At 39.0% G+C, this 144,179-nt stretch overlaps 1 long non-coding RNA gene across 1 annotated transcript; it reads right to left on the minus strand.

Moving 5' to 3' along the window:
- Positions 1 to 19,441: 19,441 nt before the first annotated feature.
- LOC122824182 lies at positions 19,442 to 58,604 on the minus strand. The gene is made up of 4 exons (XR_006369458.1): positions 58,447 to 58,604; positions 44,157 to 44,388; positions 20,806 to 20,912; positions 19,442 to 19,927 (listed from the first exon to the last, which is right to left on the minus strand). It is a non-coding gene; the product is annotated as an uncharacterized LOC122824182 (long non-coding RNA).
- Positions 58,605 to 144,179: the final 85,575 nt, after the last annotated feature.

The following is a 144,179-nucleotide window of genomic DNA, read 5'->3' on the forward strand; positions in this document are numbered from 1 at the left end:
CAATGCTGCTTGCTTACATGTTTAGCTTAGCTCAACAACCTTATTCCACTCTTAGGCGGCAAACATGCGCCGTTTGTACACATTGTACTCAACGGAAGGGAAGAAGAAAAAGAATAATAGTTATATCGACAGGATATCAGTGGAGTATTTGTATCATCGCTTCTAAGAGGAAAAGTATGCACACTGGGAAGACAAGCACCATTGTTGTTCTTCTTCTTTTGCTCATGATCTGACTCATTGTTTTCTTTATCTGTTGTGATCGGTGCTACCCTCTGACCAGGAGCATCATCGGAGCTGTACAGCCAAAGTACACAGGGACCCTAAATCATCAAGGTCTCTCAGCTAAGCAGACAGAAAAATAAATCTAGGTGGTATGAGCTAAGCCTTATAAAAAGCATTAAAGCTGTATAAAGGCTAAATGTTAAAAACAAAAGGATAGGCATACATACAGGAAGGACACCAAAAAATGCTAAATAGTAAATAATACTTTTTAACCATTAGAAAAAAGGTTAAATTTCTCTAATTTAACCATTTCTAATGGATAAATTAGAAAGATTTACCCCCATAAGAACCCCCTCCTTATGGAGGTTCAAGTACAACCCCCATATAGAGGCCTTAGTCCTTGATGCATCCGTCGCAGGTTGGATTCCCAGCTTAGTGACCTTTGCCACATGTCTTCCCTTTCTCTTCACCTACTTTCCTGTCTTAGCACTTTCAAATAAAGGCCATGAGAGCCAAATAAATAAATAAAAAAATTACCAGAAATAAAATAAAATATTAATTTGTTTATCATGATGATGAATGGACAGGTTTTCTGTTGATCCATCCATCCATCCATCCATCCATCCATCTTCTTATCTGGGGTCATGTAGAGGGGGCAGCAGCCTAAGAAGGGAGGCACAGACTTCTCTCTCCCCAGCCCTTTGGGCCAGCTTCTCCGGCGGAACCCCAAGGCGTTCCCAGACCATCCGAGAAACATAGTCGCTCCAGCATGTCTTGCGTCTTCCCTGATAAATCGAGAGCTTCGCTTTTTCACTCAACTCTCTCTTCACCACGACAGACCGGTACACCGCCAGCTTCACTGCCAATCCATCTGTCGATTTTCCGCTCCATTTTTCCCTCATTCGTGAACAAGATCCCAAGATACTTAAACTCCTCATCCCGGCCGCTTCACACTTGGCTATCAACTGCTCCAGCGAAAGCTGCAGATCACGACCCGATGAAGCCAACAGGACCAGATCATCTGCAAAAAGCAGAGGTGCGATCCTAAGGGCACCAAAACGGATCCCCTCAACACCTTGGCTGCGCCTCGAGATTCTGTCCAGGAAAGTAATGAACAGAATCTGTGACAAAGGGCAGCCCTGGTGGAGTCCAACTCTCACCGGAAATGAGCCCAACTTACTGCTGGCAGTGCGGACCAGAATCCGACACCGGGACCTAACAGCCCATATCAAAGGGCCCAATACCCCATACCGTTGTTGACCTCTTTAAATCAATTTAAGAACGAAAAGTTTTTTTGCACGACCAGATAATCACATCTCTGCTATGGAACTATAAAAATGCCCAAATGGGGTGTAGTGGAAATGACCTGCAGCTGAACGGGGTGTGAAACGTCTCAGACACACTTCAAAACAACACGGGTAAACGAGAACCTGTGGAGCTACAGTAAGAAGGTATTCAGACCAAAACATTGCAGTTCCACTTTATAAAGACTGCAACTGAATGATTTGAACATGAAATGGAAGGATTTAAGGATGAACTTTAAATTTTATTTCTGTGTACTCCAGAAAAATATATCTGTTTCTTTACAAAGAGAGATATTGTGTAATCTGCAGTGCACTAGTGGTAAATAGGGTGATGACTGCCACAGAGATTGTACTTAATTAAAAGTGTCAGATTTATATCTTTAAATTTAAAACGGATTTAATCCCTTTTTTATTGCTTATTTATTAATGAATATGGTCTGATTTTGGGAACATTGAGTCTTTTTAGACATGTTAAGCTTGATGAGAACATTTACCTTAAAAAAATAAATAAATAAATAAATTTGAGATTCCAGTATCTGTTGCTATTCTGAACTGACACATCATGAGATCAAAAGGTAGTCAGGGAATTGAAAACAGGATTGGTTGAGTAACTTTATGAGAAAATTTTAAAGCTCTATTGGGGTCATGCCAGTACTGGTCGGAGTAACCAGCATGAAAACATGAATAATGATAGTTGGATGAGCTCCCAGTTTTATTAAGGATGAGTCATTCCTTTTCAGTTTTGTCCACATGAAGACACATGCATCATACGGCCTTATGCAAGAACCACCACAGAGGTGTTAATTTCGAATTGTTCAACCGCAAACTTGTTTCGTCAAGAAATTAAACACACCTCGCTTTTTTGTCTGTTTGACTAGATTCGAAGTTTAAAATTTGATCAAGCCAAGAACAAAGGAGATCACAGGCATGGGGTGAAGTAAAGAGAGACTTGGGTAAAGGTCATATACACACAAAGAAAAAAAAAAAAAGAGTTGGGGGAGGATTCCTCCACCATGTTTTAGCAGTATCAATTTTCTATTATTATTCACAATGCCAGAGGTCTCGGCTGGTGTGCCAGTCAGCGTTGAGCTGATGTGACAGGCTCCCAGAAAGATGCTAAAACCAAGGACATTAAATTCCCCCTGACAGCAACCTTGGAGACCGTCCCAGGCACGCGTCGCTCTAACTGCGGTAAATCAGAGAAATAAACTCAAAAGAACATAATGGAGTCGGCTCTCATCATTATTATGACAAGCAGGTTTATTTAGTGTACATTTGGCTCTCCCTCAGCTTCTGTTGTGTGTGTTTGTGCTTGCCTTGTTGAGCTCTAACGAGCCAACCAGGAGTGACTGTCAACTGTCAAAAATTCCTGGGAGCCAAAGCTGCCGTTGGACTTTGTATGAGCTAAAGCTGCAAGATTAGAAAGAAGTGCAGTGTGATTGTGTGAGAAAATCCCACTCGTGACCAGCAAACGCACACACCTGGGGATGGGAGGGTAAGTACATCGAGCAAGAGCCATAGTTAGAGCGCACAAATTCAAGAAAGCTTTGGACCTGTTCATTTTTACCTGTTTGTTTTATCAAAACCAATTTTGAAACTATGAGATTTTTAAAAAAAAGGGTAGATAGATTTGGAGCAGAAGCAATAGTCTAATGTGCAGATTCAAGATACCACATTTCCTCCAATTCCTTCTGCGACATAAAACATGGAGATTACGTCCTGTGTGAGTTTGAACACGGGGATAACCCTCAGACGCCCCCTGCCAATTATACATGGTGCGTTTGTTCCTCTGATTAAATACAGAAAAATTAAGAAAAAAAAAATCTCATGGCACAGCGAGGAGCTGTAAATTGAGCTATCTATTGGCCTTTCATCATTATCATTCCCCATGCTTATTTATTTATTTTTTTGTCATACATTAATTTCCACACACGAATACACAGCTCCATTTTTACATACAGCTTTTGTGACATGATTCACAGGGTTTGTCTTTTTTTTTTTTTTTTCTCCCCCTCAAAAAATGTCGTACCAGATTCCGGTGACGTTATCTTTCCTTTACAGCATGACGGGTCCTTCTGCATCTTGTCAGGCCTCTCAGACGAAGGCCTTTTTGACATGTAAAGCTACGCTGCAACAGGATGTGATGTGGCAGTTTTGTGTACGTTTCCCATGTGTGACCTCTTGATTCTCATCAAGGGCTGCATGAACATAACCGTGTCCCCTTGTTATTATGTGGAAGATACAGGGGTGTGTGATAACACATGCTGGCATGATCGTGTACAAGCCGGATTTTTTTGTGTGCAAGCATTTAAATCTTGCCTGCGCCTAACCTCTCAGTGTGTTTCCTTATCTGACTTTATGTGCAAAGGCCTTAATATAATGACACGTTCACACCTTCCCAAGACAGCACCAATGTCCACACGGTAAAGACGTTGTCTCCATCCATCCCAACTTCTTGTCTTCAGCTCACCCGGTGAGAGCAGGTGACAAGCTTAATGGAGGTGTGAGAACATGTGTGTTTACCTTTACCTCGAGTCAGAAGCACTCTGTCAGGCGTCAGTCACTGAGATTGGATGTAGTCTGAATGCGGAGAAGATTACTACCAGACTAATCCAGTCTGATTCGTCTGGATATCACATGAAGAGCTGCTGTGCCTTGAAAAATATTACCAAATTAACTTTATGATATCAGTTTGTAATCACAAATCTTTAATATGTGATAGACCAATACAAAGTACAGTAAACCACAGTTTATTCATACATTCACCTCTCTGTGAATATTTTATGTGGAACTTGAATCCAAATTATTTATGAAAAATCTGTTCACAGATTCTTTCATAGTGCATATAAATATTTGAAGGAAGACTTGGGAAGCCTAAATATGTAGGCGCAAGCCAAATTGAATGCTATTTGGTTGGCCTTTGCAAAGCAGCCGATCCAGGAGCACCATTTAATTTCCTTGCCACTTATTGACTGAACACCAAAGAGTGGAAATAAGAAAGGCGGTAGATATTAACTTCTGCCATATTGAAAATACATTTTTTACTGTGCATATTAAGGTGTCTTTGTTGTTTGAACCATTAAAAGAGGCAGCTATCAGAGGGGGCCGCAAATGTCCACGGATTTTAACTATTGCGGGCAGGTGTGACCCCCCCCCACTGCAGCAAATACTGGTGGTCGACTGTAGCAAGTTCGCTTGAAATGAAAGAAAGAAATATATGGTTTTCCAAATATTTTACAATGAAAATCAAAAATTGTTGTGTGCATTTCTTTTCAGTCCCATTTACCCATAATTAAAATCCAGTGAAACCAGTCGCCTTAAGAAGTCCCTTAATTAGTCCGAGTTAAAATGTGATTCATTTAATCTCAGCATAAAAATAGCTGCTTTGGGAAAAACTTAATCTTTCTTTTTTTTTTTTCCCTTAAAAAACCGTCAAAGACACCGTACGAGCCAGAGAAGAAAGGGGCTGACAAAGCTTCAAACCTACCAAGACATGGCGGTCCACCTAAAAAGACAGACTGGGCAATGGCAGCCACATCTCATAGCCAAGCATTAGCGGTAGAGTAAAATTTAACACTTCAACAAATTCCACACGTCCAACAAACAATTGTTTCTCAACTATTGCCTCATTCTGTTATGCAGACTTTTTCCAGATTTCTAGTTCATATAATCTTGCATGATTTTATTTTATTTTTTTGTGGTGGTTTATACACCTCAGAAATATATCATAGCTCCCGTACACAGACAAAAATATGGATTTTATTTCTCTGCTTAATACTTGTGCCCTCTTGATGTATTTAGGAATCACTCGCAATACCCTCACACCTGTCCACCTTTAAAACACAAGAAATTCTTCTTCACCACCACAGCGCCTCTTGCTCCTCCTCCGTTTACATCCCCCTCAAAACTAAACTCAGCGCAAAGTCCTGACACAAAGGGGCACCGTTGAGGAAGTCAGCACAATGAAAAATCGTAAGGGGTCAGCATATGTCTAGTCAGGGTACAACACCTCATAAGACAACTGTCCCAACCGAGCAGATTGGGAGTCTCCCACTGCTCATACACAGGGTGGCATGCTGCTGTACAGTGAGTGTGTGCGTATAGTCACCCGTGTCACGTACAATATCCTACAAGTGAAGATGGGGCAGGATAGCAGGAGAGCTGCATGGGCAGAATTGGGTGTTGCCTCCAGGGTATTTGCTGTAGCCTCTGCCAGTACTGTCAAAAAAAGGCGTAGGGCCTATGTTTTTTTTGGATTTATTACAAAGTTCAGGGCAAAGTAAGGTTATTAGAGACATTGTCATGAATTTAATCTATTTCCATCCATTTAGAGTTTGAGTACTTTCTACAGAATGTCAGAAAGCCCTCAGCCTATTGGGTAGAAATTAAAAAAAGCAATCGTCAGCTTCACTCGTCAAAGTATTCCTTGTCAAATCCTGAAAGTTTCTGTTTTCCTTACTTACATGTTATGTGTTGTCTTATGTAACTCAAATAACTTTTTTTTTTTTTTTGTCACACACTGATGATATTGCATTTTCATAGAAATGTATTGCTAATATAGAGCCATTTAAAAGAGTGGATAACTAGTAATTATTACAAACTCTGTGTTTCCATCAACTTAAATTTGAGTATCTTCACACAACTTAAGAACAAAAATGCTGTGGTTTTCTCCAACCTTTTTTACTGTTACTTTCTTTTACTTTAGTGAGACACTTAGGCAGACATAAGTGAAATGAAAATACTTTATGGCCAGTAGGAATGCCTCCACAATAAAAAAAACTAAACAACTGTGTAACTTCAATGTTCGTTCCAGAAAAAAAGTCTTAAAAGAACAGGCCCTTCTGAGAAACTCAGTAGTTTTCCTGTTAGTAGAGTTCATCTAACAGCTCTAATACTCCTTGATGAATTCTAATAGTTTTATACACTTATTAGGCAACTATGAAAATCAAATGAATAAGGTTTTGACATCAAATAATAAATAATCTCTTTACAAATAATAAACAATGTGCCTCATGTCATCTTTAGTCAGATGCCCAGTAATGACATGGCAGCAGTGACTACGAAACACTAAAGATATGAATGCGGATCCCTATTTGTTGTTTATTTTCACCCGAGTCACTGATCCATCCAGAGTTAATCACTCCAAACAGCATTGCAATTAGTGCAGTTTGGAGTCAAACATCCATCTCCTGCTCTATCTATCAATGCTTTTTTTTTTCTTCTATGTGGTAATATTCCTCAATTAAGGCATTATTGTAGCCTACTTCATCAACGGCTAAAGTAATCAAGATTAATCTCAGTGAGCTGACACGCACTGTTTGCTAAGGAACACACAGAACAATTGCTCTGGGCGAGCATCATTAGGAAATGCAATAAAATTAGGCAAACTGATTATATTTCAAAACTGGGGAGCAAAATAAAAACAGGGTTTGGGGAGGGCTTCAATTATGCCGTGTGCGCTTGCTTGTTTTACCATCAGCCATTAAATGACATTACAGTTTTAATATAGGGGCATAAGTTTTATCTGTGCACGGGAAATGTTTTAAAAAAGATCAATCATAAAATTATGACCACTGACAAGTTATATGTGTGGAACCTCCCGGTCTGTCAGAAGGCAATATTCCAGTGAGCAAACTTGCATTTTGGCTTTACACATATAATACCAATTCAGTCAACTTTGGTGCACACTCATAAAAAAGTAACGATAGAGGCGGCAGGCCCTGCAAAAACTGCTTCAAGGAAGCTCTAAGGAGGGTACAGTCTCCGGATTGGTGAAACAATTTGTATGCTTCAAAGATGGCAATATGAAAAAATCTGAAAAAGCAGCCAGACAAAACAGGATCTAAACCAGTACAACTAATCTAAACATGTTTCTTCTGCGCCTTTAACTTTACCAGCCCAGCGTCTAGTATCGTTGATTATAACCTGCTTTTGCCAGCTGCTGCAAGATATGTTAGATTTTTTTTCAAAGTGACTTCAATGCTGTATAATGGGGGTTAAGTGTTTAGAATTTTGTCATTGGAACAAAAATGCCTCCTGAAGGGAAGTTTTCATTAAATTTTAGCTCAGAGGGGAAATATGAAAGAAGATATGTGTGACTTGTGTGTGTGTGTGCGAATGTGTGTTTTTTGTTTTTTTTTTCAATCTGTTTATATGATTGTCATATTGAATTAGCATGTACACTTCTGTGAAATTCTATAGGTAAAGTACTTGTGTTTATTTATGTATTTGTTCCTGCAGTCACTGGCTCGCTGTCAAAGTATACAATCTATTTATGTCATTCATGGCCACTCAGTGGTGAACAATACTCTGAAACACACACTGTGGTTTGCCGGTTAGCACTGAAACCGTTTTAAATGCTTATTAATCTTGCCTAAGGCAAAAATCTTCCTGCTACTTCCCCAAAATGGGAAAATGAATGAAAATACATGAAAATATGAAATATACCTTATCTTATCACTGTGCGGAGGTAATATTATGTGATCCCTTGCTGAAATAGCTCAGAACATCCCATGAATATATTTTGAATATTCCCGTTGTCAGCATGTGAACTGATGTACAGCAGAGTTTATATGCATTCATGCCGCCTGTCCCCTGTCATGAATCGCCCATATCTGAACACTCTCCCAATCAATGTTGACACAAAGGGCCACTTTAATTTAAATTGGCTGCAGAAACAAAATTATCTTGTTTTTCTTCAGCAGAAACGTACTCATTTCCTCCATCCTCGTGTGTTGCGACAGATAGAAGATGAACTGAATTAACCATGAGCACTTTTTCTTTTTGTGATAGCAGTGCAATCCAGCTAGCCCCTGCTTTCCATCAGGTGTGGTCGCTACTGTGTGTTGTGGAGGCAAGTGTGCAGTTTAGAAGATGGAGCAGTATTTCTTTTCCCTATCCGGGTAATTTTATTGCCTGAGAAGTGAAAAACGTGTTATAGACAGGTTTCAACCTGAATCTAACCTGTTAGTGCTACTCAGGAGAGAACATGTCTGTTTAAAATGAGCTTCCAGTGATTAGAAGTAATGCACATAAATGTATAGTGTGCAAACATGGTCAGCTAGCTAACTTGTCAGCTAGATAGTCAGCTAACTATTCAGCTAACTAGTCAGGTAGCTAGCCAGACAGACAGATAGATAGATACTTAAAAATAGAAAACAGTTATACGTCACGCTGTAAGAAAAATAACATATATCTATACAGTTTTAATAATGTATAATGTCTTCTGTAATCTGACTCAAGCAAAAGTTGTGACAGCTGACTGTTACCAGCCTCTGCCTTGATACTGAAACAAGAGAAATACCTACAATAGACCGACATCAGTAGAAAGAGCTGTGCCACTTGAGTTTGTGGGGATCAACCAGCTGAGACCTTTTTGTGATACAGAGCACTATTTTGCATGTAATGCTTTCAAAATTCTAACTATTAGCAACAGAATCAGGAAATTTGCAGTGTGATGAAAGAGTAAAAGAAGATATGGGAAATATAAATGTTTCAGCAATGTGTAGATTTTGAATAAAAATATTAGATGGTAGATGCTACGTTTGTGTTGTCATGGCACCAGCATCCAGATTTGAACACACAAGTTATAATTTTCCTTACTGGAAAAAAAAAATGCATATGTTTGCATTAAATACAGCATTGGGTCAGGCTTCTGGGTTGTTTTATTCCCATACTCCTGAACTTGTGTGGTATACCTCAGAGCCTTTCTTTCAGATTTATTGTGCTGCTGAAAGCTACGATGTTGATTTTACTTATTGATTTATTCTACAGTAACACCACTGTCCTTCACTGTGTCAGTTGGGCCCTGTGAATGAGTTTCTGGAATTGTGATTATTTATTTGAGGTTAACCATATATTTCCAGGCCACACAAGGGTAGAAGCACATGAAATCAATAGCACAACATTCACATATGCCACTACGCGATATTCATTGTTCTCAAAACATAATCAATATGTTCATAAACAATCAGGGTGACCTTTTGGCACCTCATGACCTTCTTGCTTATAATTAACCTTGCTCAGACTGCGCCACTGACCTCCTCCTATAGACTTTATGAATAATGAATGTACTTCATTATCATACAGTAGTTGATTCATTTGGAGGTATCATAACCTCCGTGTGAATCTTTACATTTTGTGCCTCCTGAGATGACTTTTACCTCATGCTTTGTCCAGGGTTATACGGTCTGTTTTCTCTCTCTACTCTCTTAATCTCTCTCGCTCTCCGTCTCTCCCTTTCTGTGTGTCTTTACTGTTCTTCCTCTCTTCTCTGTGAGGAAGAAAACAGAAGAAGGGGGCGAGAAATAGTTAACAAATTCTGCAAGTGATTGATGGGCTAATTTCAAGCTCTGAATAAAGCAGTTTCCTAAGTCTGTTGATTCTCCATTTATTAGGGAATGGAAACATTTATCAAAAAAGTCACATTTTTTGCTTAAGCAATAATTGCATTTTTAAGCCCTCATTAGGTCCCCCATGCATACATAATCCAATTGAATAAATACAGAGTTGGAGTAAAGAATTAATACCCTTCTTATGGTAAACTGAAAGTTGAGGATTCTGCGGCTTAACTCCAGTTTTGCATGAAGTAGTCTGAAAACCATGGAGGTTAAAGTACAACCTACCGCTAAATACTTAAAGTGGCTCAAATTATTATTCAATATCAGTAAGAGGTGTTTTTTTAGAGGTTAGAAAATGGCTTTTATTTATAGAGTGAAGCCAAAACAATTTGCATTATGACATTAAAACTACATTAGGTTATGTTAATGTTCACAAATCACTCATAACTTATCAAAACCTGTTGGAATAATAAAAAAGCTAAGTACAACACAGAGAGCTCTTTGTTTGGTATTCAAATTACATTTAAAATCAGCAGACAATTTGAAACTAGAAACACACGGCTGTTATCTCATAATTTACAAAATCAAAAATGATCTAAATTATTTACAGCCAAACACCTACTCACCACTGATTATCTAAAACAACAGAAAGAAAGGTAAAGCGAACATTAAAAAGTAACAGACCAAATCAAAGGAACACTAATTCTGTCCAATACAACGCTGCTAATTAAAAAGCAAATTAATAATCTGGAAACAAACATTTAAAGCAACGATTAAAACTAATTAAAAACCAAAAAAGGTTATCAGTTCCTCAAAAGCTGAACGGGCTTTATTGCCTATTCCTGAATTTCAAAACTTTACTCTGATCTAACAGAGATGCGCAAGTCGTGTTTCAGGACCAACCTCATTACCCTTTTACTTCACCAGCACCAGACAACAGCCAGAATTTTAGAAATAATTTTATATTATAAACTGCAATATCAGTGGTTTTACTATGCATTGCAATGGCTGAAACCTGGAACATCGCCTTAGTATGCACATCAAGCGAGGAAGGTTTCCACCTTCGTTGCTACTTGGCCACATATTAAGTTCTTCTACTTCACCTCCTCCAAGCTGACTTTAGCTTGTTGATGTTTGTGTATATAATTACATAAAAACAGCAGTCATGTCCTGTTACCTGGCAACGGTCCCACTAGCCCGCTACGGCTCTTGTTCTAGTAAGGAGAGCCAGTTTTAATCACCCAGCAAATTTCCAGCACTAAAAACAGACAGGGCCTCAGCTTAATCTTGTTAGCACAATGAGGCCATTTTCAGATATCATTGCTAATCAAATCATCCCAAAGGCACCGAGCCTGGGCCCCCTTTTTTTTTTTTCTCCCTTTGGTTTGAGACATAGCAGTGTCGGTGCATGGGGCAGATGTGTGAAAATGTGTGTGCGTGTTCATGTAAGAGTATGGAAAGAGGGCTGGCGGACAAAGCTGTTGCTTGCATGTGTTTGTACGCACACATGGATGTGAGGACTTGTATGCCATAAGGGTATTTTTTGGCTTTAGAAAAATTTGGGTGCAAACTATGAAGAGAGTGTAGAAATTGTGTACCATGATGTGAGAACAAAGTAATTCAAAATGCACAATCTGTGACTCTCATTGCCTCACAATCGTGGCCAATCCTCTTGCCTGTCTTCCTCTTCAAATTCTGCATTTGGTCCTAAGCTCTCACTTCAATTTGAAAAACTCCTCCACGTCTCCCAGTAGATAACCTGCATTTTTTTTTTTATAGCCCAAAGCCACTTGCCAGCACCTAGAGATACTCCCCAACCCAGGGCCCAGGAGAGCCCACACAACAGAGAGAAAAGAAGAACAAAGCCAACCTGCAAAGTCTTAAAAAGTTAAAACACGTACTTTGATAGCCTCGGCCTACCTATTGCTGCAAACTGATCCGACCCCTGGGAGGCTGACAGCACCGCAGAGGAAGAGGGAATACAGAGGAGAAGGAGAAGTGGGCCACAGCAGCCTCAAACTCCTCACTCCTTTCTATTTTCCATATCTACATACACACATGCAGACGTAGCGGTCTGATATATGCCGAACTGATGGCTCCGCTACAGTTTCCCATCACGTCAAGTACGCCGGAATAGCAGCACTCACAGTCCAACTACTTTCTGCATTAGCATATCCATCTTTGAACAGTACGTTGACAAAAAAAAAGAAAAGAGAATGGAATACTTAGAATACTGTACAATGTGGAGAAATATATTTAAATGCAGTGGAAATACCCTGGGATTTACACTTTTTCTAACAACTTGAATTTCCTTTAACAAATTTCCTAGAGCACAGTCTTATAACTGTAGTTACTTTACTGCAATCTGACTTCTTGCGTGGCAGTGATGTTTGTTGGGTGTTTGTTGCTGTGGAACAAGTGCTGAGTGGTCCTAAATATTGCTCAGGTGTATAGAAAAGCCATATTTATTTTCAAAGAGGACTGCAAGTTGTGGCCTTTATCAGCCAAAGCATATGGGTCAGTATTAAAGTTCAGGAGCAGACTAAAGCAGGATGATGCTAAAATACAATATTCCAAACTTTGAACAACCTGCAGTGTTCTGTTCAGTCAATCCTGTGCAAGTGGGAAGAGTATGGCATTACTAGAATCCTAGCAAAACTTTGGCGTCCACTTGAACTGACAAGCAGGATAATGTAGCCATTTTTCAAAAATCAAGCCATGGTAAATTTGGATGAGCTACAGAGAGCCTCGGGTCAAGTGGGAGAGTGTGTTAACAGAACTGTTATACAACAGCTCCAAGGAAAAAGATGGAGAAAGCCCATTTGCAGTTCACCGCCAGCTATTTTGATGACACTGGTGATGGCAGCATCATTCCAAGGGGATACTTCCCTTCGGCAGGGACGGGGAAGGTAAATAATCCTGGAGGAAAACTTGGTAGAGGCTAGAAAACACTCAATACTAGGGCAGAGGTTCAACATCAAGAACATCAACAACCACAAACACAGAATGGTTTAAATTAAAACCTTTAGAAACTTTAAACTTAAAGGGCATGGATGCTTTTGTAAAGCACATTTTATGCATTTCTTCCATTCATTCTTTCAATTTGACTGTCAATTTGTCATCATTCATTAGCGATTGAAGTGATTTTCTTTTTTTTTTTCTAACTACAGAAAATCTCACTTCATTTGTCAGTTGTTTTTCTAGAGATTACATTAAAACAGTATGGTATAGGTGCTTTTTCAGACTTTTTGGACATATTCCCATACAGAGGCACCTGAAAGAAACAATAATGAAGATTTTACAGCATTTTTGCACTTTCACAGAAAAAGCTAAAGTGCAATGAAAGCAGATGACAAATTTTATGAATAGTAAGTTGACCAATAATAACCTGTTTTGCAGAATCGTAACACTGCATTACATTTGATCCCATGTCAATACGCCAACAACAACGCAAAAAAAAAAAATCCATTCATCAAAGTTTATGACTCGTGTTTGAAAGCAGGTCAAATTAATAATTTGATATTTACTGTATTAATAACTTTAAAACTGTAAAATTCTGAATTGCTCTTTTTCTCGTTTTTACCATAAAAGCCTATGAATTGCATTTCTGAATTAAATTCACAGGTTCTAAATAGCAGATAATTGTGCTACAGTAATGAAAGATGTGCATGTTTTTAATGAAGCCTCTCAGTCGTCATCAAACCTCCGCGTGTCACAAATCCCCAATTAAAGAAACACACTAAGGTCTCATAATTGCCAAGAAATGGTTCAACATTAAATGTGACAATTTATTGCCTACAGTGCTTCAATTTATTGCTCCTACTAAACCTGTTGTTGGCTCCTAAATCATTGACCTTAAGTGTCAGAAAGCCTTGTTAGATGAGTGTCCATGGTGATAGGAAGCTTGAAGCACTTCTCTTTCTCTCTCTCTCTCTCTAGCAGGGGGTGGATAGTGCCGCTGTGTACGGATGCACTCCCTCAACACACACATACACCCACGCGCACCCTCCTCCTCCTTCCTGTTATTAAATTTGCCTGTTAATTTTCTCTGAGGGTTTTGTGTAATTAATGGACCAGTTTAGAAGGGCCAGCGAGACCCAAGACGCCGTCACTATCCCTGTCCCTGCGGTCAGCCATGAAGGGCCACTCCAGAGGCCCACTGGGGTCCCTCCAGCACGGGCGCCAGGCCCTGTCAGTCACTTCCCCACCCAGGGACGTAGGCTTGTCTATCAGGACTTGAATGATGGAAAGATTGGACTGTGCGGTTGGTTGTGGCAGATTTTCCCTCAAGTGGCCGAAATAGTGCTCATTACTGCCCACTTACATTTCATCAGTAAGTTAGCCAGCCCTGCACTGTTAGCACCACTGATTCATTATTACAAATAAGGTTTGGGATTTAGGTCTGAGGTGTGCAAAGCCCCTGGGCTCCCAAGTTTTAAAAAAAATAAAAAATAAAAACTGGAGGAGCTTTCCAAATAAAAAAAACATAAAGAGAGACAGAAACAAACATGAAGAAAGAGCATGAGAGACACGGTGCTTTTGTCTGATCAGATAAAACAAAGAGGAAAGAAGGAGGGGCTTGAATCAATATGCAATAATGTCCACTGTTGTCTGTAGCTGGGCCTGCCTTTTCCTGGATGAATAAGCACATTCAAGCTTCTGTCAGGATTGGTTGTTTTTACACACAGTCTGGTAACTCTTTTTGAGATCCATCTTATCTCTACTTTTCTTCATTACTATTTCCAAAAAAAAAAAAAAAATTGAAAATGTAACTATTGTAGTAAAAGTTTAACCATAGACATGAATATTTCTCCTTTCACAAGTAGTATATCAAAGATGAAGTTTTCATATATGGTAGATCAGTAACTCTCCATCAAACTGCAACAACAAAGTAAAGATGAGGCTAAATAAGGTCCCACAGTAGTCAGGACAAGTCAGAATGCAAACACCTAGCATGAACTTAAAGAATGTTTCTGTAGAGCTCTGAGACAGGATATGTCTTGAGGCTCAAATCCAGGGAAGAGTTCAAAAACATTTCTACTCCTTTAAAGTTCCCAATGAACACATTGCCCTAAATGGAAGAAGTATGGAACCACCCCCGATTGTCGACTGATTTGGGGGTGATTAATCAGGGAGGTGACCAAGAACCTGATGGTTACTCTGTCAGAGCTCTAGCTGTCCTCTTTGGAGGAACTGAAAGACTCTCAGACCAGGTGAAATAACATTCTCTGGTCTGATGAGACAAAAACTGAACTCTTTGGTGTGAATGACGGGGATCATGTTTGAAGGAAATCAGGCACAGTTCATTATCAAACTAATACAATGCCTAAACTTAAGCACGGTGGTGGCAGAGTCATGCTATGGGGATTCTTTGCAACACTAGGAACTAGTAGATTAGTCAGGACGGAGAGAAAGATGAAATCAGGAAATGTACAGAGATATCCAGGATGGAAACCTGTTCCAGAAAGTTCTTGATCTGAAATTTGGGCGACCGTTCATTTGTCAGCCTCACAACGACCTTAAGCAGATGGACAATGTCTCAAAGAAGTGGCTTCAGAACCGCTCTGTGTATGTTCTAGAGTGACCAAAGGTCAGGGCTAAGCTTGGTGACCAAGTCCAGAGTTAACTTCTTTACACCATCTTTGGCGAGAACTGAAAACGGTTACATATGGCTCCCTTTCAATTTAACAGAGCTTGAGAAGTACAACAAAACAGAATGGGCAAAACTGCCTAAAGGTAGATGAGATAAGCTTCTGGCATCCTATTCAAAAACACCTGAGGCTGTAATTACTGCCAAAGATAGATCAATAAAGTATTAAGCAACAGCTGTGAAGACTTACGTAAATGTGATTTATTGGTTTTCTGTTCTTATTAAATTGGCAAATCACTCAATAAAGTTTTCCATGTTGTCATAATGTGGAATTTGTGTGCAGAATTTTGAGGAAGTAGATTCATTTGTTACACTTTAGAATAAGGCTGTAACATAGCAAAGTGTGGGAGAAGTGAAGTTTTGTGAATACTTTGTAAAAACACCTTATGAGAATTAAAGTGATCTAAATTAAATGTACAAATAAGAAAATCCAGAAGTTGTTGAAGAGGCATGAGCTGTGTTGTCAGAGAGAAATATCTTAGAGAATTAACAAACTTGTATTCTGCATAGATATTCAGGATTAATAATAGCAATTTTTCAAGAATTGTAATAAAAAAAAAAATGTAAGATACATTTTTTTGGTCCAGTCTTCACCAGCTTTGTTGCTAGAAACTGAACTGGCCTGTGTCGTTTCTCCCAACAACTGTCACCCGTAAGGCGGGTGTGCAAATCTCACTTTTCTTCACATAACCAGTCCATCATGAGGGTTTAATAGTACTGTGACACAGGTGTCAAAACTTTTCCATAGACCTCTTCTGTCAACTCTCTCAAATTATATGAATCCTTCTAAAGTTAGATTCCCCATAAGATGCTTTTGCAGTAAATGCTTGATATTAAAACCCTGGTAGGCAACCAAATCAGTCACAGCTAAGACTAAAACGCTATTACTGGTTTAACACATAACTTAACACAGAGGGGAATGAAAAGAAAAGCAAAAATAAATAAAGTAAAAAAAAAAAAAATGCTTTTTAATACCTGCCAAACATTATCCTTACAGCGAAGAGCACAGCTGCTGCACCCTTTACAGTCTAGCTATGTAGTAAGGTATTCTCAAAAACAAGTTAATACAAATATTAGCTTTATATAGTGTGTTATAAAAACAAACATTGTAAGAACAGCAAATAAGTAAGTAGAAAGTCAAACCCTCTTCTTCTCTTCTGACTCTAAGCCGTTTATTTCCACTGAATGTACTCAGTTCAACATCATCTTTTTACCTTTTTGTGATTATACATCCACCTATTAGTTAGTTTTAGTTTTTCTTACAACTTATATAATTTTGGTTTATACTGTGACACAAAACGACATAAGACAGAGCTGGAACAGTTGTTGAATGTTGCAAACGTATTTCTCTTGTTAATTTAATCTGAACACTCTCCTGTTCAGATAGTTGGCTGACAAGCTAAGTGTGGTCAAGCTCGAAGCAGATGCCACAAGAAGTAAACAGAGAGGGGAAGATGAGGTGAGAGTAGGAAGATAGATAATAGGATATGAGATTAAATACAGTATGTCTGCCCTCTTCTGGTCAACACCACCATCATCCACCCTGACAATCCACACTGGAGGGAGTAAATGGGGGGGCCGATGTGATGGGGTGTACTGTGGTATAAAACTTACTGTACCCATAGACTACAACCTCTTGTATATTACGAATTTTCTAAAACAACCTCCATGCAAAACTCAAATATTTCACATCATCCAATATATTTCTTCAAATTAAAATTATTTGCGTGACATTATTGTATCATATATATCAACAAGGAGATTATATATTCCTATTGTGTACTCTGCATGCTGTTAATATCAATCCAATGTCATATGAAATGAGTTGTCTGGGAGTCTAAAAGCTCCCCGATATTCAAAATGTAATTAAACAGTGCTGTACATATCCTGCTATTTTCATTATTACCTACGCAGCAGCTTGATTATGAGGAAAAGAAAATAAGAAAATGGAAATGGTTTCCCTCTGTCTCTTGACTGACAGCATTGTTTTTATTTTTTTGTTTTTTTTTAATCTCATTAGCAACAGGAAATTGCCTGCAAATGATGAGTGCACATTCCTAATATTACTAATTTACTTCAGCGCACTGGGTGTTTCTTTAGCACCTGGCATTTATTTGTTAGCCATAATTGCCATGGCCCGGGCAAACAGACAGTTGCTGAGTGACGCACAGTCAAAGTGTGCATGTATGTGGAGAGGCTTAAATTTATATGTGTGTGTGCAGTAACAACTCACAAGACTGTGTTTGTGTGAGGTGAGAACACAGACTCCGGTTTCAGCCTGCATGTAGTACATGTGTGTGTTTCGGTGTGTTTTCCGTCTCCGGGGGCCCACGTCTGCCTCCGAGTGCTGTTGGGGCAGGTGTGTAGCCAACAGGCAGTAGTGATGGCTAGTTAGCCAACTCTGAAGTGAGAGGTATACTCTTAGAAGAGATAGTTAGTGGTGGGCAGGATTAGGCTCCTTATGTCAATAACAGATGACTCTTTATTCTGTGCTGCATCATGTTTGTTTGGAGAAATTCAAAAATTGGTCCCAGAGAGGTGCCCACACTTCATGGTTGTATCAAGGCCTGGGGCAGCAAATCAAGGCATGAGGCTGAAGATGGGAAATTTTGTCAGCTATTATAATAATGCAGTTTTTGGTCCAGGTTGAAATAATGTTGTCTGTGTATCTTGTGTTAAGGTGTATCATACAACAATGGTGACTAGAATTGAGTTATGGTAGCTCTAATATTCCGTTAAATCAAACATCACTGAAAGAATTAATTCGATACAAGAAAATAGTTCTATTAGTGAGGAAATTTTCACTTATGTTTAAAAAACAAATACACAATTAAGTGTTATATTCATTGATATTAGTGAAAATATCGAAAGCTTATGTATGCCCTAAAGAATTTTATTTAAATAGACTGGAGATCGCCAGGTTTTGTTTGAGAAGGTTTTAATAAAAAAAAAATAACTCAGTTAAAGTTATTCAGGTTGAACAACTAAATGGAACCTCCATAAATTTGTTAAATTTTAACCAATATCGAAAATGTACAGATTATATACAGTAGAAATAAGAATAGTAAAGACAGACGGACAAACCCTCGGTGCTCAAGATCTAGCTAAAATACAGCCCTAAAGGTTAATTTATTGCTTATTCATTTTTCAGGTTCCAATTGTAGACCTTTACTTGAAGCTCAAAGCTGAGATAACCATGCTTCCTGGCAACGACTTCTTAATCATAATAAACTCGGTTTATTAGCACGTTTGTCGTTACCGTTGTAGCTAATCTTGTTGAATTTGAATACAAACTTAAATTCTCAAAGATGTTCAACACCAAAGTGCTGTTGGCAGTTCATAGGTTTCATAAATTTGATGCATTTATGTATTTTGTAATTTATACTGCATGAACGCATCAGGCTGATTGTTCTCTCAATCAAATAGTCAATGATTGACTGAACCCATCTTTAATATGTTTAATCAAAAATGTTGATTGAAGATTTATCAAAAGGAATTTAAATATAACCATTATTGAATATTATGTTTCAGACCTAGTTACAGTTCAAATGGTTAACATTCAATAACCCCCAAAGTTCTGTTTTATAGAACGTCAATTTTAAACTTTCTTTCACAAGCAAACCCAATTCTCTCTGCAGAAGCTTCAATTGGTCACTTATCCAAAAACAGTTGCCTAGATAACTGAACCAGTCAGTCAATAATCATTTGATCTCAAACAAAATCCTGCATGGCAGGAGAGTTTCTGAAGATTACCAAAATCAAATTAAAACCCGAGGTAACGCGTTTCCTTTCCAGCTTAAATCGTCTTCATTTCATTTGCGTTGTCTTCTCATTGTATTGTCTTGTTGGCCTTTGTGAAAGAGATGTCAATCACTTTATGACATATGGGTAGCTAAAGATTAAATGTGAACAGAAAAGTGAAAATATTGATTCGGTACAGGGTTTATTTCCGACACCACACATATACGTTTGATGTGAATTACGGATTGCTGTGCCAGAGAGTACCAGCAGGTCTGTTTTTGTGTTGGTCCACAGTTTACTATGTTTTTGATGCCATGCCAGTGACTGTGTCTGTTTAAGCGTGCCAGCGGAACAGTGTATCCACCTGCTCTTTTTTTTGTTTTGTTTTGTTATTGTGTGTCTGTTTGCGTATCCGTATGTGTACTGTACATGTCTGAGTGATTGTACATGCGCCTGCCCACCTTTGTGCATGCATCTGTGCTCGTCTGTGTGTCTGCGTGTGTGTGTGTGTGGGCGTGTGTGTGTGTGTGTGTGTTCCCTTGAGCTTTCAGGGAAAGCCTTCATGGCCTTGTGCTCCTCATCAGACTCTGTATCTAGAGGCATAGCTGTAGGGCGGGCCTTTACCGCAGGGATCCTGGGACCAGTGGGGGACAATATCTCCTGCCTTATAGCTGTGAGGATGGAGGGAGGTGGGAAGGAGGAAAACAAAACGACATAAATATTGTTAAATACTGGATTATTTTTTTTTTGCCCCCAATTCTATTCTCTTCACTTTTTCCTAATCATGCCTTACTTCCTCTCTGCGAAGAGTTTCACAAGATATCACCTTTCAGGACCAGGTCTTTGGTATCTGTGTGCTGTATTGTACGCATATTTTAAGGGAATCTTCTGTCAACACTTTGCAATCAGGCTGGTCACATGATCAGGCTCTGTCACAAAATGAGCCAAGCTTTTTTTTTTTTTTTCTTTCAGAGAAAAACTGCTTCGGAAAAAGAGAAAATAACTTGTTTTTTAGAAAGCAAGGAAAAAAAAAATTGGATGATCATCGGAGTATTATTTAAAATAACAATGAGACCCAAGATTAAAATTTCAGCTTCTTAAAGCACAAATTTATGCTTGATTTCTAACTTAAAGAGAGGTAATTTAATGAGTTTTTTTCAACCTTTGAAAAAAAAAGGTTGAAAAAAAAACCATACCTTGTCTGTAGATATTCTAATCGTTTCAAAATACAAATTATAATCACAACTTATCACTCAACATGAGAATTATTTATTAAAAGTGTAACAACATAGATTTTTTAAAAACAAATAAATACTTGTTTAAAACCAAAATATTTTTATGTTTATGCATTTCTCTCCTTTCTTGTGTGGAGCATTTGATGTTGCTTTTTGAGTGTTTCAAGGATTTTTTTTAAAAATTATTATTTATTTTAAAAAGTGGCACAATTACAACACAGATGACAGATTAAACCACACGCTCATCAATTCTCACCGCAGCCGTCACAATGAACAGAAAATCTTAACTGATGACTTCACCGAGATTGGATTACCTGTTCTCCTCTCTTCGTGGGAAGAAAAGTGGATTTCACCTTTCACCTCTGGGCATTCTGAACAGGAGCCTCACACACATCAACAACATTCACTGGAGTTCAGCTTTCTGTGTGGGTGAAACGGAAACAATAATTTTATCTTAAATTATTGGTTTTGTCAGTGAAAGTGCGGCAAGCCTCACTAGTCTAGCCCCCTAAAGCTCTTTCGAACGCGACACGTTTCTTCTAAAATAAAGAGGTCTTGAATTTGACAGTCTTTTTTAGGTCTTTACTGAACTTAAAAGAAAATAAAAATAACAAACAGATTCAAAACAAATAGAAAGTGACGGTCAAAAGACTGTGTTTCTCCCAAGGTGCCAGACTTCTACAAAGAGCAAGTCCTTTTTTCTTCACTAACCAACTATTCGAAAACCAATCAAAAGGCACCACGTCATGAGCCCAACGATTCAACCACATATGCTTATCCCCTTCAAAACGCAGAGTAAAAAAAACCAAACTCCAAAAAATATATGGCTCCTACAGTCAGAATTTCCTACTTTATTCAGAAGATTAAAAAAACATTTACATATGTAAACACGGAACAGTCCCTGACTGACCAAAGATTTCTCCAAAACAACAACAACAACAAAAAAAGAGTGCAGAAAGTTAAAAAAGTATTGTAGGACTACATATGAAGCAGATTTACATAATTTAAACTTAGTGTTTGTGATAATATAATAAGAAAGTGTAAAAACAAAAAGGATATCCATGGCAGAGTTTTAAAGTGAAAACTCCTTCTGACCAACACAAAAGCTCTACAATATAGCTCACATTTTCCAAAAAAAACTTCTTGTTTATCCCCAAGACTAAAATATTCTGTACGTTGAGAAATCTGACCATTAGTTAATGGTATTTTGTTTAATTGTGATTAGGTTATTTAGTAGGACAATTTGATACACAAAGAGCTCAGTGGACAGAGTAAAAGTTAGAGTTGGTTAAATTCTAGGCTCAAATCCAAATTATTAATGGAGATATAACATTAAGTGTGCAATTCATGCCAAGAAAGCCTTAAGTGTTGCTGAATTGAAATAATTACGCTGAGATCAGAGTGACAAAACTCCTCTAAAGTGAAGTAGCTCATTGCCAGTTATGGCAAACAGCTCATGAAAATTGTTACTAAGCATAGAAAATTACTTCAAACCCGCGGTTGCCAAAGTGGGTAGAAACTGATGCGCGGTCAGTGGGAAATGTCTCCTGGCAGGTGGCTCTGTTTTGTATACAAAATGGTTGGGGCTGAAACGACCCAAACTAGAAAAGTATGAAAAAGCAAAGGCATGACATGACTATCACTTTTATATTCTCATAACACTGATTAGACACCAACTATGTTTTGATATCCCCAGTAAACATGTACTTCTTTGCAGATAGTTAGACTAGCAGAATGATCTTAGTTAGAAAGCTACAGTTTTATTCTTTGATAGAAACGCATAACAACAAATAAGTCCCGCCCTACAAAATGTAAAGCTGTTGCTTTAAATCTGCGTTGAATAAATATGTGACAACCTTGAAGCTAATACCATTACCTCTGCAGTTTTTCACCGAGTGACACAGCAGGACTTGCTCCACAATGTGTCTCATCGGCGAGAAAGGGATGAGAAGCTGGTTGCACACACACACACCACCGATGTGAGGAAGAGGGTGGATAGAGGTGGGGGTTAGTGTGGCAGAGAGAGGCGGTCAGTGAGGTGGAAAAACTCAAAAGACAAAAGGGTGTGTGTCATGCCAAAACGACGACCACTCATCTGGTTTCAGACGGCAGAAAAGAGACAGCAGAGACAGAGACAGACAAACTGACAGACGAATAGAGAGATGGGGCGAGTGTGGAGGGGATGATCAAAAGGACTGCAGCCATAATGATGAGGCCTCCGACTGGATGGACGCCGTCTCCATCCAGTTTGCTCTCATCAGTGTCAACTCTCCTCTGACAGACACAACGCTGCATGCAGAACATGGATGCCTTACACTCATACTTTCTTGTCTGCAGCCACACACACACAGACACACACCTACATACTAGTTCTGAGGTATATTCTTGATAAAAAGAGAACAAGTGTTAATTTACTTTTGTATTTGGTGAACCCAGGAGGATCAAACTGGTAGTTTTCACTCTGGTTAGTAACCAGATCTGTGCCTCCTGGGATGACACAAGACGGTATCATGCTTCTGTTGTTTACCTGAACCTTCGGCCCATGTCAACAGGAATAGCTAGTGGAAATCCCCGTCACAGATCCATGACACTGTCATACACACTTGCACCCTCAGAGCATTATGTACGTGCTAGTGTCTCATTCCTGAAGGATCAGGGATGTTCCCATAGGGAAGGTGCAAAATCTAGGTTTTGGCTATAGAACACTGAAAATTACTTTAATTGATGTATGAATTTTCAACTGTATTTTTAGAAGACAAAGTGAAGTAAGTATCTTTATTTTAAGATGGTGTAAAAATGAACTGAATCAAGTCAATTTATGTCATTTATTAAATCGTAGAAAGGTCATTGAATGATTTCTTCTTGGGAAGTGCCACCTTATATTTTATATGTTTGAGGTTTGGTTTTGCTTGTGTAGAAAATATAAAATTCAAAAATGTGAATGATGAAAAAAGAAGACCATAACCTGGCAGTAAGTCGAACAAACAATGTAGCACATGTTCCACCTTACATGAACTGTCACAAGACACCATACAAGTTGACCTAGAAGTTCATCATGAGAACATTGCAACTTGGTCCTTCATACCCATATCAAATAGTTGATATGTGTTGCATATAGACAAACAAAAAAAACAAAAAAAACAAAGAAAAAGAAATCAAAATTGGGTCACATTTGCTTTCTGTGTGAACAAAACTTTACAGCATAGATATCTTCCTGACTGGCAGTGTGTGAGAGACCATTTGTTTTATTGAGCTGACCAACTCTTCCAGTTCCAAATGCAGCTGTACTGGACACCAGTGTGGCAGTTTCACATCTGAAATATTGAGGCTCAAACTTTTTATAATGCGCAACATAAACAATGCCTACATATTCATACACTCCCAGGTGCATTAAGAGATAATTTGCTACTGTATAACATCGCTTATAACCAGAAAATTATAACATTTAGAAACTTTATAATGCAAGTGGGCTTCAATAAAAAAAAAAAAAATAAAAAAAAAAAGAATTAAACCTGGATATCATTATGGGTGGAAAATTAAACAAAACATTGGCAACACAATTATATTACAGAAAAAACAAAATCAAAAAATCTAAAACTGCCAAAAATATGAACATTTCTTCTTCTGACAGACCCCATCAATGAAGTGTGCTCCCATTATATGGTGCTGTTTAGCATTAGCTATTCATAGCTTCAAGTGGAAAGCATAATATCCCACGGGTCACTTTCACTCTTAAACCACAATAATGGCACTTTCATTTAACCTCTTAATATATGTTAATCCAACGATGTCAATGGGTTCTCTTAATACTCATGCACAGGCCGTTGGGGGGTCTGAGAGGCCAGAGAGAAGTAAGCTGAACAGACATACAAAGGCTGGGTGTAGAGACAGCCTTCTTATTTGATTTAATAAGTGGGCCTTCCTTAAAACAAAGACACATTGTTGGCACTAGGCTCTGCATTGCATTGTCTGGTGTGTGTATGCGTTGTATATTTTAAATCGGCTGTGTGAGCCTCTACGTGTGTGCTGGTCAGAATTTTTTTTTCTGCATCTTTTTTTTTTTTTTTTTTCCACCCACTTGCTAGTCGACAAAGGCGCTCTGTTCATTTGGCTTCTCCTGGCTGGAGCACCAGTTTGAGAGGCTCTATGACTCAAACGATCTGCAGAAGGTTTAAAGACAGGGTGGGGAGAGGGAAAATAATGAATATTTAGGGTCTATTGAAATGAAAATACCAGCAGCCTCTGGAGACCTGAGCGTGGAAGTTTTTGCCGAAGGGATCTCCATCTGCTTCTATCTATCTATCTATCTATCTATCTATCTATCTATCTATCTATCTATCTATGCACGTATGTGCATGGGTTTTTATTGTACTGCATGTCTCACGGAGGCATGAACGGTGCCTAGTTTTGACAGAGGGAGCCCACAAATCAAGAGTAAATCAGGACCTTAGGGCATGCCTGCTTCACTGAGGGGGAAGTGAAACATATTCACTGAGACCAAATCAGCCTCAATCTGGCCTCAGAGAGCCCTGTGCAACACTGACCCATAACCAACAAGCACCCTACTCATAAACACAGGTTGTCTGGGCTGGTCGGTAAACTTTTCACCGTCTATCAGTCGGTGTAATTAACCGACAGCAGCTCCAAAAACCCCGGTGCTCTTTTTTGTTTTTTTGGTCTGGCGGCCATGTTGGCAGGTTAACCAAATAAAATTAATGCACATAGATTTGGAATAGCTCACTAGAAATAAAGATGCAGTTCAGTAGAATCATCTGGGAGAAAGTTATGCAGTGTTTTTAAATCACGCGAGTTCGTATGCACATTGCCATGAAAAAATTATTTACACTATTTACATTTTATCCCATTTCATTCTCATTACACCCACAAACTTCAACATATTGTGTTGTAATTGCTTGTGACACACAGACATAAATTTGCATATCAATGTGACGTGGGAGGAAAATTATACATGTTTTGAGTTATTTTTTTTCCTTTACAAAAAAAATCTGAAGTGTGCTGTGCATTTCTACTCAACCCCCTTTTCACTGAGAGCCTAAAATAAAATGTTGTGCGACCAAATCCCGTGAGAGACCTAATTAGTTAATAGAGCACATCTGTGTGAATTTTACTGAGTACAAATACTGCTATTCTTAAAAGGTCAAAGATGTTTGTTAGTTAAAAATACCACGAACAAACATGGATTTTTTTCATCTTGAAGAGCTCAGAACAATTTAGGCAGATCAGGAATAAAACTGTGGAGAAGTTTAATCTGTTTTATTAAACAACATCGTCTCAAGCTCTGAACATTTGAAAAAGAGTATTTTTTCCCCTGTCAGAGTGAACCGTCACTCTGTGGCAAAGTATTGTAAATTGTGATTCATTAAAGAAAAGACCGCACTGCACAGTGCAAAGAAAAAAAGAGTGGAAATGGGAACATAAGGCAATCTCCTTGAGGAAAACTATTGTGCTGTGTTGGGTCACAAATTGTCATCTATCCCCCAAAGAATATATTTTCTTGTGACACAGCATGGGAAACACAACGTTTTATTGTCTTATGCAGCCTCTGCTTGCATCTGCTGTGATGTCATCACAAGTTGCACCCATGGCAGCCCGAAGCGTCATCTGTGTATGAGGCTCGCATACACAGGAGCAGTGACCCATGAATGTGTTTTTCTTTTTGTTTTGTTTTTTTTTATGTAGCAATATTGAGAAAATATGGCCACATTTTCTCAATGTGTGGCATTATCAGGTAACATTACCACTGCTTGATAATGTTGGAGTGACGGAAATTGGCAGATACTGTATCCTCAGCCGCTTTTTTGCCTCCAAATTCTCTAGAGCCTCACTCCTTTTTCTCTTCTTCATCTCTCTGGTTGTTGTCCCTCGGCTTTCCATTGTCAGAAATATAACATTGTCTTTTGCTCTGGCTATAAACGCTACTTACCAATTGGTCATTGCTTGATATGACATTACCCACATTTACATTCGTTAGAGAACGTCAGGATTCACCAGAGAAAAATGCACCAATTCAGGAAACATTTAGATAAAATGTTCAGTGGAAATCTATAGAGATATGCTTGACATATTATGATAACTTGTTCAAGTATTTTCCGTATTAAGACTTACATGACAAACTTTTACTTGAATGTTATGGAGGTTGCAACTGTTCAACAAAGAGCCATAGAATAGCCTTTGATCATCATGACATAAGCAGATAAAAAAGAGAGAATTGTACGTAATCACTTGGATGTAAAAAAAAAAGCATTAGCACTGTGTTCAAAGAAGCAAAATAAATAACCTGCACAAGTGACAATGATTTGAAGATCGAGAATTCCAATTATGTTGTGAGAAATGCACAGAGAAAAACTGTAAAGTTAATTTGAGGTTTATCTGAGCCACTGCTGTTTTTGTGGAAGTGTTCACGGGATCAGCAAACCTTGCTTTGGTGGTTTGATTGGTTTTTCTTTTTTTTTTTTTTTTCTTCTCCCTCTTTGAAAACCATGAACGATTTAGATTTTGACAGGGTTTGATACATACAAGCCAGGAGATTGAGCTGTACAGGACACATTTTGCTTTCAGAAACAAATAGAAGGATAAATGGGTATGGAGGGACATCGGCTCACAGCTTAGCACTCGTTTGACAGCCAACTAAACAGGTTTTTCAGTTCATTTCCACTTGTTTTTGAGATTTCTTGGCACCAAAGGATCAATGTATGACATCAAAACAATGTAATCGCTGGAACTCCTTTGTGCCGCTTTGATGCTAAAATTCACTGTTTGCTTTCTAAGATAGCATCAAAGGATTACATGAAATGATTGAAAAGCCGTTTTTGTTGGGGGTGAGAGTGAGAGGGATGGAGGGGGGAACGTTCCATCTGGAAATAAAATAACGTGATACATAAGTGTTCAAACAATGTATAGATGATAAGAAAAAGAAAAAATGTCAGTGCTTTTGCAGTGATTTGCTGGGGTATATTATTGAATATATATCCTAGCAAATGCATATTGCAACTCACAGACTGATAGCCACAGCATAACTGCTGACATGGCAGGCCCAGATTGTTGTATAATTTTTTTTTTTTCTTCCTTGGTAAGCTAGAGGGCACATGGCAAATCTGAAAGGCCTTGTCTGCTACCTTTCTGCCAGACACAGGCCATCCCAGGTCAGCGCCACTCCACAACAAATCTGTGTCATCACTGCCACATTTTCCCACTTTCCTGACAATGTGTTACACCCCCTCAACCCGTCCCCTCCGTCGCCTTCTCCTGTCGTCTCCGTGCTCTCTCCCGCTTCTGTGGCACCCGTCCACCCCCACCTTCTCCTTTCATCCCTTCTTTCTGTCTTTCATCTACCTCCTCACCCAGCTTTATCTACTTTGACCGAATTCACTGTCATATCCTTCCAAAAGCCCTTCCCCAACATTTTGTTCCTCTTCTCTAGCAATCCTCTTCCCATTTTCACTCCTCTTTCGTATCCCTAATGTTCTCAGTCTCCTTTCTTCACCCACTCGATTCTAAGCCCCCCACCCTTTTCCAACCCTCTCACCCCGTTCTCCAGTGCTCTCCTCACATCTGAAAGTGTTGGATTTTGACATCTGCCTGCAGGAGCAGTGACCCATGAAGTAATTAGAGTAGGAATCTCGCCTTCTTTTCCTCCCCCCTCCTCCTCCCCTCTATTTTCTCCGCTCTCTCTGTCTGCTCTGAGCCGAGGATCATATAAAAAGCTGGTTATGTTTACTCCCTGATCCATCTAATTTCTGTAACGAGGGCCGAGCTGGCCTCATCTCCTTACTATGCCGCGCTTAAGCCAAGGCGTTGGGCTGGAGAGGCGCTCAAAAACCCCCGCGGGGCACCGAGGAGCTTCAACCACGCCGCTCAGCCACGGAGACGAGACTGGGACCTAACCGGATTAACTCCCAACCGGCACAGGTGGAGGAACCCTTCCTCTCGCATACACACGCACACACACGCACACACGTGCAAACAGAGCTGGATGCAACTTTACGCCATTTAATGTATCATCAAGAAAAAGTGCTGGGCTGAGACATACGTGTGATTATGTGTGTGTTTGTGTATGTGTGCCGAGGAGGAAAATAAATAAAAAAGGGGGGGAAACTTCAGCTGCAGCAATATGAGATGAGAGAACACAATTATGAATTGCTTTAGAGCTTACGGCCACTCTGATGATAACTCTCAAGTGCTGTGATATCGAATTGCTGGAGCACAAAAATCAACCATCCCACTCCATACCCCCACCTTAAATTGAAATTATTTGCCCCTGGATTGCAAATGTAATATTTAGGGTAAGGGCTGATGTATAATGCAACAAAGTAAAGTCTGAGGGCCATTCCTAAACATGTCAGGATGAGATGTCAAATGATTTGCTGGGCATCATTAAGAGTGTTTTTCCATGTCCTAATTTAGGGATTATTCATTTAGCCGAATCTTGAGGGATTCTGCTTGTTACTTTGTGTTACTGCTGCTGGGGAAATTGGTTCAACAAGTCATACTTGTCAGGCTGCCATACAGTAGGAGCTGTTTGTTCATTGCAGCCATCATCAAAGCACCTGCATGCAAAAAGATTCTGTTTATCATTATTTTTTTCTATCTATACACGCTCATATTTCTGATGCAGCAACCAAAATTGTAATCAGGTTTATTCATATTTTACCCCAAAAAATAATGTAAATAAGATATTACCCTCCATTATTACAAAGCCTGGTATATAATAAGCTTGGCAGACCAATAATGAGATGAAAACTGGACAAAGATTACCAATTCTATGATGTCATGTAGTACAACCAAAGGTCAATAGGAAAGAAACACTTTTATCTCCGCCTCTGAAAATAGAACAAGTTCCCCCTGTTGACATTTTTGAACCTTGCTTGGTTTTTAACTTGGTTTCATCAGTCTGACGCTGAATATACTGTTTATTCAGATTGTACTCAGCTCTGTCAAAGTTTTTAGGATTTTAATTGCTTTTATTGCTGCCTGTGTTTTACCAGTTATGCAGCATTTTGGTCAATCCTGTGTTGTTGTTGTTTTCCAAGTTCTAAATAAATTATTATAGTCTGGTATAGTATGAGGTTTCAAGGCCACTCTTCTTCATAACCTACACAATGATAAGTAAAGTCCCAAACAAATAAATACTATAATAATGTAATATGGGAGTCTGATAATGATCGAACTGAAAGAAAATCAGATCATTTGAGTGTATCTTTAAAAAAAGAAAATATTTAAACTCTACAAATCAAGGCCAACATCTCCTTAATCATGCCATGCTGGCCTGTCTGCTGTCTGCTTGACTGTAAAGCCTGCTAATTCCATCTACGCCCACCAACATATCACAAGTAGAAGAAGCAAACACATCAAAGACACTTAGTTTTAAGAAATACAGTTAAAAAAACATTTCATATTTTCTCCATTTTGATCATTTGTAGTTTGGGAACAACAACAAAAAAAAAACAAGTGTAGCTTTATATTCCTAAAAGAAATCACTTATTTATCTCCATTCATATGTTCTCGTTTTCTTCTTTCCTTAAACTAACTGTTATCAATACTGAGTTGTTGTTGTGTTAGTTCACTGTAATCAACTGATGTTTACCTGTTTAAATCATCCACTACAGTTAATTACACATTATCTCTTTACCAGTGAATATATTGCACTGGAATAAAGCAAATGTATCTAAAGTGCATTAAGCATTTAAAAGGCATTAGGAGAAGCTCTGTGCCTTCCTGGTGAGGCCCAGCCAGACACAATCTATGAAGCACTGGCAAAGCTATGCATGACGGAGCCTTAAAGTCTGTCTGTACCTTTTCCCATCCCCCTAACAGCTTCAGGCCAAAGACACTGGCCAGAGCACTGGCCACTATAGCAAAATTGGATCATCAATTAGTACTTATTAGCCTAAAAGTAGCATCTGTCCCAGGAAGCATTTAACCAACCTATTCTCTGTAGCGACATACGGCAAAAGAATTAACTGCCATATGTCAATGTAGTTTAATAGGGTTATTGAATGTTTGACATGTTCGCAACATGATTTGAGAAAAAAAAAAAAAAAGACTGGCAGACAGAATCCAACAGCTAACAGTCACAATGACTGGCATCCTCCAATAGTGTTCCAGTAACGCTGAGAAGGTGACGAAAAAAAAAAAAAAAAAACAGTCCATTGTGCAATGTAGGGCTGTAATGCAAATTAGCTGGAATTTTAATCTTTAAGATGCAAGTTGCAAACAGTGTAATTCAAAAATATACATCAAATAACAAAACATGTGCGGCTAAATTGTGAGACCGCATTTCTGACAGTAAGAGTAACGGTGCTGAGGGGATACCCAGGAGAATAGATGTCAGTCAAGACCACGGCGTTGATAAAACAATCTGTCAGTGCATGTGTTTGCATTCAGCCGTGTGCGTGTGTGTTTATATGCATGCAACGGAAGGGTTTTTTAGCGTGTAAGCGTGCGGGCGTGTGTGTGTGTGTCGGTAAAACAATCCGTCAGTGTTTTGACAGCCATGTCACACGGCGGGAATCAGTCTCAGGGGATTCTGCGATGAGAACTCCTGATTACCCCTCTATGCAGAATCCCTATGTTTAATCCCAGCAACCGTGACTTACATGTAGCACGGGTGACTTACTTTGCAGGGGGGGAACTATTTTGTAGCAGGTGCAGAGGGTCGGATGGGGCGTGAAAAAAAGTTTTCAAGGTGACACAAAGCACAGCGGTGTAGCAAAAAAAGGGGAAAAAAATATTGTTTGCCATCTGTCTATCATTAAGATGTGTGGTTTGGAGGTAGCTTAAGTGAATGATAAAAGTAAACAGCTTAATTTAAATAGATAGCAATTATTGGTGAGTATCTCAAGGTGAAGACAGTAGAATTATATTATTATTAAAGGTTCATACACCTTTCAAAATGATCGGTGTTACAAGTCCAGTCTTTTGTTCCAAATATTGGTATATAATGATCAAAAGCTTTGATCAATGATGACTTTTAGTTGCCCTGAATTAAGAAATATTACATTTTCTAAGCATGGAAATGTGTTGCCTCCTGCACAACCATCAAGGGTGCAGCAAGTGGTTTATGAAATATAAGACATGCAAAGGACATTAGGGACAGGACTTTCCTTTGAGGTCTGTTGCCAATTCCTGCCATGTACTTTCAGTAAATATTTGCCTTGTACTTCCAGTAGTTTTCAAAAGACTCTGCTGTGAGTGACTTGCACAAACTAAAAGTGAAGTGTCTGTTGCCGGTCACTATAGGTTGACAGTCTTCCCTGTTGTGCTGGAGGTTTTGACTTTGAAATTTTTCCACGTTCTGTGCCTCTAGTAAAGGACAGACATATTGGTTGGGACCTTTCGCTACATCTGAACTTGTATAGAAAACGTGTTTCCATCTCCCCTTAAGTGGATTAAGTATTTTTTGGAAAAGTCCAAACAAATAATTAAAAAATATCTGTAACAGGTTAATGTCTAGTTTAAAACATAGCAAGACTGCCGAGACCTCTCTTAAAGTAAGATTTGGGAACTAAAATAATCATAGCATGGTCCTTCTTGATGTCAGTGCAGGTTTTCTTGTGTGCTGAACCAACAAAGAGGATACATCTCTTGAATTTCAGACAAAAAAAATCTAATGTAGAGTATTAATGGTCCTGTAGGGGATGCAAACCTTATGAGATGTGAGGAAAAAAGGGACGGTGGTGGCTTTTCTCTTCTGTGTGTTAATGGCAGTGGCAGGGTGACATAACATAACTCTTGATTTATAAGGCTATTTGAAATGCTATCGCTCGCGGGGCTGTACCCATTGAGCGGGCAAGGAGGATCGCTGACAGCTCACTGACTTGAGGATGGTGATATAGAGGCGTTTGGTGTGTCTCTATGTCGGCCTCACCCTTCTTCTCTTTGTGCCCCGGAGTTTTTGTTCCGTCTTATATGATTCTTTGTTGTTGTTTACAATCTTCTGTATGTCTGTCATCCCTCTCTTATATTTGCATCCCATACATTATGTTGAAATTTATTGCAATGGCAAAGAATTGCAACAAAGTAGAAACTTATTGTCTTAAACTGGAGCGTTTAAGACAATAAGTGTGGTGTTTTCACTGTGCTGGGAACCTTGACATCTGATGTAAAGCAATCATTTCCATCACCAAACGTGAACCAGGTGGACAGCCTGATAAATTCTCATCCTCCTACCTCTTGCCTTTCTTATTCTCAGTTTGCCAGTCAGCTTTAGGGCATTTTATTTTGTAATGTGAGATTAGGATGATTTAATGTGACATGTGCATAACCAGGTGGGGTATTGTTAGCAAAATGTGCAAAAGAAATATCTGAAATAGGTGGGCGTGGGGTGTGCAATGTTGCGGTTCGGAGCAAGTGATGTGCACAGGTATGAGAGTAAGGGATTTAGAGACACACACCTGCTCAGCCCCCAGGACAAAAAGATAGAGCAAACAAAAGTGAAAACAATCCTTTAAGCACATTTTATATGCTTTATAGTCCCACTGTGTGCCTGTGCTTGTGTTTATAAGTGGGTGGATTGTTGTGTGAAGGTAATGTGTTCACTTGTCTGTAAATTCAGTTGTGCTTCCTATCCATTTATGCAAAAAGTTGAGTTGTTTTGGGGGAATTCTAAAGGTCAGCATATGAGAAGACACACCGCGAGATGCCAAATCTCTTTAGCAGTTGAAAGACAGGCTCAGGCGGGGTCACCAATTGTCATGCGGTTTAGTTGACATAAATACCTGTTTGTGAGCATGTGCACATTACCAAACACATTTTTTAAAGACAACTGCTGTAACGTGATAACCGCAAAATAGCAGGGGAAGACAATGCAAGGTGAAAGAATGTTTGACTTGGTGGGAACTTAGAAAGTACCATGAGTGCTGGGGAATTCCTGCACAAACAAAATCCCTGCTTCGTCCAACAGGCTTGGGTGTTAGATACGCGAGACAAAAGTTGCCACTGTACAAAGCCACATATGATTGACAGGGAAAGTAAATGGAGTATAAGATAGCACAGGTATATTAACAAATGAAAACAGATGAAATTGGAATGTAACCTTTAAACGGAAACAATGAGAGCATCCAAATTGATACTACAGCTGCCAGTCTGGCTCTTAGGTTTTTGAAACTGAATCAAAACTCATTGCCGTTGGAAGTTACTAAAGAGATCTGCACGTACAATGTAGCTATCACTACTTGAGCGTCTGAAAACAACTTAAAATTGCCTCAACCAAAAATTTGCTGGTGCCAATCGCAGCTGGAGGAAGGCATCAGCAACCCTCCTGCCCCCATTAGGGACAAGGGTGAACAGAAAATGGATGGATGGATGGATGTATTCAACTGAACTAAGTTTATGTATATAAATCTGACTTACAACAAATGTAATCATGAAGTCACTTGATCAAACAAGCAGGTTCAAATAATATGTAAATATGTAAAGTACAAACCACTCCAAATTCAGCTCAAATCAGTTATGCTGAAATACAAGCCAAATTACAGATCAGATCAAATTACATATAAACAAAAAGGAAATTCGCATTTGGTTGATTTTTTTATTTTTTTTCCTATCAATGCTTCTTGGCAACAAGTCCTAAGCTGTTTATTTAACCTCTAGTAAGTTTGCAAGGAAAACATATTTGTAGGGTTGTATTTATCACACTAATGAATACATAAATAAATAAATAAATAAGAAAAACATCCCAAATCCTTCATACCAATGCCAAACAGTTTGTGGTGGAAGTGGTGCAATGATGTGGGATGACAACTTCTCCACTGAAAAAAAACAAATAATAAAAGGTATCTTGAGGAAATCCTGCAACCCTTGGCAATACCTTATATCCTCAGTCTGGGATTCAACTTATTTATTTATTTATTTATTTTACTATGTCTATGTTGGCCCCCACCAAACAGAGTTTATTAGAGACTATACCTCCAAAATTTGGGAGTTGTTTGTGACGGAGAGAATGAAATTGCTTGCCCACAGTCCTAACCTCAAATCCTTGGAACACTTATAGGATCAGCTTATGTGTGCTTATTAGGGTTGAAAGAGCTACCAAACCACATTGGTGAACATGCAACAAATGCTGGCTGAAGATGCCATCTGGCAACAGTGTGTGACCAAACTGGTGATCAGCATGAAAAGCAGGTGTCACATTGTTGTGGCAGTTATTTTGGGCACTTCCAAGACTCCAAGAAGATTTGTTAAATGAAGGAACTGTTAAATTTGCAACCACACACGAGTCTGTAGCAAAATAAGACGTTTAGTATTGGTAATGGCTGCCACCCCCACATACTAAAATCTGCTGCCCAACCCTCCAGAGTATTTTTCTCACAGACCTGTCAGCGTTCATGAAGAAATAAACAGGCTTTGCAACTTTTAAGATTTAAGTTGTTGTAACAGAAGGTACTGTTACAACAATTGACCAAATTACATTTTATCTTTGCAGCAAGATCAAAGAGATCATAGATTTATAGTACAATACAATCAAAGTATGTTTAGTGGCTAACATCGTTTGATATAAAAAGTGTACCCATATGGACCAGTTTGATTGTATTGAAGTGTTGACATGGGAGCAATCTGCACAGGCATGTGGCAACAGTGGGCAGCTGATTACTGCCTGACAATGTGTGATTATGTGATATATGTCACAACAAAGGTGACAAAGCTACCGTACTTTTAAAATGTTTCCCACTTCGTCTGGTTTGATGGCAAAGCACTCTTGGTCTTTTAACAAGGGTGTGTCCACATGTAGATGTGTTTTGCCAACATTTTTCTAAAGAAAATAGTTAGTTTCGTCAATGAGGCTTTCTTAATAGCGAAAAGCTTGTTTTGAGTAGGTCAAAAATTGGGTAGGAACACATATCAGCAAAAGATTATTAAGCTATTACTCTGGTTTAAGCATAAATTTGTGGAAACGGGGAGAAGTTTCCCTGCAACAGTGACTCATGCGGAGTACCATTTCTGTGGTTCCGCAAAATGCTCTGACTAAATCATCAGTCACTGATGAGCCCAGAGATAAATCTTACTTTAACCTGATTTCACTGTCTGAAAAATCCCAACTTTATCAGTGGTGGAGCTGCTGACAGAGCTCAAATGATTTTGAAACAGCAATATCACAGTGGAAAAAGCACAGAGTATTTTATAGATCTAATATGATCTTTGGTAAGAGTGAATTATTTGTTGTGTAAATTTGAATCTCCAGAGTGATGGAAGCACTTTTTTTTTTTTACATATATACAATGTGTTGTGCTGTTTTACTGAAAACACTGTTTAGGGCTTTTGAGAAAACAAATAAAACACACAGTGGATAAATATGGTGAGTATGTTATGCCGTGAGTCATGCCTGTCTGGGGCATCATGTTTCAGTCAGGTTAGTAATCGCTGCATGAATGTCTGCTTTCTCTGTGATTAACGTCTGCAGCACCTGACCTTAGTGACTCAATGAAACCTACATGATGTCTCCTGAAGTCAACTCCAAAACCAACTTCAATACTAGCTCTTCAGTTTGAAGAGTCCCCAAATGTATCCTGTATCCGTATCTCTGCTGTTATTTCTTTCTTTGAACGTGCAACCATGTTATCACCCTTGCTTCCTCTTCCCTCTTTCCCACTCCCTCTTTTTTTTTTCAAAGCATGAGAACGGGGCTGCACCGATTAAGGAATCCTAGCCTTGGCTAATCACCCTGGACTGGAGCACTTCCGCTGCACTGATTACCGAGGAAACCATTAAGTAGAAGAAAGTGGCTGGATCTTTCATCCTGGTCGGCCAGGCTCAGGGGAGGTCAGAAAGGGGTGTGTTTGATAGACCATTTACCCTTCCTGTTCTTATTATTCCAGCATTTCCTCTATCTGGACTCAACACAACTGAAGCAAGCGAACCCTTGGTCCGGCCTCCCAAGGGGCTGTAATCATTGCCATACTGGTACCTTGGCTCTTTTGGTACGCAAAAGACACAAGTATGTGAATATCCATTTAAATTTCAATAAAATATTCACCTCACTCTTACATTTTTTTTTTTCGACAGAGATATCTCAGATTCCTTTTCTCTTGCTTCTTCCCTGTCGCTACATTAGCACCAGTGACCCAGGAGGAAAAAAAAAAAACATAAATGAACTCGCATCCAAGTTGTGCCATTTTGCTCCTTCGTTTTCCATCTATATCTCAACAAGAAATACCCAGTGCATTTGTGAGCACCGAGGCCTCATGGGTGGGTACTGTCACAGATGGTGCTAATGACGTGTGCCCCAACAGAGGCAGCGCCCTTGTTCGCGCTAGACTTGTGACATATGCTCAGTCGCAGGGTCATCAGCAGAGCACGGCAGCCCCCAGTGTCCAATAGACATCCCCGTGACCCTCTCGACCACGACAACAAAATAAAAGAGACAACCCTAAACTAACAGAAAGCCCAGCTCTGCCTCTTTCTTGCTTTTCATTGTGTTTCCAATCTGTTTCTTTCTCAGTGCATCCTCCCCCCCTCCACCCACCACCGCCACTACATCCACCACCCTCCCGCTGCCTGTCTCTCCCAGTTACTTCTCCCTCCCTTATGTTGTTCATCCCTTTTCTGCCTTTTCCCCTAATGTCCCCACTGAGCCTAACTTGATGGATGACCCTTTGCTTTAGCGATTTGGGTCCCCACGGGGGCCCCCTCTTTCCTCTGTAGGAATCTGGGTATGGCAGAGTGACAGAGCAAGTTCAGACTGCCGTCGCCTGCCTCAGAGTGTAAGCGTGCGCAGAAGAGATATCACAGAGATCTGTATAGAAGGGTGACAGGACGAATCAGCCGAGCGGAGTCTCACGGTCAGTAATAGGCAGAGCAATATCTCTGGTGTGTCATATAATGATCTCTTTCTCCAAATTTGTGTGTTCTCGTCCTATAATGCTGAAGATATTAGACCAGATTAGTTATGATGTTTCAATTTCAAGTGTCCTTAAGTATTTTTATGCTTGTTCATAGAAAAGGAAATGAATTTAGCATCTTGTCATTAGGAAATTTACAAGTACTTAGTCTTCTGTAAATTTTTAGGTGCTTTCCATGAACCCTAGGACAATATTTTCTTACAATCCCCAAAAGTGACACCAGCTCAGAGACGTCCTAACAAAAAGCCAGCAAGCAGGGAAATTCCTTGAACATCGGCACAAGCAAAGAACCGCTGGCCGTCATTGTCACCAGTGTAACGTAATCTCGTCAGTATTACTGTAACTCCACAACAAATGGACGGTAGGTCTGAATAATCATCCAGAAACGTATTGTAAGGCGTAGCGATACCACACAGGTCTTTTGTGCGAGCGCATTCCTTTAAAAAGTTGTAAAATTGCTGAAAGGTATAGCTGTAGACAAATTACAAGATTGCACAGAAGCCCCCTGGGGGACAACAATCTGGAATCTGTCGAAAGTGCGGGAGTAAAAACACTGTGTCATGTTTCGGTAACCAAGAGGATGTAACTATAGACGCCTTTTGTTCAAGATGAAGCAAGATGCCAGTTGTCTTAGTATTTGCTGAAAGGGGGATTTATGGTTGATGAGTGCACTCTGAGACTCACTATTCTATATATGTGGATTAGCTAAAGGACCAGATATTGTTCCACTGCTTCACTGTGACAAGCGAAATCCAAAAAGATATGCATACTGTAATACATGTACACAGCAAGCAAGATCGGAAAGAAATCACAAGCGTAATTGTTTCTTTGCTCTCCTTACCTAAATTATATATTGATAGTTTTGTAGTTTCCCATTGAAGTAATTAGCATTTTGTCTCAAGACAAAGCTGCGCCAAAAATAAACTAAAGGTCACAATCAGTGTCTTAAAAATACAAATCTGGATTTTTGGTAACATTGCTGCCTTTTGAGTATGAACTTTTATATCCCAAAACAGAGGGAAAAAAATAAATAAATAAAAAAACTAAAAGTAAAATAAAATTTAAAAAACTACTCTGAATTAGATTTTATTATCGGTCAAGTTTCCCAGTACAGACTAACTAGACAATCTGAAATATTAATGATTTTTTTTTTCTTTGCTGATTTTTGGGGCTTTGTCACATTATTCAACATGTGATATTACAGAACAAAAATGAACAAATAAATAAATAAATAAAGTTGTTTTTTTTGCTTGTTTTTTTTTACTTGTAGTGACAGAGAACCTGTTTTAAGAAAACAGAAGATTACAAATAAATGCTAAACCATTCCTCCATGACATACACACTTTCAATGAGGCACATGTGTGTATAATTAACCAGGGTCATGGGTCTCAAGTTATCTTGTGGATCAAAATTTAAAAAGTTTGGGAACTACCAGTCTAAGCTGAACAATATAAACATTCTTGACCTTTTTAGATTCTGAGATTTTACTATCTGTTAAAACTCAATGCTGGATTATCATTGAAAATACAGCATCACAAACCTCAATGTATTTCTCTTAGATTTATTTTGACATTGTATTTTCTCTAAGTAGTGCGAAAATGTGAAGTGAAAGAACAATATTCACACAACAGTGTATGTGGAAAATGCTTCAATTTACACAACTGTCATGACATTTCTTCTCAGCTAATAAATATAATTCGTTTTTTTGCATGTGCACCAATGTTTACAGAATTGGAAAAAATAAAAAGTCAGCTCTATTAATGATAAATAATAAAGATGGAGAAAGACGCAATCTGCCGACAGCATAAAAACAACTGCCATGGTGGTCTTAATCGGACATCCTTTTGTTCCTTAACTAATGGACACCATGTGAAGAACCCCCTGACTCACAGTTGAAGCAGTGGGCCGAGGGAAGCAGAGGAAAGAAGACATAGGAGATTTTAGCCTTTCAAAGGACTTGCATCCGGAGATAATCTGCGGCATCCTTAGATAGCTTATGTGTGCCAGCCTAGCTGTAATTAATGGCAGAGAAAATTGCAATGGTGACCCAGGGATGTTTGTGCCATCACCATAATGCTTGCATGAATCACCTGCTTTGGTTTAATATTGATTCTACCCCCTCCACCATCCCTAGAGAGTAAAAAAGTTTTCATTTTCATAAAAAAGGCCACATTAATAAATGAAACATTATTAGAAAAATGCAGAGCTGTGTTTTGAAGCACACGTTACTCAGCTCTAGCCAATGTACTTAACTAAAACTCAAACAAACTTGCACAGCCCATCCATCTTAATTTTTGGTACCTTTTGTGTTCTAAAATTTCATTAGAATGACTATTAAACGGATTCCTGACAGTTAACAGAAGGCTTCCCTCATCACTGTGGGATGTGTGGGAATTCTTCCCCAATTCTGTGTCGTGGCGGCTCCAGTGTCTGGCCTTGTCATTTTTCACCACCTCGCCGACACCACAGTGCAAAAACAGAGGGTGTGTGGGTCTCTGTGAAAAGCACACCTGGCAAATAAGGAGACCTGCAGCTCCACCCCTTCACCAGCCGACCTCAGATCCCCTTCTCTCATCCCCCAACTTTTCTTCTCTTCTCTTCTCTCCCCCTACCCACAAACCCACCTTCTTCCCGTCCCTCATAGTGTATACAGCTCAGTGTGAATGAAATGGTTTTATCCGTTTGTTTGTTAGTGTGAGATTGTAAGATGTTTTTCTCTTCTTGTTTTGCAGGCCCCAGGTTTTATGGGCTTTTCTTTTTTTCATTAGCTTGAGCAGTTGTGGTGATGACAGAGACACTGCGGAAAAATACAAACAAACAAAACTTAATGGAGACCAGGAAGGACATATGGTTCCAGAGGTGGGGATTAAGCTTTATTACATGGGCCCAATGAGTTTAAAGGGACTATTTAGATTTCCAGGCATATATAACTTTATAGAGAATGCATGATCTGCACTATAGTGTCGTAGAAAACTAATTGTCATTTTCAGTCATTCCTTTTTTGTTCGTTTGTTGTGATGTCACTTTAATGTTTGAGCTCATCAAATTTACTTCGGTATAGACAAATAAAACCTGGGCAAATACAAAATCGAATTTGAAATGACAATTTTATGCATTGAAAGAAAACAAATGTAGTCAAACCAATCTAATACTGGAAGAAAAAAATATCCATATCTCTTTATCAAGTCATGTTTAAACTTTGATTACCCAGTTTTTGTATAATATAACTAGTCACCCTCAGGACTACTTAAACCCAGACCTCGAGAATCAAGAGATTAATTAAAACCTATCTGACTAGTTAAAGTATGCTAAAAGAGGTCAAAAATTAACATATGAAGCAGTCGTCCATAAGAATTAAAAAACAAATAATTAGTTGAACAAAGTTGCTGACATGTATCAGTAGTTTGCAAAACCATATCTAAGGATTTTGGATGGAGTACATAGTTTACTAAAAGTAAGACATTTGGAAAAATAATCTGTTGCACTGATTGGAGAAAAGCATAATTGTTTTGGAAGGTGACCCTCTTTTAATTGCATCGGTCATAAAACTAAGAATTTTAGAAAAATGACACCATGTCTGCAGTCTCAAATGGCTGTGATAGTTTTGGCTTGCTTTGCTGTTTTACATCGGAGTATGTTATCCTAATCGATGACACTATGAAGTCTCCTCTTTAGCAGAAACTCCTTAACTTATGGGCGCCTTAATTAATTCTTCACTTGAAGAAAGCCTTTTGTATTTATTCAGATTATCTATGCACAATGCTAAAACTTATCTAATGATCTGAAACATTTAAAGTGAATAACAAGCAAAAACAGAAGAAATTTAACCAAATTGGTTTCATATACCTCTCTAGGTTACTGTGCTATAGGTGAAAAATTGCATTTGAATGAATGTTAACAAAAAATGTGCCTATAGCTTTAGAAAAGCTATATGTTTGCATGCCTAATATCCCCCATGCGTTGACACACTTTTTTGTTCATTTCAAAGAGTTAGGCCTCTACCCTGTACAACTCGGTGAAGACACACAAGGGAAGACAGCAGAGCACATGTCCCGAAAGTCAGTCTGAATGAAACAACTTGTCTCTCTTTCCTCAGTCCGCTTGTCATACTGCGCAAGCCACGCCGTAGTAGTTTACAGATTTTTAAAGTCTTGACATTGTCTCATCAATTACAGGACACTGATGTCACGGGCCTCTCCGAGTCTCTGTGAATACTTTAAGTATATGCAGTCAAAAGTCAGAGCCGTCAAAACATATTCTAAGCCCACGTCTGACATATCCACTTTTATTTTTTTTATTTTCCAGTATATCTACTAGACAGGGATGCATCGGCTTGTGTGTGATAATAAGAGAGAGAGTTTGGATGTGTCTGCCCCTTCATTCTTGTTGTCAGATAAAAGCATGAGGAATGGTGAAAAAGGTAAAAAAAAAAAAAAGAAGAAGAAGGGCGTCACCCTCAACAGTTGTAGCTTCATTTATCTGATCGATTTCGTGCAATTACAGAGATTTATGTGGCTCAACATTCCAGGGTAAGTTCGTGCCGCAGCCACCTGTGGAAATATGATCTGCTTTTAACTCATCTAGCACAAGGTGGGAAATCCAGGGAGCTGGCTGTTGGGGGTTGGGGGGGGCTGTAGTACTGAAAGGCACACTTCATGGATCCAACCACACTGAAGCAGAGACATTTTACAGCACGCATTCCAAAGACAGTGTATCATTATAGTTTAACTGTATCTTTTGTTCACATCATGTTTAAGAGGCATTTTAATATGCCTTGTTTTGATTTATACAGGAGCGGCAAAAGCAAATGAAGTGGATTAGCGGTGCTTGCCAACAGCTGATGGTGTAATCCAGGACATGTTGCAGTGAAACAACGCTGCTGCCCCAATACAGAGCTGTTGGCATGTCGTGACATTTAAGCGTAACAGACATGAGACTGTCATACACCAACAGTGTCTTTAGATAAAGTCTTCTTTAGATTCGTTCACTGTCCAAATCAACTCTTTGAAGATGCTTGGACGATATGAGTTACGATGACTTTCGTCTTTCCCTTTGTGGTAAATAAAGCATTCAACTGAGCTGAATAGCATGCAGTGCAACAAAGGGCTTTCAGAACTCCTGTAATTATCAAAGTGGGTCCTGGATTATCCATTCGCAGTGTAATCGCAGATATTGTGCGCAGATCCTGAGAAGGTAGTTTGCGAATGTTTGTGAAAACCAGCATTATGAAGTTAAAGGCACGCAGGCAGTTGAGAGGTTTAAACTTTAAAGCTTAACCTGCCGGGGATATGAATCGTTTTGGGCTTAAATGTAAATCAAACTCCGAATGCCAGACACAAATGACTCCACGTTTCACAAAGACTAACGGGGAAAAATGTCAGCCGTCTGATGTACAGCGCTGGTGGAGAGACAACCCCAAAAGACATGGAGCTTTAATTACACCAAAAAGGGGGTTCGGCAGAGTTTTGAGTCATGACACTTCAAATTTAAATGCAAGCCAACCTTTTTTAAAATTTCATATTTTGCAAAAGATTTCCAAAGACATGAAATATTTCCCCTTCATTTCACAATTATGTGGAGATTTGGGGGTAGAAATCATCTCCGTGTTTGTGATGTGACAAACTGTTTACCATGTTCCACGGACGTATACAAGTACATATTTTCATAGTTTTTTTAGGGGGTTTTCAAGTCAAGCTTATATAGTTGTGGGCAGATGAATGACTGTGAGATTTACTTAATTTTGCCATCGTTCATTGAGAGACAAAAACATAACAAAACCATTTTTTATTGAGGCAGGAGGATAAATGTTGGCTCAGTCTGCCCTGTTACATCCAAAGCAATAAGCTATGCTCTGTATATGTTGGGACTCTGATTTAAGGTTTATCCACTTAGACATTACGCACATGAGAGCAGTGATTATGTTCCACTACATGTTAAACTCTGCAGGAGTCCCACTGTTTCCGTGGACAGAGACACTGAGCTGTGAAGGCATAAGTGTTTATTTAAAAGACTTAACATTTGTGCAGTTATTTTCCATCCATGTTTTCCACCCTTTACTTCTTCTTAAGGATACATTCAGAAGGAGTAAGTGCCTTTTACCGCAAGTTGCCATGCAGCTTGTCTGCTTTGCTCTCTCAAAGTTGTCACTGCTAAGTGAGTGAGTTCAAACAGCATCGTTGTTGCAATGATATACTGTTGGTAATTCAGTCCAAATAGATTCTGTCAAAGCGGTTTTTCTATATAATTACCTGAAATGTTCAGGCTTGCTAAGATTCATTTACAAAAGGTCAAAACATCAGACGTGGCTGCAGTTCCAGTGGGAATTGTGGTCAGAGTAGTTTTACTTCCAATAAACAAAATGATTTGTCAGTGGGCTCCCGAGAGCCTATCTCCCCCAACAATAACTTTTTAAAAAAAATTTTATCTCTGACCTAAAGTGGTACATTCTAAAAAAAATTTTTTTTAAAAGTCATGGCTGTGCTCCCCAGTTTGAATGATTTGGAGGTTATTAAGAAAAAAAATATATCAGTTTCAGTTCTCCAAGTGAAAAATTTCCAGGTCATAAATTATGGAAACGCTTTTGTGGATCTGTCATATTAAAAGATTTCATCAGACAATAGCATTGGTACATAATGACACAGCAGAGGTCTACCCTTTGCACACCTGGTAATTGTATATCTTATTCCACCCCCTCAACAGACAGAGCTCCTTCATCACCTTCAATGAAAGTCGATAGAAGCGAGAATCAAAACGTGACGTTTTGGTGTTTTGTGATACGTGTGTTTGCGTTTGTTCAGATGTGAACCCACCTGCGTGGCTGGGTCAGAGATCATGTGTGCCTTGACCGCTGGCTGGGACGGTGGAGGAACAGAGGAAGCTGGGATGCTCCCGGCCTGGGGGAGACCGTCCCGTGTGCTGAATGGAGTCGAAAAATGCCACCACAGACAAACACCCTGCGAGCGATGAAACAGCTGCCCGTACATCTGAAATCCACACGGCACATCCCTGCCGTCCAACACAAAGGGAAGTTAATCCAAGGAGCTAAAGAAGGAGAAGAGAGAAGGAAGAAAAAAGAAAAACAAACATTCTGACAGTGTTACAGTATAGCCAAAAGGGGTTTCAGTGTAATGTCACAGAAATGCATCACAGCAACGAATGATTTTAAATAGTAACATCAGTTTCTTTTTCTTCTTCTTCTTCTGTTTGTATCATCTAACAGGATTTATCCACATTATTAAAACAACACGTGTAAGGTCCAGTATTGTTTCAGTACCATGCAACCCTGAAGCATGTATGATTTAATTTTAAAGTATTTGTTCAAAATGAATTAAAGCTGTAAAGGATAAAGACAAGCAGCCATTTAAAAATCACGTTCATTTTTCATATCTCTTACTCCTGAACGTCCGATGTTTTCTTGTCAGAGCAATTGAGTGATGGTGCATTATACAGACTTTTAAAATCATGTCAATCAAATTGAGTTAGAATCACATAGATTAACAAGAAAATGTCCAGGATTTTTTTTGGCTTAATTATTGCCATAATGATAAAAGAGGCGATTAAAAAGTATTTGGAATGGCATCACAATATTTCTTGCCAATACATCTGTGACTGTATACAGTTGGCGTTCCACAAACATACTCAGTAGTACAAGACTTACCCATTATCAAATGCTACTTTCATAGACTGGTTACATTAAGCTGTGTGGTTGCTGCAATCATGTAAATATTTTCGTTTTAAGTGATTGTTAAATAGTTCAAATAGCAAAGTAAAATTCCCCACCAAACTGGTTTCAGATTTCTTTTATTAAATAGAGTTAACCGTTTTCAAAATAAACCACATTACAATATTTATTTTGCTGACAATAATCAGCAATATTCCACAAAGCATAGATCATATTCCCAATATGATCTACGCTGAAGGCCACTAGACAAACTGACATGGAGTTATCAGCGATGGGTGGCTATTATAATAAAGTGTGCGTACAAATACAGGCCCACTGAATAAATTTGTAAAGACACAGGTTTCCACTCGGTACAGCTTGTGGACTTGTTGCATACACAGAGATCATTCGCCTTGACTGAACAGTGATGGAGGAATGCTTTGGTTTGGGGTCTCTTGACTGCAGTTTGCTGCATCGGCCTTGTGAAGAACACCCACAATCCAGAGCGCTTCCTGCTTGGCGAGGGGTTTATGAAGTGAGGGAGCGTTTCCCTTTCTCCACATTCAGGCTGACGGCATTTAATATTTGTGCGTTCAGATCAACAACATCGGCTGACAATTGTCACTCTTGTACTTTCTAATAATTTGGGCACGCTCGGCAGGATATTAAGCAGGCTTACAGGCATGTGAGACGAAGCGATTTGAACCTACGTCGCGATGGAAGCCGTGCATGTGTGTGGGAATGTAATTGATTTATTTACTTTATGACAAGGATTCAAAGCAGGGGTGAGATTTGCTCACCGTAATGCGGATTCAGAGAGAGACACAGAGCCGTCGTGGGATGAAGGTGGGGGGAAGGTGGCTTCTCAGACTGTGGCGGGCCCTCGCAATAATTCAAAACCTTCCAAGAACGTTGATAAGCAGATCCCTGGAATGAAATCTTCCTCAGCACCCGGCTGGATCTGCCACTAATCGTTTTATTTACAGTCACTATAAAAGACGCCTCCATGTTAATGGTGCTCTGAAATAATAGGCAACCGAGGAACAATCGGTACAGTCCTAAGCGTATTCCCCCCTTCCATTTCCACATTAGGCTAATCGAAGCGAGGGGAAGGATATAAAGACATCAGTTGGATGAAACGAGTGTAATTGGGGAATAATGTAGTTAGTTTAGTCTAATCTTCTGCATAATATTAAAATGTTCCCAATGTGTACCAGCTGCAAGAAATCTTCCTACTCCAAGGGAAACTCTGGACAGCACTGTTTGGAGCGAGACTGAGAAGGAGGCACAGTGCAGATCAGAAGAAAAGAAAGCAAAACAGGAAAAAGCTGTTACTAAGAGGCCTCTGCCTACATGTACAAGCCCTTCCTCTACCTTCTTCCTCACATGGAAAAGCAACTCTTGCTCCCTGCTGCTGACGAACTAATTTGTTCTGGTGGCTTGTTGGTTGCCAAGCTTGGTTATGGTGCTGGTGAAATCAGGAGCAGTGGGGTCCAAAACTGTCAGCATGGGCTTCAGATGTTCATTTCCACCATGCTGTGTACAACCTGATACAGCCGTGCATTGCCAGTCAGGCTGTATCAGCTGAAATATGAGCTAGATGTCATGTTCTTCCAGAGCAAAGGGACATATTTTCACGGGACACGTTTTAATGACCAGCGAGAAAATTAACGTTGCAGTTTTATGCATTTGCTTCTAAATTGGAACCAAGGCCAAGATTGGAATATTAAGTTTTGATTGTTCCTCAATATATAATTAGGGCTTTAAGTTGTAGTGTAAGCAATCACAACGGTAGCCTCACTGTGGAATTAAGGGAGAGGTTTTATTAGTCCCCCTTTGGCTTAGCCTTGTCTGTGATTCCAAGGCAAATGAAGAAAAAAAAAAAAAGAACTAGCTCTGAGGCGGCTTTTTAACTGGAGTTATTGTGCAAGGAAAATTGTCATTAGACAGTGGAACAAATAACCTCGAAACGTCATGGGTGTCTTCACGAGGGATCTAAAACAACAACAAAGAATTAATCAAATTAAAAGGAAGCCTTGTTATGCGATTTCAAATTAATTTCCAAAACCAAGCCTGTATTTAGTGGTTGACAAAAACTAAAAAGGGCAAGTCACAGTTTAGGGGCTCAGTAACAGTTTTATATTAGTGAAGAATTATCAATCCTTTAAGCTAATTTGGATAGGTTGGGGAGCCATAAAGTGGGCTAGGAACATGGAGTAGTCTATTTGTTAAGCTCCCATCCCCTTCCACAGTCTTTTTATTCCACTAGGGTACTAAAAGACTTTTGTTTTCCCTTGTTGATCATCTGCCATTCATGGTACATTAAATCCAGAAAATTAATATAAATCTATGAAAGCAATTATTAATTTCTACGCTGTGTCAGACAGACAGAAAGGCCTCCCTGCTGAAGAAGTCCCACGTTATAACTCCCAATTCCAAATCCCAAGATCTTCTTTTTATTCCCTCTCCACCTGAAATTTGCAGGATTAAATTTCTTTGCTCTTACCCAAATCATCCCAACTCCTCTCCTTTTTTTCCACCCGTTTCTCCTCTCCTCGTAGGCAAGCAGTTTAGGCAAGTGCCATATGCCCTGATTAAAGCTAGCGGCAGGCCAAGGAGCACAGGGAGGCTGTTTTGTCATTAGCCCCTTGCGCAGCTGAGGTGGAAACTCATTTAGCCCCATGCTGGACCTTCATTATGATAGACTTGTATCAGATGGCATCTCTGGCTGGGATCTGTGGCTCCTGGCTAACGGATGGGAAGATGCTGCGGCTTCGGCCCCTCTCCAGCCCCAGCAGGGAAAGAAAAAGGGCTTTAAATGGGGGTTGGGGGGGTGGAAAGGCTTGAGGAGTGTTTTTGCAGCAGAGTAATGGGAAGTGAATGGGGGAAGAAAGCAAAGCAAAGTGACTCGTTGACACAAAGGAGGAGGAACAGGTCAGACATTGGGGTTAGGGTTGTGGGCCTTAAAGAGGCTCGGGGAAGCACCAATGCAGCAGTTTTCTTCCGATAAGTTTTGTGAAGTAAGGGTCGGTGAAAGTTCTCGTACATGATGGGAGCAGACGTCAAGGAGTTGTGTAGGAAAGTAGAGAAGTCCTCGGAGACGTTGGATGTTAAGAGCCACTCAGGTGGCTGCCGCTGTTGAGAAGCATCCCGTCTCCAACACACCAATCCAAATGAGTGGTTGGCTACCGGGCCTCTGCATAGTTGAATGATGTGCAGCAGGCTCGGGTGTGTTGAAGAAAGAATGCATCTGATAGCTCTTCACTTGCAACACCTCTGATTTAAGGTTTCCATCCATTTTTCTAACTCAGTTCATCTGTTGTAAAGTCAAAGAGGGTTAGACCTGATTTTAGCTTTCATCAAGTGAAAGGCAACTAGATCCTAGGCATATTGCCAGTTCAGCAGAGGGACTACGTAATAACTGATGCTCAGGTTTTGCTCAAAAAATAGACTTAATATGGACATTTTTTTATATCTTATATAGTACTCATATTTCTTTTTTTTTTTTTTGCAAGTCAAAATTGTTATTCCTAGTGATACACTGGAATATCGGCTGTTCGTCACACTCAGATGATTTTTAGCTAGAGTTGCACTGACCGGTGCACAATGACTGACAGTTCGAACCTGATGAATCCAATAGCAGGAACGTTGCTCTTGTTTATCATTTTTTGAACCTTAGTCTGTCATTTATCATTCTGAATTGGGAAATGTCGGAAGCCTTTTGAAAATCTCAAAGCTCATATAACCTGCATTATCTAGAATGTAGACAGACACTGGTGTTTGAGGATCAGAGACCTCAAAAACCCTGACAAATGTAGAATTCTCAGTCATTGCGACTAAGTTTTAAGCGTAAAACACTGTTGCAGCAAATGATCCCTCGAGCTCATACATAAAATGTCTGCGCCTTACATAAATGATCAGTAACTGGTCACAGGAGGAAGACTAGAAATTAAATTGCTATTGGAGTGGCTTATTTTCTTATTTCTAGTTCTTAAAGAGAGTTAAAACTGTCCAGAGTCAGTATCAGCGAATCAAAAGCTTTCCAAAAAAAAAAAAAGAGAGAATAAAAATTGGCTAAAATTCCAGTTGGTGCACATCTACTGCAGATATCTTAAGGAAAAAAGCAACGCTTTCCGTGCGACTACAATGCAAACATAAAAAAGAAAAAAAAAACATTATAGGCTATGACATTTGTATTGTTCTGTATGAATGCATGTTGAAAGAACTTGGCCTTTAGAATGGGAGAAGCTGGAGAAGAGATATGCAAGTAGGCGGTCTTGTAAGTCTAAGGTTGATTGTGCGGAAGAGGCACATGAGGGATGGAGAGAGAGGAAGCTTCTGCTGAGGCTGCATAAAAGGAAAAGACATAGGCCTGAGGGTCCCAATTCAGGGCTACTAACATGGTTCGGTGTGAAGACAGAGAGGTGTGGGGCGGAAGGAGCTGAAGAAGACAGTTGGGCCTGGAGGAGAAAGGAGTTGATGGGGCTCTGGACCCAAGATGAGCCTGTGGAAGGATCTGGGTCTCGCTCAGCCTGGTGCCTCTCTGGCAGATGCTGCAGCAGACTGGATGAGGGGACCACCACTGACACACTGCTGGCGGCAAGAGCTGTGTGTTCCTGGTAGACCGAAACCTCCTCTCTGTCTGGCTGTCTCCTTCTCTCGGAGTTCATCTGCCCCTCCCTCCTTCTATCTTTCTCTCCGTCTGCACTCCTTCCTCTTTCTCCTCCTTTCCATTGTACACACTCTCCTCTCATGCTTACAGCTTGCACCTCCTGCACTCGGACCTACACACGGACGGCGAAAACATGCCATAGCTGCTGACGCGCCGAAAATGCTGTACGCGCAGTGTGTGGGCAGGGTACAAAAAAATTATAAGCTTGAAATGTTGCAAAGTAAATGGCTGAGACAATTTTTTCCCTATTTGCTGACAGCTGTGCTAGCTCCTGTAATAAAAAGTCAATGAACCAAGGGCAGTCAATATACTCCTATATAACAAAGACTTGGAGATTTGTCATTTCCCATTTCATTTTGTGCGTGCATGCATGTTTTTTTGTTTTTTTTATTATTTGAATTTTTTATTTTTTTTTATAAAAAAAAAAACAAAACACAAAACAGCCATTTCCGTGCGCCGTTCGAAGTTGCAGATAGCAGTCGAGCCACATGCGTGCACAAAAACACATTTAAGCTGTCTCTTAAAACGGAGAAATCTGAAAGAAAATGCCTTCACAGCCCCTTGCAAAATGCAAACCTGAGGAGAAGGCATCTGACTGTGACAAACCAAATACGCTCTGTAACAGAATTTTCCATTTCTGCAAAACTGATAAGGGAGAGAAAACATAACAACTGCGAATGGCACATATCTGAGGGAGGTGATTTCAAAGAACAACACCAAGGCACTCCAGATGCCTCCTCTCCCTGCGTTCTTACATAAATATGCCGTTAAGCAATATGATATATTATTATTACCTGAAAACATGCTCTGAGCACGGGTAGGCAGCATATGAGCCAAGCGCTTAAGTTCCCCAAAGGAGATTGTCTCGACACCACATATCAGGCACTGCTATTGGATTCCCTGATTTTTAACTGGGTTAACCCACTTCCTGGTGAATACAAATTCAATTTTAACTGCCGCAGTTTTTTATTTGCCATGCATTTGGCTTATTCCCTCAACCCCCCCAAACCCCTCCACATCTCCTCCAACCGCATTCCCTTTTCACTTTTCTCGCTCTCAATAGACTGGCATAACCAAGTAGAAACGATTTTCCTCTATTGAGTATACGCAAACTCTAAAATTAAAATGAAGTGCTATTATATGTTTGGCAAAAAAAAAAAAAAGTGGTGGCGGTGGGGTCTAGAAGCATAGACTGATCCATCTGATGTGTTTTTATTCCCTCCATTGATCTCATTCTACATGCGGTAATTCCTCCACCCTCTTGTTGTTTTATTCAAGGCAGTAGATGATCACAGCTCTCTGGTTGAGAACAGAAACCTTGTTTATTACTTATTCTGTAGCACAGGGGCCATGCTCCATTTGACTGGTTTTTAAGGGAGTAGATTTGATTGCAAAATAAACATTTAACTAAGAAAGTTCAGAAAAAAAAGTGCACTATTATTTAATTATTGTTTGAATCTGATACAGAAGCTGTAAAGAGGGCTGAAGATTAGGGTGATGGCAGAGAGTCCTTCCTAAAAGAGCTTATCACCCAGGTTAACTGAGAAAAGCTGGTCAGCAACTAAGAGTATGGTTTGAATGATCCAACGCCAATAAAGATTTTTTTCATTGGTTAGTGAGAAGGATATGAATAACTTTCAATATAATGTTTCCTTTAATAAAGTATAAATAGTAAAATACAATGCATCTTCTTCAAACTGATACGACTTGCACATCTTTTTAGTTATACATCAAATTAATGAGAAAATAATTTTGACAAATGTATGAATAACTCTGGGATTGACATGTCTGTTTTTCGCTTTTTAATTGTGTTGACCCAGTTTTTTTTGTTTTTTTTCCTATTTCAGTTCTAGAAACAAAAAAAGAACTGAAAGACAAAATAAAGATCTGAGAGATCAGGGTCTGGTATGACAACCCCTGGTTACATGCAATTTCACAGTAAGACACATTATATTCTGTAATTTTACTCATAAAAGCAGCGCTTCTTCCAAAACTGTTACAGTTATGTGTAAGATAGGTAAAGTAAAATCAGATTTTAATATATAAATTTCTCCAAAAACGCAGATTAAATACTTGCTAAATGTAGCGGCAGTTTTCAAAAACTTTATAACTATGTAAAAGTTATGCAATTATGACTCTGATTAACTCTGGCTTACTTGGGAAACGGTGAACGTAAAGCAGCTCTCTTCAGCCAGCTGATCAGCAGTGCACAGGGAACCCATAAGGTGCAGAAGAGTGTTAGCTTAATGTTTCACACATCCACATATTCCAAATGGAAAAAAAATAAATAAACTCAGCTGTTTACTCATGCAGCTTAAAACTTACTTGCTGTCTGGTAATGTTTGAAACAGGAGAACATGAATAACACACCGTCAATTTATTAACTCTGCACTGAAGAGGAGGCCTCAAAAACCACCAACTGAAAAGTGCTCTCGAAGACATCCATGATTTTAACCGTGCAGACCTGTCTTCCAGGGTGTATGTGACTGTCTTCCCAATGGGTTAATGGCTTCCTCAAGCAAGAGGAGCCAGAGCTGGGCCTAAACAAAGCCAGATGAGGGACTCAGGAAGCCTTTCAGGACTTCATTAGGTTCTCTCTCGGAGAGGGGAGGTTAAGAGCCCAGCAAGCTGGTACTGTTTAGCTGCTTTACGTCAACAGGAATGCTCACGCAGCTGCTTTGTAGACCCACCAATGAACACGCACAAACACCCGTATATATCCCACACCATGCAGCATGCACAGTTGTTGCCTGAGACGTGATTCTCGGCTCACTTGCATACCCCGACTGTCCCCGCGTAGCCTCCGGTTCAGACGACAAGCAGCAGTAAATTCTATCTTGTTAGCATGAGAGAAAAGGGCCACACAAGGACTTTCACAATCGCTCCCTTTGGTACAGTTCTAAAGTTGCTGTGGGCACCGGCGACATACATGCACACTCTAATGTGGTAGATCTCCATGCCTCCGCTGTTTGCCATCACACATTTTTATGATGCCGCTGAAATAGTGTTTTTGGTCAATTCATTTAGGCTTTATTGATCTGTGTTTCTTCATGAACACTTGGCATTTTATCAGGGAACAAGTTCACCACAAATCCAGATGACGTTATCTGTTAACTGGGAACGTTTATTTACTCCGTCTCACACGTGGTCCTGCGCCCCGAATAAACTATTAGACTAGGAGAGCTCAGCCTAAGCTGTGTTTTTACAAGAGCTCTGTGTCTTTGGATATGACTTTAGAGGTATTGTGTTGCAACGGGTCGCCTAGCCTGCATACAGCCGCGTCCCTTTAGAGGAGCTGAAAGGGCCCAGATGATTTGATGGGTATCAATGCTTCGGACACGTGTAGCAGAGATTTGATGAGTAAGGTTGAGAGAGGTGCTTTTACGCTTGGGCGTGCGTGTGTGTGTGTGTGACAGGCATGGAGGGAGGGCTGAAAGGGAAGCCGATGAATATCAAATGAACAGAGAAGAGGTCTGTAAGTCGAGCCTTGTATCTTTTACCCCCCCCCCTTCTTTGTGTGTGTGTGCGTGCAGCGGTGGGGGTGTTTTGTTGTTCTCTTAGAGTGAAAATAATGGGAGCTGATGACTGTGTGTGTGGGTGTGTGTGTGCAGACGTAAAGAGGCGTGTGGTGAGATGTGTGTGTGTTTTCTGTGTAAGAGGGTTGTGTTTAAGCACCACCTAGTGCCCGAGTGCAGCACCTTACCTGTGCTGGTAAACAAAATTGTTCCATTCAGTGGCATGGAACAAGTTGACTGATTGAGAGAGAGCAACATCTGATCAGTCTCGATACGTTCGACTTGATTTTCTTAATAACAGAGTTGAAAGAACTGGTCATGGAACACTTTTAGTGTAATTTTATGTCAAATGGCAAAGCATTTTTACAATATATCAGTTTAAACTATTAGTCGTGAGACGTCCCAGAAAGGTAAAATGTTACGGAGGTAAATTCACTTTCCATACTCTTAAAGATAAGCTCTAATACACTGCCGTAATGTAGCCACAATACAGAATGTGACACGGTCCTCCCACATAACACCTTGTCGCTGTTCTGAGATTTAGGGGCTATTGTGCGACGGTGATAATGTCACAAGCGATTCTTCAGTCATCTGACAATCCCAACCAGCCACCAGATAAGAGGCATGAGGAGAGCCCGGGCTAATTATGGCACACATGGCTTAGCAAACTTTCCCCCCAATTCATCCGCTCATTTCAATGTGCCCTTGAATGCAGTCTACTGTCAACACACATCCATCGCAGTTGGCTTGCTTTAACTTAGCACCACAGCCCCATCAAGCCCTTCCAAACAGGCTGGTGACAGTGATGTGTGGCTGTCGTGGTGGATCAAGGTAATTCAGTCTGAGACCCCCCCCCCCTGCCCCCACCCACCCTCCTCCGCTCTGCCGCCCCACCCCTCCTTCACCCTCCCCACTCCCCCGTTGTCAGTCGAGCGCGCTGTGACCCTCAGGCCTTCAGATTCAGCTCCCCAGACCTGTTTATTTTTATCACAACAATGAAAATTAGCATGATGCTGAACGCCTATGCACAGTGAACGCCTTCAAGGCTGTTTTGTGTGCGTGTGTTGATATGTGTGCGCGCGTACACGTGTGGTTTTCAGTCAACAGGACGTGTGTGTGCGCGCGTGTGTGGGCAGGAGTGACAGTGTCACCTTCTTATCACGGGGCCAATGCTGTGTAGACAGGGAGATTTAGCTGAGAGATTGAGGGGGCTTGGTGGTTACTACTGTGTGCTGTGACAGGTATCACCAAAACAAGGATTATCAAAACAAAGATTCCATGAAACTGTCACAGAAGCACAGAGTCCCACAGGCATCTTGCAGAAGAAATGTCAAAATTCTTGATTGTAATGGTGTTTTATTTATTTTTTTTATTTTTTTGTTGTTGTACTTTATCTCATTTGGTTTTAATGTCAAACTGGTTTCATTCCCAGTAGATATGCATCGTGAATTGACTTTGTTTTGGTGAACAACTTCACAAACTTTACTTTGCAAGCTCAGCTGTAAGGCTTAAAGAACTTTAGATTTTGTTTTTTTTAAAGTTACACCTCTGTTCTGATCTCTAATTTGTTTTAGATAATGATGCCACATCACTGTGAGTTTCTAGAAAGGTATATAAATCCTCAAAGGAGTGGAAGACCAGTGACTAGTCTGATGAATCCCTCTTTGCAAATTGAAACAATTCAAAACAAGTCACACTGAACATATTCATTATACACTACAGTACATTTGCAAATATGAATACTTTCAGAAAACTGATTTATAAGGTTTCCAACAACATGTCTCTATGCTAAAGCTAACTCAGTAGTAAAACTGACTCAGCTTTAGTTCAAAAGAGCTTTTTCCACTGTAATTTGCAATATGGATTTAGTTGTTATGCCATGCTTTGGATCCTATATTCCTAATTTAGCTTTTCTTTAAAAACTTTTCTTTTTTATTTACAGGAATAATATATAGTTTCAAATTAAAACTGAAACTAAATTTGATTACAACTCTTGTGCACTCCTTTTTTTGTGGCTTTTACTAATGGCAGCCAGGAGTCATGCAGGCTGAACATTTTGCTTGAGAAATACTCAAGTTGTTGAGATGCATGACACAGAGACAGATGTTTACTGCCTTCTCTGCTTGCACACATGCATTTGTGTGGAATCTCGCCTCTCACAAAACCTTACAGATGCATGTTTTCTTTCCACACAAGCACCGCAGCGAAAACGTCTTCCAGTGTGACTGGCAGTAGTGATGGAGGTGAAGATAAGTCTGATTTAAAAGGGAAGATGAGTGGAAGTGGGAGGCTCTGCGGTGCTATTTTAGCGAGACCTTTTTCTGCACCGCATACGGCTACTCAATTTGACAGCACATTTATTTGACCGCACCTATGGTCTCCATATTGCAAAGTAGCATTTCTCATCGCTGAAAAATGAGCTTCCTGAAACAACTTTGACACTTGACTCAGACTTTTTTTTTTTTTTTTGTGGTTTAGGCTCAAGAGAAAAACTCTACATGAGAAACATGGTTTAGAGTATTTAGCCCACCAGGGATGAGAACAAAGAGTGTACTTAAAGTCAAACCATCTTTCTGGCTGAAAATCATGCACTGGCTACAGAAAGTTGACTCAGAAACAGTTCCTTTATACAAAAAAAAAAATTATATATATATATATATATATATATATATATATATATATATATATATATATATATATATATATATATTTGTGAAAAAGCCAGAGAGCTTTTAACAATATCACCTTCAATATGTGGAATGTATGTTTTAAAATGGACTGAACCTATATAGCACTTTTTTTAGTCATACTGACCACTTAAAGCACTTTATGTTCAAGTCGATTTATAGACAGATGCATAGATCAGTTGGCATCGACATGTGACAGGAAGAACCTGGAATCGGACCTGCAACCGTCAGACTGCAGGACAAATAGTTCACTACTGAGCCACAGTTGATTAACAAAAATACAGGTTTACAATCTATATTCCACATTCTTCAATAAGATGTTATAGAACTAAGATGTTGTCAAATTAGTCAAAACAGATATTCGATGTGGCAAGTCTTATTTCAATAATTTTGTGGAGAAAATATATCAGGTTTACGCTCAAGGAAAGCCAGCCCAACATCTGTTTAATCCAAAGTAAGATACAATTAACAAGAAAGCAGAAGCTTGAGCAGTGGGTTTCGCCTCTTTTCTGGTCAACACTGGCGTAACTGTGTCCATGTTTAAACTACCCTGCATGATGGTTTGAGGGAAGTTTGAGGAAGTCCACCTTTATTATTTTTTACAGTTATAAGCCCTGAAAGCATGAAGCTGCCACCAGGACTAGAAGATGGCAAAGTGTTTTGAGGTGTAATGCCTCACCTATATTGCAAACATTTCTGTGGCCGTCGTGGCTAAAGAAGTCAATCTTTGTATCACGTTCAACAACGTTCTTCCAGAAGACTTATTGCCTTTATTCATGCGGTCGGCAGCAAACTTTCATTTGAGCTGCAGGGTGTTAATTTTCGAGAAGAGGAGCAATTTATAAACGGCACGTTGTGGCCGGGCCTTACCAAGTGGAAAAATATTTTAGACATTTTTTTTTTATACCACTGAATTCCAAATTGAGAGGACATACGCTGTATGTTTACACATGCTGAAATGCTGAAATGCCACAATGTTGAAGTAGAAATAGAAAGTTTGATTATTGCATTTGTGAAACAGCCTTGATAAAGATACATTTGGGTACTTTACCGGGTCTTAATGTTGTTTGGAAATGATGAGAGTGGACAAGCGTCTTGGCCAATAAAAATGATGTTTGTTACAGGGATGAAAATACCAACAACTTTAACTCAATACCCACTAAAACACGAGAAAGGCTTTTCAGTTTCAGTTGTGTTACAGTGCTACAATTATATAAAATGATAGCTTTAACTGCTAAGATTCTACCAATCTAAGGATTTAACCTTACTGTAATATTGTTTTTTTTTCCTTCAGATGTATTTCTGTGTTTTTGCTGAAGTGTGAAAAGGTAATCTTTAAATCACAAGTCTATATGGGAATTTTGTAGCTACAACCATTGTTGGAGGAAACTTTCCCCTCTATTTGAAAGCCAAATATAGCCTATGCGCAAATTTCCGTTGGGTGTAGGTTGTGATATAACGATCCCCGAGAGCACTCGGTCAAAACTGCACGGCAAAAGGCAGATATAGCAGAGTGGTGAAGATCCATTCAAATATGATTAGAACTGAATTAATAAACATTGACATTTGTGTTTGTTCCAGTGTAGCAAGCGGCCCTGCGTTTCCTGCCAATGGCCCTGTGGATGACACTAATACCTCGTAATCAAAGGAAATGCGTATAGCCCCACAACGATTACATTCAGATTTTGTCTCTTTCGTTTTCCATACTTCACTCTTGTTTGTTTCGCTGTAATGCAGATCCGTTCTGGGTTTATTTTCTCCCCTCAAAACTGAATCTTTTATTTGATTTGTGGCAGAAGGAAAAAAAAAAAAAAAAAAAAGAAAACATCAAGCTGGTGAAATTGCATCCACATGGCAGAGCCTCTGAGTCCTCATTGCAGCTTTACTGAGACTGACAACAAGTTACAGTAACGTCGGTTTGTAAAGGTGCACTAGGTAAGTTTTACATTTTTTGTTAAAACTGACACAAAGTCCTGCAGTAAAATATCAGACAAATAATCAGTGAAAAAAAAATAAATGAATCACCTTCCTGTGATCCAACTGCCATTTGCAGAAATGCACCACTGCCGGTCAAGAACAACCAATCAGAGCCAGGAGGAAAGTCTAAGCAGTGTCACTCACAGTTGTGCTCACACATTTTCTCCACACAGCTTGAGATTGAACAATGGTTTGTTCAAGCTTTCTGTCTGTGCACTGATTGGTGCACAGCTGCATCAAACAGTTGCCGGTTTGGTGCAACTGTGCTAATGGTGGAGAAACAACCTTATGTTACAGAAGGGGATAAAAAGCCAATTACAAGCTGAACTGTGGGGGGAGAAGAAACAGGAGGGACCTGTAAGGTGTGCTTGTTCAAGTTTTCAGGCTAAGTCCACAATTTTCTCAGAATGTCCTACTGTAGCTTTACAGAGCTCAAGGCTAGAGTCACGTTTACCCAGTAATACTCACAAGCAAGCACACATTCATATTCTGATAAAGAGATTAGCAGGCCAGTGGAGGTTAAATGTAGCAGAAGGAGAAAGCTCAATTTAAACCAACAACTTTTTGATAGCGAAAGACTACTCTTACCTTTCAGCTTCTTCCCACAACTGTCCCTTAAGGTTTGGGGCTGCAAGTGAGTGGCAAGAAGAAAGCCACAGTTTAAAGCAGTAGTGTCAAACTGCAGTAATACCAGAGTCCTGCTACTGTCAGGAGTGTCCCTTCTCCTAAACACTTGAATTAAATGGCTAAACTGCCTCACTAACATGTGGTCAGGCTATGCATATGAGCTAATATTGGAGCCAGGTGTGCTGAAGCAGAGAGACATCTAAAACATTCAGGACACTGGTCCTTTAGGACTGGAGTTTGGGACAGCTGGGTTAAAGGTGTCACACATGGCTGTCAGTTATCTCACAGTCATATGAAAGATCAGCAAATGTGTGAAAGAAGGTGCTCTGATCAGATGAGACTATTCTAGATTAAAACCCCAAAAGCGTCTATGGTAGAAAACTAAAACTGGAGGTCTTACAAAGTACTTATAGAATGAAGTGCATGAAAATACACTGGGGATCAGCTTTGCAAGTACCTGAAACTGTCAACTGTCTTCCTTTCTTAAACCGATGGAAATGGTCCCATCAGTTACTCAACATCTTAAAGTTAAAAGTGCAACTTCTGCTACACTTTTAGCAGTGGGATAATACTGACAACAATAAAATAGCAGGGCCCTCCCACGCAATCATTCACCGTGTCCTCTTCACCTCAGGATTTAGTTGACAGGGCATGAAGGGATCTAGATGCGCTCTCATATCTATCACTGGGCGACTTTTCTTTCCTTTTCTTCTCTAATGCCTGTGAAGACAGTTCACCCTGAGGAAAGAGGCGGCTATGTTTTCACCTCTTCCGAAAGCAGGAGGTGGGGGAGGTGGGTGATTAGCCAGTTGAAAGGTTATGTGGTAAGTCAACATTAGCTTTTCGGCTTACTTTAATGATCGAGCCCTGTAATTATATTACACAATCACACACCTTTTATTGTGGAATCCTAATCTCCTTATACCTTTTAAGTTCCACAAATCAAGTTGTTGGCCGTAAATATATATTATATTTGTAGACGAGTCTTGGAAGTGGGGAGACCTATCAGTTTTACTTTATTCTTCTTAATGAAATATTTGCTTTTTAAGTGTGTGAGAAGAGTCCTGTTTTTGCACTGTATTATACTCCTTTCTGAAGAATTTGTATTTTAACCACTGTATTTAGAATATAATCACAAAGAAATACCCTTAGGATAAAGCTCCAACATATTATATATCTGTATATCATGGAATGATGGGAAATCCACAGATGAAAGCCTCAAATTTGGAACCCCGATAGCTGCCTTTTTAAACTGTTTGCTGCATAAATGTTATATTTTAACAGATTTCCCTTATGACAAAAACAGGGGGAATTACACAGCATGGACAGATCTCTTCATCTTTGTAAAAACAATGATGAAACAAACAGAGTCTACTCTCCTGCTAATATTTATATTTACCTTAGAGCTAAAACATGCGGACATGTCTCCTGCTGACACTAATCCACAATAAATTAGTCTTTTCTGTGATTGTTTATGAAGTAAAAAAAAAAAAAAGACAAATGTTTGTGTTCATCTGGATTTAATTGACAGACTTCTCTTGGTTAGGACCCTTGGCGGGAGAGGGAAGAAACAGCGTTAATATAATAAAGGAAGCATTTGCTTGTTGTGCTTTAACACATGGTAGAGATGCTGAAAAGCATTTTAGCTGAAAGCCGAGGTTTATAGCATGAACATATTTACTATCCTTTATTGTCACTGTGCGGTTGAAACCAGACATTTACATCCACCGCTTAATAAGACACACACATCTTTATTCTCACTATCTGGAGGTAAATCAGAACATACTTCCAATTATTTGGAAGTTTGGAAGGAAAGTAATTGGATCCTCAATCTATTAACTAATTTTGCGAATGTTTGCAATGACTGACTTTGAGTCTTTTGCATGTGCATAGATTCTGACACAGTACTTTGCAAAAATAGTTTTAATTTAAAACGGCCTCATTTAAAATCAAGACACTGGAGCTCAATCAGGTCTTAGCCTGGACTTTGATTATACCACTCTAAAATCTCCATTTTGTTTAATTACTTATTTATTCTGAGTCATTCAGAGGTGGACTTGTTCCTGCTGCAGAACTCAAAACTGTTTGAGCATAAGGTTATAAAATGACAACTGGACAATCTCCTTCATTAAAGCACCCCATGTTGGACTGTCAGTATGATATTATTTTTCTGGAATGCTGCGTTTTATGCCAGTACTTGGAAAATATTCCCAAAAATCCTGGGAATAATCAAGATGTTTGAGGAAACCTGAGTGGTTGGTGGATTTTTCTGTGGATGATATTTTTGTCCAGTCATTTACCTTTTGGTTGAATTACAAACGCAGACTTTAGCAGATGTAAGAGGGGAAGGCAGTCCTTTAGGCTTTGCTCAGTGTGACCTTCTTTGACCTTCTCTATGAATTGTTGATAGACTTCTGTAAATACGCAATACTTCTCCATATTGTCTCTCATTGTAGTTTTCTTGAGTTCCAAAGATGAAAAAAATGCATTATTTAATGTATCATAACCAACAGAAGTAGTTAAAGTAGGAAATCTTCTTATTTTACTTTGAGTGTTGTTCTATAGGATAGCAGCAAAATTCAAACTGTAAAATGACTTTAATCTCAAAGTAATTTGCCTGAAGGTTAAGTGTGTCATGGTGCAGATGTGATGCAAATTCATCATTCTGTCTTAAAGATCAGTGTATAGATTTACAGTTTCAGAAAAAAATGCTGCGTTCATGTCTCCTAATTTCATAGTCCTGAAGTACAGAATAATTTTGATATTCTTAGATTTTTTTTTTTTTTTTTTTTTTTTGGACACACTTGACTGGTAGGAGCTGAAACCAGGCTGCTCAAAGGTCCCTCACCGACTGTCACCTCCACACTCTGGAGAGGGAGCCAGGGCAATAAGGAGAATTCTGGAGCAAGACGGCAAAGGTGGTAAAGGGCCAGCTGCCTCCGTCTCGGTCTATGTCCTCTGACCCAGTTTCCCACCTCTTCCACCGCCTGCGAATTCCCAGAATCCAGCTCCTCTCTCAAATCCTCAGTCAAGATTAATGGTGTGAACACAAACCTGCTGGCAAGCTGGTTGTGAGGAAGATGTCGGAGGTAAGACGCAGCAGAAGCTGTGAGGGTAAGGTTAGACTCCTGCGCAGTTATGTATGGACGTGTGCTCAGAAAAATATGGCAGGCGTATAGGGACTTACCTCATGTTGAAGAGTTATCTTACTAATCTTGTTGCATGAGAAAGTAGCTCATATTTCACTCTCTCTGATCTGCCAACTTCTGTCTTTCACTCTTTCTGTCTCTCAGCCTGACCGCCTTGGGGGAGAGACGGCAAATTCTCAAGGCCTGAAAGTATGTGAGAAGACTTGGTTGGACAGAAGTTCAAAATGTCATAGAGAGCGAAGTTGTGTTTCGACATGAAGCCTTGTTTGTGATTATCAGCAAACCTGTCAGGAGGACGTTTGATGTAGTATTTGGGTGATGTCCTCGGGCGCCGTGTTTGTGTTAGCTTCTATATGGATTAGCCTCATATAGCTAGGTCTTGCCTGGGATGATCCATCAGAAGACATGGCATGCCTGGTGTTACACTCATCAACATTTTCTTGGAATGCCTTTTTTTCATGTTTTGTCCGAGGACAGCCAAACGATTTCAGTATATATAAATGCAAGTTTCCGTGAAAGACCTACACAAAGTACTGCATAATTTTAAAGTGAATAGATAAAACACAGCAAATACCTCTTTAAAGGTTTTTACAAACACAAACCAAAAAATGTGGTATTCAGTCCATTTTATTTTGATGTGCCTTGAAGAAGTCTTGTGCAAAGCTCAAGGAATATGAGAAATTATTTAAGGCACTGTTTACTCCACTTCATTCTCAAAATATATATATATATATATGTATAGCGGTATATATATATATATATATATATATATATACTTTCTATAGTTTCAGTACATATTATATTGTCTAATAATATCAACATATTTGCTCTGACCAAGCAGCCAAAAAAAAGAATCTAATTTTCTTTAAATTTCTTTTATGAAATTATACACCTGCAAAAATTAATAACAGCAATGAAGCTAATGACTCTGTGAGCTTAAACCTTATTTAACAGCCACTAATTACAAATATGTAATATTCCCAGTCTGCTTCAGTCTGCCTTAAAACTGAAGGTTAAGAAACATTAAATATTAATGCAGACGGTGAACCTCAACGTTAAGGAGACTGGTCATTTAACCCCAGCTTTAAAATAAAAGTCATTTCCTCTAATTGTCTTAAATGAAACCTACTAACTATATAGCTGCTGGAGATTATCCATCACCTTCCACCTAGGTAAAGGTGAAATTACTGCTGTTCTCTTTTAAGGCTTTACTATTTCCAGCCGCTCTTTATTACTTTAGCTAGTTTCTGATATCTGAAACCTTCGCATGGGGATGTAGATAGTTTTGGTTTCTGGTGTAGAACATGTTTGTATAGCCAGCAGGTGTTATGCTTCGCTTGCTCCTCTTTGTTGTCTTTCAATTAGCATACTATCTTTTAAGTACCTGAGCCAAACAGGTGCATGTCGTAAAATGCCTAAGCTGACAGACATGTAGAGACGTACAGTTATTTGTCACTGATACCTCATCAAAGGCCACAGGCCTTATTGGGTCATCCTGGGGGAGACATGACAAACACTCTGTGTTCAACATGCACTGAGAAAATCTACTTTGAATGCATCCTGAGCACTAGCAGGGAACACAAACAACAATACTCTTTATTGTGCAGGATGTTACTGTGGGAAGAAGGATTAAATAACTTTTCTCAGCATTAGTTAGGTGTTTAAATATGAGTGAATGCATAGGGTGGGCCAAAGATGTTTGAAAGGAAACTAATTTCTACACTGTTAGCCTTTGCTGTATTTTCTACAGCTAAATACCGCAAAATGCCCAGTAAAACTAACATAAAACATCTTTACAATTAGTTACTGTAATTTGCATTGCATTATGGGTAAAGGACATAGTATTACAGTAACTTACTGTATGTTTTGAAGTTGCAGTATTTTACTGTTTACACATTGCAGTAGTGGTACTGTATTTATAATGTCTTGCACTGTTAGCCTTTACTGTATTTTTTACAGCTAAATACCACAAAATGCCCAGTAAAACTAACATAAAACATCTTTACAATTAGTTACTGTAATTTGCATTGCATTATGGGTGTAGTACATAGTATTACATTAACTTACTGTATGTTTTGAAGTTGCCGTAATTTACTGTTTACACATTGCAGTAGTGGTACTGTACTAATAATGTCTTTGCGCTGGCCATGTAAGAATTCTATTTGATTTCCAACGGTCATCATAGATGTTTCATCGTGGTTCCCTGTTTCTGTATTTTTACTCCTTTAGTGGTTAACATTTTTAAGGCAGAAAGAGAGCATGTACTTTTGTTTTTTTCACATCCTAGCTAACATTAATATGCAGTTTATCTGGCTACGTCATCAAGGGTGGCTTCGCTTCCAACGTTTTTCTGATGACGTTTGTTTTAAACTCCGAAGCTTTTTCCGTCCAAGTGCAAGTGCAGCTCTGTCGCCATGCTGTGGGCTCACACTGCTTCAGCTCTTCGCAATACAGGTAAAACAACACTTCTTAGAAAACTGTTTGAAGCCAAAACCTAATCTGGAAATGTATATTTTAGATGGAGCTAACGTAACTTATAGCATCATGCTGTAATGCTATAACTTAGCATGAGGTGAAAGATAGAAAAATATGATGGTGTTATTTTTTGAGCTGGTTCGGAATTAACGTTAGCTAAGGTGCTAATTTTACCGAAGGTTTTAGCTTGACTTTTGCCGCTAAATCTTCCTCGAGCGACTAGCTTTGGGTTGAGATAAGCTCAGTGCTGAGTGTCTGTTAGCATTGTTGTTACATCCTTTGTCGAACAATATAACGTTAACTTATAATTGATCCCCCTTTAAAAAACAAACAAACTAATAACTAATTATCTAATTATTTTATTAGATAATAAAATAATCTAATAACTGTTCATTTGTTTAAACCATGACCTTGCAAATGTTAAGAGTGCAGATTAGCTAGGTCAACAAGGATGAATTCTAACTTGTTCTTTTTTTTTCTTTTTGTCAGATGACTTTTTTTTTTAATTCCCAAGCTTTTTCCCTCCAAGTGGTTGTGCAGTTCTGTCCTGCTGAGTGCTAACATAGTTTCAACTCTTGAAAAGACAAGACAACAGGTAAAAAGACAGCTCTTCAAACATATTTGAAGCCACAAAATAGTCTGGAAATGTAGAGGAGCAGCTAACCTAATCTATAACTTTGAGCTTGCTACAGCTAGTTAGCCTGCTAAAGTATCATTACATCTCCAACATGGTGTATAAGAGTCTGTAAATGAGGACAAAGGTGGAAAACATTCAAGTGGTTTCTGTTATTTTTTGAGTTGGTTCAGCCACAGTGGCAGGTGGACAAAAAAGTTAATTTCCAAGCCTGGTTACATATAAGGACTGTTCACCTGTTTAAACCATGCTCTTGCAAATTTAAAGTTAAGTCAGTACTAACAGGTGCAATTATGTACAGGTGTAAATTCTGCAGTATTTGTACTTCATAATTTAGAGAATTTTGTACTCATGTGAAGAAACATCAACACACAGCTAATTATCAGTTTCGTTGTGGAATAGAGCAATGTCCTACTTCCGTCAGAGAAAAAGAAAACATTTCGAAGAAAAAGACTCAATCTTCATCTTGGTTGATGTAATTTTATATCGACTCTTAACTTAAAACACACATGTTAAATCAGAATTGTTCAATTAATTTGTTAAAGGTATCACTTCACCCAAATCACAAACATTTCATTTCATTAACCCATATTGTACTTAGCCATTCAGATACTGTATTTGTGGAATGTAATGCTTTAAAAATTTCATTTAGCCTCACAAACTGTCATTCACATCTGCTGTTTCAGAGTGGTAGCAAAATGTAGGGGTAAAGTCTAGTCTAGTCTCTGGGGTGAGGTTCTCAAAAACCTGTTGTAATCTGGGTGAACTGGCCCTTTAAATATAAATTACTACCAGTAATTCATATTTAAGAGTTTTCCTTTTATGTTTCAAAGGTATCTTCCACCAAGATGTCTGTTGAGATGGAAATGACCTTACCTACAACACCAAGGGTAATCATGCTTGGTAAGAGGAATATTTTCTATCACTATAATTTTTTGTAGCAATGTATGTAATAGTTATGGTAGTCTGTACTTTTACTCACTAGCGTTAGCCTGACAAGGGTTTGTCTATTTTAGGAAATAGCTTGATGTGTGCAACCCGGTGGATGGTCAGTATGGAGGAGAAGATATTTTTCAAGCCTGAGCAACTACATGACTTTGCCAGCGTCCTTGCTGTCTTTTTTGGGTCATATTATGACTTCAATCTGGAGTATCAGGAGTCAGCATCTACCACGCTGGAGATGATACAACGGTAAGTACTCTACACCAAGCCATTTATGAATTAAATTTAATGACAGTTTGACTGATGATGAAGAACCATAGCTGATTGCTGTATTGTATGTCTTCATTTTAAAAAATACAATTAATATATTTTATTTCTGTTAAAAGATTCTTTGTGAGGATCAATCCAGATGTTGGTACCAAATGCACAGCCAAAGTCAGTACAAGCCGCAAGACGGGAAGTCAAGAGGAAAGTAGTCAGTGTCAACTCCCGGATCAACACCTTCCTCCAACGACTCGCTGAATTTGAATGGAGGACTTCCAACTAGGTAAGCATTTTACCAAATGTTTATTATTTTATTGTCTTTATTGTCCACCAACAAAATGACTAAAAAGATTGTTATGACATGTTGTATTTCATCGTCTCCTTGGGGACATTTGCAGGGTCTCAATACATTACGCAATCGTTTGAATTAGTGAAGACTGACTGACTGCTTTTGCCATAAACAATCCAAAAACCTGAAGTGAAGCCAGTCCTGCTCATTCTTTATGCAGCTTCTATTATCACTTCAGTGCAATTGATTTTTTTTTAAAACAAATTATCACCTTAATGCTGCTTTATACCAATGATTTTATGCATTTGGACATTGTCACTTCAGCTTAATTTGTCAGCCTTCCTGTCGATTTGAAAATGTAGATAACTGCCTGACCTCCCACATCGTCTGTCTTATTCTTTACAGTTCAGCTTCCACAAGATGGATCTCACTGATTTTGTTTGACGAATGGAATAAAAGTTCTTCTGATGTAGGAAATGCATCTGATATAACAATATTTATTGATATGAATGCCTACCATATAGTACATTATCACACTTGCACTGTTTTTGTGATGTATCGTGTAACAGAGCACATTTAAGCTACTGTTTTCTGACAATGCAGCCTCTGCTGGTTTTTGACTGTTCACCATTTGAATGATATACGTGTTCATGTTGGTGCATACCTCATGTGGTACATAAAATTTGTAGTGCCCAATTTTTTTAGTTGTTCTTTTGTTGTACAGTGTGCAACAAATAGAAAAGGTTATGTAAAGATTGTTACTGTTATTGGATCCAGATGCATTCAAGTGTCCATATTGAATGAAATACAGTTCATATTCAAATGAAGTTAAGTATATTCTATATATTTTTTAAAAGTCAGTCTTTTAATAGTTTATGGCTGGTACTTGATGCACACACGTTCATGTTGCTACATACATGTGCCATAAAAATATTGACATGACCTGTAGTGTGTTCTATGGTTTTGTTGTTTTATAGCACATTATATTGTATTGTGACATTGTTCTTTATGACATTGTGAATATATAAATGGATTTTATTTCAACAAATCTGCTGAAAATAAATACCTGTTTTTATTCACAGTACTTGGACTAAAATTTCTTTTATGAAATTTTTCGGTTTATGGTAAAATATTCTTGTATTAAAAAATGTAAACTTTAATTTACAGTAAAACTGACATTATGTTGTGAAACAAGTTTACAGTAGACCAGCTTTACTATAAAATACATTTACAGTTTTATGCTATAAACTACATTTACAGTAAAGCAGTTATAACTGCAAAGCACACTCACAGTAAAAATTAACTGTGAAATATCATAACAGTAAAGGTACCGTAGAATGGTGATTACAGTAACTTACTGGCAACACTGTTGCCAGTAAGTTACTGTAGAATGGCAAATACAGTAACTTACTGGCAACACTGTTGCCAGTAAGTTTCCAGTAAGTTACTGTAGAATGGCAATTACAGTAACTTACTGGCAACACTGTTGCCAGTAAGTTGCCAGTAAGTTACTGTAGAATGGCAATTACAGTAACTTACTGGCAACACTGTTGCCAGTAAGGTACTGTAGAATGGTAATTACAGTACCTTACTGGCAACAGTGTTGCCAGTAAGGTACCGTAAAATTACAATAAAAAGTCTAACAGTGTATATTCGTCTTTCAGGTTGTGAAAACAGAGAGTCAGTCGTAGGGTATGTTCCTCCATGTGCTGCCTTTTCAGAAATTAATAGGAAGTGCAGAGCATTAGCTCTCTGAGTTACGATAAGGGGCTAGCAATACGGAATATGTAGAGAGAGTGGTGTACAAGCAGTGTTCATGCTAACTGCTAACAGAAAACGCTAACGATATGAACTCTGTGAAGATTTTGTCCATGTTTTCAAAACCGTATGTTACGGTAACAGCTCTCTGAAACCTGCTGCTAAAACCCATTCAGAGATACACATCATGGATTGGTGCATCTCTGAATGTAACACTGGCAGCTGCAAGAGAGCTGTATAGTACAAGAGGTTTAACTTCATTCCTATGTACATCCACCCCTTCCAGAAGGAGCCAGGCTGCTGACTTGGGGTCTGACAGGGGACTGCATTGGCCATGTGTCAACGGTGGAGACCAAAGAGTGGTGACTGGGACTCTGAGACTGGGCTTGGATCCCATAGCCTGGAGGCTGTAGACCGACTGCTGCCCCCTCTGGCCTACACCAGCCCAGCACAGCACAGCAAAGAGAGGCCCTACCCAGCTCTACACAGCCCCCCTCTTCTCTGTGGCCTTCCTGCACCTCCACCAGCTGCGCTTTTCTGGCTCCAGCTGCTAGGTGTACATGTGAGTATCCTGCCCACCCCCTCCATAGACCCTGTTCTCCTACATCTCTGGCCTTTCCTTTTCTGGTTTTCCCTCGTTCTCCTATTTTCTCATTCCTGACTTGTCCTCTCGCCGTGTTTCTGCCGTATCCTCTCTATTTTACCTTCCGTGCCTCTCGTCCTCCGATCCCCTGCCAGACACAGGGGTTGTAATAGTGCCCAGCAATTACTGAGTTGGCATGTGCTGCATTGTTTACTCACAGACCTATTCCTACTGGACTTTATTAAAACACCATCTGCCGTCAGCTCTGGAATGGTAGAGGAGGTGGTGGAGGAGGAGATGGGAGAAGAAGGCAACGCGAGAGAGAAAGCGATAGATTTGGCTGCTGAATGGAGAGAGAATGACTGGACTCACGGGGAGAGTGAGTCTGCCACAGTGGTCTCTTGTCAGAGGGACAGCGGCTGTACGTGAGACCGAGGAATCCAAATGAGACTGCTGCAAATGAACAGTCTGGTGATGGGAATAAACGCAGGGAGTTCCAGGAACCATTGATCCAAAAATCTATGAAAATATTACAGACACTTAGAACTGTGAAAGTTTATGAAAAATTTAACCGAGCCACAAAACATTGAGTCACTAAAATCACTGCATCGTTTTACCAACTGGTCAAGTTCATAGAATGAAAAGTACATTTTCTGACTCTCTTTTAGCTGCTTGGTGTCTTTGGCTGAATGAAGTGCTAATGCTTAGCAGGATAATAATAATCTACAACCACGCCTGATTGTAGATTCTCTGATTTACATTATTTCTTTCATTCACACGCATGCATGTGTTGTACCACGCGGAGCAATAATATAGTGGCGTTGCCTATGGAATGACACGCTGATGGTTATTTCATTAGCTGTAATTTGTTAAGGGACATGTCATGTTGGACAATAGCCTGGATTGATAGGGGAAGCCGTTGAGAGGAGGCAGACTGGACCCTCGTAAAGCTGCATCAATTAGTCAGTAATTGCAATGCCTTGGCATGAACACTACCGGTTTACTGCATGCTTGTATAAATGTGTTGTGGGTGTTTTTTGTTGATTATGAGGCTTAACCACATTAACAGATATGCACAGTTTTCACCAAATCTTTAAGGGGGAGAGAAATGTGCTGGTTTACAAACTAAGTATTTAGAAAAGATTAAATGATTAATAGGAAAGAAAGCATAAGATGACTTTTTGTATTACATCTGTCGTGGGCAAACGTCAGAAACTGCGTAAAGTTTAAAACCTCAACTCATTCCACGCCTCCAGGAAGCGGTTGTTTCTCAACAGCCGACAGCCAAGACCCTCCGCATGAAGCAAAATGTAGCTCCAGCAGCTGGTTTTTACCAGGCTAAGAATTAGCCAACTGTATGTATTTTGGGTCCTTTTTTTAACTAGATAAGTAGAGTAGATTAAATGTGTCCAACATTGTTTCACAGTCTTTCATATTTAGCTCTTTTCCTGACTTAGTGAAATCAACCATATATACTATTTGTAAAACTTTTTCTTCCATATTGTACTCTTGACATTATTTATTTATTTCTGGCAAAACATGAGTCTGTTAGAAGCAACATATTTAAAAAGATAGTTTAAATATGTCTCTAGATTAGCAAAGAATTCATATTTATGCATTTAAATAAATATGAAAACTTTAAAAAAAAAAACATTTTAAAATGTCATACAACATATTGACATATTTTCACATTTTCATTGAAAAGTGTATTGTTTTTTATTTTTTAATTCAGTATTTTCACAGTTATGTTTCCATAAAACCTGACCAAGCAGGACATATTTGTATTGAAATATACATAAAATAGTTTCAATGCAGATTTCCTAAGTAGCACCTATATTTGCAGCCGGATAATAAGCTTTAAGTTTTAATTGGGAAACATCTTGCTGTATTGGTTAGTCATGCAGGTGGCTTGGCGATACTTGTGTGTCTGCTGTGGCACACAAGCAGCTTACTGTTTCAGTCCTCAGCTGGTGATGTTGTCAGTGTACAGGGGTCAAAGGTCTGAGTAAGGTTCATTACAGCCTGCCAGCACAGGCAGCAAAACCCCATCAGCAGCCCTACTTGACACAAGAAGATCAAATGAAGGATTGTTGTCATTTAGAGACGTACACCATCCAGTTAAAGTCTTTTCTTTGAGCTACTGCACATACTGAGTGATGAAAAGGTTTAGATGAAAGATTGAGAGACACAAATAGCAGTGGAAACAAATTTAAAAATGAGTCATTATGGTAAAAACAAAAACGCTTCCTTAAATACTCATACCTATTTCACTTTTTGTGGTAGTACGACTATAATTCTCAACGTCATCCATTGGACATTTGTTGCAGCCCAACAAAAAGTACTGCATAATTGACAAGTGGAAAGAAGAGGATGGGTGTTTTCTTTTTTGAACATAACTTATTTTTGAAATGTTGAATTTGCGTTCAAGCTTCCATCCTCTACCTCTGAATAAATCTGAGAAGTCTCTTTCGCTGTAGACAGCCTACGTGTGAATAGTTTAGTCTTAGCATGTCTTACAACGTACAAGTCTTTCCTGTTTTTTATTTTGTGAGAGAATTGGTAAACAAACAGTATCATGATTTGGTTTTGCAAAAATATGACTAAGATCTGGATGTTAATTTTATTTGCAAAAAGCTTTTCTCTTTTCCAATTCATCGACTACATAAAACGACAAAGTAATGCACTGCAATGTGTATTTGCAATGCGACGGAATGCGGAAGACTTCATGGGATATTAATATTGTACAGTAAGTGTACCATTAAAACCCAAAAAGTCACACGCTAGCTTACAGTATGGTGCAGTTATCCTTAATGAGAGTGAAATCACCGTCTCTTAAAGAAAACACACACTGTTTTATAGGTTCCATCAGAGCTACGTTCAAAGCAAACATCCAGCAGAACAACAGGATGGTCTGCTTACCACTTCCTCCTCCAGTTTGCTTCACTTCCTCTATTAATGCTTTTATGTACTATGAGCTGGACACAAATAAACGCTCATATACAAACAGGCACCTATGTAGAGGGATGAATACACATATAGCATTTGAATCAGGTTTAAATTTCAGACAGGGAGATAAAAAACGTTAAAAAAAAAAGGGGGGAAATAATTCTATGCATTTGTTTTTCACTTAGAAAAACATCTTGTAATTTAATAAGGGTGACGTATTAAGCATGGCTGGTACACGATTTTCAATGTTTGATAATGTTAAGTTAAAATACTTTTGTTCCATGGTATCTTGGTGTTGCCAATCCAAAAATAAGCCAAACATGATCTAACTGAATAGATTCAACGACAGAAGCAACTATTATTCAAATTATTGCTGAAAGAACTCAACATTTATTGCTATGGTTAAAAAAATAGATAATATTTACAAGTGCATAGTTATCATTTTTGATGTAGATACATAGACAAAGCAAAAATATAGAGTAGTTTTCAAGTGAATGTGTTTATTTAAATGATTATCACACCATTTTACCATCACGCTTGTTGGAAGTAGAGCTTCCCATGCAAGATGTAACTCAATGAAATAAGAGATCCACATATTTGAGGCTGTGTCTAAAACTGAAACAATTAGCTTTTTTGTTTTCTAAAACTTAAAAAGGATGAATAAAACAGGACATGTTTTACATAACGCAAGGAGTTGCTATGCATTCATTCTGTGAATAATTTGGCTGATGCCAAATTTGGTAAAGAGCGGCAGAACATTATTATGGCTCCTTTTCTGCAGATTTGTCAAGCGGCTGCTTTGCTGTACGTTTCCATACTGTCAGGCTGTGTTGTTTTTGTCCTGTGGTCGTCAAGCACTCCAACAACATTAATATTAAATTGAGAAAGGCTAGCTGAGGCACTTCTTTGTTACAATTTTATTCTGCGCCCTGATGTGTGAGGCACAATTTTTAGTGTGAATGTGCGATTGGAGCGTGGACAATAAAAACAAATTCAAGAATTCAATTATCACTCAGCGCAGTGCATCAACTGGGGCAACAGTAGCAAGGCTGAGGTGTCTAACGTCATGTCAGCACGTCTCTATCACCTCCGGAGTGACAGAGAGGCCAGCTGAGGATGGACTCTGTTAGCCGTGTTCCTACAGCTTGCCGCACTCCTCCCCTCTCCTCCCATTATCCCCCCACACCCGGCCTCCTACAAGCAGCTTTTGTTCAGCCTAAAGGGGTCTGGATGCACCCCTTTAACTTTGATTTCCATTTCTCATTGTCCGCCCGTTGACGGGGAGTGTGACTCCATCTGTGCCTGCCTTGCGTGGTGCCACCCTTTCAATAGACATATGCTCCACATGTGAGAGCCCGAAACCTGCAGAAGAATGGCGCGGGGGGAATAATGACATACAAGACGGGCCCCCACCGCCTCACAGACCGAGCGAGCCACTGTGGAGGGGAAGAGAGAAAATACTCTATTCATTAATTTATTGTGTGGCCCTTAAAACCCCACAACCTTTTTATGTATATTCAAGAGCGCAGAAGATATGGCACAAAAGCCCCCTCTGAACTGATGCCGTTTTAAATTACGGTCAAGCTGCTTCACTCGCCTCCTCAACTGTGCTCAAAAATGTGCATGTGTGTTTTGCGCGGAGGGGAACGCAGCTTGCCGTGCCACTGCTCACAATGGAAACGCCGTTGAACAATTGATAACTGTTAACCGAGGTGAAGGCCCGGGTCAGTTTTGACTTGGAAATGTGCAATATGCTGTGAAAACAAGGCCTTGTGTTCACCCCCTCGCCCCGACTTCAGATCTTATCTCCACATGTGATAACACCACTTAAGATCTCATACAGTAACACATATTAAGTCATTTCCTTCTGCAAACAAGCTGAAGAGGAATAAAGTGAAACTTGGTACTAAGTCATTATTAGTTGGGGGATCTTTATCATCAAGTCCAAGTTTGATTTTTAAACTTTTTTTCCCCCATGTTAGGGTTATTTTTTTTTCCCCCCCGAAACCTAATTTAGCAACAAGGCAAAAGGAGGAGGCATAGCTCATGGCTTCCATTCCACTTCATTCATTTACTTTTCCATTCATTGCCTCTTTCTCGCTGTCCATCAACCTTATCCTAATCTCTCTCTTTATCCCATTCCCGCTACCCTTATTTCAACACCCATGGGGTCCACTGCTTCCCCTCTCGCCCTAATACCATCTCACCCCACCTCTCACTGCTCCTCCTGTTCAGCTATACGGCTCTATCGATTACAAGGCTGTCGTACAAAACGACCTAATGGAGGGTCAGCTTTAATGTGAGAGGCGGTGTTGCCCTTGTCTTTAAACACCCCTTCTTCCCCTCTCTCCTCCTGTGTACCCTCGCTCCCTCCTACTGGGCTCCACCTTGTCCCTCTTAGGCCCTTTCCATTGGAGAGCGGAGTCCGTGAAAAATCAACAGCGGAGCCATGCATACCCCCCCCACCCCCCACTCCCCGCCCTCCACCACTCCCTTTACAAGGCCCACCGCCGGCTGCAGCGATTGCCCATGTGCGAGGGTATTTAGTTGGGGGCCCAAAAGCTGAAAACAGAAGCGCCTCGATCAAATGTGTGTGTATGTGGGGGGAGAGGGGGGGTCAGCGTGGGTGGAGGGAGTGAGGGAACAGAAGGAGCCCTCTCAGGAGGGGTGCTGAGGCCCTGGCTCGTTTTATAGACTCCCCTGAAAGAACGTGATTACAGATCATTATCCAATTGAAGCAGATTGATGGGCCGGGGTCAAAGTAATATAGCTCATAGTTGCCGAGCAAGAAGGGAGGGGTGATAGGAGAGGGCTGCGAGGAAATTGGCGCGAGGTGCAAGGGGGGGCCGGGAGGGTGCGGACAGGGTGAAGATGGTATAATGACCGGATTGTCAGCACCAAATGCAGCATGTGGAGGGGGAGAGGAGGCGGAGGAAGACCCAAAGTTGTCAAATGAAAGACTGGGCTCTTTCTCTATCGGGAGCGGCTTGTAGTACAACAAGTGCTGATGGAGAGGAGAGATGCTGGATTGGCCTCGTCACTCCAGAGGGGAAATAAAGAGATCTTTATGAGGAAGGTTACAGGAGAATTTGTCCAGGGTCTCTCGGATGAGTGTCTTCTCATAAATTTTACGTACCCCTGTTGACACTCTCTCTCTTCTTTTCAAGACGATTGTTGCTTTATCAAAAGCAGTATTCCTAAATTGTTTTAGTAATCAAAGGCCATACTACTCTGGATATTTGGCAAAATTGAGATTTTTCACTCCACTTGGAACTACAGTGGAGCTGTTTTTTCTTTTTTTTGTTTGTTTGAGTTTTGTTTTTTTTCCCTCTCATCAGTCTGGCTCTATCCTGACTGTTTCTATTAAGCTTGCGGTATAAACTCGAAATGTAGACGGATGGAAGAAAAAAGACACCATCTTTTGTAAACATTTAGCCAATATCTATAAACGTTATATTTTGAAGAAATTTAATTTCTACTACCAAGTCTAAAGTCTCAAGAATTTGTAAAATTTTTTGTTTGTTTGTTTTGTCCAGAAACAGACGACTAAAAGTTTTCTGAATAGCTGAAGTATGCAAGTTATTTTGAAGTGCCACCCTACACCATTTTAGGTTTGTGTTATATTATTGCAAATAATTTCAAGCATTTTAAGGCTTGCAAAATATATTCTAGTACTATAATGTCTAAAACTGAAAGTGTAAGCCGCAGTTATTTATTTTTTTCTTTAACTAAAACTGCTTCCAGTAACAATATAATCTAAGGAACATATAAATAGAGAACCGAGCAAGACCTTTGTACAATTACAGTAAGGTTACAGAATCAGCATGTTATCTCTAAAGGTACTTTTTTTTTTTGAATTTATCTAACAGAAGACTTGACCTAAGATGTCCATGAAATGAGGAGGAAAGTTAATTAGCAACTTACATGTCAGTAAAGAGATTTTAAAGACTTTTTGTCTAGCAAAAATTCATTTAGTATTTCAATTCCATCTTATAACTCATACACATTTTCCCTGTCCAAAGCGCTTTAGTGGGACATTCTCCAATCACTTGCCAGCAATAAAGAGCCTTATTTCCCAATTCTTTCTGTTTGTGAGTCTTTTTCTATGAATAAGTCGACCAATAGCAGCAACCCAGCAGCAGAGTTAGTCACCGAATAGCTATGGTGTTGAAATTCTTTGATGGTATATTTCAAAATCCATCATGCGCGTCCAATTGCAGCAAACATTGCTCACACTCAAATTCATTCATGCAGGAAAATCACGCTAACATACCAAAAGCTGGTATGTAATGGTCCTCCGTGTCACACCCATGAATCTGATGCATTCATTAATGGTTAGTTAGCAGGATCTCGGTTTTGTGGATGGTGCCAGTGGACTGGAGACTCGTGACAGGGAATGTCTTCATCTACAATGCAAGGCTTATGGCCAACAGTTCTGAGGCTGAATAGTCTTTTGACATTGGTTCTGACAAAGTGTGTCTTAATTTTAGTTCCTTTCAAGCTTTGCAGATGTTGAGGAAGAAGAAAAAAAAGTTTTCTTTGAAGACAGGACGAGCATGTTTTAGATCAAGCTTGACATTTTGCTTTTTCACTTCGGATATTTCAAACAAAACGGATCCTAAATGATGCAGAATTTGAGGAGTTTAATCAGTCTTGACAGATGCACATGCTGCCCGCCTGCCCTCGACATGCAGGAACTGGCACACGGTGATTAAGGCAACTGTGCATGAGCATAAAAGGACAAATCTTAAAGGTTTACAACTTTGCACTGTACATCCTATGTGTAACCACTGGATTAATGAATAATGTGCTCATCGCCACGTCAAAAGCCTCATAAAAAAGGAATACACAGGAATACACCTGCTCAGAAGACATTGAAAATTGCAATCGTGTATTCAGAAACAGTTTGCTCAACTATTTCAGTATGCACTGAAATTTGCTTGACAAAGAATATGTGATATAAGCTGTCCATGTTTAAAAAATTACTAACTGTATTTAGAGATTGTTGACTGATGAAAGCAATTTAATGTGAGGTATTCCTTCATTCAGGAGTTTATTTGACTCTGAGCAGACTGACATGATTACTAACTCGGAGTAGTTGACGTTTGGATGGATTTATAAATGTACACCTCCGTGTGTGTGCATAGTAAGACGTTTCAAACAATAAACATCACATGTCTGACTACTGCAATTCATATTCATGGTTTTTCTCTTTCATCTGCACAAACAGCATTCAAAGAATTTTAATCTCCTTCCAGGTGGTGCCTGTCTCCATTTGGTAAAGAAATATGACAGCACAGGTAGCTTAATGCAACACATGGAGAAATTCATGGTGCGCAAAACAGATTACGTGTTTTCCTCCATGGCCAAAAATGAGATCTGTACAGAGAACAGCAAGCCATAGCTTTATGGTAGTATCAGAAAAATGGTAAATGAAACTGAGTCATGAGGCAATTGATGTTATTAAAAACAGAAAAGCTAATTATTCCAACAGAAGTAAAAAAGTATTGGGTCTATAGCAGTTAACGTTATCGCTAACGTGTATTAAATTTTGTTTTGATGCATAGCTGTGAATATTACAAAACAACCACAAAATTTAAGAATATCTATTTTAGGTAAAGATGCATATTATTTGTAAATATGTTAATATTTTATGTATGTTAATATTGCATTCTATATAGGCTAACTTTGCCATTTGAAGAAGCTGCTAGTTGTGTTCAGCTATCTGCTTTTGTAAGTCTGTAAGTCAGTTTATTCAGGTGGAAGTAGAGTGACGGTGTGAGCTTCGAATACATATATATCTATGTCTAGTTACAAACACTTAGCCATATCTTTATGGTCCAATTATATTTAGAAACAGTTAAAAAAAAAAAAAAAGGTCCACAATAAGTAATGATAAACTTATTGTAAACATTCAAATAAACATTAGAAAAAAAAATCTCCTTTGATTTGGCTGTAAAAGCTGCTGCCAATAGCACAGATAACATCAAAGATGCAAACAAGTTGCGTAATTAATAGTGCTTATTTCACACAGTTATTTTATACTGGAGCCTTATAAAAAAATTGCTAATGCAAGGCTGAGAGTAAACACGTATTGCCATTTATTTTTCAATAATGCAATCAAGATGGTAAAATTAAATTCAATCATTTCTCAAGAGAGCCGAAATGAAACAACCTCCATCCCAGGTTTTTGCCTGTTGATATGAGTATTTATATGTGGCAAAGGTCTCTTTCTTTGTTGCTGTAGCTGGATATTTAGAGATGAAATGAAAAACTGCACTAATACAATCTCTCCTTTTTTTTTGTAGCTGCTTAATTCGTGAATTCAGGGAGGCTGATGCCTTTTCTAGAAGGCAACAGGCAGGTTACTCTGAGGACAGGTCATGCAAGGAAATATGTTGGATTGAATCATTCTGTATCACTACAGCTGATCTTTGACGAAAATTGTCTAAATCAGTCATATTGAAACTCAGCTTGTATTCCAGCAGTCAGGACTGTAAAGTTCAGACGTTGAAATGGGAAAACAGATAACAAACCTATCTAGGTTCTGAACCCAATGCCTAGCCTGAATAGTAAAACGGGATTGTGTTCTCAGAATCTAATTTATGGGGTAAACATGCAATTGCCTGTTGACACGTATGGCAAATCAGACATTCACATGACCACAACTAAATGTGGAGATGGATGTGGTGAAGACGGCTGGCTGAAGTTCAAGCCGAGCATCAGAAAGGAGATGAAAGCGTATTTAAATGCATCTGAACGTCATGTTATCGTTGGAGCCAGATGGGTAGGTCGAGGTATTTGAGAAACTGCTGATCTCTTAGCATTTTCACATGCAGGTGTCTTCCAGGTTTACAAGGAAATGGTCGGAAATAGAGAAAGCTGTGTGGATGAAAATGTCTTTTTGATGTCAGAAGAGAATGGGAAGACAGGTTCGAGGTGGTGGAAAGGCAACCGCAGTTCAAATAAGTCGTTTTTACAGCCAACGTATATGGAAAAACACAACATATTTAACCTTGAAGCAGATGGGCTACAGCAGCAGGACATGGAGGTATTGTGTCTTGTAGATGTTACCAAAATATCTGACACCTTACTGAATCTATACCACAAATGAGTCAATTTGGAAAATAAGAGGCATTTTCAGGATCTACCTAATAAAGTGGCCAGTGAGAGCATGTTCTATGTTGGTCAGACTTAAATTCCAGAACCAAAGACAGACAAAAAATGAAACAAAAAGCCTTCTTCTCAATCAGTTCCTATCCTTTCCAGGTAGAACAAAGTTAGACACACGAAAATGCTCAAACACAAAGTTAGTTAGCCTGGTAAGTCAATTAAACCATTGCGTAAACAAGTTCCCTTTGAAGACATCACAAACTGTAGCTACAGCTTTGCGACCTGCATGCTAAACCCAGTTACAGGCAAGAGATGAGGCCCTGACTCCCTCTGCGTTACACTTAGTCAGATAATTGGAAAATGCGAGGGCATTAACTCCAACGGGATTAAGAGGGGGAATTAAATATGTTAATCCCCAAAATAGGTAAATAGCCTTAGTGATACAATAACCAATTTCTAGGGTTTTCCTCCCCCGAGGACACGTCTGCCTTTGAACGCAACCCGCTTGCACGCAAGCGCTCGTGAGTTTGAGCAAAAATCGCAAGCAAACTACTCACTACAGGCTCAGAAACAAACAGGGAGACACGACTGGCACGTCGAGAGATGGAGAGTGTGGCGTTTGAGAAAGTTCTCCAAGGTCATGCCTGTGGTGTCATGTGGCCCGGCGCCTGACTCCTGAACCTGTTCTCCCAGGTCTGCTTCTTTGTTCCAGAGATCATTACCTCTGTCGCTGCGCTCCCCCTCCTGAGACCGCTTTGTCGCCATGTGTTCATCTGCCTTGTAATTATAGCGCGGTCCTGGATGTCGTGGTTTAGGGAGTCTGCCTGGGTGTGAGCGAATGTGTGTGCGCGCCAGGGGACTGAACAAATGCGCAAGACGTGCAGCAAAATGTCAGGTTTTAATTCGGAAGCATGTAAGATATTACTGCAAGCACACTGGTTAAATCAGAGTGTGTGTCTCTGTGAACCCCCCCAAAAAAAAAAAAAACAAGGTATCCTAAATTGAGTACATTTCATTATTTCTCTCTCTAAGCAGCAGTGATGCCTTTGGAGTTTGGAAGTCCATTACGTTCCTATCAGAGACATGAAGCAATGCCATAAAAAGAACATGTTCATAACAGTGATGCACAGCACAAATCCTGAGTGTTGGGTTACATCGGTTTTTTTGGCACAAAATCACCCTAAAGTTCCCAACTGAGTTCAAAGTATATTTATATGCACAATTACTGAAGCACAATTTCTGATGGAACTGAAGCGTGGCAAAAGAAAACCTTGAGGTCAATTGCTGATTGCCTGTGAGAAACCTTATTTTTATGTCTGTATTCAAAGATGAATGTCTTACAGCGGAAGAGGAAATATTACGAAAAGCTGACACTGAAACAGAGAAGAAAGTCAGTCATGAATGCAAGGCAGTAATTCACCAGTCAAATTCAATAAATCTTTTTTTTTTTTTTTTTTTCCCAGGATATCCTATGCCACTTCTCGCAAATTCCCCTCTTTCTTTGCTGCTCTTTTTTCCCCCTCGTTCTGCATTTTGGCTGCAATGCCGCTATGGTGGCATAGATACTCTAATCATGAAACACAAAACCCTTAATTTGCTCTCAAGAATCATTCACAATTGGGCCCATCCTGCTGAGGCCACCTTTGTATAATGGGAAAAAGGGGCGTAATCATAACAGGGCTCTACAGATCACCACTGACTCTCGTGTTTGAGGGATTACACAAGAAGTAGCAAACATCGCTTGAAAGTTTTTGATTCTGAAAGAAATGAGAACTTGAAGCGCACACGCCCACAATCAGGAAAGTTTTTTTTTTTTCTTTCTTTCTTCAGTCGAAGGATAAACCACACACAAGCAGTCCAAGCTGTACTTATCAGTGATTAAGTATTCTAATTTTAGCCAAGAGAGGAATTAAAGATAAGAAGTTAACCAGCGGAACTCACTCCGCTAGATTTAAAGACAGACAAACTGTGCCAGATCTAAAGTGTCTTACCTCAGTTTGTCATTCAGTAAAACCAGATGAGTTAATGCATCTGTGCAGAAACACTGCTATGTTTTTCAAGAATTAATCAAAATCAATATTTACAAATGTACAACTATCAGAGAGATGTTATGATGACCCTACCACCCATTCCTGTGCACTGCTAGACAGTTAGCAAGAAAAGACTCTAACGCTTTCTCTCACCTAAAAAAAACGACTTCTACTGTTTGAAAAAGTGTCCAGTCACCAAAAAAATGACATATTTGGAAACAAGAGGAGCGAGACAAATCACTCTAACACTGTTTTATAACACGTGGTAAACTACATGCTGCAGCCAAGATCAGAATAGCTACCAGAACAGACAGCATGACTCATTAACCGGCTAAGGTCAGCTTCATAGACTGCCAGTGTTACTGTTTACAAAGCGGCAACAGCAAATAAGTTACTGATTTTAACACGTGTTCATTCTGTATTTCTACTTAAATCTTTTAACATTTTATAGGGGACATTATAACAGTGACAATCAATATGCTGCGTTATTGTCTGGCTAAGTAACTACAGCACGGTCCAAGATAATAGGATCAATATATACTAGCTTAGTATACATTGTTTGCTTTGTATTGTGTTTATAGAATATCCAGATAATAGTAGTAATTCTAAGACAGAACCTGAATGTAATGGGTGATATATTTTGTTAGAAACTTTGGTTGCAATGTTAATTTCTGGCTGAGATACAGAGAGATCCCTTCCTGTTGTGTTGTGAAGCTTTCCACTTTAAAGTTACGGTGAAATTCTCATTATGTCCTGTATGACGAAAACAACACAGAGTGTTTTTCTTTTGTTTGTCTGTTGTTGTTGGGGGGGGGTTCAACTTTTAAAATAGTAGTGAACTGTATGTTTGGCAGCTAGTGCATTTGAAAGAAATATTTGTGTTTTCCACCAATAATAGAAAAATGTAATAATGCCAAAACTATTTCCCTCATACTCCCCCATGATACTCTCAGTCCAGTTGTTTGCCATGGAACAAATTGCTTCATCTTTAACAAACTTTTAGTAGGTTCACAAAACAAATCTCCTGGCCATTGATGTGGGTTGAGGGGTATTAATTTAGAGAAACAAGCACAGGCTAAATAAAAGGCTGTCTGGTTGCTGTCCTAACAGGAAATGCTATCCAGGAGACCAGTGAGGGAGGTGGGGGGCAGTCTGGGGAAAGGCTATCTGTTCTTAAAGAGGGTGAGGGGTGAAGGAATGGCGAGAGGAAACAATTATGACCTCATTTAATAGCCCCCCACCCCCTAAACCACCACAACCGCCACCTTCTTCTCTGGGCTCCCAGCCGGAGAACGGAAAGGAATGCCCCGTTTCAAAACCACAAGTCACCTCTGAACATGCGAGCATTTGGCCTAAGTGCTTCCTGTTGCAATAAAAATGTATGTCAAGTATGTGAACCGAGGTTCCTCTCTGCTTAGAGCCTGTGGTGCGAGCGAGCGCGTGTGCGCGCATGCGTTCACACCGCAGTACTCTGGTTTGGAATCGTCCAAAGGAGAAATTTGTAAGTTATAAACTCCACTGCCAAAGCTCCAACCCAGCTGTGTGATTAAAACCAAGCTCGGCTGTGCGGAGAGCATTTGTATGAGCGTGTGTGTGGGTGTGTGTTTTTGTGAGAGACTGGCATTGTGAGACGGTTTAGGGTTACTGCGCGATACAAAGCCCATTCCGTTCTGGTGTCGCACTCACGATAAGAGTTTGGGAAGTCGTCACATGGAGATCGCCACAGGCACAAATGTGCAAAAGGGGGCTCCAAGTGCTAATTTTATTCATTTACCTCCCTCTCTGGATAATTGTTTCTGTCAACCAGCGACGGCTTGATAAAAGATTTCACGCTGCTGAAAACAGTTACACGGCTACTTTGGAAGGTGATCGCCAGAGATGATTATATTTATCACCTGCTTTAATATCCATATAGCGGTGTAAATTGATTCATTCTCTGAGGATTGCTGCCACAGAAGGCAAGACGTAAAGAGGTCTGCATCTGACATTTGACATGCAACTGTACAAAAATCAACACTTAACAGCACACACTTACAGTTAGATCTCTATCATTTGTAGGCCTGTTACAATAAAACATTTTGCTGGACAGTAAGTTATCCCAGAATTTATTGCGACAAACCATAGCACTGTTGTTTTGAGACCATTTTAAAGTAACTTGACAGCAACATCATAAAAATTACACCCTCTGAAGGATCAGTAAATGTCGATTTCTGTTGAACATTTAACACTGGGAAACTGTGGCAGATATTTTAAATGTCCAAAATAAATCAACAAAACACCTGAAACAACAAATAAAATGGATACTGAAATCTGTCAACAAAATTGTTCTTCAAAAAAGAGCCTATCGTTGACACCAACTTTTTGCCGTCCGGTTTCTGGAGGAACACGAGAAAAAGAAACAATCGATGGAAGTGAAAAATGATCAAACTTGCTTTATCTTATCATGCGATTAAGTGATATTGACTATTGTCAGGGCCTTACTCGTACGTTGCTGTGTTGTTACTTTTCGGGTGATTTAAAACATTTCACCATTACCTTTTGCTCCCTTAAAAATAAGTTTAAAAAATAAGTTAGAAATAACGTTGCATTCATTCCTAGACCTGTGTTTTTGATCCCAAAGTTCAAAAGCACGCTGTCCTGCCTTGTCTCCACTCCACTCCACTGACAAAAGCTAGTTTTTTTTGTTGTTTTTGTTTTCTTTTTTTTAATACTCTTTGTGGAACATCCTTTCTTCCCGCTCATCAAAGGAAGACAAACATATCAAAGCATGGATGCATTTTTTTCTTTCGCTTTATTGCCATTGTAATAATGCTGCAGTTTAGTCTATACCTTAAACTTGCTGCTATTAAATGTTTTTTTCACTGGAGGACAGAGTGCATTCTAAGCACTCCTCACTTCTCAGGCGCCTCGCTCCCCACAAAGTCCTGCAGAGGAGCTGGTGGCGATTGTCGTAGACGAGGAGGAGGTGAGCTGGAGCGCTGGACAGCCATTCCCCTCTCTGAATGGAATGAATGGTATGGGGCAGGAGTGAGCATTCATGCATGCTATTTTACATCCCTAACCCCTTTTCTCGTTCACTGCACAGCCTTGAAGTTTTCCTTGTTTTTTTGTTTGTTTGTTGTTGTTTTTTTTACGTGCAACAGCAAAGGGGGAATCGAGCAATTAAAAAGGGAGTAACATTTCACAGAGAAAATAAAATGACAAAATTACAGAAAACAGAGAGTACAAGGTAGACTACAGAATGGAAAGAATTAAGATTTAGAGGCAGGATTCTAGTCACTGGGCCACTGGAGATGAAGAGCAGCGCAGCGTAAAATAGGAGAGAGAAGCAGCTGAACCAGAAAGAACCCAGGCTGCTCATTACAAAGGCCTAGCCCTGACTTCTCCAATTTGACTAACTGTAACGCACACTCACAGACACACACATCCGAGGGGACACGGTGCACAAGGAAACCGAAAAATAAAGAGGAACTTTCCTGCAACGTATGCTTGCATACGTTGCAGGAAGGGTTTTTTTTTTTTTTTTTTTGCTTTTACTATTCTTCTGTAGAAGAATAGTAAAAAAAAAAAAAAAAAAAGTGGGAAGAGGAAGTATGTCTTATTTGGTTATGCTTCTTTTGTATCGTGACAGATGATGCAACTTTGATCATTTAAACTTGAGTGTTTTCCTTTTATTTGAGCGGCTTTCTTACAAGCCGCTCAATGTATTATTTGTAGGAATGTATTATTTAAGAGCAGGAAGTAGTGAAAAGACCTTGACAGGATAATCATGGATTATATCAGACAGTGAACCCAGAACATCAATTCCTTAAACCAGAATTTTATGCCTTTGCAACATATACTTCAATGTTTTAGTCTTCATTATTAGAGTATTATTAGAGTATCATCCGTCAGAGACTGTTGACACTTCACGCAGAAAATGACTTCATTAATGGTACCAAATGAGGTGACTAACAATGTGTCACTTCACCGCAATTTAGAACTTTGTATTTTTATTCTGTAAGCACACGTAAAATGAGAGTTAGCACTGGTTTTACTGCCATACGGGAGAAGTAAATCTTAAAAAGAAAAATATAGAGATGTAACCAGAAAGGCAAGGACAATAAGCTCCTCAGAATTTCTTTTACAAGTTCTCAAAAGACTTTTTTTCTTTTTTACCCAGTTCAAACAGAAGAAGCTGGAAGCTGGTGCGGCGCTAGTCCCTGATAATCCCCCACCTCTCGGCTCACTGAGACATATTCTGTGAAATACTGCCATCTATTGGAATTAAAAATAAGGAGTATCATAGAAAAGGACCCTCAGCGGCTCAGACCGACAGACTCAAACTCTGCTGAACACTGAAGACATGATGAATTTATAGGCTGCTGTCTTGAGTTATGCATGAACACGTTGTTTTGTTTTCTTTTTATTCCTGACCAAAGGAACGTAATACAAATAAAGATCTGTGCTCGATCAGAAACAGATTGGAATAAAACAAAATGTCACAAAATTATGGCTGGATACCTAATCCTAATTTTAGAGAAGCACCAGCTTTACGGTTTTCAGTTTGTCTTCCACTATTAGTGATCAAGCAGTTCAAATAATGGAAGAAAAAACAATAGGATTGTTTTTCCTTATTTATTAAAGGCATCAACACTTTTTGAGCTTGAGAAACATTAAGTGCATGTGTTGTGATAAATCCACGGGTGTTATCTTGAAATTGTGTCTGATTTTATTAGAATTAAAAAGATGTTCCTGTCTGCACTATAGTTTTCATATAAATAAATCAGAATCAGCATTTCAGATCAATCAGGAAAAGGCTGATCGGTGCTTCCCTGCACATGCTCATACACAACAAATCAGTTTGTTCTGTAAGGTGTTATTTTGGGCAACTATCTCCTCCAATTTGCCAGATAGTCTTCACTCAACATCTGATCTCACTACAAAACAGATCTGAGTAAAAACTAAGATTACATTTTTATGTCTGAGGAAGGAAATGACTTTTCCTCTGAGGCTGCCTCAAATCCAACCTTGTGCAGGAAGACATGAAAATGCCAGACAAGAAGAATAAAGTGAAAAGCCCATTTCACTCCAGCAGCAAGACGAACAACCTGGTTACAGTAGACTCGTCTGTACAGTTGCTGAACACAGAGCACAAATCGCGGCAACCAGTCGAGATGCGGAGGTGCGGTTCAGCACGTCGGAGGACTTATTCAGCAGGTTTCTGAGTGGCTTCTGTGGAGAGATGAAAAGCCGTGAATTTTGTCTGCGAGTCGAGGCTGAGACGCGCCGATAAAAGGGGGACATCTTTAGAGAGGAGAGCGAGAGAGAGCACGTTTCTCTCGCTGCTTCACAGCAAAGCAGGGCTGTAATTCAATACTCCCCAGTCAGTGCTTTGCAGCTTTTTCTGTTGTGTTTCACAGAATGTATTTCCAGCATGGAACAGGTTGTTCATCACAAGGTCTGTTGATCTTAAACACACACACTGAGCTGGGAACTTTGAAGTGTGAAAATAAACATTTTCACCTAACCACTAATCTCTCTCTCTCTCTCTCTTTCTCTCTCTCTCTCTAGCTTGCTCTCCGTCTCTCACTGGCCTCAGCCATTTTAACGTGAGCTTCATTTACAACTTTCATTTCAATTTGTCCTGCTACTCCATTTGTTATTGCAGCGGAACCAGCGTCACGGCCTCTGGTTAGTGAAAATGTCAGATTCTTTGATTTGATTTTATAGGATTTCAGCGGGGACCCAGGGCCCGTGTGGCACCGGCCCCTTTCGTTGTGAGCGGACCGACTACTGTTTGCATTTAAACATCCATTTGAGCAAGATTCCCAAGAGGATTCATTTGTTGCACTGAGGGGTCAATTACCTCTCAACGCCCCCTTCAGAATAAAAAAAAAAAAACCTGCAATTAAACAGATTGTTCCTGTTTAGGTTAGAAGTAGGATGAAGGTGCCTGGCTGAGGTCAGCGTTTCAATTAGGCACTATTTAAGAGCAATAACAAACAGTTTATTTGCCAAATGGCTCTTGCAAACATAATGACAGGCAAGGGTTTTGTTTTTTTCTTCACTCTCAGCTGCTTTGTGTCACAAATCTCCCTCTTTTGAGGTTTCTATGACTCTTATTTCCCTCTCTCAACCTGTCCCTGATGCCTTATCCACCTCCTGCGCAGTTTCTTTGCTGCACGCTAAGTAAATACGTGCTCTTTATGCCTCTCGTTGCCTTTCAATATTTGGCAGCGTGGCAGCGGGGGATCAAAATGTGTGTGCCTGCTAAATGTCAGTGGGTAAAGAGGGGTTGAGTTTAGAGAGGCACACACCATGAAGCACCTGCTGTAAAGCGAGCAGCGGGAGAGGAAGTCTCATCTCGGTTTGATCCCAAATGGAAAAGGCTATGAGCACCATGTCGACATCAGCGGCAGCCCCTCGTACACTCCACCCTCCCTTACTCAAGTTGGGCTTCGGTTTAGCCCTATTCAACAGATGATTGTGGAATACCTTAAATAACTTGGCGGGCACACCATCACAGGTTCTGAGAGAAAACTTTGACCGTTGTATTTCTCTAGAGGATCCATGATTTTAACGTTTTGAGTCGATCTCGGTGCTTTAGATGTTATGTCCAGAATGTGTCCGGGGTTTTTTTTTACTTACACTTTCAGTTTTTGTTTTTGTTGGATTTCTTTGTCCTACAGTTTGAGTCCACACACAGTCCACTGTAATTGTAATTAAAAGACTGATAGTAAAAATAAGCAATCGACATGATCCTTTCAACCAGCTGGAGAGTTGGTAAATCTAGCAGCAGGAGGACGAGGATTAGGAGGCTAAACAGACTTCGGAACAGAATGGTCGGATAAACGAAGGCATTCATTAACTCTATGGATACATTGAGGAGTAAAATGGTCTTAAAGGATGCTTTATACTATGAAAATGTGTTGGTCACTATAATTTATTCAGCCCGTCTGTCATGAATTACGTATGGAGGTTAAAGTGTGTGTATGGGAAAGATTCAGAGAACTGATACCAAACACAACAATAAGATGTGAGTTTCGTAGTAAAGATAAATGAAGTGAAAAATGTGTTAAAAAAATGTGCGATAGTGACACTTTTCAAACAGTTTTAACGTCTTTTATTGAGGGTTAGCTCTGCAAGAGCTGTTCGCTTAAACTGTCCGTTCATCCCACTGCTGAAAAAAGACATAACTTGTGTCAAAGTCTTCCAACAAACTGCCAACATATCAAATCTTTTAAATACAAAGAATTTCAAGAAAGACTTTCAAAGACAAAAAATGAAAATAAAGCAAATGAAAAGAGAAGTTTCAAAAGTATAATCCAAAATAATGACATTCTTCATTTTTGCAACAGAGAAACCCTTCAACTACCACTGGTGTTCTTAATAAAAGCCTTTACCACAGCAGGGAGAGGCTCTTGTAGATTTGTTGTTATTTTTAACATTGAATAAGAGTTGGATCCTGTGTGCAGTGATCTGTCTGAGCATGACGACTCATTGGAGGAACTTCTGGCCTTAAGGTACTGAAAAAAAAAAAAAAGACAGGAAGCCCCGAGGAGCCTCTGCAGGCCATCTTCCCTTACCCCTTTGCCTCTTCCCCCCTTTTCGCTTCTTGGCCTTTGTCTTTGCTTGGCGACAACGTGTGCGCGCGTGTATGCGTGTGTGTTTGAGGTTGCATCTGCATCCTGTCGTTGCTGCCTGTCCCCGGCTGCGCCATCGGAGGCAGCTGATGCTATCTCATGGCAGCATTGTGGCAGCCCCTGCTGCGAATAATCAAAGGCAGCTGTTTGGAAAATACCAGAGATGCCTAATAGGAAGCACTGATGGCCTGGATTCACTCTTTACCCAACAAGCCTGCATCATATCAATTATCATTATCAGCATGAAGACTTTATTCCTCCTTTTTGTCTGCGGTGTTGTACTGGAATTTGCAACGACAAGACAGACTTTACAAGAAGGCATTATTTTTCTTTCACGAAAGTGACTCTTTTTTTTTCCTCTTTTGTCTGAATGTAGTTTTAGCATAATTACAGCTAATCATTCCTGCTGTATGACTTATATCTTTAAGTGTTTATGGGGTAAAAATGAAGAGGAAAAGAGCTATTATTTCTGTTATTTGGACTGTGCAACTAGGCAGCTTTCGGGGGTTTGATTGTGTTTTGTTTGAACAAGTTAGTTAATGAACGCCAATCGCTGGATGCTGGTACTTCTCGACTCATATCTGATGATCTGGGGGTCCCAGCAGATCTTGGCCAAACACGGGCCGAGGCAGAAACAAATCTGTCTGTCAGTAAGGGGTTAGGAGTCCTAATTAGGGGTCCTGACTCTCTGTCCTCAGCTCCAAGTCAAGCATCAGCTCCCCTTGATTGGTACAAATCTCGTTTTTCTAAGCCCGAAAAGTTCGCAGGGAGGGTCAGCAGCTCGCCTTGGTGGTGATTTGCTTATACCTTTAAAAGGACATTGATTACGTAATTAGGCAGAGGGCCAGAGGGAGGGGTTAGGCTGCAGAGTTCCTTTGATAAGTGGTGGGAACGATCATGCAGCCAAAGTGTCATATTGAAACAGAATATTCAGTCTTTTCTGCAAAAAGACAAAATCTTATCAAGTATTTTTTGGTCTAGTTCCTGGTGCAAATGTCTTAGTACACTTAAAATGAGACAAAACTAACTTATAGCCTACCTTTCAACAAGATGTAGGAGATTGCTTCCAGTAAATAATCCCTTATTATAGGAATAAAAAAAAAAAGAGTTCTGCTCAAAAATGATTTCACAAGCAATTATTTCCCATGTTTTAAATGAAATAATCTGCCATTAGATATAGTCCATTTTTCTTCAATATGAAGGAATTATTTACTTAAAACCAGCTTCTATGTCTTGCAGAAAAGTTACTTATAAGTTAGTACACTTCACACAAGAAAAAACTAGGATAGAAACTACCAAAAAATACTATTTAAGATTGTGTTTTTACACTGTTTGCAATTTAGAGATTCTTGCTTAAACAAACTGGATGTGAAGGAGGCAAGACCCTAAAAAAGACACTCAATTCTCCACTGTCGATGTCTTGATTTAAGCGTGTTTTTTTTTTCTGTAAAAATACAAAATAATTAGTTTAATTAGCAGCCCAGCATATAAGTTATTTTTCTTGTAACGAGAGCAGTTTTTAGGTACGATACGAGCACTGTTCCTCACAGGCCATCGCTTCATCGACCCAGACTAACAACATTATGTTTACAAGCAGGGTACTATAGACGGCTCACTTTTGCACAACACCATCATGAAGTTCATTGTGTTGAAGATCAACCCGGTGATAAAGTGAAACTGTTTTCAGGCGTGAGTGAAATCAGGAAACAAAAGTCTGAGGGTTTAATTCCACACTGAACTTCAAAGCATCATGGGATTGCATTAGAGCAACTTGAACCACATCATGCCCCTTCTTCGCCCATGTTTTAAAGGTGAAAGGGTGAAATAAATGGCCACAACTTCTTGCAAATTAGGCCCGCCATTTTTGGATCCACTTAAAAATGCTAAGTTGCTTTTTTTGGAAAACGCCAGCTGCTTGCCCCCGACCCCCACTGCCCCTCTCCCACTGCTGTCCATTTGTCTGTGCAGGTTATGGATGGTCTGGATCACGAACACTTGCAGAGAGCAGAGGCCACATGCACAAAATCAAAATAAACTGCAGGGGGAAGGAAGTGGTTAACATTAACAAGGATCCAATAAGAAGATTAAATGTAAAACGCAGGACCTGGTAATGGATGGCTTTCTAACTGCGTATGTGTGTGAAAGTATATGCTCGGGTTCTGTGTAGGTGAGTGTGACTGTAACTAGGTGGGCGTGTGTGTGTGTGTGTGTGTGTGTGTTATAAATATGTGCTCTGTGTGGACATAATTGCTCCCAGACCTAGAGCATAACTCTGCAGCTTGATTAGCAAATGTCTTCACTGTAAATAGCTGCCACTAATCATGTAACACTGAGGCTATTAGCATAAATTGGAAGAATACGACTGAGCAAATGAAAAAAGTATAAAAAAAAAAAAAAGGTTTATCTGTGAAACGTGGCGACAGTGACGTGCCTGTGGTTTTAAAATAATTCACAAATGGCTGCACATCTCTTTATCCTTTTCAAGTGTAACCTGGAAATGGTGAGGTTATCAGAATGGCCTACTGCTGTTATGTCCTTGTTGTCATTATTGGCTTACCATGATGGAAGGGGAAGATTAGAGTAAATCTTGATGGTTCATTTCCTTATCCACCCGCTAAGCTCAGCATCTGAAGACGAGACTGTAATTCCAGCTGCTGTCCTGTAGCGCAGCAGAGCTGAACATTTGGTTTGTGTCCAAAAAGCAAAGGCGAATGCAAAGATGAAGCAAGTTGAATCTAAGCCAAACTTAATCTTGAGTGATGATACTGTAAAGTTGCACCAGAACAATTGACTAATAGGTTGATTATTTTTATCAACCTATTAGGTTGATAATAAAAGTGTACTTATAAAGAGAAAAGTAAAGATTAAGAAATGGGTTAATGTTGATGTTCTGACTGGAGAACATACAGCCTTGGGTTGACTAAATAGTCTTTTTGTCAATATTTACCTGAATATCAAACTCTAAATAAAGCTTTAGCAAGTTGATTTATATAGCACATTTAAGCAACAGGCAATTCAAAAATGCTTTTACATTATAAAAACAAAACAATGTCATTTTTGATGACGTCAAAGTCATCAAAAACCTCATATGATGACAGTGATCATCGTATGAGGATGATTAGTATCAGTTCCAGTTACTGTTAATCAAAGGTAACGCTAAATAGACTGTTAGTTTATAAATCACTGAATGGTTTAGCACCACAATACATTCAAGATTTGCTGTTGTTGTATCAACCTTCCAGACCTCTCAGGTCTTCTGGTTCTGGTCTGCTCTGCACCCCCAGAACCAGAACCAAACGAGGAGAAGCGGCATTTAGCATCTATGCACCAAAAATCTGGAACAAACTTCCAGAAAACTGTAAAACAGCTGAAACACTGACTTCCTTTAAATCTCAATTAAAAACCCACTTGTTTAGAGTTGTATTTGAAACGTAATCAATTGCAAATTTATTGACGGAATCTGACTTGATGTTGTGTTTTTGATGTTGATTCTATGTTGCATTGTGTTTTTGTGTTTGATTTGATGTAAAGCACTTTGAAATGCCTTGCTGCTGAAATGTGCAATACAAATAAAGTTTGATTTGATTTGATTTGATTTAAACAAATGGGATGTTAGCCTTGATTTGAAGAAACTCAGGATTCCAGATGTTTTGCAGTTGTTGTTTTGTTTCCCCGGTTTTGTTTTTTCACTGATTCTTTCATAGAGCATATCTAAAATATTCAAAGAAAAATAGAACTTCGAAAACTGAAATACTTTGGCACAGTGCTGCTTGACACACTACTGGATAGCATTTGTGAAGCAGCCAATCCAGGAGCACCATTCATTTTGCATTTTGCTTGTTGCTGATTGGTTGTCCACCCAAGGGCGGAGATAAGGAATGCTAGGTTAGCTAATGCGATAGGGCTAATGTGGTTTCCACTGCATATTAATGCACACTAAAGTGTCTGAACTATTAAAATAGGCAGGTCTAAACGTTTTTAAAGAGGGATCCAATTATTGGCTAACTCCAGCAAATACCAGCGGTCCGTTGTATCTCAAAAAATACAAAACATTTATTTGCAACAACTTGTGAAATTTATTTTATTCCTTTATATTTTAAGATATTACAGTAAAAATATTTGACATTGATTAAATTATTTTCTGAAGTCTTGCTCTAAATACATTGAAATGTATATATGTTTTGTTTTCTAGAGATTCATTCTTTTTATCTTTAAATTTGTACAATTTTTTTTTTCCCCTCTTTTGCCCAGGGTTTTATCAGAGTTCATCAGTTTATCTTTAAAACAACATCTCCCCTAACTGAACACCAAAAGCTTTAATGCTTCTGTTGTAGTAGATTACAAATAAATTGTCTGTTGCCCAATGTAAACAAAATGCTTTTCACTTCTCATAAACAGCCGCATAGCATGCTATTGCATTGCCTTTAACATGCTGCCATTCTCAGTGTTGTGTTGGGGTGACAGAAGCCCAAGGCAAAGTTAGAAAGCACTAAATATATGCTGTTATGGTTAATAGATTGAACAAAATCCAAGACGCTCAGAGATTATCTTTTGAGAGGCTGTCAAAAAGAACAAAGGATGCCATCGCCGTTCTTGGATACTCTAAACCCGTACACCTTGGCGTGGAGAAAAAAAACCCAGAGACATAGGGAATCAGGGAAAATGAAGTTAAAAATAAATATAGGATAAAGATCACCTAAGGGTGAGGCGGGTGGATTTAAGCAAGTGTTAATTCCTCCAAGCATACGCTGCCTCTTCACTGCTCCACCTATATAATAGGATAGACAACGTCTGCAGTATGGAACGGTGCATGTAAGGTTATGGGTAGTAGTCGGAATGAGAAAGATTTTTTGATAACTGCAATCTATACACAGTAATCCAGCACTCTGAGAAGCTACAAACAGAAGTGTGCATCTGATTATTTTCCTTTTTGACAGACATTGCATTCTCAGTATAAAAGCAGAGCCGAATTACACAAATCAAACAGAGAAAATCTCCATTTTGAGAGGTGAATAGTGTGGTGTGGTTCCTTATTGGTGGATGAAGTATGGAGATTAGGAAGAACTTTTCAAAGGGTGGAGATTTAAAAAATAAACAAAAACGTTTGAGCACCGGAGATAGTGTTGTCACTTTAAGACCAACATAAGATTCTGTAGTTATATGGAAGGACGATGGAGGTCTGTTTGTGTAACAGCATTGTTGTGTTTGCCAATCTAAACTGACATACCCACCACATTGCAGTGTTACGTTTTATTTTTAGCATGAGCATATATATATATATATATATATATATATATATATATATATATATATATATATATATATATATTCTCATAAAAAAAAAACAAAAAAACGTTAGTTCAGGCCTCCTTGTATATTTAATGCACAATAGATAATGTCCATCTACTCATTCAAAAAGAGAAACAAGAGGTGGCACATTCATTAATAAAACTGCCCCAAACAATGGCTTGTCAGGCTGCGAGTGGCCATGCTTAACATGTTTAACCTTTAGCTCAGAATTGGCCATCTTTGCGCTAAACTCAGCAACACAATGTCAGCCCTGTCGTAATGAAGACAGGGAAATCAATCGATTGATGAATGAAAGATTAGTCTATGGACAGAAAGCTAATTAGAGCCGTTAAGCCAGAATCAAGCATGAACGGTGATGGATGGATTGAGATTCTATGCTCGGGATATACTTCATTAGACACCTCAAGGAGAATAACTGAAAGAATTGTACTATTGATGTTTCAAATGTTCCGTCAGACATAAAGGAATGTCGCTTTGTGTTGTAAAAGCCTACGTTAAAAAGAAATTTGTTCTTCGTGAATAACAGATCTTCTTACAATCTTAGAAATGTTTAAATCAATAGCCACACTTAATAGCCAAGTCAACAAATGCATACAAAATCAAATCCATAGTTTTAGTTTCAAACTCAAAGTTTGAGTGAAGGTGCTGTCTACAACCGGTGGTAGAGAAATTGACGTCTTTTCATTTGATTGAGAGATCCAAAAAGTATGTGGGGTTTTTCATAAACTCACTACGATATAACATCTTGACAATACAAATAAGGGAACATTATGGATAACTTCACAGAACCTGACTAGAAAAAAAAAATCAAGCTACCCCTTTAATGTTCAATGTTGCATCAATACACTGAATGACTTGCCTGATGCCTGCCTTTGAAGGTTTTATTAACTATTTAATGGTTGAGGTGAATTCAGTGCATTTTAGAATAAGTAATTGATTCATCAGAATCATGACTGTAAACTGTACTTTGCCTATTCATCAATCATGCAAGCATTGTTTAGGCAAAACAATGTTGTGAGTAATGATACTGATGAAGTCTCATCTGCCACAGTTGTCTGGGAAAATTGAAATACAACGCTTTACAGAGCAGATGTCTCATAAGGGCAGACTTAAGTGATTAGAATAATTGTCTTTGTGCAGATCATCTCAAACGGCAGCGTCTCCTCCACCAGCCACAACCGGCTGTGTGTTTCCGACAGAAAAAAGAAGCTATGTGGTGGATTCCTCAGCTAATTTCCCATAATCCACTATGATAAGGCCCTATGGTCCTCGTTTACCTATGCTGCATAGCAATGTGATGCACATTAGTCAATTAATAGTGTGTTAAATGACAGAGGTTCCAGTCAATTGAGTTTCTCATGGGGAAAGGGGTTGCCATTGTCCTACAATGTAAGACACAGAGAGATGAAGACAAAGACAGATGAAAGATAAAAATAGATTTTCTTTTTTTTTTTTTTTTTTTTTTAAATAATGAAATAGTATTCTGGTTTGTGGTAACTCCTGTACACTTACCCTTTGTTTCACCTCTACCCAACCTTAATATTACCAATCCAGTTCTTGTATGTTGGTGATATTCAGTAACTTAGCAGCTGTGAATAGATATAGATATAACATTTAAATAAATGCCCCCATCCCCCATCCTCTATATGCCCTGGCTGCCTCAGTCAAAGGAGGTTGAGTTCACATATCAAACTGAGATCTTTAGAGTGACGCATTCCCACTGGAGAAAGAGGGAAAGGCTCCCCCTATTATGAGAGCCTCAGACGAGGTCTTGGTTCCTGACAAGGGTATTAAAATGAAATAAATCAGCCATTAAGAAGCGAGCGCTAGCAATTGAAACCCTATTAATGCGGCAGGCGGAGAGAAGTAGCCCCGGTGTGATGTGACAATGGAGCACCACAGTGCCCCTTTAATTGCATTTCGGTCTGCTTTTTATTCCAAAGGCTGGGTGCAGAGGACAGGTGTATGTGGGAAACGAGTGTTTAAGGACATTTGCTTGCACTTTAATGCATACGTGGACACCCAAATGAACATGCTGTTTTTTGGGGGGGTTTTCAGAGACAATACTGAATGTTTCAAACATCAATGATTCTCGTGCATAACCTGAAACAAGCGCCTTAACAAGATGATCACTTTTTCACCCGTCAGCGCCATTGTCCATGTATTGTCGCCAGCCAGGCCCCATCAATGTTGCATTGGTCCCGTTCTCATTACCTTCGCTGCTAGAGTAGACACTGGGTGATGGATCATGGCCTCGACTGGACCTCATTTGGGTGATGAATCGCCAGTATTCCGATGTGAAGTGTGGAGGTGATTATACGTGGACACAAAGACAAACACAAACATTCACTCAAAGAGGAAGACATCAGCTAAGTTCTCTGCACACGGTTCCTACTTTATTCTACCACAAATATGAAGTATTTATTCTTGTTTGAGTTAAACAAAAACTTATTTTTTTGTAGAATTCCTACTCCTTTTCTAACATATTTCTTTTATTTATTTAATAGGAAAAGAGAGGAAGTGACATAAAATGCCTTTTACACTTCAATATAGTCTGCAACATCTCTGATCTTACAGATCAAATAAAGTACTGGAGTTAGTTTGCAATTAGTATTTGAGGTAAAGGACTTTGTCACAGTTTCTCTGACATCCTGGCTTCCTTATATCAGTTAAATTTTATAATATGTGGAGTGATATGAATTGGATTATTCAATATTAAAAGTGGGTAAAAAAAACAAACTGTTTTTGATTACTGATTTTGATTCTGTTTGCATCTCAACTGAACCTACACCAAGAACTTTGGGTCTGGTCTACAATCTAGAAATGAATTATCTGGAGTCTTAAAAACAGAAATGCATTCAATTGTCTAGAAAGTTCCAGGTTTCCAGCTAAATTTGAATGAAATCAAGGCACATTGGCAAGCATGGCGTTGGTTTATCCATTTATACACAATAATATTCCAAAGTTTCTACATTTTGATGCATTGAATGCAATGAAAAGGAAAAGTATGAAGATTTTTTAGTGACCTGCTGACCACCAATTAGAACCAGTTAGGGCAACATTGGCCGATTTCAACGTCTCGCTGATTAATTGGTGCATCTCTAGCTGAAAAAAAAAGAATAAAATGGACAACACAGTTTGCTTCCCTCATTTTTTAAGGACAGATCTCTGTAGCGAAGAAACATGCAGGACATGACAAGCCATACAGATTACAACACGGCTACGTCTGTGAGTTCCTCACTGGATCTGAGTGTAGAGAAAAGCAGGAAGACTTTGAACACCTCAATGGTCTATTGAAGACCATGACCAATGGAGGGAAACTTGTGTCAGTAATAAGCAGTGAACACATAAAACAGGACAAACACTTTCTATCTTGCATTTTTTTTTTTTTTAACAAATAGAATGAATGAATTCTAAAACTTAGGAAACAAATGGATTGTCTGTGATTGATTTATGCACCGTCTTTTTTGCTTTTAATTGTGTTATTTACTTGTTCACCAAGACAGGGTGTGCTACAGGAAAAATAAATGAAGGCATCCCGGAGAGGTGTTAGTGCTTATTTGAAATTTCGTCAGGAGCACTCTTTCACCTGTCACTGGTTATTGATATATTCATTAGAGTGCCCTATTCTCTTTTGCTGGTATCAGTTTCTCTTGACAGTAGCACTGTTGACAACATCACTCAATGAATCACTTTACAATTATGATTGTTGATGGCCCATGACACAAACTTGGAGGGGATGTCATTATGTGAACATTAAAGTGATACACAGGGATGCAGGGATGGAAGACCTGGCTGCTGCTGCTGCCCCCCGCACCCCCCACTCCCACCCCCCACCACCAGAACAAGGCCCTCTCTTGTGCAGCATTATCCCTCAGTGCAATGCTGTAACACTTTATTCAGGGGACACTCAGTCAATGGAAAAACAATAAAATGGCTTTGCACTGCTGTCTTCACATATGAGCAAATGCATTTGCACAATAGAGTTAGCTTAACCTGCATTACAAATTATCTTGTGATGTTTATTTTCTCCCTTCTGCTAATAAGTAAAGACTTTCATATCAAACGTTATGTGGTGTATGTTTTCTGATGCATCATGAGAAATCGTCAAGTGGGCAGCTCATGTGTTAACGACACCTTTTTTCTCCCCCTTTAATCTTAAAGGGAGCAAGTCGATATAATTTTCATAACATAACCCCATTCAGAGTTAAATGTTGCATAGTTTTGGCTCGGTTACTTTTTTTTGTTTGTTTTTTTTTTTTTTTTTTTTCAATCTTTGAATTCTGCATTTTGCAGCGAAATCCCATGCTACTTAAATTTGGAGGTGGGGTAGTAATAATAAATGTTTAATTATAACACAGTGAAATCATTATGAAAAACAAAACAAACAAAACTGTCGTTGAATTTTAGGAATTATAGGAATGTTGTGTTAGTCTTGCCAAACGGAAAGTTTTCTATCCACAACAGAACTGCAATCTGAAGGTTCAACGCTGCCTTAATCTTCTCATCAGCAAAAATCTGGGAAGACATTTAATACACTAAGAGGAAAAAAGTAAATGTTGGTCTATTGATATATTTGCAAGGTGAATTAACAGGAAAGCAACTTAATGTTCACGGGTAATGCGGTGGTAAAATGGCTGATGGGGTGATTTTGTTGGATTGAGATAGTTTCTAAATCTTAGTATGTAAAATCTGATGCTACATGAAACTGACTTTTAAAATCAAAATTAATAATACAACCAATTAACCAATATTAGCAAGGTGTGAGTTGACCATTTTTGCCCCACACATAGAGTATTTATCCACAACATCAAAAACTCACTGAGATTAAAACCTACTTTTCAGTAGTGACGGTCAGAGGCAGAAAATAAAACTTCAGTTCTTCCTGCAGGAGAGTTTTACTTCATCTTCTAGTAATACACAGAGTTGTGTGTACAGTTTCATGTTGCTGCAATACTGTAAAAATTGTGCAACATCTTTGTGAATCCTGCCCTATTCAGAGTTCTCATGTTTGTTTTTAATTTCCACTTCCACAGCCCACAATAATGTTGGCACAGTCACAGGCCACAAGCAAAACTCTGCAAGCATTTGGCCCAGATCCAGTGTAAATCTATCACCTGCACAACATTTTTCTCACAATGTGCCTTTAGTGGATAGGGAGTGTAGAAGTGGAACAAAGACTCTACACAAGTTAGGTTAATCTGTTTTGAAACACAAATATTTCCTTCAATCTATATCGTCTACTTTTCTTTCACTTAGCAGTTTGCCGCATCTGCCGTAATTACGCGCCAAGCACAGACTTGTCGTAATCAGTTCAGTTTTGTAAGTAAGACGGAGTGGAGAAGTTTCCCCACTCTCTGAGCGTGGCTTTTCAAATGCAATGGCTTCTGCTGTATGTTAAAGCTACTATCAGCGAGGAAATTGGCTTCTCTTCCTCTTCTGTGATCTCCGTAACCACAAAAAGGGTGACTAGAGTCTAAAAGGGAAGCTTTTTGATTCTAAGGAACCACATTTGTGCCAGCACTTGGCCAGCCATCCCCACCGCTGGTGTAGAGTTTCCAGTTTCCAAAATAACAGCATGAGGTAAGAAGGACTCTTCAAACCAACTGCTGATAGTCGATGTGCTGACCTAAAACCAGGATGAAATATCGCATTCAGCGGGGAAATATCCATGTATGTAAACATAATCAGTGTTGTTGAAATATTCACAGGATGAAAAGTTGAGTTCTTGTGGTCGGTGTGTGATCTCTCTATGGGGTCTGCATATTTTGTCCTGAAATTGCTGCCAGTAAATGTGTACCCCGTTGAGAGATAAGACTCCCATCTACTTTTCACATTGCTCTCTTTATTCCCAGTACTCTATCTGTTCGCACACACATTCACAGAGAAAAAACACTCACACACACACCCACACATGTGGCTGTCCTTGTTGCCATAGCAGGCTAACGGGTTGCAGCAGTGGCAGATTTGATTGCCTTCCTTGCGTTGAAGTGAAGAAAAGGAGACAGCACCAAATGAAACACTATCCATCTTAATGAAACACAATTATTTTCCACTTATTAATCATTGAAAAATCAATATCCCTGTTCTTGGCCCAGTGTCGGCCTGATTTGTCATTTGGGGGCGAGTTGTTATGTATCATCTTCTTGGCCGAGGACAGTCATGGGTTCAGTCACCTGTGTCCTTCAGGAGGAACAGGATGTGAGGGAGGAGAGGAGCGCAGCAGAAGGTATGGACCAAGACAAAGTTCAGACAAAAATGTTGGAGACAAGAAAGTGAAAAGAAAAATGAGAGTGTGAGGGGGGAAAAAAGCAAATAAATGAATGAAACAAAAAAAAAGACTGGAAAGGAATGGAGGCTGTTCATTATGCTTCTTTGCTGCTCTCTGAGACAAATGGGAACTCATTAGTGGCTGTTGGTGATTGTGTGTTTTTTCACAGATCAATTTACTAAACACATTGTTTAATGGGTCATTATTAAAGTCTAACGCCTGGCATTGACTGGGATGAAGAATGCAAAAGGGGAAAAAGAAAGGTTTTGTGATTACATGTGCTATTTGTTATATTAAACTGATTTGAAAAATATGTGTGTGCAATATTTGTCGGGAGATTGCATAGCTTAACTATCCAAACATACCATTGCACCGAAGCAGCATGAAATGGCACACTTTTTTCTGTTACATGGTTTATTTTTAATCCCTTTTATTTCTAATTAGCATAACATTTATACATATGTGCTAATACCCATGTGCTGTATTGATATCTACACACTAATGGGTAATTAAACTCAGTGTTGTTCAGATCCATGAAGTACTCGGGAAAAGTCCTCTGTAAGTCACAAAAGTATGGTATACACCCATTTGCTTCAGGACATAACTACAGATTACTGAATTTGCAATCAATAAAATTTGAAAAGAAAACATCCATGCTGTCCAAGTTCCTAAAGCATCTTAAACCTGCTCAGAAATGAAATGTTAAGATCAGTGGTCGGTCTCATTTAAATATTAGTTGTTGACATTAACAGTGCAACTCAAATGTTTAAATACATGTAATTTAGCACTAAATTACAATTTTTTATTTATTTTTTTTAATCAAAATATGAAACATCTTACCAATGGGATTAAGGTAAGCTATTACACATAAGTGGAGATTTATAGGTCGGATTTATTTGGAGTTATTCAGTGTTCACTGTTTGTTTGTTGTTGTTTTTTTTTTTTTGTTTTTTTACCAGTTACTGGCCCTGGCCATTCAAACAGAAAATCTGCTGATTTTAATCACCAGTTCTTTCTCCACAGCATTAACAAATATTGAGGTACACACGATTTTCCACATTTATTTCATTTTACAGTCTAATAACATCAATGTAATCTAAACAAGTCATGCATTAAAGTGAATAGACTTTAATGCATGTGATTGATGAAGCATCGTCATCAATCACAAGTTACTTTCCCAAACTCTCAAATTTTGAAAAAGAAAAAAATAATAAACAATGTAGAAAAAGAATATCATGTGCATCGTTCTTATTTTTCTCCTCGGTGAAGGACTGAAATCCATCAATCTGCCATTCATCAATTTTATCGCTCTCTGTCTCCTCCTCGGCCACCTCTAAGGCCCAAAAGGAAAGCTTTTGGTGCTATTGTGAAAAATTGTCTTGAGAAAAAAAAAAATGATTCCAAACAGCTCAACCCTTTGTTTTTGCTCTCAATAAAGCCAGCGACAAGGCCGGCGCTTGATGTACGAGCATCGTGGGCGCCTGGGCGTGCAGCTACGGAGCATAAGCCAAGCCATGTTTCATGACAAACAGTGTTCTTTACAGTCACCACGCCACCCAGATGAGGATATAATGTTCTACAGCACATAAGTGCTTCAGGTCAGTACAATATTAACAATATCAAAGGGGTACTGGGATGCATTACAAGCCCCAGAAACCGGACACAGAGTGAAGAGGTTGGAGAGGGGGTTGAGGTAGAAGAGACGCGTGTGGCAGCTTTTAAGTGCCATACCAGCAGTGGCAGAAAGTCCACATTCCCTCAAGTCTGTGAAATGATCTATAAGAACAGTGTGTTGGTCTTTCCATATGATATCAGGAAGATTTCATTTGTAGCAAAGTGATGAAAGGTCCCTGTGCAGTGATCATCATGCAAGGAAACAAAAACAATGGAGATAAAGGAGCTTTTTTTTATAAAACATTATTTTGTTCTTAAAGAGAAGTTGGAATTGGCTGAAATCAGTAATCAAAGCTTTCATAAACCGGGGATTGAAAATCAGCCAAATCTATTCAAAGATTGAGATTACTATTACAAAAAGAAAAGGTCTCTTATGTCACTGTTACAGAGTTGAAAAGGATGATTAAACATTCACAATTTCATGAAGTCATATTCCTTAAAGCTCAGTTTCTGATTTTACATTTGCTTTTATCTTGTGTCTGCAACCGGCCGCCCTTGACATATCAAAGGCTCATCAAACAGAGAGAACAGATACCTGCACTCCCAGTTGTCACATATGAGCATCTCTATTGTGGCTCTGAGAGCTGAGCTTTGGATGCTGCTTGTGTCACCGAGGGACAGCAATCTGTGAGTGTCACAAAGTGCCCAAATAATGTATAAGGGTGAAGGGAGTTGCTGAGGTTCCTTAAATATTAATGTTGTTGAACTGCAGTCCATCTCCACCGTGACACAGTGCTGAAAGAAAATCACTTGCCCTTTCAATAAGATAAAACACACTGTAGACATACCGCTATCCATACGACTATATATATATATATATATATATATATATATGTATAGATGAATTATGAAATCTCTTATGAAGACGCTGGCACTGATTGACACTTTGCTGCTGGAAATTTACGAGGAAGGTGAAAGCAAGAGGCCAGAGGCTTTGCAGTGTGTGATCCATGCCACTTTTGTTGCTCGTAATTTCTTATTTGTTCCATGTTGCAAACTAGGACTCTATCCACACTAACACAGGTACTTTGCCAAACAAGAGTTAAGATTCTTGAAAACTCAGTCTGACGTCTGTCTCACTTTGTCACAATGAAACTTCAAAAGTAAACTCAAGAACACAGTGAGCAAGAGCAAGATCAAAAATTACCAAACAAAACCTTCAGCTATGATAGTTTTGAATTTCACTGGCAGGTTGTTTTTGTCCCAGTTCAACGCCCAAGACCACTTGTGTATTTAGTTTTAGTCTATATATTTTTGTTATTGAGCACCATCAGAACACCAAACACATACAAAACACCAAGAGCCATTGATGGCGTTAAAAACTAAAATTCAAAATGAAAAACAATTAAATCAGATGTAACAATCAAAATTTTAAAAAAATGATAAAACTATCCAAGTAAACAGAACAACATCAACAGCTATAAATGTTTAACTGGTACTTTGGGTAATTATACTAAACCGTTTGCACACGTTGTGCTGTGCAGTCCCCTATTTGTGAATATACTTCTTTAGTGTTTATATGTTTAAAAATGAAATGCATTGCAAGCGTTTTTATATTTCTAATAGCAGTTAGCACACAAGAAACTTGTAAATTTCTCAAGTTTTCCAACTCGCGTTGAGAACCTATTCGCCTCGGATGTGATGTCATTTCCAAATCCGAGCTTGAAATTCCAAAAAGTAAGAAAAGCAGAATTAGTCTGGTGTGGTTCAGACATGATAATTATGTATTTTTTTCTTAATTTTATAGTCGTAGGAAAGTTTGGAGTTTACGTTTCCTCTGATCAGATTTCTTTGAAAATAAAAATTACGTTTTGGTTTATTATTCAGCCACATGTGTGCAGTAATGTGTATTTGAGTACCCTAACCCTTTTTTTTTGGTAGCTTGCCATTTTAAATGTCAAATTAATGAGCCTTCTCTAAACCGAGTGTTCCTTCTAAAGGAACCTATTAATTTGTGGTGTTAGCCTGTAAATTTTTTTTCTTCCATTTGCCTTTTTTTTTTTCTTTTTTTTTTTTTTTTTTAAACACAGCTTGTCACAGTGGCGGGCTTCAGCTTGCTTAACCAAGTGTGGAACCCTGTTTTTATCGTGGCACTCTTCCAGAGCCCCTGGGTCCCCTTACCACATTGACCAGATGAAAGGCCTTCCCCAGATGTTTACAGCCTGTGAAAGTGGCAGGGAGCTGGTGTCGGATGCTGGCACAGCGTGCCAACAGACAGAAAACAAGCCAGTAAAGCCCCATGCTGTATATGTAGCACTGAGTGGGGGAGGGAAAAAAAAAAAAGAAGGGAAGAAATCGGGTGGAAGGGTCATAAAAATTTGAAGAGCAAACACGAAGGAGTAATATGATGTATGCTGAAATTCACCGGTGAGATTTACTTTCTTATGTCGCCACCAGTGATGCAGAAAATAAAATAAAAAATGGCCACCAATTTGCACCATATCGGGTCACAGCTATCAGAGCAGTAAGCTTGACCTCAGGTAGCCAGATGGCGCTCGCAGTGGCATCGCCGCTCACAGGGCACTGATCTCTGCCGCTCTAAAAATATGACTCTTTTGTCATGTTTTTAGTATGTATGTGATATCTCTAGATGGTCAGATTGAATCCTACAATTCCAATAAAATCCCATTTTCTGTGTAAACTGTATTTTAAAGAAGCAGAAGCTGAAAAACGTTGTGAATAATAATAATAATGGAGAAAAACAAAATCTTAAAATAAAATAGACTTTCATATTTTATAATATATAGAAAACTTTAAATATTGGTCACTAACAAGAATCCAGTAAGTAAAAAAGTACTAATACAGAACTACTTTTCTTATAAATTGCAGATATTAAATGAAATATAGCAACTGTAAAAAGAAAGAAAAGAATTCTGATCATGTCTTTTTTTTTTATTTTGTTTTGTTTTCATTCTGAGGAAGAATTAGAAACAAGCATGAGGTTTCTACTTTTATTAACCTCAAAACCACTGACCTGATCTTTTGTTTGAATATTTGAGTGCAGTTTGGCCTCGGGGTACTTTTGTTAAGCATGGAATTATGTAGATTTCCCCTCATTATTGCACTTCTGTGTGCGGTGTGCACTGGGATGCTAATAAACGAATGAATAATTGGTCTTAAGAAAGATGACTAGGATTTGAAAGCCTCTGCACCTCTCGGCTTGTCTGCAGCAACCCCAATTAGGCGGCCGCTCTAAATGAATGCGTTGTGTGTTTGAGGAACCGAGCCGTCTCGTGACTTAATCTGGATTGAGCAGAGCTGTCCTTTATTAGGTTACGCGCGGCCGCAATGTGTCTTGTCACTTTCCAGAGACAGCGAGCGATAAAATGCGATAAACGGAATTAGATTGTCATTGATGAGTCAGTAAGATCGCGAGAACAACAGATCGATGCCCGAATCACCGAGCAATATTTGAGGACGCAGACGGCGGATAAATAAACAGATGGAATTCAGCGGGGAAAGTTTGAGCTCACATCGGCCTCCGTCTGCCTCGCTAACACACACGCGGAAAACACGCGCGCGCACGCACGCAAACAGGTCTTTTCTCACACTTTAGCTTGAAGCGATCTCACAACGCTGAGCAACACAGAGTCAGTGAAAAGGGGGGGGGAGAAAGGAGCCAATTCCAATACAGCACTAATGGGCCACATCATGCCAATACAATAAATAATGGCCCTTTCAGCTCAGTCAATAGTGAGTAAATGAAAATTTAACCTTTCATTAAATGTGGTTGTATTATTTCCCCCACTTGCTTCCCGACTCTATCTCCCTCTGACACTGTATTTCCATCTTGTACAAGAACACTGTGCAAATGTTATGATGTAGGGCTGTGCGCTGGTGTTAAGTGGTGTATTCTAATATAGTTTACAAGTCAGTCTACATAAGAGTAAAATCTATATATCAAAGAGGCAAGTATTTTTTTTGTGCAATGAATAAATTGCAATGTACAATTGTGTCAGTTTGATCAAAAAAACAAAACAAAGACAAATGATGAGTTTAGGAGAAATGTAAAAGTATCGCCTTCATGACAAAAAAAAGCTAGTGCAAGCTACCCCTGCTAATTCACCTGTTCTTAAATCTCGGCTGATTTAATAGTGCTGCGTAGTTTCATCACGGGGAGAGGAGGTGATTGGTCTCTAGGCATTTTGTCTGTGTTTTCTGCTAGACGAAAAGGCTCTGGGCCCATTCTCCGCTGCAGCCAACCTGCCCTCTTAATTAATTAGCGCTAGCAGGAACTGCTGCACTGGGGACAGCACGGCCCTCCAGAGGACTGGACAAGGTGATAATGTCCTAAAGGGGAGACCAAGTCCTCTGTGCTTTGCCAGCTGGCAAATGCAACTCCGTATGAAATACAGAGGCAATCAGTGTAGAGAACTTTAGTCAAAGAAAAAAAAAAAGACAGAAAATTAGGACAGAAATCTCAGTAGAATGAATCTTTCAAAAAATAAACTTTGAAATATGGATTCTTTTTTTTTTATTTTAGTCATAAAATTATTTTAAAATACTATATAAAGGCTCTTTGGATGCTCAGTGGCCTTGTGGTTCCTCTTGTGATTCTGGATCTGTGACGTGAAGCAGAGGGATTTGTCCTGCATCTTTAAATAAAACTAGAACTACATGCTTCTCCACATGAATAGTAAACATGTGTTTTGTTATTAAACTGAAGCATTAAATTGCTTCAGTTTAATGCTCTTTATGAACTGAAGCAATGTATTAATACAGCACAACTGCATCGCCATGACTTATTATTGCAATATTCTGATTTAGTAATTATTGCAAAGATTGTTATTATTAAGTCCTCTTGAGCTGTTTTACTCTGCTTTTTGAAACATTTGTTTTTATGTAACTAAAAGTCCCTGGACAGTTACAGCAAATGATTTCAGGCTATTCATGTTGAAATGTGTGGTAGACTTGTTCCTAATCAAAGTATTAATGTAATAAATATAGCTACCAGCAGCTCTATGTTTCATGTTTCAAAATAGGGTATAGAAATAATGAAATGTGGCTGCTAAACTAAGCGTGGAAAAGAAACAAAGATATCTGGTTAAGAATCTGACATCTACAGCTGTCTCTTCCCTTTCTTTGTATTGACAGAATCTTAAAAAAACAACTCATTGGTATCAGCATTAACTTTCTAATAATTAGAGTTGCAGTTTCTGCAGATGATTTTGGTGCAGCTCTACTGTGGTAAGAGATCCTGGAGTCCATTTTCAACTAACCTCTATGTTGGAGTGACACCGATTACTATCGAGATTCTAATAGCTCAGCTCTCAGTGTGGTATTCACAAGGCCTTGCCCAGTATGTGCTAATCTTTAATTGTGAATACTATTAATACATTGTTTTCTAATCAAAACCATTTTCTTCTTTAAATGCTCTTTCCTTGTGAGCATCGAAGGAAACGTTGTGGGCAGGACAGATTAAGGCCTTCCTGAGTAACTTCCTCTGCTTCCATCTTCTGGCTGTCATCAACATTTAGTTATAGGCCATCCTTGCTGAGGTCATACTGTGTGCCTGTCACTTTTGTCACACATGCCTTTCATGCATCCACAGCTTTCTGTGTGGGTCTTATGTGTTTAGTTCTTTGACATTTTCTTTCTGGAGTGTATTGTGTATTGCACTAATGCAGTCAATGCCAGTACAGCCAAAAATGCTCCATTATTAACTTATACTTCTCCCTTCAAAACAAGTAACATGTCCTCATGAAAGTGCATCAAACTCAAGGCTTTTCTTTTATCAGAACTGTTTTGTTTTAAGAACAATGAATCATGTAATGCACCTTCTTTATTGATTTGCACTGATGAAAATAGGACATACAATTCTATGAATGCATAATATGAATTACATTCTTATTGCAATGTCAATAACAATGCATGCAATGTCAATAGCAAAGAGGATTACGCTGAACTGAAAGTTTAGCTTTGTGCCGTGCATCATATTACAATGCATATTTACATTGAGAAGAGTCTTTAACACCTTAAACAGCCTTTTTTGTTGCTAAAGTAGACACAATGCTGTGAATAATGCACGATAAACAATGCGGAGATGAGATGAAAATTCTGTTATTCATCCTAACAGCAGCATTCAGAATGGATACTGTTTGCTTTTAACCCAGTACATGCATTTGAAGTTGTTACTTGAACTTTTTGCATGGATTCTAATGACCGAGGTACTCTTACTAAGTGTAAGGAGCGATCCCTCCTAGTTTTGTTTGTGTGTGTCCCTTTGTGCATGTGTGCAAACTTCACTCTCTTTTTCTCTGTGTCTCCAATAATGAGCATGTGCACCTTTTCTGCCCGGGGCCTTCATACACAATTTAGCCAGAAAGCCATAGCTGATCATGATTTAGCTTTTGACACAGCTCGCCCTGAGGCAGGGGGGGACTAATACAGATATCTGACTCCCGGACCGCGATGGAGCGAAGGAGAGAGAGAAAGTGAGAGGCCTTTTATTGACTAAATGATAAAGAGGTTGGTAATGATAAATAACAGTCATTTTATTGCAGAATTCCCAGAAAAGACACGTTCCCCACAATATATAAAAAGAGAAATAATAGACAGGGAAGTTTCTCACCATAGTCTCGGTGCACTCACTCCCTGAGAAGTCGCCCATTGTTAAACTCCTAATGTTCCTCAGCTGGGTTGGAGGTCACAAATTGTGTTAGAAGGACCAGCTGCTATGAATACTACATAAGAGTGATGTAGAGTGGCAGAGTCATCCCTGTCTCTGGAACTACGAGGACCCGAGCAAGACTGAGCCGGCGTTGCCTATAGGCATCGCTCACTCACAATCTCCACTCTGTGGTTCTCTCTCCTCCTTAGTGCACTTAATCTATCTCTCCAGTGTTCATCTCTCTCTCCTTTTCATTTGCTCCCTTTCTCTCTGCTCCATTGTCGCACTGTTTGGGTACAGCAGCGGAGTACCGAAGAAGGATGTTGCCATTGCTTTTTTTTCTCTCTCTCTCTCTGTCGCCACCATGTCTCAAGGCCACAGGTACCAGTAATACTAATGGGTGGCACATGCTTACATTAATGTAATATCTAAGGGGCTATCCCTCTGTTTTAGTACATAACAGAGAAAAATATAGCTTGTGTACACAAAGCAACTTCCCTATTACCTGTTATATGTGATAACCGAAAAGCCTGTGCTGGTGCAAATATTAAACTACGGACAGGGCCTCAGTGGATTAAATGAGGGAACATACATTTCACAATGTTCAACCACTCATGATGGATGAATGCAAACACGTTAGAGGAGTGGAAAAGTGTTGCATAGTAGTGATTGTTTTTCAACCACAAACAATTACTTAATTCTAGTAAATTCTCATTTTTAAGTACCCACACACACCTTTTTGTCATTAGTTAAATTATATGGAGCAAAATATTTGCATACTAATGTCATGGTAGCATTCAGACATATTTTTTTTTCTTTTGATTTAGGAATCCCTAAACTTAGGAAATGTAACTAAACGTTTGGTTCAGAAATTTTCAATATGTTTCAAAGGTTTTTTATCTTTATAATTTCTACATTACGTGATGGGCATGCTCTCCTTGAACATCATGACTAGCAACAACTCAGTCTTGTACTATCAGCTCTTTGTTTTTCACCAGTTTTTTTTTCAACATTTTCCATAGTTTCCCATATTACTTTAGATTTAGAGAGTTTCCTGGACACAATTTCACAGTTGCGATATTGTGATCTCTGCTTGTCTTCATCAACATATGTGTAGATTGTTAGAAGAGGTGCAACTCTTCCACTTAGAAACAGGATGCATAAGAGATTATGACTGCACCAGCCTTCAGGTGTCCATCTCTAGCTTAGATGTACAAGAACTGACTTGCATGAAATTGGAAATTATGTATGCACTTTTTACATTGAAACATCAGTTTTAAAATAATCATATCTGTGCTCATGAAATGGGAGCATACTGACTATTGCACACCAAGAAAAAAAAATACAAAAAACATTTTGACTTATTAAACATCTTACAATTATTTAACATCACCTTAAAAAACAGGGAAAGATGTCAAATGTTTTAACAGAAAAATGGTCAAAAGACTCCGAATTACATTTGTGTCCTTGACTCCATAACAGTTGCTGGTAGCAAAAGTGCAACTCTGTTATGGCTTAATGGACATTGCTCTTCCTCTATAGGGAAAGAAATGCAACAGTGTGCCTTATTATTACATTTAATCAGTGAAGAGAAGTTGGAGAAGGTATTTATTCCTCAAATCACCCACATTGCACAAATTAAGTCTCTGGCCTTATCGAGCAAAGCCATCTTTCGGGAAGGCCCGAACTGTGTTGGTGTGAGGAACTGGTGGCAGTTAGCGTGCATTTGCCTCAGGATACCTCTCCAGTTCTTGGATACTGAGTGGAGAGTGGCCCAGAAATGAGCAGTCAAATCCAATTAAATTACTCAAATTAAATTGTACAATGGTTATGGAATACCTGATCGAATTACTCACATTCAGGGGATTTCGACAGCAACCAATTAGTTCAAAGTATAAAGTTCACATGTTCAAATTAACACCAACTGAAGACAGAGCCTTTATTTGAGAGAAATGATACATCATAATTACATCATGATGGGAAAAAAAATCACAAATTGTGGAGCACACATTTAATAAGAAAATGGAAATGGTTAATAGGTCTTGATAAGACAAATATAGCCCTGTCATTGGTGCTGCATGACTAGGTTGACTAAATTAAAGAGGAACATTTTTATTGTTTCATTAGAGCTTAAAGACTGACTGCTGCGTATTTAAAAATGAAGATTTAGAAGGAGTTTATGTTGCAACATGCACAATTAAAACCAAAATGAAAGATAAAGTAGAAAATGAGACAAATGTTATTGGTAATTTCTTTGGTCTTTTCATGAAGTTGTTCTGGCACTTTAGAGAATAATTTTGAAAATAGACCCATTTTCATTTCTTTCACAATGATGGAATTCGTCACAGATTGTGGCTTAGTTGTATGAGGGACATCCTGACCTTTTTTACATTTTAAATTATGCTTTCCAAGGTGCCTTTCAAAGGTGAAATATGTGAGTAATGAGACACAAAATCAGCCTGTTAATTGACTTTCAGCAAATTTGGATCCACTAGACCAACGTATACATTTCCCTCTTTTAAAAGTGAGCCATTTCAGCTAATAAAGTTATTAATCTTGCCCATACAGTAATTATCTCTGCAATTATGCTGTAATTGCACATACATCAAGGCCACCTCATACAGTGGGCAGCCTTGAGCTTGGCACTGATAAGTTTCTTCATTGCATGTAATGACATTGCTCATTGTTACTGAAACACATTTTTTTTTAACCTTCAATGTAAACTTTGTCAGACTTAAAACATAATGGCCGCGTTCACAATATGACCGAAAATACATTTTTACAGAAGTTCATACATAAGTTCCTTATGACAGAGATAATTAATTAACTTTTTTCGTTTCACTTACGGAGGCTGATAGGAGCATCCCTGAATACATGGACGGCACAGGGCCTCAGAAGCACCATAAATGCTGTAACATGATAATGCCACTTTAATTACCCCTTGGTCAGCCCACTTACAAACCTATTGCTGCTGCAGTCAATATCCCAAAAGATCCATTCATGCCTAGGCTGATGGTTGACTTGGGAGCTTTTGCTGAGTGCTTTAGCCTAATTGATATCCTTATTTAGCAATGAGCCAGTGGGAGTCGGAGGGGAGTTAAATGGAGCAGTTTACCAGGCGGCGAGCACGCTAAACCACATCCCCGACATCAACACCATGCCTTGCTTGCAGTTTCAAATTGATTAACATCCCTTCAGTTTTGTAGTAAAAAAAAATTAACATTTTTTGTTATTATTTTGGTTGTTTAATTATGATCTCTAATAAATGTAGGCACTTTGTTTTAAACCCAATAATGAGAGTTAATTGCTCAAACGTCAGGACCAGGTTCGCACGCAGAATGGACAGATCAGTGTTTGCTTGGGTCCCATTCATGCACTATAGAACAAAGGCGTCATTGTACCACACCAAGCAAACAGGACTTCCCAATTTTCAAACCTTGTTTCCCATTTGAAAAAAACAAAAACCACACAACTAACGGAGATGCTTGCAAAAACAATCACTGTAGCATTGGAAACAATGTTAAGGGCATTGTTTCCAACATAACAAAACAACAGGTAGATCCCTAGTCTGGAACCGGCAGCTACAGAACAATGCATATCCAACAGGTCAAACAAAGCCAGCGGGAGCAATTGGAAAATCAGATTCTTCCTTTAAACTGGGTTTGTAGGTCTCTCCCTCCTGCCAGTCTCCCCAGATATGTCTCCCTTAACAGCTCAAAGTAATTAGCAACAACCACATGCCAAAGGTAGGGTAGCTACTGTACACAGATTAGGCAGAGCCTATCTTTAATTTCAGACATTAAGATGCTCTGTGGGGGCTTGAGTAGAGCTGGGAGCTATAAGGTAGGCACCCGGGCTCATCATCCCAAGGTCGCTTTAGTGAGAAAACCTTGTCAGGGGACAAAGGATACCCGCTGTATGGAAGCTCACATTATTGTACTCGCAGTAATTAATTTCTATGAAAACACAATCTTGAGAAGGAACTTTGCAAAGGAAATATGCCTTATGAAGTTGCTAAATATTGGCTCCTAAAGTCTAACAGTAAACATAACTCTCTCTCTCACACATGCACACACACACACCATGTCAAACTTTGTTTTGAGTGATATCACTGAAAGTCCTGCAGGGCTTCCCATTAGTCACGTTGTTCAGCCCAGGACATAAAATGGCCTCCAATCTTGGCCAAACGGCGTCAGCCCATTCTTTATACTGTCAGGATGAAGAAGAGCATAAAAACTCAGAGTCAATAAAGTCATATGAAATGCCTGATATCGCCACATGGCCCGCCACAGTGACCGATTAAGCATCCGGGTCCACTGTGATGCTCACACACTTTTCAAAGACAAAACACAGAGAGGAGGAGGGGGAGAAAAATAATGGTGAAGGATTTTTCTGTTCAAGGGTTGCTTTTGTATTGCATCGTGTTCCACAATCAAACATTGAATGTAAACCTGTAGGAAATTGTTTTTAGACTCCAGCTAGCATTTATCCTAATGCTCTTGTCAAACATAATAGTTTTTGAGTCAAATGTTACCATTTAATGTTTAAATGTTTTTATATACTCCAATTGGTATCAAAAAAAAGGAAAAAACAAATATTACAGACAGAAGATGGAAAAAGAGGAAATGTTTTTTATCCATGTTATGCTTCTTTCATCTACTGGTTATTAATGAATTAGAATTTAACCGTAATATATGACTGGAACCAACACACAGCATGTTTATTCCAGATCCTTGTAGTATAAAACCAAAGGAATGCCTAAACTTTGGCAAAAATTTGCAAGAGTACTATGTTTGCTAATTACACAAGCAGAGTAATATAAAATGTAGAAATTATATACTGGTATCATTTGATAGATTAAAAACCAGACATTGGGTACCAGTATCAACACATAGAAATAATTAGATTTAAAATGTTACTGTTTGGCACAAAAAATTTATACAATTAAATTCAGATAAATTTAAGTGCTTACTCATTTATTTCAATTCTTTTTTAAAAGCCACCAATTTGGTGAAACCATACTGTTTAAAGTTTTTTTTTTTTCTTTAAAATGCAGAAAGGATTTTCTCTGGCTTTACTCGGATAGGCAACAACACTTTTCCTGACCCACCTGTAGCTGCACACTGCCTGATAGCTGGATGAAATACAGATAGTAAATGTTTCTCTCACTTAAAAGACCGTCAACTTCTGCTCACTGTAAATACAACAAACATGTTTCATATACTGAAAATTTGTTCTAAATGCACTAATGTCTTTTTTATACTTTTGCCTAGGTCTGTCTATTGAAATCAAATAGGAATGTATAAATATTACAAAAGGTATTATCCCCTTAATTATCAATAAGTTATTTTAACAGGATTACTTGTCACTTTTCTGTTTTAAGTGAAAACCATCTCAAACAAAGAGCATATTATTAAATTTCCCTCACTTTTCTTGTGAATACTGAGAAACCGGACGTTGTTGATTGAGTTCATTTTAATTCCACTAACAGAAAGTTGGAAGCCACTGCTTTAATACTCCAATCTAGTGCCATGCACTGATAACAGCAAACTTTGACATTTGCTTTAACCCACACTGTATTTGGAATCCAACAGACTCCTCAAAATACTGCATACAAACACTATCTGTCAGGCTGCAGCTCTAATTTGACAGTAACACACAGAAACATTCCTGACTTTGGTGAACCTCCATCTTGACACAAACTGCTTTTGCACACACAAAAGGAAAGAGAGCGGCAGAGAGCGGTGTGGTTTAGGACAGACCAGTGTTAAGATCAGCGCTCGGGGCTAGGCAGGTCGCTATCCGCTGAAATGCTAATAAGCTTCCCGGCTCTCGTTGCTGGTCTGCTAGCCTGTGCCGACTCGTCTTGACACTTCACACACATGCTGTCTTCCACCCTTTTTAATCATTTTTGATAGGCCTCCCTGGGATGCCATCCATTTAATTTGAAAGGGTTGAGCCACCCAAACATTTTCACCATCTCTTCACTTGAGGTTTGCTCCGACTTGTCTGCTGCACTGTGACCTGACGAGGTGGAAAGAAATGGAGGGAAAAATGCAGTTTGGGTTCTGGAAGATAATATTAGACCGAAATTGTTGGAGAAAGAAGGAGATTCGTGTGCCAAAAAAGTGAAGGAGAAACTTTTTTTAAATTTTTTTTTTAGATAAAAATCTAAGTTGAATGATTGTTGAATTTAAACTAATAGTCGACCATAAACTATTTTCTGGAAGGAGAAATAAATACAGCAATACACAAATATCATGAAGCCAGACATAAATCATTGGTTAAGCTGTCAAAACGGTTTTACAAACTCATTTTTGCTTAAGATGAATCGTGTGATAGCGTTTTCTCTAACAGAGTTTAACAACCACTGTCCCACTCTGTATATCACATAATTTGCTCTGAAAAATTTCAGAGCCCGCAGCCAGTGTACCATGGTCAGAAAAGAAACACCACCATATTCCGTGATTCATAGGGATGAACTACATATTTTATTGGAGTCCAGGAGATTTATTTACTCGGGCTTTTCTTGGATATGTTCTTTGAGGGACGCAATCATCTGGGAATTCTCCATCCAATTTAACTGGGTACTCTTTCATAAGCATCAGTCAGTGAAAATGGGACAAATGCTGCAGAAAATAATCATAAACAAACCATTACATCGCATTTTGGAAATTGTCAGGAGACACTCTTGACGATACACTCAGAGAATGAAAGGCAAAAGAAAAAAGCCCAAAAGGCAAAAAGGGATGTCTGGGTACTCTATAATATTAGTGTAGCTCTCAAGATAGAGATATCATACATTATTGGCCAAGGCTGAGGGAATAAAAAAAAAAAAATGCAGGGATGAGACAGGCACATGAAGACAGACAGGGAAAATGTTGGGAGTGGCATAAATGCTTCTACACAAAACAGCTGGAGCTCCGGATAAAAACCACACTCGACTCCACAACAAGTTGGCTTGTTAGTTTCAAACAGAGATCCTGTTTCCTGCTCTCTGCAGCTCTTTTTGTGCTTTGTGCAACATGTAGTGTAAACCACCATTTGCTCTGGTCTAATTTACTTGTGTGCGTTTGCATGCAGAGAGGCACATTTTTTAAAATGCAGTAAACAGAACTCCTGACTAGGCTTTCATCCAAAAAAAAAAAAAAAAGAAAAAAAGAAGAAGAAGGAAAAAAAAAGAAAAACATGGTTGCAATCATGCCCACAAAACCAGCGTGCAATCCAAAGCTGAAGAGGGGCGGAGGGCTGACATAATTATTAATTAGTCAATATTACTGAATGGAAAAAGTCTGCCTTTGGTTTCCTCCGCGGAGCTTAATCGAACCCAGTCAAGTCTAAGCTAAGCTAAACAATGCCAGACAGCTCCGCTACCATGAGCTTCACATGCTGATAATGTCCAGGGGAGATCATGTTGTTTGGATTTACTTGTTTGCTGTTGTTTGCCATCTTTAAGTCCACCATTATGAATGCCAGCCATCTTCAATTGAAGCCTTAATTCATCTCAGCTTCTCAGGGCTAATGTAAACATCAGATCTCATCATTCAGGATTAGTTCAATTTTCCCTTTGAGATCTGAATGGTGTCAAACTTTCCTAAAAAAAAATAATAATAAAAATGTGGAAACACTGAAGAAAAAGTAGAAAATGGTTTTAAATTTACTTGAACTCTTAGTAAATCAGCATTCATATTAACATTACGTATGTTTGTGTATATGTGAAATCTTAAGGTTTTGGAATATTTGAACACATTTGTCTGTGCACACACCAAGGATTCCCCTCAGACCTGCAATTTGACTGCAGACAGACACAGTAAAAGTAGCTATATTACTGTTGTTACCCTGCCATCTGCTGGCTCACATCATTCTAGGCCTCACATCCCTCCTTCAGTCACAAAAGAAAAACACTCTCCTCTCTTGCTTGCTCTTTCCCTCTTTCTCTCACTCTATCTTCTCTAAGTTTATCTTCGTCTCTTTCAGTCTCCCTCTGTTCTCGCTACACGGAAATATCGTCTGGCCTGCATGCCCCTTTACATCAGCCCTCCTTAGAGAAAGGAAATAAAATAGAAGAGAAAACGAAGGGGACAAAAGGGAGGCAGTGGGCAATTGTTATCAAAAAATAAGCACGGTGTTTGAAGGGGATTTTAATTGAGGCATTTGTTATATTTGAAAAGGTGAACTCCCGAGGGGATGGAGGAAGAGGCGCTGCGACCCTATTCATAAGCTCAGACATTCATAAAGAATGGCATCTTTTGACTTTCCCTTTTAAACCATGCAACCTTAAATGGCCTAAATATAGAGAAGGGGTGCTAGACAGGGTAATTCCCTGCTCCTAGGGGGGTGGCACTGGAGTACCAGACAGTGAGATACAACTGAGGACTACTATTTGGAAAGAGGGAAGGTCCAGTCACCAAAAATAGAAAGGAAACGTCCTCTTTACGAGGCCCTAACAACACTATTGAGAGATCTCCTTTCTGTCTGAGAGCACATCATAATTTTGTTTATTCCTTTTGTAATAAAGTAAAGTTTTGTTTTTTTGTTTTTTAAATCAATCTCTACTCCCGCCTGCCTGTTTATATCATTAATAATGTGAGGGGCCACTGATTGTCCCGCTGAAAACGGTTGTCCGGTCCGTATTAACCACAGCTTAACCCAGGAGGAAGTCAACAGAGTGCTGATTTGTTGTTGTTTGGGAAGGTCAGACTTTAACAAGCCCCACTTCCAGTGAAGCAGACGGCCCCTGGTGTTTTCTTTGCTATATTTTGACTACAAGCACTGAGTCAACCACAGCGTGTACGTTTGTTGTAAAGTTATTCTACACGAACAACATCTCTGGGAGAAGAACAAAAGGCTTGTCCAGGTCAATTATTACTCTGTGAAAGCAATTTTAAAACTTTTGTTCTGAAATCTGTGTCCCTTTTAATGCCAATATTAATTTTTTGAATGGCAATTTTCAGGCAAATGTCCTTTTTAGTTTTCCCACATTATTACTAAAAGGTTTTGTCATCGTGCTTTTGGAAATGCTCATGGGCATTTTGCTGTCTAGGCATCCATGATTATTTATGTACCTCAAAACAAGCCACAGTCTTTATCTATGAAGGTGTAAGCCTTTCCTGGAAGTATCCAATGGACATACTCATAAGAGTTCATTTTTTAAATCAAATAATACAAAATCATTCAATCAGGAAGTTGTGACAGATGGCTTCTAAAGGAATAGTACAGACATTAGATAAAACTCTTGGTGTGCTTTTTTGGTACAAGTCAAAATTAATTACCTGAAATGGAACTCCTTCACAATCATAGTCAAAATTGGAAAATCCTATTTGAAATATGTTCACTTTGCTAATATGGGGGGGGGAGGGAAAAGCTGCAGCAGCTCTGATTTGCAATACAGGGAAACTTCTAATATCAGACCACACGTTCTGAGCAAGTGACCAAGTTGAGGTGCGATCAGTTATTTAGACAGGCTGGATGCACTTCCTCGCTGCCTGAAATTTCCCCCGGGGAATCTCTTCCATTTCTCACTGTCATGGATTTGAATCTTTTTACCACTTGAACTCTGACAATTACTGAACATTCATCACCTGCCCACCTTCTTAGCTACCTAGATACTGTATGGAGACCAGAGATACGGGAAAGTCTGGCACAGTCGGGAATACCAAGTAACATGGGCGCTTACGCAGTAATGAGTTCTGACATCTGAGAGCGTCAGAAGTGGAGGTACTTTTCTTGTTTTGGGATAGTTTAACGTAATGATGTTCCACTCCAATGGTTCCAAAGTGAATTATTTAACTAATGGTCAGGAAGGTGTTTTTAATTAAGTACTTAAAAAATATGTATATACATTTGTTTGTTTAATGGACAATACAGTTCATATTTCTGACAAATTAGCATAACCTAGTAACCCAGAAATCCTTCATGTAAACACAAAGTCTTATAACCTAATCACAATTTTCTCTACCTGTCTGCGTTACTCTCCCTCATGAATAAAAGGCCTCTTCCTCAAGGTGAGGGGATTCACCCCTATGGTTTCCAGGGCCACCGCCTCCAGTTCTGGTTGCTACTTACTCTTGCTTGTAGGAGTCCCTTAACATCAGCCCAGGAAGCATAAATATATTATAATCTCATCACCTGTCCATTTATACAGGTGTCACCCTGTCATGCAACTTGATTTCCAGAAGGGCAGCAGTTTTTCCTGTGGCAGCGACTGAAGTCACAGTGTTATTATCAGGCAAAATGTATTCATGATAGCAGAGGTCCGAGTGCCCTGTGGGCTTTGTAATATAATCCCAGACCTCTTTATCAAATTTAACAGTTTATTGAAAACAGCTTGTACACATGATTTAGGAACAGAGTACTATACAAGGCTCCGGGTATCTTTCTAACGCACACCTCCACACTCTCCTAGATGCACACCCCAACATAGACACACACACACACTCTATAAGAAGTAGGAAACATACTTGTTTGCAGTGACAGTCAAACACACACACACACACACACACTTAATCACACATCTTCCTCGTTCTCCGCCTCCTCTGCTAAGTCCAAGTCCTCCCCTTTTCCACATCATATCTAATAAAGAGCTCTCGCCGGATGAGGCAGCGTCGTTCCGTGGAGGTCTTTTGTGCGATTTGCCGTTTGTTTTCTCTGAAGAAAAGTGTGATAGCAAAAGCGTGACGTGACAAATGGACTTTGTGCCCCGCAGCCAGATTTAAGTGATAGGTTACTGAATGGGAGCTGCCCTCCTATCTAATAGATGCACACACAAAGAGGCACGCATGAGCATGATTGCTGACACTTGTAGGCATATATGTTTAGACTAGACATGGGCCGGTATGAGACTGTCACGGTGTGATTACCTCGAGCAAAAATGCTACAGTTTTAATAAATTGTACATGAAAACCTATAACATGAGATTATTCAGAATAATCCACTTGCTATTTATAAAGGTTTTTCTAGTCCTGCCAAATGGAAATCATCACAAATATAATTAGAACCTATAAGATTTCCTTGATGTTCCTTGGAATTTATTAATACAGATTTGAGCAAAAACATTTACAGTTTCAAAAAATTTAATTAGTTTATATTGTCCTAATGTATACTACCAAGAAAGACATGAATGTTTTTTTTAATTATCACACTAAATACCTTCAAAATATTATGAGAAAAATCTCATGTTCATTTTTTTTAACGTGTTCACTGTGAAGAACAGTTTACGTTTCTACTTTTCATCTCTAAGAAGCTGATATCAGCTGGTTAGTTCACCAATGTCCTGGTTAAAGCCTATAATCGGTTTCCTTACAGACATCCTGCTTGTATCGTCCCATTATTTTAGTAGTATTACCTTAATAAAGTGATGGGTGGTGTTCCTTTTGTTTTCACCCCTTAAGGGTCTATGCTTTATTATTCCTGTAAATATTTCTAAATGGCCAAATATGTCTCTCTTGTCTTATAAGAGAAAAGGAAGTACCCTAGTTTTAGTCAGCTGGCCAACAGCGCACAGCAACAGCTGGAGGAAAAACAACTCTAGTGACTTTAACTCTTTAGCTGGTATCTCATTAAAATGACTTTATGGATGGTATGACAAAGCATGTTTGTAGTTTTAAAACATACCTTGACCTTGGTACCCAGCCCCCACAACTATTTATTGTCATTTTCTGTTCATTTTAACCTTTACCACAATAAATAAAACAATAAATACTTTTCAATAAATGTCCCTTTTGAAGAATATAACTCCATTAGAGTATGGATTTTAATCAAGTTACTGACAAACTATCCCGTCTTACAAAAACAAGCGCAACACATCAAGTCAGTGTCACAATATCCTCAAAACAACAACTCTTCCTCTTGAAGATCTTCTGTGACGAAGGAAAACAGAAACCATCAGCAGCCCAGCTAATGGTTTAAAGAGATGGTCAGAGGTCACGCCTGGCTATTAATGATACCTCTTAACAAAAAGCATGTGCAGGATCTGTCCAATTGCAGATAGTCTAGACGTCATCTGGACCCCAAGCATGCTCTCGTCTGGTTAAGATTATGATTAGGAACAGCAAAAGCAATAATTGTTATTTCCTTTTCACTATATATGGAGTATGATGTCTTTTTCATAGTTTCTCCCTGTATGTTTGCTTAATTTGAAACTGCAGCAAAAGAAGCTGTGAAATGTACGCAAAAGCTGTAGAGTTCTGAATCGAACCTGTAACTTCGTGAACAAATTTCTCTTTAAACTCAGAGGGTATTTTAGGTTGTGACTGGAACATCTGTTTATCTGACGCACTTAAATTTGAAAGCTCTCCATTAAAAGATGAAAAAAGAAAATCACTGGGGCTCCAGATTTACCAGACTCTTGCCTCTGGATATGTACGTTAACACTCTACCCCGCTCATATTTTGTTGGCATCATTGCCATATTCAAAGTGCTGGCTTAAAATGTTGCAGGCGTGCCACAGCTTTAAGGTTTTTGATGTGTTTTGCAACTGCTCGGCTTTAAGTGTAAATGTTCATTAATCCTTTCAGCGAGTTCTGCTTTCGACAAGCGCTTGGTGGATGAGTGAGGTTATGAGCTTCGAGCATGACTGACCCAAGATCTTCCCATCGCTGTCAAATTCACTGTATATCTGTATTGTGAGTGTATGTTGTTTTAAACTTTATCTTCAACCATTTTTCTCTTTTCTATTTTTTAATATTTTATTTTACTCTTCCCATTCAGCCCCAGACGAAAGCTCCCCATCAGTCCTGTGGAAGTTAATTATAGGAGCCAAGCTGTTGAAAGGTTGAGGAGACACTTCTTTTTTTTTTTTCCACCTAATACTGGATATACACCGAGTCTGGCAACGCCACCAAGCATTGTCTGCTGTGATAAAATATGGACGGAAGTGCTGCTAGGCAAATCGTTTATCAGCCAGGTTTAGCATGCACATGTTAAAATGAAAGACTGCGCTATCTGCATAGGTTGTGTGAGCTTAGTTTAGTGCAGCCAAGCCCGTTTGTTGTGTATAAATGGCATGCTGGCTGTCGCCCCTGTGGGACATGATCAATCAAACACTGCCTGCTTTGCTCTCCAAGAGCTATGGGCAAATCTATTCTAAATATTCAAACTAACATTTTAGTCCTACCTTAACTGCATGCTTTGTTGCTTTATACTTTACTTTGCCTTATTGGCGCCTGGGCAATACCTTTAAAGAGAGTGATTTTGCACATCTCCATATCAACGCTCAATTTAACATCTCTCTGAACTCTTCAGTCAAAGCCAGACCAATGTAGCAGTTTCAGCGCTATGTGGTCTATTATGATTATTAAATCTTGCACACTCCCTCCGCCCTGGACATGCCATTTTAGAGCATGAGCCGACATGTTTGCTCAGCTACAAAGCGGTCTTTAAAATACCTCCATGTGTACTTTATACCCCCCATTTTCAATTTGCCTTAATGAGCCGGTGCAAGCTGTCACAGACACTCTGGGAAAGGAGCACTGAAAACTTGTCAGTCTGCGTCAAGGAGAAAGGAAGGCAGGGATAAGCGGATGAATGGAAGGAAGGAGGAACAGAGAGAAGTTCAGGAAAGTGTTAAAAGGTTAGGCATAGATTACACTGGTAGGTAACAGACCTTCAGGCTGAACAAGAAAGAAAGGATGAAAAAGAAATGGTAGAATCTAAGTTTTAACCTCTTGCATTCCTGCCTGTCATGTATTGCATATTTAGGTGCCCTGCAAAAGTATCAATATCCGTTGATATTTTTGTAACTTTCTGCAGTGTTTCAACTGTAAATGTCAATGCACTTCATTATTGTTTTATGTTGCAGACCAACACAAAGTTGTGCATAATCTGAAGAGAAATTGTACTATTTTATTCCATTTTTCACAATAAAAGAAATTTAAAAAAATAAAAAACACTAAGCCAAATTTATTTGTCCTCATTCACAATGAGTCATTGTTTTGTGCATGCACCACCTATAACTGGTCATAAGCCTCCACCATCTCTGCAAGTCTACAAACGGACCATTTTACAAATTTGTATTTACAAAATAGCTTAAGCTCAATACGCCTGAGTAGAGAATGCTTGAAACAAATCATTTTCAACAGGTTCACAATTTTTCACATGTATGGACAGCATGATTCTGTCACCACCATGCTTAACTGTGGTGTTCCAGGTGTTGTGTAGTTCAGTGTTTCCACTGGGTTCCTTTCCTGTTGTAAGGTAAATCTCTTGGTCCATTTTTCTATTCCACTGTGACCAGCTTCTATGACTATATGACCTGTCATATCTTGTAGATTTTTCAGATGTGCCATTATTTTTGGATTATGGACTAAACAAAAGGTCTGAAATGGAAATACATATGCAAATATGTAAGAAATAAAAGAGTGAATTATAATAAATCAGATTATCCTTTTAATATTTACTAATGACTTAATGGTCGACTGAAAAAATGTTGTTCTCATAAAAAGATACATTCACAATGTTTTCTTAATTTAAAAGGAGGAACTTTAGTGCATGGCTATTAACAAGTAATCACAAGAGGTGAAATAATGAAGAATGCCCTTAATTTTTTGGAGGGCAAGGTAGACACTGGTGTCCAGGCCTCATCTTCAGAGGAAAACACAGAGGGAACTTAGGTGTTTGATGATGCATTTAATTCACACAAGAATACATTAATATGATAGTCAGTAGAGCGGCAAAGCCCTCAAGTAAGGTTCTCTCATTAGTATGTTTCGCTATTTCTTTTTTTAATTATTCAACAAAAAAAGAAAAACGAGGAGCTGTGTGACAGATGTATTGGCTATGTCAAGAAGGAATGGTCTGAATTTGAATTGTGCATAAAATCATGCAATTATGATGGCTCATTTCTGTGTGTGAACAATTTTTTATTTTTTTCCTCGTCTCTAATGAGCACTGGCTCTGAAGCGGGAGTTATATCAGAGGGTATGGTTTAATCCAGTATTTATTCTCTTTTCAAGTATCGAGTCACATTTTTCTTGTTCTCAAGAGCACAGAGTAGAGCTTGCAAGACATATTGAATTTCACACATTATGTCAATATCAGTGAGTGGATGCAGTATATTTGGAAGGCTTTTGTTTATAAAGTGCCCCGCATTCCCATACAGCGTGTATATAACGTGTTTGGCAAGCTGAATGGACTCTCAGTGTTCAAACCTAATATAGGTTCTAGTGATTATGACGTCAAAGTACAGAAAGTGGGAGAGTTATTGTGATCATAGAAAAGAAGAAGAGTTGAGAAAATATGGGTTATGTTGGAACCCACATTGTCACTGCAATATTCAACAATGCTGCAATCACAAATTTTCCCTCTTACTAAATATTTTACCTGAGACTGCATTATTCTGAGGATATATAGTCACGTACAAATGCAACATGCTGCTGCAGACCTGACAGTCTAACTTTAAACGCACACTATGCAGCGAGTGCTTAATGCAAGCTTGATGCGTGTGCGAGTCACTCTCAGTTCATCTCTGTGAGAGATTAGCTCACTCTAATATTACTGTAACTGGCTGGCAAGGCTTTCATCATACCTACAAAGTAAACACAGAACTGCACACATCCAGGTATTGTCTAGTGGGTTCGAGTCAAGAGTGTAACATCTATTGATAACTTTGATGGACATAATCATGCATCAGTGTCGACACTGGAAAAGACAGGAACATCCCTCCTCCCACCCCCAATCGTTTTATCTAAATTAACAAAATAATAAGAAAAAAAAAATTACACATTTTTGTCTCTGTGGGGGTTAAAAGGAACAGTGAGTGTAAAGTTGAAAGCAATATATGTTATGTAATATTGAATGTAATAGTTATAGAGACATTGTGAGCCCAAGATGCCACAGTTGGCTGCATCTATATATTATTTATATCGTTTACCTTCATTAAAAACATTCCCTAGATTCTCATCAGGTTCCTAGGACCAGTGGAATAGAAACACCCCATAGCATCACGGAGCCTTCACTATACACAACAGTGTGCTTTCCCATCTTTTGTTGGATACAAAATCCACCTGCAGTATCCGAACAAAGCAGATAGTTCCAGTTAAAGCCCTAACAGAGTTTAGCAAATTCCTAAGCTTTGGAGATTGTTTTTAACCTTCCTTACAATCCTTCTGACTATCTATGCTGCCAAAGTTAATTGGGTCCTCGTCTAGCCTTGCTTGCCACTGTTCCAGTTGATTTTATCTTTAATTTTTGCTCTGACTGTAGATATGGGCAAGTTAAATTAAGTGGGTGTTTTCTTGTAGCCACTTCCTGACTTAATACACATTCACCTGAGTGGCATGCTCTCTTTTCTTCCCCATTTTGAATTGTCAAAAATATATGTATTATTTCCAGTTTATACACTTGGAAAACATAAAATGATGGCTTACGAATCATAACATAGCTCAACTCATATTTAGTCAAACAGTAAAATATAAATATAATGGTTTCAAGTATTCTTTACAGAAATTTATTCATGTGAAATTATCTAACCAGCAGTAAAAAAATAAAAAAATAAAAAAAAACTTAAAGTAACGTTTGGGCATTTAAGGTTTGGAGTTATATACGCCTTTGAAAATTCTCATTATTGCTGTATTTTAATTTTCCTTGACACAGTTAACTACTCTGGGTTCCAATGGTTTGACTTGAGGTTAACAACAACCTCATGCAAAAGGTTAGGCAGGTAATTCATCGCCTGATTAGACTCAGTCTGCAATTAATCATGCTTAAATGAATCTCCTTACAGAGTGATCATTTAGGAATGATGATTAATGAAGGCGTCAAAAGCATTGCACATGCTTATCCTTATTGGGCAACCACATTAATGTGTGTCACTGGTGTCAAAGAGGAACTCTAAAACAGAGGGGTTTTTTGTTGTTGTTTTTTTTATTTAATAAATTCTTTCTCTTGTATTTTTTTCCCTTACCATATTTTCTTTTTTTTTCCCTTCTTTGAAAAGCCAGCTGCGGTGCGGCTGAAGCCAATTGTGGGAAACGGCACACATCAAAATACAGGTGCAAGGTCGAGAGGACGAGCGGCACACCTTGTGGGCACGAGGGACGGCGCGAGAGACAGTTGCGTGTCAGTGATTGTTGAGTCAATTAATTACTGAACTTGGCAAGAGATCAATCGTTCCAGTAAGGTGATCCCACTTCCAACCGGCAGCATATTGAGACAGTAACCTGTGACAATGTTAATCGCTAGCACAACAGCAGGACAATTCCCATACGTAATTAGTCTACATTTTAATTCATAGAAAAAAAATACCACTTTTCTAAACTCCTTTAATTATGCACTTAAAGTTAATTATAGCCCCCCTCAAACCCTCAACCGCCTCACCCCCCCCAATTCCTTCTCCGGTTTGTTTTGGGTGCCGCAGATGGAAAAACATATTTATTTTGGGGAAGAAGGAACAAAACGAAACCTCCACCTGGGAAAGGAGCGGCACGTCTCCACTGAGTTGAGCAGCGTCTGGTAGGAATTTACTGGATTAGCTCAGTCACAAAATGTGAGATGAACCACATTGTCAATCAGCCTCAGGGCAGAACGGGAGAGGAAGAGCTGTCAATCAAAGCGGGTCTTCAATCGTCCCATTCACATCGCCTCCTGGAATCAGTCTCTCCCGCTGACTGCTCTTTGACATTTAACGCGCTGGGGCCACGAGGATGGGGTGGGGGGTGGAGGGGTATCCTCAGATCTTCCCTTTCTTTCTTTTCTCTTCTTCAGTCTGTCTTCGCTCTTTGTGTTTCGGCAGAGGCAGATATGTGTGTTTAAAGTAATGACACTGTTCATTTAGTATGAGAAGCTGCAATAGCTGTGAGAGATAAGCAGCAAAAACGAAAAAAAAAAAGGTTGCACCAGTTCTTTTGGTGTGGTGACAATAAGCTAAGTGCTGAAACATCATGGGATGTATTGGACCTGAACAATACAATTATGTACTGTTATTATGATCATGTGATATGTCACTGATATGTTTAATCCATACATCTTCCTCTACAAAATATGTTGTTTCTACTTTTCATGCTAGATTGTAAAATTCACACCATGCTTAGCAGTAAATGACAAAGCTCAAGTGCTACATTGCTTTTCACGTATTCACACCACTTATTAATTTTTTTTAACAATTTGTCAAATTGTCTCAATGTTCAATGCGTTTTAGAGGATGTATGAAAGATCAACAAAGAAATTATTGACAAATCTGAAGAGGAAATAAAAACAATTTTTTTTTATATAGTTTAAAATTTTTTCCAAATAAAAATCATAAAATCTGTCATTAAAGAAGTCCAGCCCTCCTTATTTAACCTTTTAGAACCACTTTTGGCTGCAGTTACAGCTGCAAGCCTTTGGGATGTGTTTTCCAATAGCTACAATATTCCAATTTGCTACACATTCTTCAGTTAGGTAGATTGGAGCAGGAGGAGATGAAAGCATTAATCTTCTAGTTTTACCACAGATTCTCAGTTTAATAGGCTTATTTTATGTAAATGATTTGTATTTCGGCTCTGGCTGTATGTTGAGCATTGTTCTCTCACTGAAAGTTGAACTTCTGCTCCAGTCTTAGGTTGTTCACAACTTCTAACAGTTTTTTTGGGGGGGTTTTTTCTTAGCATTATTTTGTATTTAGCCCGTTTCCCTACTGCACAATGCTGCCACCACCATGTTTCACTGTGGCCATCTTGTGTTCTGGGTAACGTTCAGTTCAAAAAGTTCAGTTTTCCACTAGATGTACCTTTGCGTGTTAAGCTAGAAAGAAATCAGTTTTGGTCTCATCTGAGATGATCACCTTCTTCCACGTTTGTTGTGTCCTCTACATGAAATGTAGCAAACCTGTAAAAATGGCTGTTTTCTTTTTAATATTTTAACTATCCTGTATTCATTGGTATTTATGTTGCTGTCCAACATTCTCTAACGAGGCCTAGACAAAGCCATTGGTTTTACAATGAGCTTACTTTACACAAAGGTGGAAACCGTTTCCTAATTAGGTGAGTTGGAGGCAGTTTTATTTTGGGTATCAAATTAAAGAAGGATGAAGACTTTTTAGATTCTTCTTTGATTTGACAAACATGATTGTTTTTCCTTCCTCTTCACAACTGCAGGCTACTTTGAATTGATTTGTCACATAAAACGCATTGAAAAGTTTGTGGCGTTTGTATTCTTTTCCGAGACAACATAAATGCTCCCCATTTTCCCAAAGAGTGCATAAAACAGCATTTAAAAACTGAAAATCCGCCAAACAGATCACACTTCCAGCCTCTGAAAGATGCAGCCTGATGAAAAATCCTGCTGCCTTCCGCTGTCGTTTTTCCTGTGTTTTCTCCTCTCTTGTTTGTATTCCGAGGCAGTCGCCCGGCTCTGAGTGAGGTATACAGAGTCATTGCTCTTTTGGCTCCAGCCCTGACACTTGTGCCCTCAAGTGTGGACTCCTTAGCCGCGATCTGATCAGCATCTTTATAGTTTATCAGCCTTGGGGTTCAATTTTGGCTTGGATGCTTTTACAAATGAACGCAATCACTGGTGAGCCTTCGCATCCTGATTGCATTGAGAGGAGCGAGAGCAGGAAAGTTTAGTGGATTATCGTGCCACTTGAGGACGGAGCACAAACACACCGAGGCAGCCACAGAGGGGGCCCGCCCATACCTCCCCTCCCCTGCCTGGGCTATTGGCACTCACTGCTTGTACTCTGTCTTATTTCACTAAAATAATATAATTGTCTCCCATCTTATTGCTTGTAAAGCCATCTTCTGTCCGCAGGCAATGTGTGTGATCAATGTACTATCTAACAGAATCAATTCTTCCAGGAATACCTTGTGTTTGTGAAATGATCCCAGGCAGCTGCAGCAAAAGACTTGGCTGAAAGTGGAATCTTGTGGTACGAGGATTAGTTTAGCGACTTGGACCCTCCAGTTCACATTGAATAGTGTGGCTTTTTGCCCATTTCTCATGTTCTCCTCTACGCATGTGTGTGCGTGCAAAGTTGCCTTCCAAGGGAATTCACATTCATATTGCCAGTTCTGCGCATCATTCCCTTGTACATCTTCTAAGCAGTTTACTGTGTGTGTAACTGCTTCAGTAGCCGGCCTCGTGAGACGTTTGCAACTGTGCTGGAAAATGGTAATAAATGTCATGTCATCTGTTGGCTAACACAAAACAGATTTCTTGGATTTTACTAGAAAAGGGAATTTGATCTTATCAGTTATGACATTTATACGTCTGTATGACTCCATGCATGCATTTCCATTGCATGGAAATAAAACCAAAGACACTCCTGGATGCTGTGGTAAAATATATTGAGGGTCTTATCTAGAAAAAGCAAACAAATCCTTCTGTTGTTGGGCACGTAATGTAATTGTCAGCAATACAACTTTGAAAGTGTTGCATCTAAACACAGAATCAAACACTCAACTAAACACTGAAAAATAAATAAATGAATATCTCACTGGAAAGACGTATTGTAGATTCTCAGTATGCACCCTACTGTGAATCTAAAGCTAAGCAATAATACCAAAGAAAGAGTAACGTGGGAAAAAAAAAAACAACTCTTGGGAAAATATGAAAACAATATAGAAGAGAACAGAGGAGTGGGATCAAGCTGAAGGGAAGCCTTTTGGCAAGACAGGTTGTAACAGAGCTCAACTTGAAACTTCTCAGGAACTGACGATGTCTACATTGTCAACAACTCTACATTTTTTATAAGATTTATAGATGTGGAAGTCAGTAAACATTCACAAAGACATAGTACATCTGATAAAGCAGTTTAAAAATATATATATATATATATATATATATATATATATATATATATATATATATATATATATAAAAAAAAAAAGGAGACCAACCACTCAGACTTTATGGTCACTTTCCATTTCTTAAATGGTTAAAGATGTTAATAAGACTGTGCGGCATTAGACAGAGTTCTCATTTCAATCAGTCATTAAAATCCTATGTTTTCTTTGTTAGGTTGTTAGCTAACCTGCTAATATGTTAGCATGCTAACACGTTAGCATTAATACCACCATTTCTGAGTGTATTCCCAAAAGAATGCAGATCCTTACCAAACACTTAGGATTGTTAGACAAGGTAAAAGCTCAAAGAGATATAGAAACTAATTTTTTCTAGCTATCTGTGAAATCTTCATTATATGCCACCGAAATTACCACACATCTTCCTTTTCCTTTTAAATAGCCTCCTGCACCTTTTGTTTTTCTAAATATACTCAACTTTTAGTCTTCTTTCAGTGGCCACACCCACAGTAAAGATTGTTGTTGTTTATGCCTACTGATTGTACTTCGGTGTGTTGCGTTCACTGAACGTTCCCAACCAGCTGCAAACCTGACATGGCTTCTCAAAATGAACCAGGTCGCCAGATGGTTTCTTGGCACATCATTAGTTTTAAACCACTTGTCACGACGGTATATAAATCCCTGACTGTGGATGTTTAACAAAAAATTAAATAAAAAAAGTGTGGACAATTTCCAGGGGAGCACAGTTACAGCACACTGATTAAAAAAAAGAAAACAAAGAACACTTCGTGTAAATTCAGGTGTATCTTGGCAATTGTTAATTCAGTTGTTCAGTCCTGCAGTTTGATTTGATTTAGGGGAAACCAGCATTGCCAAATTGTGTCTTTTGATAACATCGCTGCAGTGATTGAGTTATGTGTTATTGCATTTGTGACTTGAGTTCAGTCTGTTGTGCCGCAGTTTACCTGAGAACAACTAAGCCGGCACAAGAAAGTCAGGTCAGAAATCCTTTCATTTCCTCTGTGAAACCACATGTTGCGTCTTATATTAGTTGGATAAAGGACCTGTGTGCTTTCACCTCTCTGCACCTTAGATCAAGCTGGAGATTTCAACCACTACTTTGTTTTTTTTTGTTTTGTTTTTTTCTTCCTTGCTTTCTATTCTGTTTGCTTTTCTGCAGCCCCATCAGGTTGCATCTTGTTTCGTCTTTCTTCCTCCTTTTCCCGTCTCTCCTTTCCCCCCTGTCCGAGCAGGCTCTGCATCGCCGGTCTGTGTCCCTTCTTTTGGGTAGCGCAGGAAGTGAAACTGTAACACAGAGTTCACTGGTAATTGGCCACGGTCACGCTAACCAAACAGGAAGGAATCTGCAACTGATTAGAATTCTTCCTCCTGCAATAATACCCCCCCAACCCCCATTCTTACCCTTCCCCGTCCCCGCAAAATTAATTACATTTGGGGGTCTATTCCCACTATTGGTTTTCCTGTTTTGAAGCCGCATTATAAAAGGACAAATCCCAAGACAACAGAGCCAAGCTAGTTTTTCAATTATGAAGACACAGACTAAGTCATAAAGGGTTGAAGAGGCAACAGGCAGGCATCCATCTATTTCTGCATCCAGACAGGGAGGTTCTGACTGTGCTGATCCGTCAACAGCCAGACTGCTCAATAATTTCTTTGTGACTCATTCGCACACTCTGACCTCACAATCTCTTCTCATCTAAACAGGTCTTACATGTCTTCCAAACAATTGTTCATTTGTATAAAAAATTAAAAATAAAGGTGCAAGCAAGTTAGAAAATTTTATTTGTATTAATTGTTATTGTTTTAGTTAGTCTTTGCAGTCTTGATTTTTGACATTTGAATTTAGTTATATTAAATTTTACAAATAAATCAACCTTTCCAATAGTTTGGAAAAGTTTCAAATATTTTCGTTTTCCTCCACGTTCGTTTTCAACACTTATTTCCTCTTTGAATTTCAATTGATCTGTGTCAATAAAGCAGATCAGTAATCTTAGTAATAAAATACAGGTTACGGTCACAGCAGATTCTTTTACACACGATATCAAAACCCGGAAGATTTATCAAATCAAAACCACATTAAAGCACGAGCAGTGGAAAATGTAGTTGCCCTGTGCTCTGTTGCATTTTCTACCAGTGCTTAATGTGACATACTCATTTTACAAAGGAGGTTAAGCATATAACAGCATCGAGATCCTGTGATGCCTGTGTAGTGCTAAAGCACTACTGCGCTTTTCAAAATAAAATGGAAATAAAATGAAGGAGATGCATTTTCATCTCATCTTCACAGAGAGGCACTGGGAGCCAGGGCTGCTTCAAAAATAAATGAATCCCTAACAATGTTTTTGATGTCCTATATTTAAATTTGTACGCTTACTTACATTACTCCTACTTCCCTGGTCTTGGAACTAATCCGATTGATATGGAAATGGGGTGCTCTGCTTTATGACAGAGTTGCAGAGAGACACAGAAAGAATGAATTTGCAGGTTCGCTCCTAGTTAAATTGTGCTGAAAAGAGGTTTTGAGGATCCATATAGCTTCATAACGTAGGTTATAGGGAATTACATAGAAACCACTTGAAGTCCTACAATGAGCTGCCCCTTTTATGGGAGACACAGTTACAGCAACAACTGAAATATAATTTAGATTTTCAGGGGTTCAAAATATCTCTAAAAATAAGCAATAATTTTTTTTTTTTTTTGTTAAGTTAAAGAACGTTATAGTCATTAAATTTTACATGAAACAACATTTGACCATAAAATTGTTTCAAATGAAAATAAATAGATATGTTTGGTCTTTTAGCCTTTACATAACTTGTCTCACAGAAGTAGTTATGGTTTCAGAAACTGAATAAATTATGTTTTCTAATTTAAAAAAAAAAACAAAACACAAATGATTTTTGTTTAAAATGAATTAATTAAAAAAAAGTGTGCATTATTTGATAAACATTTACATTCAGAGTCATTTCCCTCTCTACTGCAATGTTTTCCAAACCTGTCACATTCAAACTATCTCTAATCTTCCTGCTATCCGCTCGGGCAAGTCCTTATCTGCTGCAAACTCGCCTTTTTATCTCAGACATGATTTTTGAAAAAAGAAAAAAAACATCTTCACTTACCGAGTCCCTTCCCCGGCTGAACAGCCGTTCTAGTGTGTGTTGTCTGTCATTGGGGTAGAAAACTGGGGAATGGGCTGGAAATTGGAACCATCGAGGACGCCGTCCTGGAAAAGGAGGAAATCAAAGTTAAATGGGATCATGCATGCCAAGAGAATGTTTAACCAAAGGGCAAAACGGAAGCAGCAGATAACAAAGAAGAGAAAATGCGCTTAATGTTGTGTTGCTGCAGTCTGTTTGGAGTCGTACATGTGCGAGAGAGGTGGGTCACATGTCGGTGCAAATTTATTACCAACGTTTCAGAACGCGTGCAGTTTCTTCTTTAAATAGAATTTACTTCATCTTTTTTTTTTTTTATTTATTTGATTTGTAAGTCATATGATGTTTGCATGACCGTGCATATGACAGGATGTATTTTTCTATGTCACACAAAAATGTGACCAAATACACATTTATCACTCAGAATGCACAGGTGTGTGTACAGATGATGATGATGATGATGATGACGGGCCTCGCAATAGCTCATCCCACAACGCGCTGTCTAAAGAAAAAAAAAATAAAAAATGTTTGAAGTGGTTCACCGCAAACAATTAATCTTGTGCTGGTGATTGCACTGAGCGTCTGGTGATGGAGATCTCACATGACAAGTTCACTTCAAAAGATGGAAATCCTGCCCCACCCAGAGCACCTTTGGTTGGATGATAGACAGGCAGAGAGGTGGGGGTTGTTACAGCATGAGAAGGCATCGGAGAATTTAAAGGAAACACACGTATAGTGGAGAAGGTGGGGGTGGCATTTCTTAAAAAAAAAATGTATAAAAAAAAAGTGTGATTAGTGATGAAACTAATTATGAGAGAGTGATGATACACGGAAGGCAGATCAGCGTATATTTGCAAAACGCCAATTTTTTACCTGTGACAGGCCTTCTGTCATTTGACAACAAAGAGGCAGTGAGACAAGTCCTGATTATCTGATGTTTGATTGCGGTTCAAGTTTTATCTTAGGAAGGACATCTAATCTCTCCTGGTGGAATCACGGATCTCTGTGTGAGTTAGCCAGAACAGGCAAAGAAGGAATGGAGCCTGTCTGCATTATGTTTATTCTGTTTAACTGAGCATTTATCCTCCTAGGTGTTGTTTCTAGTGTTTGCTGTGTGCGTGTGTGTGAGAACCGAAGAAAGCTGAGCGATCATGACAAAGAAAATTTTAAAAATTAAAATTATGACATGAGTGAGGTTTCTGGGAGTGCAATGAGAAGGAAACATGCAGCCAGCCTGCACATGTCGACTTCAGAAGACGTGTTCTTCCTAGGAATGAAGGAAAAGAAAGAGATTTACACGTAGCTTCATGTAGATCTGACTAACATAATAATAAATCATTTCTAATGGGACAAAGACACTAATCAATGAAAATGCTATCTATGTAAAAGGTTCAAAAGAGGTTCAAATAAATATGAAGTTGTAAAATTTAACAGATGCTGATGTCACAGGAACGGGATACCTGTGGGTATGGACCGTCCTTTCACTGAATAGTTTGGCAAAGCAGCTTCATTTCTTAATTCTCATCGCCACGAAACATTTCAGAAAGAATATCAACCCTGAAGCGATATTTTCTGCAAGCAAAAACTAGTTCAAAGACTTTTTTTTTTTTTTTTTTTTCTTCGCTCCCTCCAAGTCCTCAACTTACTGTCCTGGCAATGAGTCAATTTCCAATTTTCAGTGACTTTAACAAGGCTTTTTTTTTCCCCCTCCTTTTTTCACTTTCTCACAGCAGTGAAGCCCCCCGGGCCAGGAGGTCATATAATTATCATGTGCTGAATATGACAAGCATGTTTTAAAAGTGCAAATTAGCTTTAATTATGGTGCATTGGTGCTATGTGGGCATAAAATCACAAAATCCAAAACTGATGGCGCTTTTGGATTATTTAAACAGTTTAAGATTTATTTATTTATTACACATTTAGCTTGGTTATCAGGAAATGGTGTTGTGTCAGCCGCCTTTAACATTGTATTTATTATTGCTATTAGTCATGCAGAAATTACCAGTATAAAGGTATACTGAGGTTCTTAAGGGTTATAGTATCAAAACTGCTCAAATGTTGAGTTATACAATTCCTGCAGCCTAAAGACCATGTAATTCAATTAAAAAATATTTAATTGACCACAAAGGGAAATTAAATACAACTCGTATTGATTCAAGGTTTTTCAAAGATTTGCTATGAAAGATGATGGCTCTCCTTTAGCAGTCTGCAGTACAGCAAATTTGTAGAAGCCTCTGACTGAAGACACTTTGTGACAGAAGAGGATGTTTGTGGTTCTTCATAATCTACTTCAAACTAAAGTCTTAAGATCGCATTAGACATTTCTATTTTACATTTTTGTGCTAATACCAAAATACTCTGACTGAAACTGTGGTATTTCAATTAAAATTTAAATTCAAAAATACTTTATTTATCCCAAAGTTAAATTAATTGTTGCTGTAATTTATTTTATTAAAGAGTTATTTTAGATGGTGATGGCTGTGAGCAAGAAAAATTCCCTGTAGGTTCTCATACTTTAAAAGTCTCATATTAATCCAGGTGTAATAGGGATTATAAATTATTTTACAAGTGTAACTTCTTAAGTATGACATAAAAGTAAAAATTAAAATTCTAGCATATTTTATGACTTTTTTGTCTTCTGAAATTATAGAGCTAGTTCTTAAAAAGTATTAACACTAGCTGCAAAGATAACTGAATGTATGTTGTAAAAAATAACATGAAATTTGAAGATGTTACATCCAACTCAGGGATTGGGATTACGTTAAGTATGAATGTCTCTTACTTCAACTCTACACACTTTCAATTTTAAAGGCTTTAAGAGGTTCAACCTCTAATGTGGGAAGTAGTATTTCTTTTTTGTTTGTTTAAAAAAAAAGTTAAAATTGCTGAAAATATTCTGAGTGTAATAAAAGTGGTAAGAACAAAAAAAATAAAAATATTTGATCAAAATTCTTGCCATACTTTTATAGTATTTTATACAATTTAACTCTTTCAAAAGTTGCAAACAAATCCGCGGGTTTCACCTCAAGCCCTGCAGTTCCTCACCGAGTGTCAGAACCAATCAAAACTCCAGAACAAAGACACGAAACTAAAGCGATTGTGCAAGGTGTCCTTGGAGAAACCAAAACAGCTGCAGCTCCAATTTCCTCCTTTGTCACTTTTGTATACCTTTACACTGAAGCGGTGGGTGAGCTGGGAGAGGAACGCGTTGTTGTCGGCCTCACTGTACTCCTGGCACTTCTAATGCTGGTGTGCGAAGCTGACGTCAAGTTTCCTGAGTGAAGTCATTTCCTGAGTAGACGTTTCGCACAAACACACAACTAATAACCAGTGGTTTGGTGGGTTCAGGAGATTCAGGGAAACAAAGCGGCTGACGGCAAACGTTCACCTTTAAATTTAATTTCCTCCTCTTGTTGTCGAGCACAGATAAAAGCTTCAGTAGCCACGGATAACTGGAAAAATATTATGATAAACGGGCTCTATTAGTATTTTCTCCCATTATTCATGACAATAACAATACAGTGTTCACGTGTGCATCTGGCTGACTTGGGGGAGAAAAGAAAAAAAAAAGCCTGTACAAAACAAGGCTACTTATTATGAAAACAGTGCAATGATGAATGTGTTAAAGCAGCTCAAACTTAATCTGTCTGCATTACATGTTGTTTTGAATATACCTCCATGGTATGCCCATCTTTAATGCACTATCACGCGCAGGGAGCACAATTGCTTTAGTCTCCAAATTCAAGGAGGTGGGAGAGGAAGAGGGTGGGAGAGAGTGACTTTAAAACACTGTCTGTGAGAAATGCAAAATTTATGAATACCCCCCTCACATCTCAGCTTGATTTATGTGAAATAATAATACACTATTTAATGCTTAAACATAGCTAGGAGCGATCCCTGGCTATCAAGATGTACAATGGAGTAATGGGGCTGCAAGACAAATCACCTTGTGGACTTGTGATGCTTATTTAAAGGTGCTCAGGCAGATATATTAAACTATATGTAATTGTACACTAACTCTGTGCTGTAGGCAGAGGCGGCAAACACAGGAGGAGGCCAGTCATGATGCAGATGGAGTGGTGTAATCAATTTGACTCAAGCATCCACAGTGTAGAGAGAGAAGGAGGAGAGCAGAGGAGACACTTCAATCTGCAGCGCTATCATCTTATTTGAATTTACAGATTTATTTATATTTCATCTATTGATCTGTTGGTGCTTTTTGAACTCCCAGAGGTAAACTTTGGGAGAAGTTTGAGAAAATCTTTGGAGGAAATTATTTTCTCTCTCTCTTACTCCAAAAGTGCTTGATAAAGTGAAATAGATAGAATCAGGTCTCGCAGTGTGATAACCTTGAGAAAAAAATACCATGATTTGATAGCATTGTGGCATAAATTCAAAATTGTAGAACAAGAAACAATGACCTAATTTCTTTAAATTAAAACCTAACAGCCAAAACTATTCCTACCAATTCTGGAACAATATCTTATTTACTTGTATTAATGTTATGTGTAAGTTTTTTAATCAATACATACACTGAAAAACAAAGTTGCTCATTTTTTCATATGTTTACAATGGAAAAATATTCACACAGCGACACTCGCAGCAGGAACACATGCCTAAACCAAAACAGAGGTCAGCAGGTGAACTATAGCTAAGTGTCTTGCCAAAGGGCAAGTGAAGATGTGAGAGGAGAAGCTGAAATCGAAGCTACAACTTTGACTACGAGACAATTACTATTTGCTCTCACAGACAATAGGTGGCGCTTCTTTAGTTTTCACATCCTCGTAGTTTGTGCTTTTCAGGACCAGAAATATGTTTAAGCAATAAGTGATGTCTGTTTTGTAAATGAGAGGAGATTGTAGAACCTTCTTTCATGTTAGGGAGGGGAAATATAATGCCCCTTGTACTCCATATGCCTAGTGCTAGACAATAAATTATTAATATATGTTGCGATAAACACGTGATCAATATCAATAAATATTACATCCGATGCAATGTCCAATTCTTTCACTGAACTCTGATCCAGAACCGTGTAGCATTCTAGGAGATGAAGGAGAGGCTTAAGCTGTTCAACCTCTCATAGCCAGCTCAGTAAGCTTATTGGCATCAACTCACTCACCTTTAGGTTACCTAGCAACAACTTGTTGAGTAACTTGTGCAGAAGCAGTTTCAGGTTTTGCCATCGGGCCTCATAGCTCCTTAAAAATAAAATCAACAGTGTGGAGTGAAGGAAGCAAACGATTACAACAACTGAAGAGGAAATTGGAAAACAGGAAAGGTTGCATCACCAGTTTGGCAGTATTTTAGCTATTCAAAGCAAATAAAAAATAAAAAATAAAATATATATATACACACACACACACGTTATTGATAAACTGATGATTTTAAATGCTTAAATCATGATATGTTTATCAGGCATATTGCCCAGTCCTCCATACACCCAGGGGAAACTACACTCACAAAAACTTTCTCAGCCAACTCATTAAATGGCCTTAGACCATAGCATGCGTGGTGGACGATTCTTTTTGAAACCTCGGTATATGTTGTTACCAGGAACCAGCCGAAGCCTTAAGTGGGATTAGAGCATAAGATTGTCCTCAGGTTAAGTCTGAGCGTCAACCTTAAGCTTCAGCACAAGCTGCGTCAGCTTTAAAGAAGACCAGGTTCAAACAGAGCCAGTGGTCACACCAACTGTGATTTATGATACACTGATTGCCTCGTTTAATTAAAGTAAATGGCAAAGCTTAAGCCGAGCCAAATTGTCCTGATCTGATGGATTGGCCCCCGTTTTACCACCAAAAGCATGTAGGGTAAATAAACAGGGTAATTACAATGGTAAATGAAGCCTCTGTGAGTGAGCCGTGTGGGCTGCGGGTGGCTCACCCAGGATGTGCTGAAGAAGTGAACAACAGTCGTTCCCGTAACTTTCTTTTTATCACCCGACCTCTCCACGAAAATCCAGCCAACAAAAACATACCTGCGGATCACACAAACGCACACACATTCCCAAACCGCAGCTCTCCTCCCACCTCCATCCCTGTGTGCGTTCACGTACAATTACAGCTACGGTGATCCACAGGTGTTGAATTCTTCTGGCAAGCCATAAAACATGATATGCATGATTTGTGCAGTCAGCCAGGTCTGTAATTTCATTCTCCTTTTCTTTCATTTTACCTTCCTGGGCCACACGATCCATTTTCCTGCTTTATGAGAGTGCAGACACCCAGAGAGACTTTCAGGATGATTACATGCCCCGTGCCATGGGGGGCTGGTGTGCAGGAGAGCTGGGGGTGGGGGTCTGAGGAGCCAGCGCGGCAGCATAAGAGCCGTGTCAAACCTGGGTGAAAACAGCAATTTGAATAAATCGGTGAATATTTAAAGTGCTCGAGGTGTGTTCCTAGACATTAACAAAAGTGAAACTATCGACTTTCAGAGTAGCTATATCAGGGTCTCCTAATAGATATATTTTTGATCTACTTAGGAATTCAAAATACATCCATATTTTACGGGCATGCGGAGTGCTGTCACAGGAGCAGCTGTGATTTAGATCTGGACACATGCCCTCGCAGTCCGTGAGCGCCTGGCAAAATAAATCATGCCTTCCTTGCGAGGCTCGTGTATTTAAGGTGATATTCATGTATGCAGTCAGGACTGGAGTCACAGTCTGTCTGTTGGCAGGGGAACTGCAATGTCCTCCGGGGGGAACTAAACAAACTCTGCCTGCTACTTTCACAGCAAAGCCAAAAAATGATGAGGCTGAGAGCTGAGTTCCTCTGTAGCTGACTTTATCCAAACACACACACTCACATATATGCACGACATAAATTATATTTTTACATATGCACACCTACAGTATAAACAGCAAAAGAGGAAAACTATAAATTGAGTTTGTACATATTAAAACTGAGTCATTATTATAATCCAATCTGAGATTCACAAAGGCACGCTTCTAATATTACTGTGAGATTTACCACGGCTTCCTGTTATAATATCTATGTAAATAATGGCCTCTCATGGAATTAGAATTAGGCTATATTAGTAAAAGAATGGATGGAGATTAAAGAACACGAAAATTCAACTAGGCCACCAAGTGGGTTTCTTTTTTTTTTCCTTTTTTTGGCGTACCTGCAAACCGAATCATCCGGCATCATAAGTAAATAATATTGAGTCATAAACTGCAGCATTAATCCTGGTGTGTGATTGACATTTCATATCAGTGACAATACGCCAAATAATTAAAAACAGAAATCTTGAAAGGTAATAGCTTCTCAAATCCATTAAGTAGTTAAAGGTTATGAGGAAAAACAGGATTACTGCTCACAGCCAAACTCTTAATTAAATGACACTACGTAATTTGTTTCAAAATCCCTTTCTCTCCATAAGCACAGCACAGGTTAAATGAATGGGCAATGAAACATGTGTGTCATTTACAGTCATTCTGAGGAGACAAAAACAATACCCCCCCTCTGCCCCCAACACCACCAGCCACCCCACAGTTTTCTGTCTGGATGTATTGGAGCACGAGCGAGCATGGTAGATGGGATAAGCAGACGCACAATTCCTGAGAAATTGTTTGCTTAATTACTTTCCTTTTATTCGAAGCATACTTGCAAAGAGGGATGCTTCCCCCTCCTGGCTGCTCATAAGAAAGTCAAAGATTCCCTGGTCTCCAGTGTCTGCTTTCACTTCTTCTGACTTCTGTGAATAAGTCGCTGAATACTTAACCACAATATTCAGCATGCCTGTCTTTTCAACTGAGGCATCATTTTACACCTGAATGGGTGAGCTTTCATCCACTGTGAGGTCTATGTTCGTTATGCTCATTTTATTATTATTTTTTGGTTTTTTTTGGTCAGGACTAGTCAATCAAACCATTTCAAAACTCTGTAGCTTCCGGAGCCAAAAGGAGAGAACACTATGGACTCGTGGATTAGCTCTCTGTTACTTTCAGTGATTTTAAAATCCTCGTTCAATCATTCAAAGAAGCTCTCAATGATCTGGTACCAAATTACCTTTCTGATTATACTCCCTATGACACTATGGTTATCTACACCCAAATAGCTAAAAGTTCCCTATAATAGTTTTGGGAAGGTTATGTAATATAATAGAACACACTACCCACTGATATTTGGGAAGCTAGCTCAGAAGTATCTTTAACGAGTCTTAAGAGGCACTCTATTATCCCAGATCTCTGTACTTTAATTTTTAGATTTATTTTAAATTACACCATGCTATTTGTGTTTTTGTGCTTTTTAACTCTTGTTTTGTGGTATATTTTGATTGTAGACTTGTAACGCATATTATTTCTTTTTTGTTTTGGGGGCTTTCACAAAGTATTTTCCTACTCTAATTCTACAAAGAATCACTGAAGAAGCAAAAAGTCATTCTTTTCAGATTGAGCTGCCCGTGCTTTTTAAATGGTTAACATAGATTATAGCAGTATTACAAGAATGTAAACTAGCTATTTGTAAGATGTGACCTGTTAGGGCCAAATATAACAATGCACGTAACAGGGATTGAGACAGAGTAATTTTAATTAAGAGTATCACCAGTACATATTTTAAGCAAGAAAATTAATTACTTTTAGATTGAATGTCACATAGGTTAACATGTGCCCAACCTAATTCTGATGGTTTAAAAGTATTAAATGCACAACAGAACTGAGAGCCTGAATTTCAGACAGCCACAGCTACCAGAAACCACTGTGGCTCCTCTGCCTGCTCTCAGGAAAAGAGCATAGAGAATGGAAGTGAAAATGAAGAAGAGGAGCACGAAGAAGCGGGTGGGGGTTTGTGTGTCTGTGTGGGGGTCTGAGGGTGTCAGAGGAGGAGAGGGGAGGAAGAAAAATGTAAGGGCAGCAAGCCTAGCAGATCAAAGAAAATAACATGGGAGAGGATATGAGTGCTTTGAGAAGTAATATAGCCGAGATAGCATCTGTTTTCTGTAGCATGCAGGAGGCTTGAGACAAGACGGGAAAAAGACAACGGAGAGTGAGTGCACTTTAGCCGAGGATAAGACCAAACACAAATGGGTTATTAAGAAACCCTCAACGCAATATCTGGCTGACATTAAAGTGTCTCTTTTGAAATGATCCACGGCTGGAGCTTCCTACGATACAGACGGTGATTAACCACTATTAGGATGGATGAAGTTAAGGGCAGCATGATTAGAGGAGTTGAAGTATATTTTCTTGGAAAGGAGATTAAACAAGAATAAACAAATGTCATCACTGTTACCCTGCTGGAGAGCTCAAAAAACCCAGAGAAGAACTTTTTCAGCAACAAAAAGTTCAGAGGAAAACCCTTCAGGTGTCTGTTTGTGAAGAAAATAAGTTCTTGTTTGTTTTCTGGATTTCAATGCAAATTTTTGTATTTAAGATTTAATTTGCAAGAACGATAATCAAAAGCAATTTAAATATTTTTCTAGCCATCCTGCCTTGCAAAGTCAATTTTTATTATAGGAGAGGATGTGATGCCGCATTGTATAGATTGGCCATCTGAAATATAGAAGACAAACTTACAATTTGTGTTAGTGATTAGAACAGGATGCTTGGCTGGAGTTACTAACAATTCCCTGGTGATCCAGCAGTTTTCATAACAGAGAGAGGTTGAAGGCTCAAAAGAATGCAACAGAGCAACTTTGCAGTAATATGTTCACCTTTCCTGTTACCTGCTGAAATTTGCTCCAGCTACATTTGCCCCTTGACTGGTTCGTTAAAATGACCTAACGGAGGGTACTGACTGACATCCTACAGCAGATGGATGCTTTTCATTTCTGATGGGTTTTTTTCCCCTGAAACAACAAGAACCGTAACTGTAAGAAGACAAAAACAGTTAAGAAGCTACAAGACCCCCAGTCAAAGTCTAGATAAAAAATGGCTTCTTATCTAACTGATACACCTTTTCTACTTCCACTGACATGATTTTTAAGATGCTTCACCCATTCTAAAAATACCTAACCCTGACTGACTCCTGAAGTAACAACTTCAAAACTTAAGAGTGTGTTTGTTAGCTGGACCCAGTATAACTTAAGTAAGATGTGCTTAATGAAATAAGATCCAACTGGCTACTTACAGGTCACAGGCTGTTAATATTAATAATAAGATTTCAGTCAGTCAGTTTAGGTAATCAGCAAAATGTTCTGTGAATCTATATAAAAAGTTAAAAAACAATTGCTAGTCTTGGAGGGAGGGAGGTGGGGAAGAGATCATGCGATGACAAGTGCCAATTAATCTTTCTTTGTTTTTTTCAAAAGAAAAGTTAGAATTTAAATCTTGATTTTGTTCAGGCCTCTAACCTAGTTGTCTTCTTACTGTGTAAAAACACATTATAAGTTGCATTCTTATACAAGGCTGTTGAAAATCCAATAATGTCTTTCCTGATCTGTTTTCCAAGAGTCCAGAATTGGATCCAGATTTTACTGGTTCAAAGTCATTTCCCTTCATCTCTTATTTCCTCTATCCCTCTTTTTCAACTTTATTTCTCCTTCTCCTCAACCTCCCCCCACCCCACCAGTCTGCTTTATTTATTGAAAGTTCGGTAGCATGCTCAAAAGTCATTACCCACATATATGTACCTTTTTGAATAATCAATAAATAATTATTTTATTATTTAATAGGGTGGTATGGAAAAGGAAAATGGGTTTTATTACATAAATCCATCATGCATGATGAATGGCTGCACTTGTAAAGTTGGACAAGGCGGAAGGAAAAGTGGTCCGACCAGCTCCAGCCGCCACTGTGCATTTTCTCCATGAAAGGTTGTAAATATGAAAATGTTGTCTCTTTGGGACTGTCAGTTGGAGTGCACAGGGCATTTGGGGAAAAGAGGGCTGTAAATTCGAAGAGATTAATTAACCAATGCATTTTCCATTCAGCCCTGCATCCTTTTTTGTATATTGCGGCCCCTGTGAGCTGAGAGGTGAGAGCCCTGGCTGCAGTCGGTCCAGGGAGTCTGGACGGCTCATTCCAAATGAGTTATTAACAGAATTTTTTGAATAGATGGAAAAATTGTAGCCGGGCCATTTAGTGTCATAAAGGCTGGGTTGGCGAGGCAGCAGGGGCCTCCCAGGGACAAGAGGCAATACCATTACAATCAAATCTGAGATGGAAGAGGGATTGAGCTGTCCATTCTGAATTTTTATATTGTCGGAGGGCCGGGGAGGAAATAATGCCATCCTGGAGTGTATTAACCTCTGGCTGGGGAGAGAGGACAGGGGGAGAGTGAGCGAAAAACCAAGGCAGGCAGAGTGAGCGATTTGAGACTGGACGCCATGAAGGGGGGGGCGGGGGGGGACTAGCGGAGGGAGGAGGGCAACGAATGGGCCAGACAGAGTTTCATGCCTTATAGTGGGGAAGCCAAAGAGGGAGCAGAGGGGATATGAGATGGTCAAGAGACAGGGGAAGCAATGGAGAATGCTGAGAAAGAATTAATGTAATAAGGGGAGGGGAGAGTAAAAGTGCAATGGGAAGGAAAGCTCACGAGCATGTGGAAGCTGGGCAAAGACGGAGGAGAGCTGGCAAGAAACAAAGTGACGACTTCAAGTGAAACAAGAAAGAAGCCTCAAAAGATTGCGGGAACGGAAGGAAAACAGCAGCCAGGACTACAGCAAAACAGAAACAATACAAAGGCATCACATAAGTTGTGGGCGTGATGCACAATTCACATACATATTTTGTCTCAAATGATTTCAATGGCTTGAAAGCATTTCAATACAGAAATGTACAAATGTGCAGTCAAAAAAGTGTTAACTTGCTACTTTGGCTATTTGACCTAATTCCTCTTTGTCTATCTGATAAAGACTATTAAAAATCATGTTTGTTTCAAAACAACATCTAATTTTCTTTTTAATTTAAAACCTGACAAAAATGTATAATAATCATCAGAAATGTATAATCCTAAAGATTAAACTTTCAAACTCCTTGAACACAACCTCTGTGTACTCAAGAAAGCTGTCATCACGTACATAGAAAGTAAACTTTAAACAAAGGCAGCCAATCAACTCAAGAATGGCCTCCAAACCTTAAGCAAACTCACAAGAATACACAAAGAAGGAAACACAGCAGTTATGACTACTGGTGTAGTAGTTAGCCCGCCTCCTACTAATAATTTTTTTCAGACTCGGTAGTGTGT

Source organism: Gambusia affinis, linkage group LG21 (genome assembly GCF_019740435.1).
Source record: "Gambusia affinis linkage group LG21, SWU_Gaff_1.0, whole genome shotgun sequence".
In the NCBI taxonomy this organism is placed as follows: domain Eukaryota; kingdom Metazoa; phylum Chordata; class Actinopteri; order Cyprinodontiformes; family Poeciliidae; genus Gambusia; species Gambusia affinis.